Raw genomic sequence first — 144,179 nt, 5'->3', positions numbered from 1 at the left:
CGTTCTTGTGTTCCTACCGCTGTAGAACCCACTGATTTCTTCGGATGAAATATTGACGCCTGATGCAAAGCTAAGTTTGTTCATGGTTCACTCTTCCATGAAGACTGTTCTATTTAACGGATTTTAAGCTTGTTGTTTTTTCTTCATCTGTGTCCTCTTTCGGTGTTTTAAAAGATCTTAATTGCACGAAGAACTGTCTAAGATCATGATTTAAATTTTGAGAGGTTTTGGTCCCGTTTTTTTCCCACTGTAGAACCCCCTGATTTCTGGGGAAGAAATATGGACGCCCGGTTGAAATCTACGTTTTTTCACGGATCACCGCCAATCGTCGGTGCTGGACAGGTGGAATTTGCGGGAACATTGGACCGTCTCTACGCTGGCTGGCACTGGGCTTTGCGGGCTGCGAGCCATCCAGGCCGTCTCTGTCGTTGGTGTCGCGATGGAATATCGGATTTTGCGACCGAACAGCGGGCTTTCGCGAGCTGCGACCCCGGCGACACTCTGCTCCAGCACGCGGGCGAAAGCGCGCGATCCGGGGGGCGGAGGGGAAAAAACTGACGTGTTCCAACGGCCCATAATCTATATTGTATTACTATTATAATATAAGAATACAGTCAGAAATTAGTAAATAAAGTGTATGCATGTACAGATTAGTTACTTATTAACTATATTCATCATGAACGCAGGTCAAGACTCTCGAGCTTCATGATGTCGGGTTTCCCACACCAGCATCATCACATCATCTAGTAGAAGCACTGTGTTCTATGCCAAACCTGACTGACCTGACACTTGGAATGGATTGGGATGAGGAGTTCTACTGTACATTGAAAGCAAATGCATCATCCATACAGGTATGTGTGTTCTAATGTAAATGTCATGGAGAGGGTCATAGAAATGAAGAAAGAGTAGTAATGATTATATGGGTCACATGAATATATATATATATGCTTTTCTCTACAAATACCCTTTTCTAAACGCCATTTTCTTGGTTAATTGATACAGTCATGAAACATGGGATAAAAGCAAACTCACATGTACTGATTCAGTTGAAATTCAAGTGTATATAAGATTGACATTGTTTTGATCAATAATCCATATCCGTCCTTTTCCGAATATGATTTATAGGAAAATTATGTCATAATGACTTTAAGAGCCAATTTAAAAAAAGGCTTGAATTCACCAAACTGAACCATAGGAAGAAACTTCCCAACTTAGGGGTCTTGTGTACATGAAATCCAGAGTAAAGAATACCTTAACCCTATGTTAACTGGGGGGGGGGGGGGGGTCAATTTGACCCCCCCCCCCCGTAGTAATTTACCGACTTCTCCGGAACCGCGGCAGATGTAAAGTTGTCCTTTCATGACTTTTTTCTTTCGAGTCTTACGCATCTTTTGAAACAAAATTTTCGAAAATCGGACCTACGGTTACAAAGTCACATGACCTTTTGTCTTTGGATGTCAACCGAAAAATCGCTCATTTTTGTAATTTGTGTACAAAACATATGGAAATACCATTTTTCCTAAAAAGAGATAAAACATTGGTTATTTGGTCTTGTTTGAAGTTTAGGTGTTTTTGGGGGGTCAAAATAGTTGAATTGTAGTTAGAAATTAAATAAAACAACAATAAAATACATAAGTTAAAAAAACAATGAAATACATAAGAAATTATCAAAACAAGAGATAACATAAGGAATAACCTGGGTCTTCCAAATTTTTGTTTGTATTATTATTCCAAATGGTCTAACGAATATATGTAATGAAAAAAATGCTTAAATATGAATAATATATGATTTATGGGTAAAAATGTGAATTTCATGACTTCATTTGCATAAAATACCAGAAATATGCAAATGAGTGAATTTTTCAAAAAATTGAAATTACCATAGTATACTATACACTTCACTTGACATGCATGCAAATTTTCGCGGCGATCGGCCGTTAAACGGTCGAGATCTAAAGGGGGGGTCAAATTGACCTCCCCCCCCCCCCTCCCCAGTAAAAACCTGGTCTGAAATAGCCCAGTTAAAATAGGGTTAAATACATTAATTTAAAAAATATGTTTATGCATATTTACAATTTCAATGTAAGTAGGAGTTACACTATTAAATGCAAACAGGCTGAAAGCCCTATAAAGAATAGATATAGAATTCTGAAGAAAAAAATCACTATTAAAAAATCATCCTCTCCATGGAAACTTTAGTATGTTCTCTTACTAAGAGACAAGAATCGAATTTGAAAATAAAATCTATTTCATCATTTTTTGTGAGAATAAGATGTTATCATAAATACAAGTATGGATTGAATGGAATTTGTATAATATATAAGAATACAGTCAGAAATTAGTGAAATAAAATGTATGCAGGTATTGATGAGTTACTTAATTATATTCATCATTAACGCAGGTCAAGACCCTCAAGCTTCATATTGGCGAGTGTCCCACATCAGCCTCATCGCATCATCTAGTAGAAGCACTTTGTTCTATGCCAAACCTGACTGACCTGACCTTTGGAATAGATCTGGATAAGGAGTCCAATGAGGAGTTCTACTCTTCATTGAAAGCAAATGCATCATCCATACAGGTATGTGTGTCCCAATAGTAATGTCATGGAGAGGTTCATTGAAAGAAAGAAAGAGCAGTAATGATTATATGGTGCACATGTATACACCATTTTTTCCAAACACCCTTTTTTAATGGCCATTCACTTGGTATATTGATACAGTCATAAAAAATAAAATAAAAACAAACTATACATGTACTGTTTCAGCTGAAATCCAAATGTGTATAAGATTGACTTTGTTTTGATCAATAATCAATATCCAACCGTTTCCAAGTTTGATTGTTATGAAAAATATGTCATACAGTTTTATTACTGCCAATTTTAATAAAGAACTCAATTTACCAAACTTAACCATAGCAACAAACCTCCTGACAAGGGTCTTGGGCAAATGAAATTTAGAGTTATGAATACCTTCAATACATTAATAACAGAGGTATATGAATACATATTATTAATTTCAGTATAAGTAGGAGAACGACCTATCAATGCAAACAGGTTGGAAGTCCTATAAAGAGTACATATAGAGATTTTATTTAAATCACTCTTATTAAATCATCCTCTCCTTGGAAACGTTAGTGTGTTCTTTTTTCAATAGACAATAAAATCTATTTAATAATTTTTGCAGAAAATATTTTTCATGAATACAACTATGTAATGAATGGAATTTGTGTGAAATGTAAAAATATAGGGAAAAATGTGTAAATAAAATTTATGCATGTATAGATGAGTTACTTAACTATATTCATCATGAACGCAGGTCAAGACTCTCAGGCTTTATGCTGTCAGCTTTCCCACACCAGCCTCATTACAGTTCCTAGCAGAAGCACTGTGTTCTATGCCAAACCTGTCTGACCTGACACTTTATGAAATGGGTGTCCATGAGCAGCTCTGCTCTGCTTTGAAAGCAAAGGCATCATCCATACAGGTATGTATGTCCTAATGTCAATGTCATGGAGAGGTTCATTGCAGACAAAAAAGAGCAGTAATGATTATAGGGGGCACATGTATATAATTATATTTTTCTTCTTTCAAACACCCTTTGTTAACAGCCATTCACTTGGTATATTGGTAGTCGTGAAACATGGAATAAAAGCAAACTATAATGTACGTAGTGATTCAGTTGAAATCCAAGTGTGTATAAGATTGACATTGTTTTGATCAATAATTAATATCCAACCTTTTCCAAGTTTGATAGATATGAAAACTATGGTATGTCTAAGTATAAGATTTGTTCTAACAGGTAGTTTTTGTATACTTGATTTCAGTATCATAATTAAATTACTACTGCTATAGTGAATACTACTACCGGTACTACTACAGTATTAAAACTACCACTATGATTGATAGTTAAGTATTTCATGAAATTGCAGTACCGGTATGTATTGGATCCATTCATTTTTGAAATTTTGGTAAATCTCTTGTGCAAATTTTTTCTTACTCTAGCTCTTTTAAATTATCCATATTCCTTTTGTTTATGAGATTTTACTGTAGCTCTTGGGTGTATAGTCCCCAAGAAAATAGATTATATGCCATAATGAAATGGATCCAATTACCTGTAACTGTTTAAAAGTAATGTTGTTGTTATATGTTACAGGGTTGTTTTCCTCAGATTAGAAAGGGAAACTTCAGGTTCAATGGAGTTGCTCAAAAGGACTTCAACTCATTTCTTCACACCCTCTCATGTATTCCAAGGTAAGTACAGTAGGCCTATATGTGATTTTAAAAATTCAGATAACAGCATGTAGACTTTTCATGAGTAGTGCGATACAGGAACAATATAAAGAGCCTCTAATGGAATACTAAGAAAAGATGCAATGCTGATATATAACCCCATCAGGGAGCATGCACTAAAGTGAAACTGTGTACCTTAAAATAATGTAAGATTTCTTGTCTGACAACACAAAATATTCAGTAACCGCTTTATTGAACAAATTCCTTACTGTAAAGTGCTTTTAACCTAATAAATTTGTAGATTTGTGTGTGTTCTTGATATTTTTTTTACAATGTAGTCTCTTTTTTTTCTTCTTCTTCATTCACTGATCAAATTGTTTCTTGAGACTGGAACTTTCAATAATATCAAGATAAGTTGATTTCTTATTTTTCATCTTTCAAACATATAATAAGATAAGTCTCTCTCCTTTACAGCTTATTTGACCCAGACGCCTCAAGTGACTTGGATGGCTCGGCCAACTCGGGCAACTCAAATGACTCAGACGGCTCAAGTGACTCGGACGCCCCGGCCAACTCAGGCAACTCAAATGACTCGGACGGCTCAAGTGACTCAGATGCCCCGGCCAACTCAGGCAACTCAAATGCCTCGGACAACTCAGCCGACTGTGGCAACTCAAATAACTTGGATTGCTTGGCTGACATGGCTAACATCAGTGTTACCACTGATGTACACTCTTCAAGAAGGACATTACCACCATCAGACCACCGTCAACAGCAACCCATGGGGGATGTACACTCTCCAAGAAGGACAATTCCTTCATCAGACCACCCTCAACAGCAACCCATGGGTGATGTACACTCTCCAGGAAGGGCAATTCCTTCATCAGACCACCCTCAACAGCAACCCATGGGGGATGTACACTCTTCAAGAAGGGCAATGCCTTCATCAGACCACCCTCAACAGCATGTTGGCAATACATCAGATGCTGTATGTCAATTCTCTCAGACACACAGAGAAGGTAGCAGTAGTCAGAGCAGGCCTTACAAGAGGCAACCTCCTTCTACTCAGTCGAGAGTTCAACAGGATGATCCTGGAATTCCAGAGAAGCAATCAAAGTATGAAGTCTAGTTGCTATGGGATCAATAGAGTAAGACAGTGTCCCAGTGGTAACACCTTATCTTGACTTAGTGTATGTATGATACAGGGCTCCACACTAACTTTTATTTTTGGAAAATAGCTTCATATATAACTTTTTACACTCTGTATGCATGAGTCCTAAGAAAAAAACTTCAAAATTTGGGAGTCGGACCTAGTTTTGGCGGTCCATGTGTCCAGGCTAGCTTGTTGGTTTTGAGTCCTGGTCTGATAGGAAGAAATTTGTGGTAAAAATGGGTAATTTTGGGCAATATTTGCAAACATTTGAATATTTGTGAAAAGGCTGTTTTCTTCCCTTTCACCTTGATGAGTACAGTCCACTATCTGGTCTTACTGTGTATACATTCTACGAGAGAGAGAACATAATATTGTCCTAATGTTTGAATATAGGTCTATATATAGAAAGTGATACAAAAATTGGATACCTGTTGTAAATGTGAACTCAATAATCCCACAACAGAGTTGCATCAAGAGCCGATTGTGTACTTGTTTTATGCAGAAAGGGGTCATGTTGTGCTATAAATGTTTTTGAAAATACTCTAAATAGGAGGTCATGTTTTACTCGGCTATGATCATGCATTATGCATGTGTATAGAAGGTGACAACACCAGGGACTAGTAGTTATAATGATAATAATGATGGCCTCTGATATAGTGCACTCGCCCGTTGCACCATGACACTCCTGGTGCTCAAACATTATTACCCTGGTCCTAGGCGGTGGCCAAATATGTAGATCTTTGGCATGTCGGGTGCCCATTTATACCTGGGTGGAGAGTGGCAAATGTGGATTAATGCCTTGCCAAGGATGTTAGAGCTGGGCTAGCTGGGATTTGAACCCTCAACACTGGGATTGAGTATAGTGAGTGAACCACTATACCAGCTCTTAATGCTATCATGTCAACTAACCACTCACAAGGGAGGATGTAGTAACTTGCACGGTATTTGATAAAAATATAATTAAATAAAGTCTGAAATGATATGTTTGATTTATCACCAGAGATGACCTATTGTTTTATCTACATTGTCAACTAACCGCACACAATTGAAGATTTAGTTTTCTGCACAACATACAAGTGCTGTTCGGTGGTTAATGTCTATCAGCTAGACTCCCAGTACACAATATCATCATGATATAGAATGAGTGAAGATTATTTCTGTGTTTTCACTTTTTTCTGCTCTAAGCGTTCTTGCATTTTGATCGCAGCGCTCTTCCTGAAAGCATTTGTTAAATTGAAGCCCATGTTTGATAAAGCTGCCATGAATAACAAATGAGTCGATCATACATTAGACAGCTTTAATATAATGCATGTAGAGAGTATATGTGTATTGTAGACTTTAATCACTTTGCTTTAGGTAATTTGCATGCAATGTATGAAATACCACCCAACTTTCACAAAGCGAGTACCGTAATGAGTTGAAGAATGTAACATTTCAAATTATCTTATCAAAATGTCATTGCACATGTTCAATGAAAATATAGTGTAGTAGAAATTGATACCAGGAATGGCCCAGATGTTAAGAGCCATATATCTTTAGTTATCTTGTATATTAACTTGATAGAACTCAATATGATAGTTGAGAACTAGCTTTGTCTACAGTCTGGTAAGGGTGTGTGAACATGGTCTGAGTTATCAGTGTAACAGTTTGTTGGAGATGTACTGCTGTTTGTATATTTATAACTACATTCAGTTCTAGATTTAAACTCCATCTGAGGAAATTATTTTCCTGGATTTTCTTTACAACACTCCAGTGTAAATGTAAATATGTGCTATGATTTTAAGATACATGTCTCTTTTGTCAATGTAACATGCCTGAGTTATCAGTGTAATATTTAATTTGAAATAGATTATTGTTTGTACATGTTTAACTACAATCACCAGTGACCAGTACTACATAATAAATCCATCCATTTATTACATCACTCCAGTGTACATATAAATATGCTGTTATAATTGTAAAATACATGTTTATACTAATTGTTTCCAGTACTGGATTTCAATAATTTGTATGAAACATATTCCAGGCTTTTCTTCACCTCATGATTATGATTATGCAATGGTATCGTAACATGTATATTTTGAACTTGTTTGTCTGCCATACATACTTGCCTTGTAAATAAAAATAATATTTTAGTAAGTTTGCCTTCCTGATCATTGGCTAATAAGATACAAATGTAAGCAGTACTCTTATGAGCATTCTGTTACCTTGCCTTTTGACCTTTTGATATAATTTTCATGATAGACAATTCAAATCGCTCAGATATGTACGTATACAGTGAGTTTATTCTGAATTATGTCATGCAATATAATGCACTTAACCCAGGTCTTTCAATGTATATTGGATGCCCAGGTCGAAAATCCCATAGAGACCAATAGAGACCATTAGAAAAATTCTATTGGTCTCTAATGGTTTCTGTTGGAGTCTATTGGTTTCTGTTGGACCCATAGAATTGAATCCAATAGAGACCATTCAAACCATCATAAACCAATAGAAACCAATAGCACCCATAGAAACCAATAGAAATAGAAACCAATAGGACCAATAGAAACCAATAGGACCAATAGAAACCAATAAGACCAATAGAAACCAATAGGACCAATAGGACCAATAGAAACCAATAGGACCAATATAAACCAATAAGACCAATAGAAACCAATAGAACCGATAGGACCAATAGGACCAATAGGACCAATTGAAACCAATAGGACCAATTTAAACCAATAAGACCCATAGAAACCAATAGAACCGATAGGACCAATAGAAACCAATAGGTCCAATAGAGACCAATAGAAACCAACAGCTAAATCTATCTCGTGCATATTCATGATTACTTTATACGTGTTCACAGAAAATTAAATTTATCATAATTTGTTAAGCAACTTATGACAATGTACATCAATTTTGTGATTTTTATTTTCTTTTGGCAACTAATGACCAATAGATTATTTGTTTAATCATGTTACAATTTCATTCACGTTTTAGCAATAGATATATTGATTATAATGATTACTATAAAATACTAACCAAGAAACAATTCATGTATGTTTATTATATAGAATAGTACAAGCATTCTGTTAAAATAAAGGATATTCTTCAACTCACTTCAAGTGATCTATGTGATGAAGTTAATGCAATTGAGATTAGAATATACTTTTTTTGGTGGAAAGTTGCTAAAATCGATTTTGATTGATCATTATTGATTTACCAATAGAAGCCATTGGACTATTGGTTTCAATAGGGAATTCAGAATATGGGACCATTAGAAACCCATAGAAAGATCTCTAGTGGACCAACAGGAACCCATAGAAAATATCTAATGGACCAACAGAAACCCATCATAGAAGAACATATCTAATGGACCAACAGAAACCCATAGAAGACATGGGTGGATGCTGGTCCAATAGAAGCTTTCTGTTGGTCCATCAGCATTTTTTCTGTGGGTTTGTGTTGGTCCAATAGATATTTTCTAATGGTTTCTGTGGGTCCATCATTTCACTTTCCCTATTGAAACCATTAGACACCAATAACTCTAATGGTTTCTGATGGTCCAATAGGATCGGATCCTAATGGAATTTCGACCTGGGTGATCATGAATTACTGAAATAAAGTTTGCAGTGCCTTATATATTTCAACATTTTGATGTACAAAGGAGTTGTAGTTTGATGATAGTGTATTTGTATCCTATAGCTGAAATGGTGTCACGTGACATTCAACATTGTTCCTCGATATATATTTCATTGAAACACCAAATACACTGAAAGTGTATCAGCTTTTTATACTCCAATAATGCACAAACACGTTTAAATTTAGTAAAAATTCTTTAAAAAAATAAAAGGTTTGTTTCCATTACTAATTTAAGTATGTGCACATTAAATGTTACAAGTTCAATATTATCTTTATGGTTCTCTTGTTTGTCTTTTATCAAATTATTAAATTGATATCAAGAATATTTTCAGTAATTCATTAATTCAAATAACAATTTATTGGTGCCAGTAACTTTCTTTTTTAATTGCTTCTATTAATTTTGTCATTAATTATTATTATGATTATTATTTTAATTATTTTTCTATATGATTGTTATCGTTATTGTTACTATTATTATTATCACAATTTTATATCACTATAGTTGTTAGAGATATTTTTATTGATAACATTTAATTTGATTAAACTTGTATAATGTACAGTGTTAAATTGACAAATTCAAACTGATTGTTAACTTCTTCAATACCCCAATGTGGGTGACATGAGAATAAATTGTCATTGTCATTCTAGTTCTCTACGTACCTATTGTTTGCATTGTCTCAACTGCACGCATCTGGCGCTCAGGCAACCTGCAACTAATCAAGAGGGCATGACTCCAAAGGTTCGCAAATACCAACAGATTTATAATATTGCATACATATCATTATTCAGTGTAACATGTATTCATCTCCAAAATCAGAATCCCCCTAGTGCCGTTATATTTCAACCTCAGCCTATGGACTCAGTGAAATTCAGGAAATTCTGATTTTTTTTTCCCGGTTCATATACATACATGTTTACAAATATATACATATGTATTTGTAATCTATGCAAATATGATTACTTACCGTAATGAAGATGACATCATATATCAAAGAATAATTTTAAAACAAAATACCTACTTCAGTTTAGAACATATAAGAATAAAAGAAAAGGGAAGGTATATAAGAAGAGAGAGAGAAGAAGAAGAAGAAGAAGAAGAAGAAGAAGAAGAAGAAGAAGAAGAAGAAGAAAGAGTATTATAGTCACACTCTGTCCCATGCACATGAGAATTATATCATTGAAATGAATAACAGTTAAAGGGAAAGTCCACCCTAGCTAGTTGTGATCAATCAAATACAAATTGGCAACTCTAGTATTATATACGAGCTCTCCTTCCGTGTGCTTTGTGCATAGTATTCCATAAAATCATGTTTTCGTGTTATTGATGACGGAATATAATTGTTCCTTGCAGGGGTAGTGGCAACATAATTATTTGCAATTATTATACTTAGGGTGCATGTATGTTGATAATTTTCTTGAGGGAAAATGAAAACAAAAATCTTATTTTGTTAGTACTTACCACAAGCTCGCATGGTATGGTACCGAGTTACCAATTTGTGTTTCATTTTTAGTTGATCACAAATTCAAAAAATAATAACTTCCTTATTTTTAATTGGAATTTGCTCTAACTTGACTGATCTGTTTTTCTCATTTTCTGCTTCTTTTAAACCAACTTAATCTCAAGGTGGACTACATATACGTGTAATATAATCAAGTCATTGCAGATTCTACGTATATATGAACAAGCTCTTAGCACATGCATAATTAAAGCGTTTAGGCATTGAGAATATGCATCTATGATAATTCTGAATTGATTAGCCCCCCAAAATAATAACAAAAACACCTTTAAAAAACTTTTTTTCAGGGGGGTGGGGTGTGTGTGTTGAGCAAAGTGAAATAGTGCTCACTACCCCTCCCACCCCCCCCCCCCCGGCTTAATCGCCGAGCGGCTTTTTCGCCGCCAAATATTTTCTCACGAATTGAGAGGGGGGGGGGATTAGTGCTGGGGGTACTTTGCGCGCGACATTAAAGTCCTGCCCGAGATTTGTTTTTAAGGAGGTTTTTTTTCTTCTCTCTCTCTCTTTGGATTCATCAAAAAAAGAGAGTTAGGAAATATTAAAAAGGAGGTTGTTTCTCTCTCTCTCTCTCTCTGTCTCTTTGGACTCCTGGGAAATTTAAAAAGAGGGTTATAAAATATCTGGAATACCATACATAGGGGGGGGGAGGGGTACATTGACCAGTTTTCCAGATTTAGGGTGGGGGTGGGGGTTCAGAAATGTTGGCAGTCCTGAGATAGGGGGTTGCTTCCAAATTCGGAGGAAACAAGCATAATACCTCAATAACACTGAGTGTGGGGGGGGGGGGGGGACCGGGCTTCCACTTTTTTGTGCTGGCCGCAACTTTTTTAAACCTAGCTAGACCAGCCATATCCTATAGGTGCGCGTGTTATGATAATGATGAAAATAAGTACTGTAACAAATCAGGGTTTTAGTATTGGACGAAGGTTAAGCATTTTCTGTTGTACGAGCATGCGCTATATATGGTGCATCGTTGATTTAGCAATTACCAAACTGAAGGAAAATGAGCATAAATTACATATTTTGATCATGTTGGTGCAATTATCATGTTTCTTTTGGGGATATTACTTGTATAGTAGTGATCTAATCAGGAATAAGGGGTTATACTGAAGATTATATGTGAAGATCTTATGGGATTAGCAGAAATATTGTGTTGAAGTGTTGTTTTACTAACGAGGACATAATTGTTCTTTTACACGTTTATGTATAGGGAAATTGTTACGATGGTCAAGGTTGTGCATCTAGGGCTTTCCACTGCACTGTATCCGATACAGGCCAGCCTCACCGAGGCTGGCCTGATAGTTCAAAAGTTGGCCTGATAGTTGGCCTGGCCTAAGCCTCTAGCTCTAAGCTAAGTCTCACATAGTTTGCACTGTACTTGTACTGAGTTTACCCGATTGTTGAATGGATCGCAATAAAGACTTTCAACCTACACATCATGATTGGTTTGATTTCTTGGAGCAGTGAAACCAAGGGACGAGAACCTGTGACAAGTGTTGACAAGGGAAATTGATTGTTCGAAGGATGCTCAATATTGATTGATGCTGTGAACGAGACGTTTAGGTGACCGATTGTAGTCGATGGACGAATGATTGTTGAGATACGTGTGAGCAGTTAATAACTCCAGCCATTAAGCTACGGGCATATATTTTGTCCAAACGGACGGAGAGCGCCTGGCCAGATACGGGGCATCCTGACAAATATTCCGTGTCAAGCCAAGGTGGCGAACCGTGTCCGCCACAGTACGGTTTACTTAGTCTTCATATCTGATGAATATTTTTTGTAGCGTACTTAAGATTAGAGGTACGACATATCCCCTAGAATGTGTAAGTATGTATTTCCAAAACTATTCCATACCAGACATTGTTACTAGCTTCAGACTGTCATGCATTCGGTATAATAACACATGACTTAATTGATTTGATCAAGTGGTTTTAACATCACCTCCTCTCCCCCCCCCCCCCCCCCCCCCCCCCAACCCCCCTCACCACCACCACCACCACTCCAGAAGAAAATATCAGGTAATTTACTCATGAACATGGGTTTCCTTTTGCGGATCCATATTTAAATTATTTTACTCTCTTTATACAACAAAACACCCATCTAAATATGTGTGTGTATGAGGCCTACAAATTAAAAAAATGTTTCTTACCCTTTATACCCAGGACCAAAATCCAGTTGAAACCAATTGGAGCAAAACCAATTGAAACCAGTTGCCAACTGGTTTCAATATGGAAATTGGAACAACTGGTTCCAATTGAAACCAGTTACCAACTGGTTCCAATTGAAACCAGTTGAAACCAATTGCCAACTGGTTCCAATTGAAACCAGTTGAAACCAATTGCCAACTGGTTCCAGTTGCCTAATTGGTTTCAACTGGAACCAGTTGTTCCAATTTCCCTATTGAAACCAGTTGGCTTCAACTGGTTTCAACTGGTTTCAATTGGTTTCAATTGGATCCAATTGAAACTTACAGTTGGCATAAACTTAATTAGTTATAAGTTAATTAGCTCTTGCACTAATTATCGCTTATGTCAACACAGAAACATTGTTATATGTGTCTACATTAAGTACAATGTAAAGGGCATTATAATATGCAGACCATATAATATACTTAACAAGGAAGGCATTGCCATTATATATGTTTGTATTTGATGTATTTTGTACATGGTTAGTGTTTTACTAATCAACTTTTAATCTGTGTAATTACAAAAATATGTTACTAATGAACATGCTTATCATTGCTAATTAATCTTTATATTTATCTAAAACAAATGCATTACTTGCAAATGAAAATTAATTAATAAGTACATTGTAAATCAAAATAAATTACATAAAACATTGATCTGCACACAAGCATATAATATGCAAATTAACTGGTTTCAATTGGATCCAGTTGGGTAACTGGAAATATTTCCAATTGGAACCAATTGGGTATAAAACTGGAAATGAATTCTAACTGGAACCAGTTGGGTAACTGGAAATTACTTCTAACTGGAATGAATGCTAACTGGAACCAATTGGGTAACTGGAAATGAATTCTAACTGGAACCAGTTGGGTAAACTGGAAATGACTTCTAACTGGAAATGAATGCTAACTGGAACCAGTTGGGTAACTGGAAATGAATTCTAACTGGAACCAGTTGGGTAACTGGAAATAAATTCTAACTGGAACCAGTTGGGTAACTGGAAATGACTTCTAACTGGAACCAGTTGGGTAACTGGAAATTACTTCTAACTGGAAATGAATGCTAACTGGAACCAGTTGGGTAACTGGAAATGAATTCTAACTGGAACCATGCAGTTGGGTAACTGGAAATGACTTCTAACTGGAAATGAATGCTAACTGGAACCAGTTGGGTAACCGGAAATGACTTCTAACTGGAACCAGTTGGGTAACTGGAAATGACTTCTAACTGGAAATGAATGATAACTGGAACCAGTTGGGTAACTGGAAATGACTTCTAACTGGAACCAATTGGGTAATTGGAAATGAATTCTAACTGGGACCAGTTGGGTAACTGGAAATGACTTCTAACTGCAAATGAATGCTAAGTGGAACCAGTTGGGTAACTGGAAATGACTTCTAACTGGAACCAATTGAGTAACTGGAAAATTACCTTACTGGTTCCAGTTGCACTTCTTATTGGTTTGAACTGGAAATGAGTACCCATAACAATATTTTCCAGTTCGGCAATTGGTTTCAACTGGAAATTTTCTATTCCAATTGACACCAGTTGAAACCAATTGAAACCAGTTGAAACCAATTGAAACCAGTTGGAGATTTCAACTGGTTTCAATTGGATTTTGGTCCTGGGTCGGAAATTAATGTTTTTAAACATTTTTTCTCCCTCTTTGGGCTGATCGATGTTTCTCAATTTTGAATGCTTTAATGTTTTTCTTTCATTAATTTTTTTCTCTATAAAACGGTAAAAATAAACTTTAAAATTAATGATGTTTGGTGTCGGTCGCAAAGGGTAATACAACTTTTTTTTTAACGCCTAATTTGTGGATGTTATCATACAACAAAGGGCGTAGTGGGGAATTCTAATAAACAACCAGAAGGCCATAAATTCCACGAAATGTATGCATCAAATAGCATCTTAAATATTTATCCTTTAGAATAACGTCTTATATAAAAGTAATAGAAGATTATGAAAATGTATATGTAAACTCATTTATCTCATAGCCCTGGTAAACTTCTAACGACTGTCGAACTAGTTCGGACACACAACGTCTCGTTTATAGTTTAAAAGAAAACAACAAAAAGAGGGACAATTTTTGGCGAATGGCAATTAGTAATTTTGTTTCTCTCCCCCCGCCCATCCTCCTCCTCAAAACAAAGAAACAACAACAACAACAAACCCCTTCGATCCGGGCAGCGTCTCACGAAACCGTCATAAGTACAAGTTCAGAGACATCCCATTGAAATGCGAACACGCCTTTCAATGGGATGTCGGTGAACTTGTACTTAATGACGGTTTCATGAAACGCTGCCCTGCTCGAAACGGAGGAGGTTGTTGCAATGACCTCTACAAGTCAGTGGGTTGCTGGTTGGGGGGATCCCCTTCTGCGGAATGCATGAGTTACGAGCGCGCGCCCGTATTGACCTTTAACAAGATTGAAAGATCAACGCGTTTTTCTTCTCGGGATTAGCAGTTTTTGTTACCCGTTGTTGAATCCAGGCTATCTACAGCTCAAGGTTCCTGTCAAAATGAATGAAAACCGATGATTTTCAAAAGTTAGCAGCACTGCACAAAACAAGACTTGGACTCGATATCAAATAACTAGCTTGTGTTGTGTTAGGTAGCGTACCAAGCCTGGCATGCATATGCTACATGAGACCCGGCCCCAACTCTCGGGGGAAGAACATCGTCAGCTACCCGCTATTCCATTCGCCGCCGCTTCGTACGTACCTGTACGTACGTACGTACGTTCCTCTGTCACTGACCTCTACTAGCTCTAGTATGGATTGACTGGGTGAGGATGCTGCAGAGTCTGAACTTGAATTTTGTGCCCGAGCCGACGCTTGAAGTTTACAGTCTTAAGCCTTCACTTTTTTTTTATCGACTTGAGACAATGCAATTTGAGTATTGAGAGGTGAGATTTGAGTTATCAATCATGTGGATCCATTACATGTAGGTCTAGTATTAGTAAAGTTGCAATTAATGAAGGTCTTACTCTTACTCTTACTCTTACTTACTTTACTTTAGATTTATGTGCTTGTTTCTTTTTTCTTTTTTTTTTCTTTTTTTCTAAATATTTTGACTTGGTTGTGTTCTTTGTTTTGTTTTGTTTGTTGTTTTACTTTAATTTTCATTGGCGTGTATCATTATATCATTCAGTAAGCAAATATAAATATTAATCGACTACGAGGGTAATGGTACAAACTATCATCGCAAAGCGCAACATACCGATGCGCACTCATTTGACATTGACATTTCGCGTTTTCAATGGCAAGTGGGGCAACAGCAAAAAGTTCCCTTACAAAAGTCCTATCGCAGGTAGATAGCACTTATCTTATCATGTGACTCCGTTTAGACCAATCAGATTGCAAGATTCTTAGTATGCGGGATATGAATATGATTATGAATATATACGCCACTATTTCCAATGACCTTGTAGTTGTACATGTACATTCGTAATTGTATCAGTGCAAAAATATCTCCTATGCTACCAAGTGATGCATTAATCTCATTTTTTTTTAAAAGGCTAAAGAATAGACTGTAGCCTAGTATTATGTCAAAACAATAGAATAATTTATGCAGGCAATGCACTCTGTACTATACAGTACTGGCCAATGAGTAGCCTATAATCTAGGCGGAGTGCCGAGCTTTTTTCTTTGCTGCTAGACTAACCTTAAGCAGAACGTCTGATACGGCGAGACTACGAACCGTGAGCCGCAAAGCCCCCAAAATGTTACACTATTATGAAATGGACATAGTGAATTGAAACCCTCATTCCATCTGTTTTATGAACTTAATGTAGATATTTCTGATTATTGTTTTCAGGTATTGTTCCCATGTCATCACCATATTCCAGAGAACTACATTTCTGTCAAGTGAGAAGAAGATCTTACACCATGGATGGATTTTGCCTTCTCTATCTACTCCTGATCCTCTTGATGAGATCTGGTGACGTTGAAACCAATCCAGGTCCTAACACTGCAGAAAGGTATGCATAATTATACTGGCTTATTTCAGGACATTGCGTCCAGTGGGATGGTTGTCTTACACAACATTTCCTAGAACAAAAGACCATGTGAAGATACACGTTCAGGATGTGATCTTTAGTAGATTTGCCACAGGGTTTTCACAAAGTGTCGGGTAAATTGGACCAGGTGATTTGAAGATGAGAGAGGTTTATTACCCCCCCCCCCTCCCCCTGTTTTCACAAAAGGCCGGGTAACGAGAGCCCCCGCCCCATGGTGTTGACGCGTTGGTTTGTGAGCCTATATAGTAACCTTTGGGTGTGAACAATAAATTTTAGTTCTGGTTCACGCGATTGCATTGCAAAAGAAACATTGTTGAAATGATTCAAAAGGTTGATCATGCATGGAGCGCAAAAGTATTGGTGTATTCTTTTTGGTTTTGGAGTCGTCACAATTATTGTTTTGCCCAGTCTTGCTAAGTCACATTCACTGGACACAGAAATGTGTATATAGGACTACAAAAACATGTAGCATGAAATTAGTGTGGTCCACAACAAATTATTTTTCGTATATTATATGAGGGCATTTGAAGATCCATCTTTTTCAAGTAACCTTTTTTTCTATGATACTCTTCCAGATTAACATAAACAGGATGAAAAGGCTCACAAATAATTTTACCTTTTCTGGAACTCAACCTTCTCTTTATATGCCACACTTAAGATATCATTTGAATACGAAATACCGGTATATAGTATATACATACATGTATTGAATTGAATTTATTTATTCACCACCATTGAAAACATTGAAACAAAAGATAAATGTACAATGACAATGTCAATATAACATAAATGCATGACATGAATTATAAAAAAATACATGTTCTACAGCAATATACATGTACATTATGACAAAGATAAAGTAAACTTTGCTTCAAGAGTAAAACAATAAATGACTATTTACAATGAGTTTGTGATCGATGGTAAAATAGAGTCAAAAATAGCACATGTGCTAGTCGAGTCTGACTCTCGTTATCTAAAGCCTAAAATAAAGTTAATTTAAAAATATATGATGGGTTTCCAAATCTTATAAATAATTTTGTGTATAATATTAAAATGAGACTGGTTACTATATACAACTATATAGTTACGAGGTTATGATTCGTGGTTTTCACTTAAGAGTAATTTTGTAAGTTTTTTACGAAAAGAGGTTCTTGATCTCTCAATTCTTAGATCAGTAGGAAGCATATTCCAAAAATTACTGCCAACAAACGAAACAGAAAACTTTCCTTGGTCTGTTTTGAATAAAGGAAGACGTAATTGTCGACCCGTTTTTTGTCTTGTGGAATATTCATGTTGTATCATACTGCAATAATGTTTTAAGGAATGAGGTAATCGTTCATTTATCAAATCAAACACAAAAGTACAAATAGATAATTTATGCAATTTAAAAACATTCAACAATTTGAGGTCATGAAAGAGTGCATTAGTATGAGAACGATGTGGCTTGAAAGTTATAGCACGTACAGCCATCTTTTGAGTATAAAATATACAATTCAAGTGTGATTTATAAGTACTACCCCAAACCTCGATGCCATATGTAATATGTGGCTGTATAAGAGCTTTATACAACAGTATCAATATATGTTTAGGGACAAAGTGCCGTAATTTAAAGAGGATGCCGACCTTTCTCCGTATACAGTCATTAACAGATTTTATATGTGAATTACATGTAAAATGTCTGTCAATGGTAATGCCAACAAATGTCGCTTCCTCCACTTCTCTTAATTCTGCCCCAGATATTTTTAATCTCCCTTTAAGCACAGCCTTTCTTCTACGACTACTGAAGAACATGAAATTGGTTTTTGACGCATTGATAGTAAGCTTATTTGCAGTGCACCAATTCTGTATGGATTTTAAATTTTCATTTACTTCACACTCATCTATTTGATCTACACCTTTGGGAAAAGTATGAAAAATATTAGAATCATCTGCAAATAGTCTGAAATTGACATAATTTGTCACAGTTGGCAAGTCATTTATATAGATTAAAAACAGAGTTGGTCCTAAGACAGAACCTTGTGGTACACCGCATTTGATATATCTACTTTCTGATGATGACTCTTTGTATTTCACAAACTGCATTCTGTCACTAAGATAGCTTTCGAGCCATTTCAGTGCATGTCCTCGGATGCCATAATGTGATAGCTTTTTAAATAATATGTTATGGTTTATTGTGTCAAAAGCCTTTTGAAAGTCAAGAAACACACCAAGCGTAACACATCCTTCGTCTATACTTTTCAATACCGTATTCATAAGATTAATTAATGATAATTTAGTACTATACTTTTTCCTAAATCCGTACTGATGGTGATATAAAATGTCATGCGTTTCTAGAAAACTGGTCAATCGAGCATTAACTATTTTTTCTAATACTTTACCCAAAATTGGTAAGACAGAAATGGGTCTATAATTCCCCGTTTGATGAATGATCAATACAGATCAGGATGATGAAAGTAATAATAATATTAGTAGTAGTAGTAGTAGTAGTAGTAGTAGTAATAGTAGAAGTCGTAGTAGTTTAGTAGAAGTAGTACAGGTAGTAATAATAGTAATAGTAATGATAATAATGATTATAATAATAATGATAATGATAATAATAATAATCATCATCATCAATTCTAGTAATAATAATGTAAACTTCATTATCATTATCAGAAGTAGTAATATTATTTTTCTTATTGGTGTTATTATTAATATCATCATCATTATTGTATTTACTGCCAGACTCTGCTTTTGGGGGAGTGATTACTTTGCCAGAAGAATACTGCCCTCACATGCAATTTGGGGAAATATTTTTAAAATGTTAATATGACAGGCAATATATATTGAGATATTCCCCAGGCTGTTATATAGCATGCTCGAGCACATAGTTGAATGTCACATGATAGCTTCTCAGCCAATAGGATGCTCTCTAACTAATATGTGGCATGAACTTATAGTCTACAACAAATTATTTGTTGTATTTTGAAAATGAGGCCATTTGGAGAGCCATATTTTTCAAGGAACATTTTTCTATGATACTCTTCCACATTAACATAAACACAATGATAAGGCTAACAATTGATTTATTATTCATTTTACAGTACTGTCAGTGAAATGGAGTTTCTGAAGCTGGCCCGGGATATTGATCCATCTTACTACTACGATGTAGGGATATCTCTAGGGTTCTCCCATGCAGAGCTGAAGGCAAACCTGATAGAGAATTCGAAGAACTTCAAAAATGCCTTTATGGATGTCTTTATGAAATGGAATGTCAAGCAGCAACTTCCACACTCAGACAAAAGACAGCTTTTGGCAGACAAACTACGAGAGGTTGACTTGGGTGGCCTATCAGACGGATTACTCAGTGGACCTCTAATTCCAAACATCACAAGTAAGCAGAATCTAATTCTTGCTACCCCAGCGCCAAATATTATAAAGCCTTTTGATTGCTTGTAAGGTTCATATTGAGCGTAAGTCTATGGCTCATTGTGTATTGTTCAAACTTAAGATCAATCATAACTCTTTATGATACGGGGCCCGGAAGACATAGAAACTACCTTTGTTAATCCTAGATATTTTCTGGACACCAATATACTTACAAGTGCTTTGAGTGACAGCAGAACTCAGTGTACATGTACAGTGTACATGTATCTATATATATTCTGATCATGATATTTAAAGATCGATTCAAGCCCTGATCTTAACTTAAGTTAGGCAGAGGCATACATGTACGGGAGATGCAGTCGTATATTTGTCTTGTTTTTGACAATGAAATGTGTGATTGTCAGGGAAGCTCTGCATTGCTGAAATGTCCTAGGAAATATTATTCCAGTGATATTCATCTACAAGTACATGTATACACAAATTACTCAGACTTTAAATGCGCTTAAAATTGAATGAAGTCATATAAATTCAGACAAACTTGTAGGACTTTGTGTCTTTTAGTACAGGGCCCCCTGGAAAACAGTACTTTGATTACTGACGGGGCTACCCTGTTTAAAAAAAAATAAAATAAATAAAGTACATGCACCTAGTTGTAGGTCACACTATCAGTCTCGGACCTTAACAATCCTTTCAGATGTATCAAAATATGTTTATGTGTAATCATGTGAATATGGATTATCTATGCATTTTTAGGTGGGCCACCAAGACTGCTCGAATCACAGACCAAACCTCCTTCAGCTGAATCTCAGACCAAACCACTTTCTCCTGAACTGGTTGAGCGGTGTGCAAATGATTTCAAGTTCAAGTACAGGTCATTTGTCTGTAAGATCAGAGCTGATCCTCTCAATCCTGCTTCCGTTGTGCAGTTTAAAGACATGTATACTAATCTCGTCTTGCAAGAAGAACATGGGACAGAGAAGCGAATGCTAGATTACAATGATATCCTTAAACTCGAAGTCAATGGAGAGTTCCCCAAGCGGATCATGGTTCAGGGAGAGGCAGGGGCTGGAAAAACTACATTCTGTGCTAAGATTGCCTGGGACTGGACTGAAGGGAGGCATTTCAGTCACTTTGTGTGGGTCTTGATTGTTCCTCTACGTGAATTTAAGCGACACACTATTGGCCAGATTGCAAAGTCTTATCTGGCCAAAAACAATCCAACAACAGGTTCTCAGATTACTGAGTATATCCGGTCAAATCCTGACAAGGTATTCATCGCATTTGATGGGCTAGATGAAGTCAGTGGCAAAATCACGAAGACAGAATCTTGCGAATCACAGCCTACTGATCAAATGCAACTTCAGCCATCAAAGCTCAGTGTCACCTCCTCAGAGGCATGTGGAAGCTCATCTGAGACTGGTGATATTGGACTTCTAGATATCCTTTGTTCAGATAAACTTGCCTCTTGCCCAGTCTTGGTGACCACTCGCCCATGGAGAGCAGTAGAGATTAGATCAGATGGTGATCTAACAAAGCTCTACACATTCATTCATATCCAGGGTTTCAACAGAGAGAATTTGTCAGTTTACATTCACAAATACTTTCCAAAGAATGATGATGAAGCAAATCAGCTTATCCAGTTTATCGGTGAGAATGATGTTCTATCTGAAAACATGGCCCACTATCCTATATATGTAGCCATGTTGTGTCTTATGTGGAAAGAACTTGACAAGCAAAAACTAAAGAAAATGAAATCACTGAAAACTTTTTCTCAGATATTCAAAGAAATGATTGCCTTTCTAAAAGAACATTATGCTCAGAAAGAGGTAAAGAAAGTAGGCAGCCCCTCACTTATTGCCCATTTGAAAAAAATTGATGAGGACCTTGTACCTATTGCCAAACAGGCCCTCAATGGTCTGCTAGAAAATACTTTGATTTTCAGTGAAGATGATTTTGAAATATGCCCAGAATCCAAGGACACTGCGTGTCGGGTCGGGATTTTGTCTCAAGAGGAGAGAATTACCACCACTAACATGGATACACATACATGTAAGAGGCATTCTCATGTGCAATTGCCAGTCTTCTTCCCTCACAAACTGTTTCAGGAGTACATGGCTGGAGTCCATCTTGCTTCCCTCTATGAATCAGATCGTAATGAATTCAACAGGCTGATTGAGCAAGTAGTGCTGCCAAGGAAGGAGGAGTTTCGGTATCTCCTGTACTTCACTGTGTCACAGAACAAAATTATTGCAACCCATGTAATGAATTCTATGCTATTTATGGGAATATACATGAAGAGAGATTTCATTGTTGATGTAGCATTTGAGAGTCTGGACCCAGATGTAGCAGCCTTGGTGAAGGACAGGATGTGGTCAGAGGAGACTCCACTGGTCGTGGACACATCCATGACAGCACACACTGTAGCTGGGTATGCATTCATTGGTCCATATCTAGTAAGTTTGATCATAGTTTAATAAGCAAAGTTAGTGCATCCATTTTTGTACAAGTATAATCATGGAAGGGTTCATAAAGGAGGATTAACCCTAAAAAGACTGGGTGGATTGATGTAGCCCCCCCCCCCCTTCCTCTATTTTCATGATTACTTTGTAATGCTTAAATATTTATGATGCCACTTCATGATTTTTTCCTTAAAGTCTTGGGCATCTTTTGGAACAAAATTTGGGGAAATCGGACCTATCGTTACAAAGTCGCCTGACCTTTTGTCTTGCATGCCAGCCCGAAAGTATCTAAATAAAAAAAGGGTACTTCTCCAGCCAGGCATGATGGAGCAACATTGTATGGCCACAAAAACACATCCATTTCAGAACTTAAGAGGATGCTATTTATAGCAGTCGTGACTATTGATGTGTGAAATTCAGCAGAAAAGTGAGCAATGCAAAGATAAAGATGCTGTAAAATTTAAAACAGAAAAAAATTGATATGAAAAAGTTTTGTTTATTTTTCCTTTTCATTTGTCAATATTTAAAGAATGTTAGGGTTCTTGAAATAGTTGATTTTGGACTTAATTTAGAGTATGCTAAGATGGCATTTCTTGATGAAATGATCAACTCTTGCACTATCTAGAGTAATTTTTTAGAAGTCTGTAGCATCTAGGATCTATATAGTGGAGATAGGTAAGCTAAAGAAATTAAGGCAGGAAAACGGACCACAAACGGTCAAAATGAGGCCTGGAAGTCAATTTTAGTGCACACGATGGGATGGTAAAGAATATACAGACAAAATCTGAAAGGACTTGGGAGAGAGAAAGGGACCTAATTTGGAATAACAAGCACTGTGTGCAAAACGAATGTGATTTGGGTGGAAGAGGAATAAGAAACAGAATTCAGACGAGGACATCAACGAATTTACATTGAAGCTATGTACTGGCATGTGCATATGGTGCATCTATACCTTTTAGATGAGATAAATTTGGGCAAAGGGAACTTCATCAATAGTTAGCACATTTTCATCCCTTCCAGAAAAACATACTTTGCTTTAATAATTGATATCCAAATTCTTGGTTTATAAATGTTTAACAGAGCACAAAGGAATCTGTTTGATATTCTTGGCCCTGTGTAACATTGTTGTTTATTAATATGAATCATATTGCAGCATAGTTTGAATTTGATAGCATTTGCAGCTAGGGCATTGCAAAAATTCAAAACATACATGACTACTGTAGTCTGTAGATCAAATTAATCCTATCTTCTGCTTTACTCTCCCCTGGTAAGACTGAATACATGTACATGTACATGTACATACATACAGTTCATGCAGAGAATCAACATTTTACCTCTTTTCTCCTTTGCGAGCCTATATTTTTGCTTCGTATCCACCCTTTTAATTTAGTGATCGTGTTCCTAGTAACTTTTAAAAATGATTAAGATATGAGGCGCCAGATGGTGTAAACTTAAATAATCTCCTTTTAATCCTGTTCTTAGACTTTTACTCTCCTTTTACTTTGTTTAAGGATTCTCGTTTTAGTACATGGTAATTTCCTACGGTCGCAAAAATAGGAATTCAATCTGAAATGTCATGGCAATAGTTCTTCAGCCTGTACCCTTATTTATTTCCTTTTCCCTCTTACTCTCTGTATAGTTCTAGCAGCACATCTAGAGCAACCGCTCATGTAGGCTACACATGTATGCCTAACATCCAAGTAAATGTCTATATTCTGCATCCCATCAGTAATCACTTTGTCATTTTATCCAGGTTGAACTACGTATTAAGAGAGATTGTGGACCTTCTATGTCACTTGATGTCGCAGAGATAATATGCTCCATTCCATCCTTGCAGGAAGTTTCTCTTAACGGTGCATTCCATCATTGTTTTTTTGCAACACTTGCAAGGAAAGGAAAAGAATCAAAGGTGAGCAGTTCATCCATAATTGTAATGTGTATGACTGAGTGTTTATTTTATTTCAACCCATAACCATCTCTTCCCTTTTCCAATATACATTTTGATTTTTTTGATTTTTTTAAAAAGTCTGTTAACAAAAGCCTTTAAGTGTGAATACTAAACGTGGAAACCTAACGGATGGGCGGGAGTACTATGTAAACAGTTGTATGCTTATAACTTGAATGACCTAAAAGATACTCAACGTAGGAAGGTCACAACATAATTATGTTATTGTACTTAAAGGGAAAGTCCACCCTCATATCAAATAGGTTTTAATTAAATCAGAAAAATAAGAGAAACAAATTAGTGAAAGTTTGAGCAATATCCGATTAAAGATACCAAATTTATTTAATATGTTGTCATCAGTGGAACACATATTTGCAACACTGTGATGTAGAAACCTGTATCTTGTGAGTTCCTCTCCAATTTTCTCAGTACAGGACATTTGATAAACTTTCATTTTCTTAGTTATTAATAACGGAATAGATTTGTTTCAAGTAGGGGTTGCATAAAAACTTACCGGTATTTGTGATAATTGTATCCCCCGGCAGGGTACTTTGGATTCAGCACTTTGGATTCAGCAGCGTTATACGCCGCCGTGTCATATTCTTGTGTGCGCTCTAACTGCCACATTCCTTGACAGATTTCTTTCAAATTTTGTATGAAGGTGTATCTTGGTACAATCTACACACATTTAACTTTTGGTGATGCTGTCACCAGTGTTCGTCTTTTTTAGGGTCAAAGGTTATATTTTGGTGGGTGTCTAGTGCGCGCTCTGCAGGTCAAATTTCATGACAGATTTCTTTCAAATTTTGTATGAAGGTGTATCTTGGTACAATCTACGCATCTTTACTTTTGGGCGATGCTGCCCTACTCATTCCGTCTCTTATCTGGTCAAAGGTCATGTGTCTTTTATACGCTCTAACTGCCACATAGTTTCTTGACAGATTTCTGTCAAATGTTGTATGGAGATGTGTCTTAATTAGTACAATCTACACATCATTAGTGTTTGGTGATGCTGCCACCTGTATTTTGTCTGTTATAGGGTCAAAGGTCATATTTTGGTGGCTGTCTTTTATGCACTCTTACTGTCACATTTCTTGACATATTTCTTTCAAATTTTCTACAGAGATGCATTATACTCTAATCTACACATAATGTTTTGGTGATGCTGCTCGTAATGAGTCTTGACAATAGTCCGGGCCACTAGTGGCGACCTCTCTATGTCATCCTTTTGTTTCAGGGAGGAGAGAGGGGATCTTTATCCCTCCTTCGAACATAACGGTTGACACAAAATCGCTGCCACTACCGGGGCATACATTCGCATAGCGTGGCAATACAGATTGCGATATTTCTAGTTACATTTACCAGTAGGGTAAATGTACATGTATGATTTAAATTTTCTTATGGAAAAGTGTTTTTTTTTAAATTAGCTTATTACAAGGTCATACTCTAGGTCAGGAGACCTTGCAAGATACAATATACGTCACATAAATGCCAATTTGTCTTTTATTGAACACATCTACAAATATCAATAACTTTGTTATATTAAATCGGTTGTTGCGCGCGCGCATGCTCAAATTTTTAACAACCTGTTTTTTCTTATTTTTCTGCTTGGCTATCAAATCAACTAATATGGGGGTGGACTTCCTCCCCTTTCATATGATAGATACATGTATTGTATTTATTTAACTTCATTGATGTACATCAATATTCAGTTTAAAAACATATAATCACTTTACAATGTAATGTAACAATCAATATTCTGTTTGGGAAGATATACATCATATAAGTCAATTTACAATGTAATGTAACATATCAATATTCTGTAAACATACATGTATATGCCGTATAAATCAATTTACAATGCAGTATTATATGTGATTAGAGATATTTCACTCAATGTAGTTTTGAGGGAAAAAAATATAAAATTGATTTATCTTATGATTATTACTCGAAGTGAAAACAAAATGAAAGCATGTGTTGTATAACATTGGGTAGATAATAATAATATACTAATTTTTAGACAAAACACAAAAGCTCATTTAAGGCTACATCCAATGAGAAGAAATAAGAAGGGAGAGTGATTCTTGCCTTTGTTTTGGACTCTGATGCCTTTTAGTGTCGGTCACATTCATATTTGCAAGAAGAGAATTTGCATAATCCTTATGAATTGGGACCACCCCCGGCCCTTCCCCCTCCAATTTTTTCAACCTAAATATGCTACTGGCTGTTGTTTGGAAGAGTCATCAAAATGATACGTGTGTGAATGTTGTTTCTTTTCAAAGAACGTCAACTATACGCTGTAGGGCGTCATATCCTGCATTACAAATTGGGTTTTGATTGATTGAGAGCTCTTCATGTGACCAGAAATATTTAAACCATTTTAAGGTTGCTTTGGGTACTATTTGGGAGTTGAAAATTCCCACCTCTTCCCTTTCTCCTCTTTCTCATTCCCACCTCTTCCCTTTTCTGTATTGCTCTTATATGGTTGTGTGTGAATGTGGGTGTGTGCATACATGGTCAATGACAGCTGTAGTGAATGTTTGGTCTTTTTTTTCCCCTTCGAGAAATATATATACCTTGTAATTTTGTATTTCTTTTGCAATTTAATTTGATATTGTGTTTACTCATTTACCAAACACAAGTTGCTTCTTAGAGGATCTGACTTGTTATATATTTTGTATTTATGATTTGTAAACAAAAAATCATGCCAAATGAATTGAATCGGATTAAAAACCATGCATGTGGAGATTCAGTTGAAGTTTAAGTGTTTATAAGATGGACATTATTTTGTATCAATCATCAATTTTTGACCTTTTCCAAGTTTGATTGATTTTTAAAATTTGTCATAGAGTTTTCTGAGAGCCAACTTGAAATCCAGAGTTATGAATACCTTAAAAACATTAATAGCAAAGGTATGTCTGGGTAATATTAATTTCAGTATTATTAGAGTAAGACTTAATATCATGCAAACAGGTTGGAAGCCCTATAAAGAATATGTATATAATTGATTAAACAATCACTCTTACTATGTCATTATCTCAGGAGAAACTTTAGTATGTTCTCTTAGGGTGCGTTTAATCGACACTTTTTCACCCTAGAATCACGGTTTCTAAACACGTTTAGTTTAAAACGCAATGCGTTCAAGCGATTTTTTCGTCGGTCGTAAAAATAAACGTGTTTGAAAACACAAACATGAAACGCTGAAAAAGATGCGTTTTGTATCATGATTCTGCAGAATCACGGTCGCTAAAATTCGATTGAACGGACGGAGTTCTCAATCATGATTGTATGACGGAGCCTGTTCCGGTTTGGGCAAAAACCGCGCGCCTGCTTTTCATGCAATTTGCGTTTACTATACCATGCTCTTTATCATGGCCTGTTCCGTTATGTTATACCTTGTTTTCCTCTTTTTCTCTTTCTGTCTTTCCTTATGTTATTCTTTGTTTCTTCCTTCTATTCTTGTGTTATTCTTTGTTTTTTTCCTTTTATCACCTTCTCTTATGTTATTCTTTATTTTTATAATTCTATCACTTTCTCTTTCTGTCTTTCCTTATGTTATTCTTTGTTTCTTCCTTCTATTCTTATGTTAATCTTTGTTCTTTTCCTTCTATCACAGTTTCTTATGTTATTCTTTGTTTTAATCATTCTATCACTTTCTCTTTCTGTCTTTCCTTATGTTATTCTTTGTTTCTTCCTTCTATCACCTTCTCTTATGTTATTCTTTGTTTTCACCTTCACTCACAGTCTCTTATGTTATTCTTTGTTTTAATCATTCTATCACTTTCTCTTTCTGTCTTTCCTTATGTTATTCTTTGTTTCTTCCTTCTATCACCTTCTCTTATATGTTATTCTTTGTTTTTATAATTCTATCACTTTCTCTTTTGTTATTCTTTGTTTCTTCCTTCTATTCTTATGTTAATCTTTTTTTTTTCCTTCTATCAGCTTTTTTAATGTAATTCTTTGTTTTAAGCATTCTATCACATTCTCTTTCTGTCTTTCCTTATGTTATTCTTTGTTTCTTTCTTCTATTCTTATGTTATTCTTTGTTTTTTTTCCTTCTATCACCTTCTCTTATGTTATTCTTTATTTTTATAATTCTATCACTTTCTCTTTCTGTCTTTCCTTATGTTATTCTTTGTTTCTTCCTTCTATTCTTATGTTAATCTTTGTTCTTTTTCTTTTATCACAGTTTCTTATGTTATTCTTTGTTTTAATCATTCTATCACTTTTTCTTTCTGTCTTTCCTTATGTTATTCTTTGTTTCTTCCTTCTCTCACCTTCTCTCAACTTCTCTTATGTTATTCTTTGTTTTTATAATTCTATCACTTTCTCTTTTGTTATTCTTTGTTTCTTCCTTCTATTCTTATGTTAATCTTTGTTTTTTCCTTCTATCACCTTCTCTTATGTTATTCTTTTTTTTTTATAATTCTATCACTTTCTCTTTCTGTCTTTCCTTATGTTATTCTTTGTTTCTTCCTTCTATTCTTATGTTATTCTTTGCTTTTTTCCTTCTATTACCTTCTCTTATGTTATTCTTTATTTTTATAATTCTATCACTTTCTCTTTCTGTCTTTCCTTATGTTATTCTTTGTTTCTTCCTTCTATTCTTATGTTAATCTTTGTTCTTTTCCTTCTATCACAGTTTCTTATGTTATTCTTTGTTTTAATCATTCTATCACTTCTTCTTTCTGTCTTTCCTTATGTTATTCTTTGTTTCTTCCTTCTATCATATTCTCTTATGGTATTCTTTGTTTTTATAATTCTATCACTTTCTCTTTTGTTATTCTTTGTTTCTTCCTTCTATTCTTATGTTAATCTTTGTTTTTTTCCTTCTATCAGCTTTTTTAATGTAATTCTTTGTTTTAAGCATTCTATCACTTTCTCTTTCTGTCTTTCCTTATGTTAATCTTTGTTATTTTCCTTCTATCATCTTCTCTTATGTTATCTTTGTTTTTATAATTCTATCACTTTCTGTTATGTTATTCTTTGTTTCAATCATTCTATCACTTTCTCTTTCTGTCTTTCCTTATGTTATTTTTTGTTTCTTCCTTCCATCACCTTCTCATTCTTTGTTTTAATATTGCGATCTATGCTCAAAACAGCAGTCGACAGTCGGCCGTAAACAATTCCAAAAAGCGCGCTCCGAAGTTGACCTATACTTCCTGGGTCAAACTGCGAGTGTGATCCGCAGTGGCTGGGCTCGAAATGAGCTAGAATCAGCGTTGATGAAAAATCGCTTGAACGCTAACCGCAGTGACCTTGTTTTTTGTAACGGCATTTTGATTTGTGATTCATGTTTGTGATTCTAGCTTCGAAAATTCGATTGAACGCACCCTTACTTCAAGAGACAAAAATTGAATTTGAAAATAAAATCTATTCAATCATTTTTCGTGAAAATGACATGTTATCATGTAATTAATGAAATTTATATGATATATATAAGAATACAGTCAGAAATTAATAAATAAAATGTATGCATGTATAGATGAATTACTTAACTATATTCATAATAAACGCAGGTCCAAACTCTCAGGCTTTATGATGGCCATTGTCCCACGCCAGCCTCGTATCATCACCTAGCAGAAGCACTGTGTTATATGCCAAACCTGACTGACCTGACACTTGAAATATATCTCATTGAGAAGTTCTGCTTAACATTGAAAGCAAATGCATCATCCATAAAGGTATAAAGATTGACATTTTTTTTGATCAATAATCAATATCCAACCTTTTCCAAGTTTCATTGATATGAAAAATATGCCATATAGTTTCGTTAGAGCCAATTTAAATAAAGGCTTGAATTTACCAAACTTAACCATAGCAACAAACCTCCTGACAATGGTCTTGGGCTAATGAAATCCAGAGTTATGAATACCTTCAATACATTAATAACAAATGTATATTTATGCGTATTATTATTTTCAGTATTAGTAGGAGTAAGACCTTTCAATGCAAACAGGTTGGAAGTCCTATAAAGAGTACATATAGATTTTTTTTTTTAATCACTCTTTCTAAATCATCCTCTCCTTGGAAACTTTAGTGTGTTCTTTTTTTCAATAGACAATAATTGAATATGAAAAGAAAATCGATTTAATAATTTTTGCTGAGAATGTTATTATGAATACAACTCTGTAATGAATGGAATGTGTATGAAATGAAAAATATAGTGAGAAATTTGTAAATAAAATGTATGCATGTATAGATGAGTTACTTAACTATATTCATCATGAATGCAGGTCAAGACTCTCATGCTTCATGATGTCGGGTTTCCCAAACCAGCACCATCACATCATCTAGTAGAAGCACTGTGTTCGATGCCAAACCTGACTGACCTGACACTTGGAATTGGTCTCAATGATGAGTTCTACTCTTCATTGAAAGCAAATGCATCATCCATACAGGTATGTGTGTTCTAATGTAAATGTCATGGAGAGTGTCATAGAAATGAAGAAAGAGCAGTAATGATTATATGAGGCACATGGTTATATATGTTTTTTCTCTATAAATATCCTTTTCTAAAGGCCATTATCTTGGTTTATTGATACAGTCATGAAACGTGGAATAAAATCAAACTATACATGTACTGATTAAGCTGAAATCCAGGTGTATATAAGATTGACATTATTTTGATCAATATTCCATATCCATCCTTTTCCAAGTTTAATTGATATGAAAAATGTGTCATAAAGTTTTGTTAGAGCCAGTTTTAATAAAGGTTTGGATTTACCAAACTGAACCAAAGCAAGAAACCTCCTGACTTAGGGGTCTTGTGCACATGAAATCCAGAGTTAAGAATACCTTAAATAAATTAATAGCAAATATTTATTTATGCGTATTAACAATTTCAGTGTAAGTAGGAGTAGGACTATTCTATGCAAACAGGCTGGAAGCCCTATGAAGAATAGATATAGAATTTTGAACAAATCACTATTACTAAATCATCCTCTCCATGGAAACTATAGTATGTTCTTTTTTCCAATAGACAAGAATTGAATATGAAAAGAAAAAGCTATTAAAAATGTTTGCTGAGAATTTATTATGAATACAACAATGTAATTAAATGAATTTGTACAGTGATAAATTTGTAAACAAATGTATGCATGTATAGATGAGTTACTTAACTATATTCATCATGAACGCAGGTCAAGACTCTCAAGCTTGATTATGTTGAGTGCCCCACACCAGCATCATCACATCATCTAGTAGAAGCACTGTGTTCTATGCCAAACCTGACTGACCTGAAACTTGGAAAGTATCTCATTGAGGAGTTCTACTCTGCATTGAAAGCAAATGCATCATCCATACAGGTATGTGTGTCCTAATGTAAATGCCATGGAGATGATCACTGAAAGAAAGAGCAGTAATGATTATATGTTGCACATGTATACATCATTTTTTCCAAACACCCTTTTTTAATGGCCATTCACTTGGTGTATTGGTACAGTCATGAAAAATAGAATAAAAGCAAACTATACATGTACTGATTCAGCTGAAATCCAAATGTGTATAAGATTGACGTTGTTTTGTTCAATAACCAATATCCATCCTTTTCCAAGTTTAATTGATATGAAAAATGTGTCATATAGTTTTTTTAGAGCCAGTTTTGATACAGGCTTGAATTTACCAGCTGAACCATAATAAGAAACCTCCTGACTTAGGGGTCTTTTGCACATGAAATTCAGACTTAAGAATACCTTAAATACGTTAATAGTGAATATATATTGATGCGTATTATTCATTTCAGTGTAAGTAGGAGTAGGACTCTTCAATGAAAACGGGTCCGAAGCCCTATAAAGAATACATATAGAATTTTGAAAAAATCACTATTACTAAATCATCCTCTCCTTGGAAACATTAGTGTGTTCTTTTTATCAGTAGACAAGTATTGAATATGAAATGAAAATCTATTTAATAATTTTTGTTGAGAATGTTATAATGAATACAACTGTAATTAATGGAATTTGTATCTAATGATAGAATGAAGTGAGAAATTTGTAAATGAAATGTATGCATGTTTAGATGAGTTACTTAACTATATTCATCATGAACAAAGGTCCAGACTCTCAAGCTTCATGGTGTCCAGTGGCCCTCTCTCATCCCCTTTTTTGTAAAGACGCATGCAGTATTTTTATTTTTTGCGGTACTTGTTAACATTAACTTAACCTCTCCTGACGGCGGATAGTCAACCTGTTCGAAACGTTGAGCCACTCCCGCCACCCATCTCCAAGCGCTATAGTTCTCCTTAGAACTATAAGCTATTAAACCAACAGTCTTTTTCAAGACTACACCAACAGTCCTTTTCAGGACTACACACCCTCAAGAAAGATTACCGAGATCGCTTTTCAGGACTCCTCAATCCTCCCTCTCTCTCACATGGTGCACCCGCAAGCCTACTGTATATTGTTACCATTATTCTTCTGTAAAGACTGTTCTGTTTAACAAACATTTATTTTTTTTTGTTTTTCTTCTTCTGTGTCCTTCTTTTGGTGTTATGAAAGATCTGAATCGCATGAAGAACTGTCTAAGATCATCATTTACATTTTAAGAGGTTTAGTTCTTGTGTTCCTACCGCTGTAGAACCCACTGATTTCTTTGGATGAAATATTGACGCCTAGTGCAAAGCTAAGTTTGTTCATGGTTCACTCTTCCATGAAGACTGTTCTACTTAACGGATTTTAAGCTTGTTGTTTTTTCTTCATCCGTGTCCTCTTTCGGTGTTTTAAAAGATCTTAATTGCACAAAGAACTGTCTAAGATCATGATTTAAATTTTGAGAGGTTTTGGTCCCTATTCCTCCCACTGTAGAACCCCCTGATTTCTGGGGAAGAAATATGGACGCCTGGTAGAAATCTACGTTTTTTCACGGATCACCGCCAATCGTCGGTGCTGGACAGGTGGAATTTGCGGGAACATTGGATGGTCTCTACGCTGGCTGGCACTGGGCTTTGCGGGCTGCGAGCCATCCAGGCCGTCTCTGTCGTTGGTGTCGCGATGGAATATCGTATTTTGCGACCGAACAGCGGGCTTTCGCGAGCTGCGACGCCGGCGACGCTCTGCTCCAGCACGCAGGCGAAATTGCGCGATCCGGGGGGCGGAGGGGAAAAAACTGACGCGTTCCAACGGCCCAAAATCTATATCGTATTACTATTATACTATAAGAATACAGTCAGAAATTAGTAAATAAAATGTATGCATGTACAGATTAGTTACTTATTAACTATATTCATCATGAATTCAGGTCAAGGCTCTCAAGCTTTATGATTTCGGGTTTCCCACACCAGCATCATCACATCATCTAGTAGAAGCACTGTGTTATATGCCAAACGTGACTGACCTGACACTTCCAATGGATCTGGATGAGGAGTCCTACTGTACATTGAAAGCAAATGCATCATCCATACAGGTATGTGTGTCTAATGTAAATGTCATGGAGAGGGTCATAGAAATGAAGAAAGAGTACCGTAAATCTCCGTGTATAAGGCGCACCTGTGTATAAGGCGCACCCCTATTTTTGAGATTTAAAAAAAAAAAGTTTTTATGCCTCCGTTACGAAGTAGCCGGAGGCATTATGTTTTCGGGTTGTCCGTCCGTCCGTACGTCCCGTTCTCGTGATCGCGTTATCTGAAGAACCGATTGATGGATTCCTGCCAAACTTTGGTCATGTATGTATCTGGCAGAGCCGATGAACTGATTTGATTTTGGGGTCACGAGGTCAAAGGTCACAGGGCTCATTATGTATGCAAAAACAGCTCGTGATCGCGTTATCTCAAGAACCGATTCATGGATTGCTGCCAAACTTTGGTCATGTATTTATCTTGCAAAGCCGATGAACTGATTAGATTTTGGGGTCACGAGGTGAAAGGTCAAAGGTCACAGGGCTCATTATGTATGCAAAAACAGCTCGTGATCGCATTATCTCAAGAACCAATTGATGGATTCCTACCAAACTTAGGTCATGTATGTTACTTGCAGAGTCGATGAACTGAATAGATTTTGAGGTCATGAGGTCAAGGTCAAAGGTCATGCGGCTCATTATGTATGCAAAAATAGCTTGTGATCGCATTATCATTAGAACAGATCGATGGATTCCTGCCAAACTTAGATCATGTATGTATCTTGCAGAGCCAATGAACTGAGTAGATTTTAGGGTCATGAGGTCCAAGATCAAAGGGTCATATATATATATGAGAAATTGCTTGTAATCACGATATTCTGAGAACCTGTTAATGGATTACAATGAAACTTGAATTTGAAAAATTTCTTCTGTTTTGGTTTGTAAACTTGCTCTATGACGGAGGCATCATTTTCGGCTGCGCGCAGTCGAAGTTCCATCTAGTTTTTTTTTTTTTTTTTTTTTCCTTTTGGATTTGCTTTCTTGCCGACACCAACTGAATCAGTTCTTATTTCAGCGTGCGGTTTCGTTCGGAAACCAAAGCCATGATGCAGGGAATTGGGAAGGACTTTTTATTTATTACGACTTTACAGTCAAAAAGTCAAAGTAAAAAAGAATAGTAACAATGTTGTTTTTAAAACTAAAGATGACAGCTAGTCCTCCCGAGTCCAAACCGAAATTTAGACAGGCTAGTTAAAGTTTTCGAGTGGTGATTCGATATCCCCAGTGTGAGTGAGCTGCATGATACAGGTGAGTGAGCTGGAGACACGGGAGAGCTTCGGCCGGCAAAGTGCTTTGTGAAGGGGCATAATTTATCGAGACTGAAAAAAAAATTAAAAAAAATTCTCTTCCCTTCAAATTAGGAACGTAGTTTAACTTCAAATAGTAGATCCTATTCTTTATTTGCATCATGTAATTCATGTTGAGACACAGATATTTTCGGAAACCATTAAAAAGTTGCATTTTGAAAACTCAAAATATCCTGTACCTGTGTATACGGCGCACCCCCGACTTTTGATTATTCCGACAGAAAAAAAGTGTGCCTTATACACGGAGATTTACGGTAATAATGATTATATGGGGCACATGTATATGTATGTTTTTCTCTACAAATATCCTTTTCTAAAGGCAATTTTCTTGGTTGATACAGTCATGAAACATGGGATAAAAGCAAACTCACATGTACTGATTCAGTTGAAATTCAAGTGTATATAAGATTGACATCGTTTTGATCAATAATCCATATCCATCCTTTTCCGAATATGATTTATAGGAACAATATGTCATATCGTACTTTAAGAGCCAATTTTAAAAAAGGCTTGAATTCACCAAACTGAACCATAGCAAGAAACCTCCTGACTTAGGGGTTTTGTGCACATGAAATCCAGAGTTAAGAATTCCTTAAATACAATAATAGCAAATATATATTTATGCATATTAACAATTTCAGTGTAAGTAGGAGTAGAGCTATTCTATGCAAACAGGCTGGAAGCCCTATGAAGAATAGATATAGAATTTTGAACAAATCACTATTACTAAATCATCCTCTCCATGGAAACTTTAGTATGTTCTTTTTCTCAATAGACAAGAATTGAATTATGAAAAAGAAAAAGCTATTTATTGACTTTTGCTGAGAATTTTATTATGAATACAACTATGTAATGAATTGAATATGTAGTTAATGTAAGAATACAGTGATAAATTTGAAAATAAAATGTATGCATGTATCAAAGAGTTACCTAACTATATTCATCATGAACGCAGGTCAAGACTCTCGTGCTTAATGATGTCAGGTTTCCCACACCAGCCTCATCACAGCTCCTAGCAGAAGCACTGTGTTATATGCCAAACCTGTCTGACCTGACACTTGAAACGGATCTCAATGAGGAGCCTGAGGAGTTCTTATCTTCATTGAAAACACATGCATCATCCATACAGGTATGTGTGTCCCAATGGCAATGTCATGGAGAGGTTCATTGCAGACAAAAAAGAGCAGTAATGATTATAGGGGGCACATGTATATAATTATATTTTTCTTCTTCCAAACACCCTTTGTTAACAGCCATTCACTTGGTATATTGGTAGTCGTGAAACATGTGTTCTAATGTAAATGTCATGGAGAGGGTCATAGAAATGAAGAAAGAGTAGTAATGATTATATGGGGCACATGTATATATATATATGTTTTTCTCTACAAATACACTTTTCTAAAGGCAATTTTCTTGGTTTATTGATACAGTCATGAAACATGGGATAAAAGCAACCTCACATGTACTGATTCAGTTGAAATTCAAGTGTATATAAGATTGACATCGTTTTGATCAATAATCCATATCCATCCTTTTCCGAATATGATTTATAGGAACAATATGTCATATCGTACTTTAAGAGCCAATTTTATAAAAGACTTGAATTCACCAAACTGAACCAAAGCAAGAAACCTCCTGACTTAGGGGTCTTGTGCACATGAAATCCAGAGTTGAGAATACCTTAAATACAATAATAGCAAATATATATTTATGCATATTAACAATTTCAGTGTAAGTAGGAGTAGGGCTATTCTATGCAAACAGGCTGGAAGCCCTATGAAGAATAGATATAGAATTTTGAACAAATCACTATTACTAAATCATCCTCTCCATGGAAACTTTGGTATGTTCTTTTTCTCAATAGACAAGAATTGAATTATGAAAAGAAAAAGCTATTTATAAATGTTTGCTGAGAATTTATTATGAATACAACTATGTAATTAATTGAATTTGTAGTTAATGTAAGAATACAGTGATAAATTTGTAAATGAAATGTATGCATGTATAGATGAGTTACTTAACTATATTCATCATTGAATGCAGGTGAAGACTCTCAAGCTTCATGCTGTCGGGTTTCCCACACCAGCCTTATCACAGCTCCTAGCAGAAGCACTGTGTTCTATGCCAAACCTGACTGACCTGGCACTTGAAATGGATCTCGATGAGGAGTTTTACTCTTCATTGAAAGCAAAGGCACCATCCATACAGGTATGTGTGTCCCAATGTCAATTAATGGAGAGGTTCATTGAAGAAGAAACAAAAGAGCAGTAATGATTATAGGGGGTAGATGTATATAATTATATTTTTCCTCTTTCAAACACCCTTTGTTAAAGGCCATTCACTTGGTATATGGGCAGTCATGAAACATGGAATAAAAGCAAACTATAATGTACGTACTGATTCAGTTGAAATCCGAGTGTGTATAAGATTGACATTGTTTTGATCAATAATAAATATCCATCCTTTTCCAAGTTTGATTGATATGAAAAATATGTCATATAGTTTTGTTAGAGCCAATTTTAATAAAGGCTTGAATTTACCCAACTGAAACATAGCAAGAAACCTCCTGACTTAGGGGTCTTGTGCACATGAAATCCAGAGTTAAGAATACCTTAAATACATTAATAGCAAATATGTATTTATGCATATTAACAGTTTCAGTGTAAGTAGGAATAGGACTATTCTATGCAAACAGGCTGGAAGCCCTATACAGAATTGTTATAGAATTTTGAACAAATCACTATTACTAATCATCCTCTCCATGGAAACTTTAGTCTGTTCTTTTTCCCAATAGACAAGAATTGAATATGAAAAGAAAAAAGCTATTTATTGACTTTTGCTGAGAATTTTATTATGAATACAACTATGTAATGAATTGAATATGTAGTTAATGTAAGAATACAGTGATAAATTTGAAAATAAGATGTATGGATGTATAGATGAGTTTACTATATTGATCATAAACGCTGCTTAACTATTTCCAAAAACAATGCAGGTCAAGACTCTCAAGCTTGATGTTAACCAGTGTCCCACACTAGCCTCATCACATCACCTAGCAGAAGCACTGTGTTCTATGCCAAACCTGACTGACCTGACACTTGAAATGGAACTAAATGAGGAGTTCTACTCTACATTGAAAGCAAATGCATCATCCATACAGGTATTTGTGTCCCAATAGTAATGTCATGGAGATCGAGGCTCATTGAAAGACAGAAAGAGCAGTAATTGTTATATGGTGCACATGTATACATGTTTTTTTCCAAACACCCTTTTTAAAAGGTTTTTCACGCAGTATATTGGTACAGTCATAAAACATGGAATAAAAGCAAACTAGACATGTACTGATTCAGTTGAAATCGAAGTGTATGTAAGATTTAAGTTGTTTCGATCAATAATCAATATCTAATCTTTTCCAAATTTGATTGATTTGAAAAATATGTCATATAGCTTTGTTAGAGCTATTTTTAATAAAAGCTTTAATTTACCAAACTGAACCAAAGCAACAAACATCCTGACTTAGGGGTTGGTGCACATGAAACCCAGAGTTACGAATACCTTAAAGGACAAGTCCACTCGAAAAATAACTTACTTTCATTAAAATCAGACAAACCAATAAACAAAAGTTTTAGCAAAATCAGATAACTAATAAGAAAGTTATGAATTTTTAAAAAAGTATGTAAAACTATGGAACAATGAGAATCACAACACAAATTGCCAAGATGGTTATCAGTTTGTGACGTCATGTCCTCACTATTTATCAATTGCTCTACATGGTTTAATCACATTAATTTCCCTTTTTATTCCCCCAAACTTGATTTCCCCATGTCTTTGCCCAGATTATATGATTTTTATTGTATTGCGTGCATGACATTTCACAAAATCTTTTATGAACTTTGAAGAATTTACACTATTTTCTGAATATTGTTTATTCATAATTATTGACTTTTATATAAATAGTCTATCAAATTTCAAATTTTTCATGATTTAACTATTAGTGCATCCACACAAACACATATTACTATTAATCTAATTTGGATGCCGGTGTGAAGAAATATGATTCTTAAGGAGAAAATAGGAAATTTATATCCGTAATATAAAGAAAATAATTAGTGGATAGTGAGGACATGACGTCACAGACTCATGAGTGAGTTGCCAATATGTCTAGTGATTTTTCAAAGTTTTTAATGTTGTTAAAAATTCATAACTTTCTTATTAGTTATCCGATTTTGCTCAGACTTTTTTGGATTGGTTAGTCTGATTTGTCTGCTTCTATTGAAAGTAATTTATTTTTTGGAGTGGACTTGGGCTTTAAATACATCAATAGCAAATGCATGTATCTGGGTACTGTTAATTTCAGTGTTAGTAGGAGTAGGAATTATCAATGCAAACAGGCTACAAGCCATATAAAGAATACATATAGAATTTAAAGAAAATCACTATTACAAAATTACCCTCTACATATAAACTTTTGTGGGCTCTTTTCTTATTATTAGACAAAAAATGCATTTGAAAAAAAACATGTTCATTCATTTTTGTTTAAAATGTTTCTCTTTAATACAACAATGTAATTAGTGGAATTTGTGTGAAATGTAAGAATACATAGAGAACTTATTAAATAAAATGTACGAATGTATATATGAGTTACTTAACTATATTCATCATGAACGCAGGTCAAGACTCTCAAGCTTGATAATGACGAATGTCCCACACCAGCCTCATTACATCATCTAGCAGAAGCACTGTGCTCTATGCCAAATCTGACTGACCTGACACTTGAAATGGATCTCAATGAGGAGTTCTACTCTACATTGAAAGCAAAGGCTTCATCCATACCGGTATGTTAGTCACAATTAGTGCTGTAGCCGAACCGCCGAACCGAACAGAAGTTCGCCGAACATGGCACTTCCGAACCGAACCGAACCGAACGCAAAGGCCTGGTTCGGATGTTCGGCAGAAAAATGTAAACGTTTTTGCAAGCTAATAAACTTGTCATTGCAATGACGACCTTCGTCATTGCCTTGTTTTCGTTCACATTCTGCCCCATTAATATACTTATCCTTGTTTTCCTTATCCTTATCGTCAGGAAATCGCATTCGTTTTGCACGTAGTGTTTGTGATTCCTAGTTAGGTGCTTTCCTCATGTCCTTTTCCTTTCAAATTTCATAGGCATAGTCTCTAACATCTCATCAAGGTCACTACATTCTTCGATTTTCGAAATCACTCATGCATAACCATCCAGGCGCCATTTTGTCCGTTTCTGGTCCATTTTAAGGCCTTTCTTTCTTCCTTCCTATCTCCACTATCCTACATCCTACAACCTTCTAACAAATTCCTCTAGATAGTCTAAGAGATGTTTTTTAATCTGCGACGCATAACCCGCCCTTCAAAATGCCATCTTCGTACTCAAAATTCAAATCTGAAACCGACTACGTCAAAAATCTCTCAAAGTCTTGAAAAATTGACCCCTAGATAAACTAAAACTGCCATAACTCTCTCATATAAATTCCGTTTGGTATTTAAATCTCACAGTATCTTTATCTTATATTTGCACATAGCCTTGCCAAATTTCACGCTCCAATGGCTTTGCAAAACATAAATAGCGCCCTCTAAAGTTCTGGGAATTGGCTTTCTCTCTGTGGCCGTATCTCCATAATGGCTTGGCAAACCCGTACCCTTTTTTGGATTTAGATACTTGAAGATATGCCCTTTCCAGCCATATACAAAATTATATACCCTATCACTGACGAAATTTGAGAAAATTGCCCTCCAAATTCGCCATTTTTAAGAAAATTGAGAAATAACTTCAACTTGCTCTAAACCGGCGATCTTTATACCTACATCAAAGAAACTTGGCAGACACATGTATCCATATACGTGACAACTGTCTGCTAAGTTTAGTAAATTGTAATGCCCTCTTCGCCAAGTTATCGCCCAAAATGATGAATTTACTATGCTTTACGTACTAGCGCGTTTGATGCGTGCAGTACGTTTTGCGCAGATGACAATGGTTTCAAACTGACCGCACTGAAGTGCCCTTTCGAATGATACCAAGTATGGTATATGTTCACGCAGAAAATTGTGAGTAAATCGCATTTGAACAAGGGTCACTATACGAATTCCGCCGAGTTTCCGCCCTATTATAACACGTTTCGGCCATGACGTCATTTTTTGAGACTGTTATTTGGTTGTGTTAGTATGGGCGGCCGTCCGTGCCAAGGCACGCGTCGCAACATGTTCACCATGCACCAAGTCCTATTGGTTTTGCACGCAGTGCTTGCAAGCCCTTTCTAGATCCCTTCCACTACTCCAACTCCCTTCAAAATTCGTAGGCGTAGTCTCTAGCATTCCTTCAAGGTCACTAGATTCTTCGTTCTCCGGAAACCCTCATGCGTGACCGTCCAGGCACCATTTTTTCCGTTTCGGGCCCTTTTGATGACCTTTCTTTCGCCCTGACTATCTCCACTATCACAGAAGCTACAGACTTCTTACATATTGCTCTGGATAGTAACAGTCCGAGAGTAGCTCCTTCGTTTGACACGTAGAAACATGGCGTCATTGCACGCACATCGTTGTGACACGATTGCATTTCTAGTTTTGTACCTAATTTTCATGTCATGATTACTCATTTTATATTTACTTTTTGCCCATTTTCCGCCTTTGTGATTTTTGCCTATCCAGTGGTGGGCGCGACTTCACTGGCGCCATTTAAATCCCAAATCCTGACCACGCTACGTCGCGATCGCAAGCCATAAACGAGAATACATGTGCGTGATCAAAACATGTTCAGCTCAAGCCCATTCAACAAAAAAATAATATTTTAATTGTAACAATATCGGACAAATTTTGCAATATAAATAATGAAATAAATATATATTATAGTATGGTATTTATTTATTAAGGAAAAATAGGGATTTTATATTTTTCCTATTGAAAATAAAAACTTATAAAAAACAGTTATTGACGGGCCTGATTTGCTATTCAAGATGGCAGCTTTCATGACTCTAAACATTAGACAACAACCGTCTCGGAAAATCTTTAAAAAATATCATTTATTGACAAATTGAAAACATGATTCTTTTAAAATTGAAAATAAAACACGATTCAAGACGGAAATACGAATGTAAGTAGTACTTTTCTTCACAAATAATTACGTTTAGAGCAGTTTTTAGGGTGGTCTGTCGATGACAGATCACCTATTAGTAGAGGCTACTATGAAATCCCGTGAGATAATCGTGCCAAAATTTCGGGGTGCTGAATCTAAAAAATGTTGGTACCCTTTTTTTCGACCACGTCTTGGGCAGCCATTTTGAATTTCAAAATGGCCACCATAAATAGTTGCATTTTGAGCATTATTTCATATTATAGACATCATAGAAGGTTCAAATTTCGGATAAAAAGCATGGCATTGATGTCTGATATAGTAATACAAATTTCCATGAAATTGTGCTTTGTTCCGGATAAGCCGCCATTTTGAATTTCAAAATGGCCGCCGTTAAGCCTATTTCAACTTGAATATCAAGTTAGAAGTGCATGGAAAGGTTAAAACTTGTTATAGTATCATCATTATGATGATATACATGCTTTAAAAGAAAATACATGCTTCGTTTAATGATGACCATTCTAATTAGCCGCCATATTGAGATTCAAAATGGCCGCCATAATATGGTATTTCAGATTTGTAACACATATTGGGTATTGGAGCGCTTAAAATGCGAAATCAATCATTTTGGAAGGCATGTGATTCTAGAATCAATCACCGGCAGTCAACTCCTGCTTTATATTGCGATATGTTGAATTGAATAATGACATATAATGCATGGCATAACCTGAGACTGATAAATCATGCGATTGTGATTTCAAAGACCAAATGTCTACCAAATGTACCTCCTTACAACTGTGTCTAAAATGACAACTAATCTTATGGATGTGAGTTTAGTTGCGACGTTGAAACAACAATTTCTTATAATCTACAATTTTATATTCACCTAGTCAACATCGGGGCTATTCACATCATAGTCCTGTGTATTTTCACAGTCACAACACTTGCATAGGGCTGTGCAAGGCAGATGGTTCTTCTTGCAAGAGCAATGGCTTTTGCATTCCTTCCGACATGAGCATTTGACCAATTCCATGACTGCCTTCGGCGCAGGAAGCTCTAAACACTTGGTTGCACTGAATGTTCCTTCTGGGGAAAGCTCCCATCCATTTCCATCTAGAGGGGGCAGCTTTGGTTTTGGAACTTTGTATCCCTTGTTGACTCTGGCTACGAAGTTTGCCCTCTGGATGTGTGGTGTCAAGGATCCAAGGGTTGGTGGGAGCTTTTCTGCCTCAAGATTTTTTGCCCTGAATAACTCCCATCTAAGGTCACTCACTTTTGTGGCTTTGCTGTTTCTAGCATACACCTTGCAGACAAAGTCTTCCAAGACTGATAACACACTTTCCTGGTTGAAGTCTTCTTCACCTAATGTTTGGAATGCATGGACTATGTCACATTCTGGGTCAAGGCCCAAATACTGCTTGATCCATCTGCTCTTTGAGATGCCTGCAAATTTACCACCCCAATCGGCACCACTGAATGCATGTAGACCAAGCAAACCTTTGCTTTTTTCGCTACCAACTGCAGAACATCTCTCAGCAATGTCAATTGCACGTTTCGCATTTCCCTTTCCAGTGATGAAGCAAAGGCGACCTAAGACATTATGTGTAGAACAAAGATCCATCAGATATACAAAGACGTCAGTGTCTGGAGAATAAACATCAATATCTATGATGTTCTCTGCTGCTTTTGAGGTAGCATCCAGTACATGCAATGGGATGAGTGTATCCGCTTCCTCATGTGTGTGATGGGTGAGTTCTGGATCAAACATATCTGGCTTGTTGGAATATGTAGCATTTCCGTAGACGACAACAACGTTCTTGCTACTATTTGTATACTCATGCAGAACAGCCTTTCCAAGATATTCTGTCAGTTGCGACTTGGTGTAGTTGTGAGACAGAAGAGTCTTCAGTGAAACGAGCTTGATGTTGGTATTGTCCTTGATATCAAACTTCACTGGTTCAATACCTGCAGTCCTTTTCCCTCTAGTCTGTGCCTTGAGGGAATCATCAATGTATCTATCAAAGATAACACGTGCTTCATCGTACTGGGATGCAATTTTCCTTATGCTCCTAACAAAAGCAGCAGCAAAGTCGGAGCAGTCAACCATTGATGGGGACTTCTTTATGGCCTGGACAACTGCCATGGCATCGATGATGCACAGTTTGTCTGTTTTCTTGTCTTCTCCTGATGTCTCTATGTTGGGTGAATCTTGCTGCTCATTGATCTGGTCTTCAGACTGAATATTCGGTTCAGTTCCATAGGTTTCTATGGCATGGATGAAAGAGCTTTTGTCTGATGGGATAAGGAGAAGGCCATCTGAGGTAAATAGCGACCTACATGTAGGAATGACAGAAAATTCATATTTTCCAATTGTGTCACCCAGTGAATGTATCATTCCAGGTCTGGACTGCTGAACAACGAGAAATCTTGCAAGAAGTTGGCGATCCTCTCTTAGCTTGACGAGCTTGGCTCCAATCTTACACTGTGTCTTCTTTCTGCAAGAGCTGAATGTCTTCAGTTTGGCCTTCCTCATTGGGTCCCAGATAGATTTCTTGGCCGATGACTCAACTATTCTGTCAGATACAAATTCTTGGAACATGATCTTTCCCTTTACATCTCTTTCAAGAATGTCCTCCTTGAAAGCTTCAGGAACTTGCATGTTAGATACCATATTCATCAGCTTCATTGACCTAATTTCAAATGGATTGCCCTCGCAGTGTCGTATGATTGCTTTCTTGATTGTTGAGGAATTTCTGTGCATGCGAAGAGCCACAGAACCACTGAGCTGATAGTGCTCCTTCGTAGTTTGAGAGTCATTGGTGGTACAACAGTAAGCATCTTGGAAGTCTTGAATGAGGATGACCAATTCAGGGGCAATCAGGAAAAACCTACCCAGTGCTTCTTCATTTTGTGTTATTCCAGTGATGCCGCCAGCTACTTTCACTTCCCTGATCAGCTGTTCCAATGTTTGGTCAACAAATAGGTTCGTGAATGGGATGCCAGATTTAGTGACCATGAAGTCCCCTGCCTTTAGTGCATCCCAAGTAGTAGGATCAGATGTCTTCAGCGAATGCATTTGAAGAAGGTAGATTGGCACGAGCCTAGCATACTTGTATAAGTCATGTGCAAAGTAGTACTTGACCTGCTCTTCCATGGAAGCGAGATGCAGCTCCCAGTTCCCCTGTCTGCTAGCTCGAATCACATGCAGTAAACTCTCAACTTGCTTCATGTAGTTGAGTAAGAATGTTGCCATCTCGTCATTCTCTTGGATGATTGTGGTTTGATAATGCTCTTTAATCATCGAAGTTACCTCCTCAAAAACCTGTTTAATGTCACTATCTCTCTCGTGTAACTTCTTACGAAGCTCTTCGCATTTCTTAATCATGCTGTCCAAGTGCTCATGATGTACTGATGCTTCAAACAGGAGATCATAGCACGCCATGATGTTGGTCATGTGGAATTCAATACCACGTTTGAACCACTTTCCAGTGAATATTTGGCGGATCGTTGAAGGGGAAAAGAGGCCTGCTTCAATGCTAATAGATTCCAAGCCACTGTCCTCGAGATATTTTGCAATTGCATGCAGTGATGCGAAGCAGGCATGGAGTTCACCAATTTGAAGAATCCAGTTCTTGTTCCCTGTGGAAGATTGAAGTTTTGTTGCTCTCTCATACAAATCAAGATCAAGGGTGATGACTGTTTTCTTATGAGGACCAACCACAGCAGCTGATATCCCTTGAGGAAGACTTAAGATTGTAAAGAGAGATGAATAGTCAGTGGGAGGTCGGCGTAACAGAGGAGCAACAATCGCACTCTTTGTCAAGGATTGATTTCCTTTCTGCTGTGCCTGAACGAGTAAGGAATTGGTGGCTGCCCAGGTTGGCACTACTGTCTTCTTCAGTGCTTTGGCTGATGAGTGTACACCAGGTCCTTCAGAAGTTTTAGTGCTTCCTTCACTTTGTTCAATTCCATGGACTCTGGAATTCCCACCTGAATTGTCATTGCTATAGGCTGTTCAATATCCGAAACAAGGTAATGTTCAAAAGTTGCACCTGAAGTAACCGACTCCAAAGATTGCTCGTCCTCAGGTTGTGTATCACTGTTCTGATCAGAATGGACGTGGAGGCTAGTCTCATCATCACTTGATTGTTCTGTAAGCGGTGATTGACTATCAAAAGGCTCAGTCAGTTGAGAAATATCAATGTGTAGAGATTCATTTGCAGCTACAGGGTGTGTTGCACTTGAAGTTGTATTTGACCTTGTAGAAAAGGATGCCATGAACCACGCCTTGTCATACATCTCATTTTCGCTGATGGCATGCTGAAAGGAGCCAAACTCAAATGAACTGGCAGTGATTGTTTTGACTTCAAGAGATGGTGGATGCTGTAGTTTGATGTCTACATCAATGGGTTTGACATCGTCTGGAATCCGGAGTGGTTCACTGACCGGGAGACCTGTGGTTGAGTCACTATCCCCACCCTGGTTCTGATTGATTACCAGAATGGTACCATGGAGAGTGTTCTGACCGTCGGCAGTGTTTTCAGGGAAGTCAATATTGTCCGCTGCGAAAAATAGAGACTTTCCTTTCTCAATGAAAGGTGGCAAACAAAACCCACCAGATGTCTCCATCCTTTCTGCAACTCCACTGGCAATCCGCTTTTCAATTTGCAGCACCTTATCATACGAGCATCCAATGTTCAAATGGGATAGAAGATCAACTAGATCTTTACTTCTTGTCTTCTTGTGTATTGTGAGTGCCAATCCTACTGATAACGGCGTTTCATGCCTCCTTCTGAATTCGGCATCTGATTCTGGTGAATATGCTGCTTGACGGTCAGTCTTGAAGTTAAGCAACATTTGCTGCGCCATAAGATTGACTGCTTTTCTTGATGATTGGCTACGTCTTCCCTTAATGCCTACGCATTTTGTGCCAAAGAGAACCCAACGAAGGAAACTGGTCAGTAGAGGAGGATGCTGACATTCTGACATCGACTGGATACCTGTAAATTTCCATTTAGCAGATGAAGATGCAAGTGCCTTTCTTAGTATCGTAGCTGCTTCCTGAAGACATTCAACATCAGCTTCTTCTGTTTGTTGCTCATGAAGTTCAGAAACAGTTTTTCCAAGCAGCTTTTCACCTACGAGAAGTTCACTTTCATTGGCACGATGTGATTTTATGAAATTTACTCCTTCAATGTTTTCTGATATTATTGCTTTCAGGTGTTTTTTGTGGTGATAAGGTCCGGGGTCGATGTCATTGTCAGCAAGGAATGAAACGTACAACTCATTAACTTCATTCATCGTCACAGTAAACCCTTCATTCAAAGAACATTTCACAGCATTCAATATGTCAATATCAGCAATATGTTTGCCAATGTTTAATTTGGACCTCATCTCTGAGTTGGAGTAGCCCTGTACCTTTCGCTCATGATCCCTTAGACAATTTCTGTGATACATCAAGTCAAATGCAGAACAATCTGTAGGCTCATTAACATGAGCTAACGCCACACGTAATTTTTCATCTTTTGTGTTTGATTTGATGAACATTAATCTTCTCCCCATAGACTCTGTTTCTACTCTATGTAGTTCACCACTATGTGCATTTTTGCATTGAAACACACAATTTTTGGCATTCGGGGCAGAGCTTGATCTTCTTAGTCGCCCTGGTACATCTCCTTTGCTGCATGACGGTGAAACCGATCTTGAAGGCCGTCCTTTCTTTGGTTGGACTGCTGTCTTTGATGATGATGATGATGCATCAAGAACCCTTTTCTCTGCCCTTTTCAACTTCGCATTATTTACAATCTGTTTGTAGCATGCCCAATGAAAAACAGACTGAAAATATTGTTCATCTGTAAGACTTACTATCCTTTCCCAAACAGGAGAAATCGTAGTTTCCCCCAAAGAAGAGCGTTTTTTTGCAAAGTCTTTGAGTTTTTCTAGGGATGACTTGGATGGTGTCAAGTTCATTTGCCTTGATTCATCAGCTTGCAAACATACGATACACTTATTTGAACTTCGGCCGGAGGTCTCCATCTTGTCTGCTCGTTCAGTCCTGGAAAGAGACCGGATGACTGAATGAGCTTTAGATTTTCTTTCATTTCGAGCAAATTAATGAAGTCATAACAATGACAGCATAAAGGTGGAGTGTAAATCGTTTGTAATGTATTGTTGACGTTTATTCACAAAATCTAATTTCAGTAAGATTTCAATATATTTTTGATTCATTCATTAATGCATCACTCACTTTTGTATTGAAAAGATAAAAAAATAATAAATCATTTATGTTCTCTCTTGGCTAACCTGGAAATTGACACACATGTGACAGTTTTGTTTCCTCATATCCACTCTTTCATCATTTAAGATCTGAATCAGACCCTGAAGGGAGTGAAGGGGAAAAACAGCAAAGATTATGCATCAATTGGTTACAGATTCACTAATCTGTTACTAGTTTGTAGTGAATTAAGATGTCCATGTTGGCATACAAATTTCCCCCTAGATTCCATATTGATAAACACTGTTATTGTAGGGATCACAAATACATCATTGATAAATTTGCTTCCCTTGGAGCCTATTCCGATCATTTTGGGTTAATTATAATAACTTTGATAAACTGTTCAACACCCAGCACTCATAGGAAATAACACAGATACAAATAGCTACTGTACAGTACGTATGTGCGAGATGGTAACATCATTGACTTTGAGCAAAGAGAATACTTCACATTACACATATTCAAATGTCTATTTAAACATTCTTATAAAACAACAGCAACTGACATCTGTTTATCAACAAAGGTAAATGTACATTGTAGGCAAATTTAATAGTTTAAAAGGCCTACCTCTCAAATCATGTGGTATGGTGACAGCTGCTCTGACAAAATCAGAATGCATAGAAGAACATTGTAGAGGTCTTGAGTCTTTACACAAGTAAATAGGTTTAGTGGGACAGTAAAACAATCTGTCAGTTGTGTGTAATCTGTATGGGACACAGACTTACATAGTGTATCTATACACATACATCCACGTGGGTGAGAGCACATGGGGAGCACATGTCATATCAAAGATGTATGCTGGCAATCTGCATAGACACGTGATACTGCATTCTGATGTGATGCGTGTCCCATCATGTCTTATCTCTGGAATAACAGGCCTGTATTTGCACACTGAAGTTTTAATACGTCCAGTCCAAGGCATTTATTTTTCTAGTTTTTCTGTAACACCACATTCAGTAACTGTTATATGTTATAATTAAGCCCCCCCCCCCCCCGGTTGAAAGAAGGGGGGGGGGATGATGCGTTTAGGCATATATACGATGATCAAGATGACAGCCGGTATTCTATGTACCAGGTCCTGCAAGCTTTAAATACAGATGATCTCTCAAAATGGATGATTCTAAGGTACTTTCAAATGAATTAATATAGCAAATGTTATTCCATGGCGGCCATTTTGAATTTCAAAATGGTGGCCAATTCGAATGGTCAGTTACTGGGAGCTTGTGTTTTGTTTGAAAACACACATAGCATCATTATTATGATACTGTTACGGTACAAACCTTTCCAGGTGCTTATAACTTGAGACATGAGATAAAATAGGATTAGCAATGGCGGCCATTTTGAATTTCAAAATGGTGGCCAATTCGAATGGTCAGTTACTGGGAGCTTGTGTTTTGTTTGAAAACACACATAGCATCAATATTATGATACTGTTACGGTACAAACCTTTCCAGGTGCTTATAACTTGAGACATGAGATAAAATAGGATTAGCAATGGCGGCCATTTTGAATTTCAAGATGGCGGCCAATCGAAATAAAGCAAAATTTTATAAAAATGTGTATTGATATATCAGACATCATAAGCATACATTTTATCCCACATTTGCACCTTCTCCAATGTCTATAATATGAAATAATGGTAAAAAATGCATTTTTTATGGTGGCCATTTTGAAATTCAAAATGGCCGCCTAAGACGTGGTCGAAAAAAATGGTACCAAAGTTTTTTGGATTCAGCACCCCCAAATTGACAAAGTTAGCCCCCAAAAAATCAATTTTGGCACAATTATCTCACGGGATTCAATATTGTGACATTACAGGCTGTACTATATTGATTTCGTTAGAATTTTCTTTCTTTATTTATTTTTATTTCTTCCGTACACTTTTTGGTACGCATGTTTACTCAAAATCGACATGGTCAATTTCCTTTGAATTTCTGTCAGTCATCAAGCCCTATGATTTCAAGTCAAATCAACTTTTTCAAGGTCACTAGGTCATCGTGACGTCATCCAGGCGCCATTTTGTAAAAATCAGGTCATTATCATATCTCGATAACGAGTCATCAAAAATAAACCATATTTGGTATACATCAACTTCAGGTCAAAGGTCAACTAAAAATGCCAACAATTTCTGCGCGCCCACCTCGACGCGCACATACGCGCGCATTAAAATGCTCAAATTCGTTCCAAATTAATTTTACATACGTTTCAGGCCATTTTAAGCATTTTGCAAAAAAACGCGCACACGCGCATGCGTGCGCGTTTTCGCGCGTACTTGCATTTTACAACGTAGAATCGCCAGATTTTCTCTGTCATCATATTTGGCACATTTTTTCAAGCATTTTGATACCATTTTCACCTTTTTCTGACCATTAATAACGGAATGAGCGCCCGTTAAGATACGCATCCGTGCGTGCGAGCTCTTGTAATACTTAACATACATGTGCAAAAACATGCCTATACAAAATTCATTGTAACTCTTCAGAATGGATAGATACCCCCCAATTTCTTTCATATTTAAATAGATTATGAGTTGGAGATATGATTTTATGTCTCATTTGACCCTCAATTAACTCATGACGTCATCATAATGGCCTCCGAACTCAAAATTTCAATTTGCATATTATGACGTCAGCAGATTTTTAGAAAATTGATTGTATCTCTGTAAATATTGATCAATTTTCTTTCAAATTTTGATATGTTCTACCTGAGAATAATCTCTACAAATGCAGTCGCAACGATATTTCATTTTGACAATGGTATCATGGTGTATTTTTGCGATTAAAGGAGGCATGTCAATTTTTCACATTTTGCGTGTATTCTCTATGGGACATGACTTTTTCTCAAAACTGGATTCTACATTCTCGTCTTTCGCGAGCAATATCTCCGTCGTTTTATCATTGTTAACGCTGAGCTTTGAGTATGTTGTAGCTGAGAGAATAAGCTATCACGAGTGTGCCCTTTATTTTTCGATCAGATGCCGGGATCATGCTCATATTTCACTTACAAAGTGGGATTTGAGAATTCCATTTTCCGTTTACGCGCACGTTTGTGTTCGTAATGGTCGTACCAACCTAGAATCTCCTTTTTTTTGTCTATCATAGTATTGCCCATTTTATTCCGAACAATTTGATACCATGTTTATCTCGTTATGACCATTAATAACGAAATGAGCGTCCGTTCAAGGTAAATTCCGTTCGAACACTCAATTAACTCATGACGTATTTATGATGGCCTCCGTTCAAGGTAAATGTCCGTGCGTGCGAGCTCTTGTAATACATAGCATATATGGGCAAAAACATGCCTATACAAAATCCATTGTAGCTCTTTAGGATGCAAGATGACCCCAATTTTGTTTTCATATCTTGATAAAGTATGAGTCGGAAATATGATTTCATGTCTCATTTGACCCTCAATTAACTCATGACGTCATCATAATGGCCTCCGAACTCAAAGTTTCAATTTGCATATTATGACGTCATCACATTTTTGGAAAATTAAATATTGATCGATTTTCATCCAAATTTTGATATGTTTTAGCTGAGACAAATTTTCATTTTGATGAAAACATCATGGCTTTTTTTTGCGATTAAAGGAGGCATGTCAATTTTTTACATTTTGCGTGTATTCTCTATGGGACATGACTTTTTCTGAAAACTGGATTCTACATTTCCGTCTTTCACGAGCAATCTCCGTCGTCTTAGCTTCGTTTTCGCTGAGCATCGAGTATGTTGTAGCTGAGACAATAAGCTATTACAACTGTGACATTTATTTCTCGATCAGATGCCGGGATCATGCTCATATTTCACTTGCAAAGTGGGATTTGAGAATTTTATTTTCCGTTTACGTGTAATCGCTACGGGAAATGTTTTGGTATATCGGTAACGCACTTGACTTCCAACCTCGAGGTCCCTGGTTCGAGTCCGGGCGTCTCCAACAATCTTTTTTTTTCTTTTTGACCTTTCACTGTACCATCTCCTTTGAATATTAAAACACGTAGAATCGCAAATCGCGTAATAAACAGCCATATTTACTTTATTACAACCCTATTTTCACTTGATCTATTACTTTTTGCTTGTAATTCCTAAGGGAGATGACTTTTTCTCAAATCTGGAATCTACATTCCTATCTTCTGCGAGCAATATCGACATTATTTCTGCTTGGATTATGTTGATTTTCGAGTATGTTGTAGCTGAGACTATATGCTATCTAAATGTTCCTCCATTTTTTTCAATCAAATGTCATCATGGTCTGTTGATGATGATCATCAACATCATCATGATCATGATTATCAACATCATCATCATCATGATCATCATCATCATCGTCATCACCATTACTATCAAGATCATCATCATCATCATGATTATCATTGTTTACAATTCTATATAACTTGAAGGCAGACCACCTTATTCGTCCTCGTGACGAATTAAATTCTAGTTTAATGTGAAATTCGTGCTGGTCGGAAGCAGTGTGCAAAAGTCCTCCGTGCTGGTCGGGCCCGGCCGGCTGGCCGGCCCGCCCAGTGCCGATCGCCGTGGCTATAGCGCTGCTTGCTATTATATTACCGAACCCCGAACCGAACCAAGTTCGGGTGAAAAATTGCCGAACCGAACCGAACACGAACATAGCGTCTGACTTACAGCACTAGTCACAATGGCAATGTCATGGAGAGGTTCATTGAAAGAAAGAAAGAGCAGTAGTAATTATTATATGGTGCACATGTAAACATGTACATATGTGTTTTTGCCAATCACCCTTTTTTAACCCTAAAAAGGCCGGGCTATTTGAGGTCTTAGTACGGCCGGGGGGGGGGGGGGGGGGGGGGGGGGGGGGCCATTATGGCCCCCCCCCCTTAAAATTTGCACGCATGTCAAGTGAAGTGTATAGAATAATATGATAATTCCAATTTTTTGAAAAATTCACTCATTTGCATATTTATGGTAATTTATGCAAATAAAGTCATAAAAATTCCATTTTTACCCATAAATCATATATTATTCATATTCATTAGACCATTCTGAATAATAATACGACAAAAAAAATTGGAAGAGCCAGCTTATTCCTTATGTTATCCCTTGTTTTGATAATTTCTTATGTATTTCATTGTTTTTGTTGTTTTATTTCATTTCTTACTAAAATTCAACTATTTTGACTCGCAAAACAACCATCTAAACTTTAAACAAGACCCAATAACCCATGTTTGATCTGTTTTTAGGAAAAATGACTTTTCCATATGTTTTGTACACAAATCACGAAAATGAGCGATTTTCGGGGTGACATGCAAAGACAAAAGGTCACGTGACCTTGTAACCGTAGGTCCGATTTTCAAAAAAATTCTTTTAAAAGTTGCGCAAGACTTGAAAGAAAAAAGTCAGCGAGCGGCGGGGCGCTATCCATCAGGTATTTTGGGCTGACATGCAAAGACAAAAGGTCACATGACCTTGTAACCGTAGGTCCGATTTTCAAAAAAATTCTTTTAAAAGTTGCGCAAATCTTTAAAAGAAAAAATTCAGCGAGCGGCGGGGCGCTATCCATATGCGTTCCCGAGCAATCAGAAAAATCGTGGAGGGGGAGGACCATAATGGCCCCCAGGCCTTATTAGGGTTAACAGCCATTCACTTGGTATATTGGTACAGTCTTGAAACCAAAAAATAAAATCAAGCTATACATCTACTGATTCAGTTGAAACCCAAGTGTGTATAAGATTGACATTGTTTTGATCAATAATCAATATCCAACCTTTTCCAAGTTTAATTGATATTAAAAATATGTCATATAGTTTTGTTAGAGCCAATTTTAATAAAGGCTTGATTTTTTTAAACTAAACCATACCATTAAACCCCCTGACTTAGGCATGAGATCCAGAGTTATGAATACCTTAAATATATTAATAGCAAATATTATTTATGCATATAATTAATTTCAGTGTTAGTAGGAGTAGGACTTGATGCAAACAGGTTGGAAGCCCTATAAATAATACATAAAGAATTCTTCTGTTCTCTGTAGTTGTTCTCTGGTCCACTTATATAGTATGAGAACAAGTATAAAGATTTTTCCTGACAGGTAGTTTTTTATACTTGATTTCAGTATCATAATTTAATTACTACTGCTATAGTGAATACTACTACCAGTAATAATACAGTAAAACTACCACTATGATTAAGATAAAAGGATTTCATGAAATTGCAGTTTGTATTGGATTCATTTATTTTTGAAATTTTGGTAAATATCTTGTGCAAAATTGTTCTTACTCTAGCTCTTTTAAATTATCCATACTTCTTTTGTTTATGAGATGTTACTGTAGCTCTTGGGTGTATAGTCCCTAAAATAGATTATATGCCATAATGAAATGGATCCACTTATTTGTAACTGTTTACAAGTAATGTTGTTGTTATATGTTACAGGGTTGTTTTCCTCAAATTAGAAAGGGAAACTTCAGGTTCAATGGAGTTGCTCAAGATGACTCATTTCTTCACACCCCCTCATGTATGCCAAGGTCAGTACAGTATGCCTGTATGTGATTTTAAAACTTCAGATTGATGGATTCCTGCCAAACTTAGGTCATGTATGTATCTTGCAGAGCCAATGAACTGAGTAGATTCTTGGTTCATAAGGTCAGTCATGGGCTCATTATGTATGCAAAAATAGCTTGTGATCGTATTATCATTAGAACAGATTGATGGATTCCTGCCAAACTTAGATCATTTATGTATCTTGCAGAGCCAATGAACTGAGTAGATTCTTGGTTCATAAGGTCAAAGGTAAAAGGTCATGGGCGCATTATGTATGCAAAAATAGCTTGTGAATGCATTCTCATTAGAACTGACAGATGGATTACTATTTAACTCGGGACATCTTGCAGAGCCAATGAACTGAGTAGATTTTAGGGTTATGAGGTCAAAGATCAAAGGGTCATATATGTATATGAGAAATTGCTTGTAATCACGATATTCTGAGAACCTGTTAATGGATTACAATTGAACTTGAATTTGAAAAATTTCTTCTGTTTTGGTTTGTATCAAAATGTTTCTAGAGACTAGTACTTTGAATAATACCAATAGTAGTCAATTTTTATTTCTCATCTTTCAAACAGATAATAAACAAAAATCTGTTTCCTTTACAGCTTACATTACTGGGACAGCTTCAATTTCTTATACGGCTCAAGTGACATCATTGCTAGTTTACACTCTCCAAGAAGGACAATACCACCATCAGACCACCCTCAACACCAACCCATGGGTGATGTACACTCTCCAAGAAGGACATTACCACCATCACACCATCCTCAACACCAACCCATGGGTGATGTACACTCTCCAAGAAGGACAATACCACCATCAGACCACCCTCAACACCAATCCATGGGTGATGTACACTCTCTAAGAAGGACAATACCACCATCAGACCACCCTCAACACCAACCCAAGGGTGATATACACTCTCCAAGAAGGGCAATACCACCATCAGACCACCCTCAACACCAACCCATGGGTGATGTACACTCTCCAAGAAGGACAATACTACCATCAGACCACCCTCAACTCCAACCCATGGGTGATGTACTCTATCCAAGAAGGACAATACCACCATCAGACCACCCTCAACACCAACACATGGGTGATGTACACTCTTCAAGAAGGACAATACCTTCATCAGACCACCCTCAACAGCATGTTGGCAATACATCAGATGCTGTTTGTCAATTGTCTCAGACACCGTACAGAGAAGGTAGCAGTAGTCAGAGCAGGCCTTACAAGAGGAAAGCTCCTTCTACTCAGGCAAGAGTTCCACAGGATGATCCTGAAATTCCAGAGAAGCAATCAAAAGTATGAAGTCTAATTGCTATGGTATCGATAGGGTAAGACAGTTTCCCAGTAGTGACACTTCATCTTGACTTTGTGTATGTATGATACAGGGCTCCACACTAACTTTTGTTTGGAAAAGAGGTTCAACTTTTTACACTCTGTATGCATGAGTCCTAAGAATTTTTTTCCTCAAAATTCAGGGGTCCGGACCTAGAGTGTTGGTGGTCCATGTGTCCCGGCTAACATGTTGGTTTTGAGTCCAGGGGGGTGTTTCACAAAGACTAAGATCGACTTTAAATTGGACTTAACTATGGCAGGCCATTCATGCCACTGGTTGCTCTCACCATTATGGTCTTTAGATAATATTTTTCCCTTCGATACTGAATTATCAAAAAAAGTAAATTTTGTAGATTTGTGTTGATGTTTTGTAAGTCTCTTGAGAGACTAATGCCAGTAAATGGTGAGAGCAAACAGTGGCATGAATGGCCTGCCATAGTTAAGTCCAACTTAAAGTCGATCTTAGTCTTTGTGAAACATTCCCTGGTCTGATAGCAAGGAATTAGGGGTAAAAAGGGTTAATTTTTGGCAATATTTGCAAACATTTGAATATTTAATGGGGTGTGTTCTTCTTGTTCCCCTCAATGAGTACCGTCCACTCTCTGGTGTTAGTGTATACATTTTACAAGATAGAGAACATAATATTGTCACAATGTTTGAATGCATGTGTAAGGGCCTCAGTAGAAAGTGCTGCAAAAATACATTTTGTGAATGTGTACTCAATTAGTCCAAAATAGAGTTGCATCAAGAGCCCATTGTGTACCTGTTTTATGCAGAAAGGGGTCATGTTACATGGTAAATGTTTTTGAAAATACTCTAAAAGGGGGTCATTTTTTACTCGGCTACGATCATGCATTATGCATGTGTATAGAAGGTGACAACACCAGGGACTAGTAGTTATAATAATAATAATGATGGCCTCTGATATAGTACATACCCCCGTTGTGCCACGATACTCCTGGCGCTGAAACATTATTACCCTGGTCCTGGGCGGCGGCCAAATATGTGGCGCTTTGGCATGTCGGGTGCACAGTAATACCTGGGTGGAGAGTGGCAAATGTGGATTAATGCCTTGCCAAGGATGTTAGAGCTGGGCTAGCTGGGATTTGAACCCTCAACCCTTGAGTCAAGTGAGTGAACCACTACACCAGCTCTTAATGCTATCATGTCAACTAACCACTCATAATGGAGGATGTAGTTACTTTAATGCACAGTATTTGTTTGATAATAAATTATGATTAAATAAAATCTGAAATTATTTGTTTGATTTATCACCAGAAATGACCCCAGCTAAAGAACTATTGCTGTCTAAATTTTCAACTTACCGCCCACAATTGAAGATTTAGTTACTTCACAACATACAAGTGCTGTACGTTAGTTAATGTCTGTCACACTCACCGCCCACAATTGAAGATTTGGTTTCTTCACAACATACAAGTGCTGTACGTTAATTAATGTCTGTCAGACTCTCGACACACAATATCGTCATATAGAATTAGTGTAGACTGTTTCTGTGTTTGCACTTTTTTCTGCTCTAAGTGATCTTGCATTTTTGATCACAGCGCTCTTCCTGAAAGCATTTGTTAAGTTGAGGCCCATGTTAAATAAAGCTGAAATACATAACAAATGAGTCAATCATACATTAGACAGCTTTAATATAATGCATGTAGAGAGTATATGTGTATTGTAGACTTTAATCATTTTGCTTTAGGTAATTTGCATGCAATGTATGAAATACCACCTAACTTTCACAAAGTGAGTTACGAGTTGAAGAATGTAACATTTCAAAATGTCATTGCTCAAGTTCAATGAAAATATAGTTAAGAAGAAATAGTTACCAGGAATGACCCAGATGTTAAGAGCCATATTGCTCTAGTTATCGTGTCAACGAACTTGATAGAACTCGATTTGATAGTTAACAACTAGATTTATCTGGTAAGGGTGTATAAATATCGGCCAGAGTTATCAATGTAACAGTTTGTTGGAGATGTATTATTGTTTGTAAATTTATAACTACATTCAGTTCTAGATTTTAAACTCCATCTGAGGAAATATTTTCCTGGATTTTATTTACAACACTCCAGTGTAAATGTAAATATGTGTTATAATGTTAAGATACATGTCTCTTTTGTCAATGTAACATGCCTGAGTTATCAGTGTACTATTTAATTTGAAATTGATTATTGTTTGTACATGTTTAACTCAATCACCAGTACTACTTTTCTTGACATTACTCCAATGTACATGTAAATATGCTGCTATAATTGTACAATACATGTTTATTCTAATTGTATCCAGTACTGGATTGCGATAATTTGTATGATACATATTCCAGGCTTTGCTTCGCATCATTATGATTATGATTATGCAATGGTATCATACATGTATATTTCGAACCTTTTTTTTTGCCATACATACTGGCCTTGTAAATAAGAGTTATATTCTAATAAGTTTGCATTCCTGATTGGCTTATAAAATAGAAACGTAAGCAGTACTCTTATGAGCATTCCGTTACCTTGCCTTTTGATCACCATCCTCTTCTGATTAAGTGATGTCATTTTTTAAATCCACTCTGATTATCATAATAGACAATGGAATCACTCAGATCTGTGAGTTTATTCTGAATTATGTCATGCAATATGATGTACTTAACGCAGGTCTTTCTATGTATATTAGATGGTCATAAATTACTGAAATAAAGTTGCAGTGCCTTAGCTATTTCAATATTTTGATGTACAAAGGAGACACAAGAATGTGTTGTAGTTTGATGATGGTGTAATTGTATCCTATATCTTAAATGGAGTCACGTGACACTCAACATTGTTCCTCAATAGATTGAAAGACCAAATACACTGACAGTGGTTCAGCTTTAATGCACAAACACGATACTTTAATATTTTTTATTTTATTTTAAAGCTTCGTTTCCATTACTAATACAAGTATGTGTACATAAATGTTATGAGTTCAATATTATCTTCATTTTTCTCTGTTTTGTCTTATGGTATATCAAATTTATTTGTAATATTAAATTGAAATCAAGAATATAATTACTGTAATTCGTTAATTTAAATTACCATTTACTGGTGCCAGTAATATTCTTTTTTAATTGCTTCCATTAATTTTGTCATTAATTATTATCATGATTATTATTATTATAAGTATTTCTCTTTATTATTGTTATCATTGTTATTGTTACTTTTATATTTTAAGTGTTATCACTATCGTCGTTAGTGATATTTGTATTGATCAAATTGAATTGTATACAGTACAGTGTTAAATTGACGAATTCAAACTGATTGTAAACTTCTCCAATACCCCAATGTGGGTGACATGAGAATAAATTGTCATTGTCATTCTAGTTCTCTTCGCGTACCCATTGTTTGCATTGTCTCAACTCATTGCACGCGTCTGACACTAAGGTAATTCTGTTTTTTTTTTTTTCTAGTTCATATACATACATGTTTACAAAGATATATATATATGTATTGGTAATCTATGCAAATATGATTACCTACCGTAATGAAGATGACATCATATATCAAGGAAAAAAAATTAATCAAAATACCTACTTCAGATTAGAGCATATAAGAATAAAAGAAAAGGGAAGGTATGTAAGAAGAGAGAGAAGAAGAAGAAGAAGAAGAAGAAGAAGAAGAAGAAAGAGTATTAAAAAGTATATTCATCATGATCATGTATATTATATTAAATGTATACTAAAACAGGGCCCTATGATTGTCAATTATAAGTTGTTCCTATGTTCATATGTTGAAGCAAGATTGTTAATGTAAATATAAACAATTATCCTATATGGACACAATAAAGAAATGAAATGAAATTACCTCTGTCATTTTTGTGGGATGTGCGCATCTTCGGGTATACTTGTTGTGGTGCATGCATGGACCTACTACTCCATAGGTCCATGCTGTGGTCGATGCATCGTTGGGTAGTGCTTTCTGAGTGTATTTTGTGAATAGCTTTATATATTCCATATATTATTTGTTGTTGTATTCATGAATCAGTTATCTTTGTCACATCATCTGAGGGGCCTTAACTTAACAAGTTGTGCTTCAACCAAAGTCTCCTCATCTTTCTTTATTCTACATTGTACTGTTATGATTATACTCTATTATATTTTGTTACATGTTATTTCTGGAAGACAGAAATAAACGTTATACTTGACACCTGATACTTGATATTGTTTTTTTATTTTTGTCATATCATTTCTAGCACATGTCTTCCTACATCCTCAGAGAAAAATACTTTCATGAAAATGTCAAAATGTTTGATAGTAGCTTGACTAATGTAACTATCTTTGATAGATGTAGGTTCGAAACACTGGCGTGGGACCCCCCCCCCCCCCCCCCCTTATGGCGAAAACACCTTATTTTGTGCATTTTAAATGTTCTAGATATAAGAGAAATTTTCTACCATTTCTGGCATAATTCTAGATATTCTCTCTCTCTCTCTCTCTATCTTTTCTTAATTTTGCCTTTTTTTTTCCTGTACCACGACTTCCATCCAGCAGCGTAAGCCTGCATGACCAGACCAGACCAGATTCAATATTTGCTTGCAACATAAGCAAAGAACTGATTCAAAACAGAGTATACAATTATATGATGGAAATAATTCTACTTAGTCACACTCTGTCCCATGCGCAAATGGATTCTATCATTGAAAAGGAATAACAGTTAAAGGGGAAGTCCGCCCTAGCTAGTTGTGATCAATCAAATACAAATTGGCAACTCGGCAAATATTACAGGAGCTCTCCTTCCATTTGCTTTGTGCATAATATTCCATAAATGACGGAATATATCTGTTCCTTGCAGGGGTAGTATATATAGAAACATATTTCCAATCATTATATTTAGGGTGCATGTATAATTATGATTGATAATTTTCTTGAGGGAAAATGAAAAAATCTTATTTTTTTTTGTACTTAAGGTGAGCTCGCATAGTATGTCGCAGAGTTGCAAATTTGTGTTTCATTGAACAAAATTTCAAAACTTAATAACTTCCTTATTTTTAATCGGAAATTACTCTAACTTCACTGACCTATTTCTCTCATTGTTCTGCTTCTATTAAAACCAACTTAATTTCAGGGTGGACTTTCCCTTTAACTGAGGCAGAGGATTTAAATATCTTGATATATATACGTGGAATATAATCAAGTCATTGCAGATTCTACCTATGAACAAGCTCTTAACACATGCATGAATAAAGCATAGAGACTATGGATCTATGACAATTTTGAATTTGTATAAACAATCCGCCAGTGACGGATCAGGGGGGGGGGGAGGGGGCACGGGCCCTCCTCCCCCCACCACCACCACTCCAGGAGAAGAAAATATCGGGTAATTTACTCATGAACTTGGGTTTCCTTTTGCGGATCCATATTTCAATCATTTTACTCTTTTTACGACAAAAAAAAAACCCATCAAAATGTATTTCTATAGGCCTATAAGGTCTATACAAAAAATGTTCATGGATCGGTCGGTCGAATTTTTTTTTTTTTTTAGACTTGTTTTCCTCCCTCTTTGGGCCGATATTTCTCATTTTTGAATGCTTTAATACTTTCTCATTCATTACATTTTTTTTTCTTCTAAAAGGCGGTAAACAAAAAATATGATTCTGGGGGTCGGTCGCAACTTTTTAAACGCGTAATGTGGATATAATCATACAGAAAAGGGCGTAGTGGGGAATTCTAATAAGCCACCACATGGCCATGTTTTCCAAGAAATGTATGCATCAAATAGCATCCTAAATATTTATCCTTTAGAATAATGTCTAATATATAAGTAATAGAAGATTATGAAAAATTGCCGCTATAAATTTCTTCAAACTATACCTTTACAAACAACTGTCAGGATAAACAACTTATTCGGACACACAACGTCTGGTTATAGTTTAAAAGAAAACATAAAAATAAGAGGTGCAAGTTTGGGCGAATTACAAGTAATCCCCCCCCCCCCCCCCACCAAAAACAACAACCAATTAACCCCTTCCCCGCTCGAAACGGAGGAGGTTGCTGGGTGGTACTGGTAGAGGTCAGTGTTTGGGGGAATCCCCTTCTGCGTAATGCATAAATTACGAGCGCGCGCGCGTAATTTGTTTGTCAACGTATGACCAACGAAGGATCAACGCGTTTTTCCTCTCGGGATTAGCATTTTTTTTTTACCCGTTGTTGAATCCAGGCTGAGGATTCCTGTCAAAATTAATGAAAAAAAAATCGGCTAATGATTTTCCAAAGTTAGCAGCACTGCAGAAAACAAGGCTTGGACTCAATATCAAATAACTAGCCTGTGTTGTGTGAGGTAGCTTTCCAAGCCTGGCCTGGCAGGCGTATGCTACATGGGACCCGACCCCGACTCTCGGGGTAAGATCATCGTCAGCTGCCCGCTGTTCCATTCGCCGCCGCTCCGTACGTACGTACGTTCCTCGGTCACTGACCTCTAGCGCTCCAGTATGGATTGACCGGGTGCGGATGCTGCAGAGCCTGAACTTGAATTTTGAGCCCGAGACGACGCTTGAAGTTTACAATCTTAAGTCTTCACTTTTATTGACTTGAGACAATGCAATTGGTATTGAGAGCTACAGGTGAGATTTGAGTTATCATGTGCATCGATTACATGCAGTAAAGTTGCAATTAATGGAAGGTCTTGGACTTTACTTTTGATTTGTGTGCTCGTTTCTTTTCTTCTTTTTTGTCTTCTTTTTTTATAGTTTTAATTGTTCTTTCTTTTCGTTTTTTGTTGTTTTTCTTTAATTTTCATTGGCGTGTATCATTTAATTATGAATATGTATGCCGCTATTTCCAATGACCTCGTAGTCTAGACTAGTTGTACTTGTAGTACTGTAGTTGTAGTTGTACATAGGTCTACATGTACAAATTATGTGTACATTTGTATCAGTGCAAAAATATCTCTCAATCCCATGCTACCAAGTGATGCATGAATCTCATTTAAAAAAATACTAAAAAATAGACTGAAGCCTAGTATTATGACACAACAATAATTCATACATGCGATGCACTGTGCACTATTATCTACACTGTATACAGTACTGGCCAATGAGTAGTGAATGTGATTGTGATCCCACAGCTACATGTTTGGGAGGCTGCAAGGTTTGGGCAGAGTTAGGTTGATTTCTTTGCCTCTCTCAGCGGTAACCAGACACATGCTCCGGCGACGATTACTCCGGTGAGAGATGCTCCGCAAAGAGCGACAATTGCTCCGCAACATTCGCTCCGACGTCAAATGCTCCGCGTACAGTTGCTAAGCCGACAACTGCTCCGCCGATATTTACTCCGACGATATTTGCTCTGCCGACAATTGCTCCGACGATATTTGCTCCGCCGACAATTGCTCCGCCGACTTTGCTCCACCTACAATTGCTCCGCTGACAAGTTTCATGGGTTATTTTTTGTTTTTGTTTTGTTGCTGTTATTCAGGGGCGTAGCCAGCATTCTGAGAAGGGGGAGGTGTTTTAATTCCCGATCAGAAGACACTGATGGAAAAAAAAGTGATAAACCTTTGCGAAAGACGCAATCATTTTTTGGAGGGGGGAGGGAGGGGCTGGTGCAGAAACTTTTTTCAACCTTCTTTCAACAAAATTAGTGATTATTTTTTCTCGGGCACAATATCATTCAAGGTAATATTAATTCCCTATTGGTAAGCGATGGTATATAGCGAGAGATAGAGCTAAAAATGTAGATTTATCATTAATATTGAATAGCATCTTCTTGCTTAATTTCATTCCTTGATTAAATGAGCATGTTTATACCATAAACTGGACAGCAAGCGTCAACCAAAAAATTATTTTCAACAATAATGAGTATCAAACAGAGTTTTCTTGCTGTGGGACGGGTCGGACACATTCATAGTTAAGGCGGTGTCAATTTCTTTTTTAGCGAGTGGGTGGTTTTAAGCTTTTTAAGTAATTGTGTCTTCTTGTCCCGTGAAAGGGAGGGCACAAACATATTTAAAGGGACGTTATTTGTTTGTTTCTAATTTTTTAATTTGGCGAACAAGGAAGGTAAAAATCATAGGTTATAATCTTGAATATAATTTTTCTACATTACGCTTCTTAATTTGAATCAAATGGGCAAGTATTATTTCAGAATTTATTGTTTATTCCTTGTTGGCGAGCGAGTTTAGCGAATGGTCAAAATTCTTTGGATTGCCATTTCATATTGAAAAGCATCTGCGTGCCCAGCATCGCTTTTTAATCACTGATGTACAAAATGCATTACGAACATAAGCTCTAGCATAGCGAGCAAGCAAATTTTCATCCTTTTCATATTATAACTGAAAACCATCTGCCTACCTACAGTACCACCCCTTTTCTCAATCAATGATTATTTCACGAGCATGTAGTATATTTCATACTCCATTTTATTTCTCATTTTCCCCTACGTGTCCCGACGCCGCGTCGGCAGGATTTACCGTCATTAATTATAGCAACATCGTCCCGACACAAAGTTATAGGCCAATGCAAAAATATGGAAATCAAATCTTCCTATATTCTATTTTGTGTCCCTTTTACCTTGTCTTAATTTTTAGCCTTTTCTTTTCTCTTTTCTTGACCTTTTCTTGTCCTATTCTTTTCTTTTCTTTTTGTCTTCAACGTCTTCAACAGGGTACTTTGGGGGCGGAGAAATTGTCGGCGGAGCAAATTTCGGCAGAGCAATTGTCGGCGGAGCAAATGTCGGCGGAGCAAATGTCAGCGGAGCAAATGTCGGCAAAGCAATTGTTGGCGGAGCAACTGTCGCGTAGCAAATGTCGCGGAGCAATTGTCGGCGGAGCAAATGTCGGCGGAGCATTTGACGTCGGTGCAATTGTCGCGGAGCAAATGTCAGCGGAGCATTTGATGTCGGAGCAAATGTCGTTGGAGCATTTGACGTCGGTGCAATTGTCGCGGAGCAAATGTCAGCGGAGCATTTGATGTCGGAGCAAATGTCGTTGGAGCATTTGACGTCGGAGCAAATGTCGGGGAGCATTTGACGTCGGAGCAAATGTCGGGGAGCAATTGTCGCCTTTTGCTTCCTCTCAGCCTCTGCATATTGCATGGTCACTCATTGCCACTTGCAATTTTGCACAAAACCATACAAGTCATGTAGAAGGATAACTGTGGTGGAGGCACAATCGCTTTGCAAATTACCCATTTCTGGTCTCGATTAGCTCCATGACAACCCTTTAAACAGTAAACACCAGTATAGATCAATCTTGCTCTGGAAATAGACAATTGAACTTGAAGCCATTGGTATATATCTATACCATTGAAAGACAATACGTATTTAGAACTTCCCTCAAAAAAAAAAGGGCTTGGAAATGACTTTTAGTGGAAACATAATGACCATAAGTTGTTGCAATTGCAATCGCAATCACCTAAGTAATAGTGATTTTCAGACCCTTTTACCGAATGGTTGTATGTTTTGTGCTGCACAAAGATCCAATCAGTTTAATGTTGGCAATTGCAAGTAGTGTCAGTGGGTCATTGATATGTAGACGTATGCTAATGTACCTGTTACAGCTCATTTATGTACATGTATGTTATTACAACAACAAAAAAGATGTCAGTCGGTCACTCAATAGTGTCTGACAGTGAAGTCTAGAAGGTAAACGGCTTTCCTTGCATAATTTGAATACTAGGACACTGATAATGTTTAACAGATATGACATATTCATAATTCCTGCAAAGTTCTACAGAATTTGATGTTGGCTGCAAAAGGGACATAGTACCTTTAAGATACTTTCATTTACTGAAAACTTGCTTAGGTCATACCAATTATAAGAGAATGAGAGCTCAATGAGTAGTCAATGTCCCTCCAAATGTAACGTGAGTAATCGTGGAATTGCCCATAACAACAATTCTTTTTTTTCTTCAAATACAGTCAATGTAAAGCTCTTGATAAGAGAAATCCAGTGGTGAAAGATGATTTAAATTGGATATTGCTTTATGGCTCAAAGAAACCCATCTTCTGTAATGCTTTTTCCATGCTTCTTGGAAAATAATTAACTATGATCTGCTCAGTGACCTAAGTAGAAATGTATACTACTTAGTTTAGCCAGGAGGGATTAGACATCGCAGCATGGTCACTAACATGTGGTTATCTCATCAAATCAGCTCTCAATAAACATAAGAAAAAGAGGATTACGGGGGACCAACAGGCACCGATTAGGCATTGTTTGCTATATAGAGGGCGTGAGTAGCTATACGTTGTGCAGTGGGGCTTTAAAAAAAATACAGCTCCTGATGACATGAGGACTTTCACTCGAAAGTGAAAGAAACCCATGCACCCTGATTGACAACTACAAACAAAAATCACAAAATCATTGTTATCTGCCCAAATACAGCATTCATCGATATATATGACCACAAAGATACTGAAGGCAGGTCCCAGCCATTCCCCCAAGGATGGGTTTCAGAAAGCCCCCAAAATGTCACACTATTATGAAATGGACATAGTGAATTGAAACCCTCATTCCATCTGTTTTATGAACTTAATGTAGATATTTCTGATTATTGTTTTCAGGTATTGTTGTCCATGTCTTCACCATTTTCCAGAGATCTACATTTCTGTCAAGTGAGAAAGAGATCTTACACCATGGATGGATTCTGCCTTCTCTACCTACTCCTGATCTGCTTGATGAGATCTGGTGACGTTGAAACCAATCCAGGTCCTAACACTGCAGAAAGGTATGCATAACTATACTGGCTTATTTCAGGTCATCGCGTCCAGTCGGGTGGTTGTCTTACACAACATTTCATGAAACAGAAGATCATGTGAAGATACACTTTCAGGATGTGATCTTTAGTAGATTTGCCACAGGGTTTTCACAAAGTGTCAGGTAAATTGGACCAGGTCATTTGAAGATGAGAGAGGTTTATTACCCCCCCCCCCCCCCCCCCCCCCCCCCCTGTTTTCACAAAAGGCCGGGTAACGAGAGCACCCGCCCCGAAGTGATGACGCGTTGGTTTGAAGTAAGCCCATATACATATAGGAACCTTTGGGTGTGAACAATAAATTTTAGTTCTGGTTCACGCGATTGCATTGCAAAAGAAACATTATTGAAGTGATTCAAAAGGTTGATCATGCATGGAGCGCAAAAGTATTGGTGTTTTCTTTTTGGTTTTGGAGTTGTCACAATTATTGTTTTGCCCAGTCTTGCTAAGTCACATGCACTGGACACAGAAATGTGTATATAGGACTACAAAAACATGGAGCATGAAATTAGTGTGGTCCACAACAAATTATTTTTCGTATTTTTAATATGAGGACATTTGAAGAGCCATCTTTTTCAAGTAACATTTTTTCTATGATACTCTTCCACATTATTAAAAACGGAATGAAAAGGCTCATTAATTTTACCTTTTCTAGAACTCAACCTTCTCTTTATATGCCACACTTAAGATATCATGTGAATACGAAATACCGGTATAAAGTATATACATATACATGATCAATACAGATCAGGATGATGAAAGTAATAATAATAGTAGTAGTAGTAGTAGTAATAATAATAATAATAATAATAATAATAGGTTCTTGTATAGCGTTCATGTCAGTCAGATTTGACCCTCCTGGTGCTCCCGATTATTACCCTGGCTTTAGCAGGGCTGCCATACGGCGCTCTAGCATTTCAAGGAATAAATAGCAGGTACCCATTTACTTCACCTGGGTGGAGTGTGGTAAATGTAGATCAATGTCTTGCCAAAGGACATTAGTGCGGCGGGGGGACTCGAACCGCTAACTGTGAATCGACAGTCTGGCGACGTATCCACTAGACCACAACACCTCTACAGTATTAGAGTAGTAGTAGTAGTAGTAGTAGTCGTAGTAGTCGTAGTAGTTTATTAGTAGTAGTACTGTAATAGTAATGATAATAATGATTATAATAATAATGATAATGATAATAATAATCATCATCAATTCTAGTTTTAATAATGTAAACTTCATTATTATTATTCAGGCCTTAAATTTAAATATTTTTAGGGCAAGGCCACTTTTCTGTAGGGCCCATTCCTATATTACAGCACAAATAGGAAGAATTGAGAAGGGCACAACAAATCTCCAAGGCCAATGAGAGGGGCATTGAGGCCAATCAAAAGGGCACTCTTCCACAGCCTTGGCCTTGGTGGCCTTGGATTAATTTAAGCCCTGATTATTAGAAGTAGTAATAATATTTTTCTTATCCGTGTTATTATTACTATCATCATCATTATTGTATTTACTGCAATCTCTCTGCTTTTGGGGGAGTGATTACCTTTGCCAGAAGAATACCGCCCTCACATGCAATTTGGGGCAATATTTTTAAAATGTTAATATCACAGGAAATATATATTCTTTTATCCCCAGGCTGTTTATATATGCTCGAGCACATAAAACAAATAGTTGAGTGTCACATGATAGCTTATAAGCCAATAGGATGATCTCTAACTAATATCTTATCACACCCAATTGATTTATTATTCATTTTACAGTACCGTCAGTGAAATGGAGTTCCTGAAGCTGGCCCAGGATATCGATCCATCTTACTACTACAACGTAGGGATATCTCTAGGGTTCTCCCATGCTGAGCTAAAGGCAAACCTGATAGAGAATTCAAAGAACTTCAAAAATGCCTTCATGGATGTCTTTATGAAATGGAATGTCAAGCAGCAACCTCCACACTCAGACAAAAGACAGCTTTTGGCAGACAAACTACGAGAGGTTGACTTGGGTGGCCTATCAGACGGATTAGTCAATGGACCTCCAATTCCAAACAGCACAGGTGGGCAGATACTAATTTCTGCTATACCAGGGCCATGTATTATAAAGCCTTTTGATTGTTCGAAAGGTTAATATCCATCGTGTATTGATCAAACTTAAGATCAATCATAACTCTTTATAAAACGCAGCCCTGCAGAAGACATAGAAAACCATTCATAAAAGTGAAGGGAGTTTTTACCATTGAGATAGTGAGTGCTCTGTGTTCTATACATTTGCCACAGTTTACAGAAGTGTCAAATTTGATCAGGCCCCATGCATGTTTTTTTTAATTTACTAATTTAACTTGGTTAATCCTAGATATTTTCGGGACACATTATAGTACAAGTACCCACTGCACTATTCGTATAAGAGTAGGGGGAAACCCCGGTGTAGGGGTCCACCTGCACACACCCCAGTATAGTACAATAATACTCTGTAAAGAGATCTGTACTCAAAAAGGAAGGAAGAAGAAGTACTTTGAGTGACAGCAGAATTCGATGTACATGTTTTGATATATCATATTCTCATTTTGATATTCAAAGATTGATTCAAGCCGTGATCTTAACTGAATTTAGGCGGAGGCATACTGGAGATGCAGCCATATATTTGTCTTGTTTTTTTTCAGAATAAAATGTGTGATTGTCAGGAAAACTCTGCATTGCTGAAATGTCCTAAAAAAAATTATTCCAGTGATATTCATCTACAAGTACATGTATACACAAATTACTCAGATTTTAAATGCGCTAAAAATTGAATGAAGTCATATAAATTCAGACAAACTTGTAGGAATTTGTGTCTTTATGTACAGGGCCCCCTGGAAAACAGTACTTTGATTACTGACGGGGCTACCCTGTTTAAATAAATAAAACATAATAAAGTACATGCACCTACCGTAGTTGTAGGCCACACTATCAGTCTCAGACCTTTACAATCCTTTCAGATATATCAGAATATGTTTATGTGTAATCATGTGAATATGGATTATCTATGCATTTTAGGAGGGCCACCAAGACTGCTCGAATCACAGACCAAACCTCCTTTAGCTGAATCTCAGACCAAACCACTTTCTCCTGAACTGGTTGAGCGGTGTGCAAATGATTTCAAGTTCAAGTACAGGTCAACTGTCTGTAAGATCAGAGCTGATCCTCTCAATCCTGCTTCCACTGTGCAGCTTAAAGACATGTATACTAATCTCGTCCTACTAGAAGAACATGGTACAGTGAAGCGATTGCTAGATTACAATGATATCCTTGATCTCAAAGTCAATGGAGAGTTCCCCAAGCGGATCATGGTTCAGGGAGAGGCAGGGGCTGGGAAAACTACATTCTGTGCTAAGATTGCTTGGGACTGGATTGAAGGAAGGCATTTCAGTCACTTTGTGTGGGTCTTGATTGTTCCTCTACGTGAATTTAAGCAACACACCATTGGCCAGATTGCAAAGTCTTATCTGGCCAAAAACAATCCAGCAACAGTTTCTCAGATCACTGAGTATATCTGGTCAAACCCTGACAAGGTATTCATCGCATTCGATGGTCTCTAGACGAAGTCAGTGGCAAAATCATGAAGACAGAATCTTGCGAATCACAGCCTACTGATCAAATGCAACTTCAGCCATCACAGCCAAGTGTCACCTCCTCAGAGGCATGTGGAAGCTCATCTGAGACTGGTGATATTGGACTTGTAGATATTCTTCGTTCAGATCAACTTGCCTCTTGCCCAATCTTGGTGACCACTCGCCCATGGAGAGCAGTAGAGATTAGATCAGATGGTGATCTAATGAAGCTCTATACATTCATTCATATTGAGGGTTTCAGCAGAGAGAATTTGTCAGTTTACATTCACAAATACTTTCCAAAGAATGATGATAAAGCAAATCAGCTTATCCAGTTCATCGGTGGGAATGATGTCCTATCTGAAAACATGGCTCACTATCCTATATATGTAGCCATGCTGTGTCTTATGTGGAAAGAACTTGACAAGCAAAAACTAAAGAAAATGAAATCACTGAAAACTTTTTCTCAGATATTCAAAGAAATGATTGCCTTTCTAAAAGAACATTATGCTCAGAAAGAGGTTAAGAAAGTAGGCAGCCCCTCACTTATTGCCCATTTGAAAAAAATTGATGAGGACCTTGTACCTATTGCCAAACAGGCCCTCAATGGTTTGCTAGAAAATACTTTGATTTTCAGTGAAGATGATTTTGAAATATGCCCAGAATCCAAGGACACTGCATGTCGGGTTGGAATTTTGTCTCAAGAGGAGAGAATTGCCACCACTAACACGGATACACATGAGAGGCATTCTCATGTGCAATTGCCAGTCTTCTTCCCTCACAAACTGTTTCAGGAGTACATGGCTGGAGTCCACCTTGCTTCCCTATATGAATCAGATCCTAATGAATTCAACAGGCTGATGGAGCAAGTAGTGCTGCCAAGATACAAGGAGTTTAGGTATCTCCTGTACTTCACTGTGTCACAGAACAAAAGTATTGCATCCCATGTAATGAAGTCTATGCTTCGGAAAGTATACAGGAATATTCCTTTCATTGTTGATGTAGCCTTTGAGAGTCTGGACCCAGATGTAGCAGCCTTGGTGAAGGACAGGGATTCATCAGTGGAGACTGTGCTGATCGTGGACACACCTATGACAGCACACACTGTAGCTGGGTATGCATTCATTGGTCCATATCTGGTAAGTTTGATCATAGTTTAATAAACAAAGTTAGTTCATCCATTTTTGTACCTTTTTTATGCCTCCATTACGAAGTAGCCGGAGGCATCATGTTTTCGGGTTGTCCGTCCGTACGTACGTCCCGTTCTCGTGATCGCGTTATCTGAAGAACCGATTGATGGATTCCTGCCAAACTTTGGTCATGTATGTATCTTGCAGAGCCAATGAACTGATTAGATTTTGGGGTCACAAAGTCAAAGGTCACAGGGCTCATTATGTATGCTAAAACAGCTCGTGATCGCGTTATCTCAAGAACCGATAGATGGATTCCTGCCAAACTTAGGTCATGTACGTTACTTGCAGAGCCGATGAACTGATTAGATTTTGGGGTCACGAGGTCAAAGGCCATGGGCTCATTATGTATGCAAAAATAGCTTGTGAACGCATTCTCATTAGAACAGATTGATGGATTCCTGCCAAACTTCATTTATGTATCTTGCAGGGCCAATAAACTGAGTAGATTCTTTGTTCATAAGGTCAAAGGTCAAAGGTCATGGGCTCATGTATGCAAAAATAGCTTGTGAACGCATTCTTATTAGAACTGACAGATGGATTACTATTTAACTCAGGACATCTTGCAGAGCCAATGAACTGAGTAGATTTTAGGGTCATGAGGTCAAAGATCAAAGGGTCATATATGTATATGAGAAATTGCTTGTAATCACGATATTCTGAGAACCTGTTAATGGATTACAATTGAACTTGAATTTCAAAAAATTCTTCTGCTTTGGTTTGTAAAATTGCTTTATGACGGAGGCATCATTTTCGATTGCGCGCAGTCGAAGTTCCATCTAGTTACTTTTATGTCTTTTGCAATTTTCTTACCATACAACAGTATAATCATGGAATGGTGCATAAAGGACTGTAGTTCTAGTAGCACATCTAGGGCAACCGCTCATGTAGACTACACGTGTATGCCTAACATCCAAGTAAAAGTCTATATTCTGTATCCCATCAGTAATCACTTTGTCATTTTATCCAGGTTAAACTCTGGATTCAGAGAAATTGTGGACCTTCTGTGTCACTTGATGTTGCAGAGATGATATGCTCAATTCCATCCTTGATGGTAGTTTCTCTTCAAGGTGAATTCCATCATTGTTTTTTTGCAACACTTGCAATGAAAGGAAAAGAATCAAAGGTGAGCATTTCATCCACAATTGTAATGCATGTTCAAGTGTTTAATTTAATTTCACCCCATTATTACCATCTCTTCCCTTTTACATTTTGATTTCCTTTAATTTTTGTTAATGTCACATGCTGGTTCTTTTGACCGAAGGATATCAATGGTTGTTTCACTAAGGCAGCAGCAGTGTTAACAAAAGCCTTTAAGTTTGAATATTCACCGTGGAAACCTAGAGAGTGGGCGGGGAGTAATATGCAATTAGTCGTATGCATATATTAACTTGAATGCCCTAAAAGAAACTTACATGTAGGAAGATCACAAAATAATTATGTACTGTAAAGAATAGATATAGAATTTTGAAGAAAAAAAATCACTATTAAAAAATCATCCTCTCCATGGAAACGTGAGTATGTTCTCTTAATTCAAGAGACAAGAATCGAATTTGAAAATAAAATCTATTTCATCATTTTTTCTGAGAATAACATGTTATTATAAATACAAGTATGGATTGAATGGAATTTGTATAATATATAAGAATACAGTCAGAAAATAGTAAATAAAATGTATGCAGGTATTGATAAGTTACTTATTTATATTCATCATTAACGCAGGTCAAGACCCTTGAGCTTAATTATGTCAAATGTCCCACATCAGCCTCATTGCATCATCTAGTAGAAGCACTTTGTTCTATGCCAAACCTGACTGACCTGATACTTGGAATGTATCTCAATGAGGAGTTCTTCTCTTCATTGAAAGCACAGGCATCATCCATACAGGTATGTGTGTCCCAATAGTAATGTCATGGAGAGGTTCATTGAAAGAAAGAAAGAGCAGTAATGATTATATGGTGCACATGTATACACCATTTTTTCCAAACACCCTTTTTTAATGGCCATTCACTTGGTATATTGGTAAAGTCATAAAAAATAAAATAAAAGCAAACTATACATGTACTGTTTCAGCTGAAATCCAAATGTGTATAAGATTGACTTTGTTTTGATCAATAATCAATATCCAACCTTTTCCAAGTTTGATTGTTATGAAAAATATGTCATACAGTTTTATTACTGCTAATTTTAATAAAGGCCTCATTTTACCAAACTTAACCATAGCAACAAACCTCCTGACAAGGGTCTTGGGCAAATGAAATTTAGAGTTATGAATACATTCAATACTTTAATAACAAATGTATATAAATACATATTATTAATTTCAGTATAAGTAGGAGTAGGACCTATCAATGCAAACAGGTTGGAAGTCCTATAAAGAGTACATATAGAGTTTTTATTTAAATCACTCTTATTAAATCATCCTCTCCTTGGAAATGTTAGTGTGTTCTTTTTTCAATAGACAATAATTGAATATGAAAAGAAAATCTATTTAATAATTTTTGCGGAAAATATTTTTCATGAATACAACTATGTAATGAATGGAATTTGTATGAAATGTAAAAATATAGGGGAAAATGTGTAATTAAAATGTGTAAATAAAATGTATGCATGTGTAGATGAGTTACTTAACTATATTCATCATGAACGCAGGTCAAGACTCTCGAGCTTTATAATGTCGGGTTTCCCACACCAGCATCATCACATCTAGTAGAAACACTGTGTTATATGCCAAACCTGACTGACCTGACACTTCCAATGGATCTGGATGAGGAGTTCTACTGTACATTGAAAGCAAATGCATCATCCATACAGGTATGTGTGTTCTAATGTAAATGTCATGGAGAGGGTCATAGAAATGAAGAAAGAGTAGTAATGATTATATGGGGCACATGCAGAGCTGCCAACTAGTACGGATTTTCCGTAATTGGTACGGAAATTAACGACCATTACGGAATGTTGTCTCAAATTACGGATTTTAAAAAAAAAAAAAAAAAAAAAGATTTTTTTTTTTTTTTTTTTTTTTTTTTTTTTTTTTTAATGAATTAAATATGATTTATCGTAGCGAGTGCTGTGAATAGGAGCCATTTTTCATGATAAACTGTGTTGTGATGACCTGAAATTCAATACTTAACATCTTTGTGTGAGTAAAATCACCAAAAATTTCAGATAATCATGCGTCCGCGCAGTGTTGGCGTGTCGTTTTTTTAGATTCATAGCGCCGCATAAGAAATTACTGATTTATACCCCAAATTACTGATTTTGAGCCTTGTGATTACTGATTTTCTGTTCTGGAGGTTGGCAGCTCTGCACATGTATATATATGTTTTTCTCTACAAATACCCTTTTCTAAAGGCAATTTTCTTGGTTTATTGATACAGTCATGAAACATGGGATAAAAGCAAACTCACATGTACTGATTCAGTTGAAATTCAAGTGTATATAAGATTGACATTGTTTTGATCAATAATCCATATCCATCCTTTTCTGAATATGATTTATAGGAACAATATGTCATATCATACTTTTAAGAGCCAATTTTAAAAAAGGCTTGAATTCACCAAACTGAACCAAAGCAAGAAACCTCCTGACTTAGGGGTCTTGTGCACATGAAATCCAGAGTTAAGAATACCTTAAATACAATAATAGCAAATATATATTTATGCATATTAACAATTTCAGTGTAAGTAGGAGTAGGGCTATTCTATGCAAACAGGCTGGAAGCCCTATGAAGAATAGATTTAGAATTTTGAACAAATCACTATTACCAAATCATCCTCTCCATGGAAACTTTATTATGTTCTTTTTATCAATAGACAAGAATTGAATTATGAAAAGAAAAAGCTATTTATAAATGTTTGCTGAGAATTTATTATGAAGACAACTATGTAATTAATTGAATTTGTAGTTAATGTAACAATACAGTGATAAATTTGTAAATAAAATGTATGCATGTACAGATGAGTTATTTAAATATATTCATCATGAATGCAGGTGAAGACTCTCAAGCTTCATGCTGTCAGGTTTCCCACACCAGCATCATCACAGCTCCTAGCAGAAGCACTGTGTTATATGCCAAACCTGTCTGACCTGACACTTGAAACGGATCTCAATGAGGAGCCTGAGGAGTTCTTATCTTCATTGAAAACACATGCATCATCCATACAGGTATGTGTGTCCCAATGGCAATGTCATGGAGAGGTTCATTGCAGACAAAAAAGAGCAGTAATGATTATAGGGGGCACATGTATATAATTATATTTTTCTTCTTCCAAACACCCTTTGTTAACAGCCATTCACTTGGTATATTGGTAGTCGTGAAACATGGAATAAAAGCAAACTATAATGTACGTACTGATTCAGTTGAAATCCAAGTGTGTATAAGATTGACATTGTTTTGATCAATAATTAATATCCAACCTTTTCCAAGTTTGATAGATATGAAAACTACGGTATGTCTAAGATTTGTTCTAACAGGTAGTTTTGTATACTTGATTTCAGTATCATAATTAAATTACTACTGCTTTAGTGAATACTACTACCAGTACTACTACAGTAAAACTACCACTATGATTAATATAACAGGATTTCATGAAATTGCAGTACGTATTGGATCCATTTATTTTTGAAATTTTTGTAAATTTCTTGTGCAAAATTTGTCTTACCCTAGCTCTTTTACATTATCCATACTTATTTTGTTTATGAGATGTTACTGTAGCTCTTAGGTGTATAGTCCCTAAGAAAATAGATTATATGCCATAATGAAATGGATCCACTTATTTGTAACTGTTTACAAGTAATGTTGTTGTTATATGTTACAGGGTTGTTTTCCTCAGATAAGAAAGGGAAACTTCAGGTTCAATGGAATTGCTCAAGATGACTTGAACTCATTTCTTCACACCCTCTCAAGGTTAGTACAGTAGGCCTATATGTGATTTTAAAAGAAATTTAGATATCAACATGTAAGCTTTTCATGAGTAGTGCTATAAAGAAACAATATAAAGAGCCTCTAATGGAATACCAAGAAAAGATACAATGCTGATATATACCCCATCAGGGAGCATGCAATAAAGTGATACTGTATACCTTAAAGGGATCGTTTAACAATGATAAATCTGAGATGCACGGCCTTGCGTGCTACCAGTATCTGTGATATGGTGTAATATTGAAGCCCTAAAAAAATGGCGCTTCAAACTGATCAAGAAGTGCCTCAGAAAGTACAAATCTTTGAGTGACCAGTTTTACCTTACTCGTTTTCCCCAATAGACTGTAGTTTTATGAAAACCGTTTGGCAAACGCAAAATTTGGTTTCGATTTCCAATCATAAATATCTTGATAATCAGACAGACGATCGGCTTGTAAAAGTCATGTAGTTCCTGACTGACCTAAAGGTTTATAATTATAATTGCAGCATGAGCTAAATCCAGGATACCGGATCCCTTTAAAACGATTTAAGATTTCATGTCTGAAAACACAAAATATTCAGTAACAGCTTTATTGTACAAATTCCTTACTGTAAAGTGCTGTCAACCTTGACTTTATAGATTATGTTTGAGTCCTTTTTTTGTGTGAGTTCTTGATATTTTTTGTAAACTGTATTCTTTTTTTCTTCTTCTTCTTAATTCACTGTTAAAAATGTTCCTTGAGACTGGTACTTTCAATAATACCAATAGTAGTCAATTTTTTATTTCTCATCTTTCAAACAGATAATAACAAAAATCTGTTTCCTTTACAGCTTGTGTGACTCGGATGACTCGAGTATCTCGGACGGCTCAAATGACTCGGATGTCTTGAGTGTCTCGGATGGCTCAAATGACTCGGATGGCTTGGCTGACTTGGCCAACATCAGTGTTACCACTGATGTACAATCTCCAAGAAGGACATCACCACCATCAGACCACCCTCAACAGCAACCCATGGGTGATGTACACTCTCCAAGAAGGACAATACCTTCATCAGATCACCCTCAACAGCATGTTGGCAATACATCAGATGCTGTATGTCAATTCTCTCAGACACACAGAGAAGGTAGCAGTAGTCAGAGCAGACCTTACAAGAGGCAAGCTCCTTCTACTCAGTCAAGAGTTCCACAGGATGATCCTGAAATTCCAGGAAAGCAATCGAAAGTATGAAGTCTAATTGCTATGGTATTGGTAGTAGAGTAAGACAGTGTCCCAGTGGTAACACTTCATCTTGACTTTGTGTATGTATGATACAGGGCTCCACACTAACTTCTTTTTTGGAAAAGAGGTTCAGATTTAACTTTTTACACTCTGTATGCATGAGTCCTAAGAAAAATCTTCAAAATTCCGGGGTCCAGCCCTAGAGTTTTGGCTGTCCATGTGTCCTGGTTAGCCTGTGGGTTTTGAGTCCTGGTCTGATAGCAAGAAATTTGGGGTAAAAAGGGGCAATTTTCTGCAATATTTGCAAAAATTTGAATATTATTGAAAACGCTGTGTTCTTCTTTTTCACCTTGATGAGTACAGTCCACTTTTTGGTGTTAACTTTACGAGATAGAGAACATTATATTGTCACAATGTTCTAATACCTGTGAAAGGCCCATGTAGAAAGTGATACCAAAATTGGATACGTGTTGTAAATGTGTACTCAAAAGGCCCAAAACAGAGTTGCATCATGGGCCCATTGTGTACCTGTTTATGCAGAAAAGGGTATCGTTCTGTAGAAAATGTTTTTGAAAATACTCTTAATAGGGGTCCTTTTGGACTTGGCTATGATCATGTATTATGCATACATAGAAGGTGACAACACCAGGGAATAGTAGTTTTAACGATAATAATAGTGGCTTCTGATATATTGCACACGCCCGTTGCGCCATGACCCTCCTTGCACTCAAACATTATTACTCTGGTCCTAGGCAGCGGCCAAATATGTGGCGCTTTGGCATATCGGTGCCCATTAATACCTGGGTGGAGAGTGGCAAATGTGGATTAATACCTTGTCAAGGATGTTAGAGCTGGGTTAGCTGGGATTTGAACCCTCAACCCTTGGATTGAGTCAAGTAAGTGAACTACTATACCAGCTTACCACTCATAATGGAGGATGTAATTACTTGCACTGTATTTTATTGATATACCAGCTCTTAATGCCATCATGTCAACTAACCACTCAGAATTGAGGATGTCGTTACTTGCAGGGTATTTGTTTGATGAAACTATGATTGAATAAATTCTGAAATAATTTGTTTGATTTATCACCAGAAACGACTCCAGCTAAAGAACTATATTCCTTTACCGGTATCTATATTGTCAGCTAACCGCACACAATTTAGGTTGGTTTCAAACCCTTAACACTGGGATTGAGTCAAGTGAGTGAACCACTACACCAACTCTTGCTATCATTTCAACTAACCACTCACAAGGGAGGATGTACTAACTTGCACGGTATTTGATAAAAATATAATTAAATAAAGTCTGAAATGAATTGTTTGATTTATCACCAGAGATGCCCCAGCTAAAAAACTATTGTTTTATCTACATTGTCAACTAACCGCACACAATTGAAGATTTAGTTTTCTGCACAACATACAAGTGCTGTTCGGTGGTTAATGTCTATCAGCTAGACTCCCAGTACACAATATCATCATGATATAGAATGAGTGAAGATTATTTCTGTGTTTTCACTTTTTTCTGCTCTAAGCGTTCCTGCATTTTGATCACAGCGCTCTTCCTGAAATCATTTGTTAAATTGAAGCCCATGTTTAATAAAGCTGAAATGAATAACAAATAAGTCAATCATACATTAGACAGCTTTAATATAATGTTGAGAGTATGTGTATTGTAAACTTTAATCATTTTGCTTTAGGTAATTTGCATGCAATGTATGAAATACCAACTAACTTTCACAGAGTGAGTTATGAGTTGAAGAATGTAACATTTCAAATAACTTATGAAAATGTCATTGCACATGTTCAATGAAAATATAGTTAAGTAGAATTTGTTACCAGGAATGACCCAGATGTTAAAAGCCATATCGTTAGTTATCTTGTATATTAACTTGATATTCTCAATATGATAGTTGACAACTAGCTTTTTCTGGTAAGGGTGTATGGATACCGGCCTGAGTTTATATCAGTGTAACAGTTTGTTAGAGATGTATTATTGTTTGTAAATTTAGTTCTTCATGTTAAAATCCACCTGAGAAGATATTTTCCTGGATTTTCTTTACAACACTCCAGTGTAAATGTAAATATGTGCTATAATTTTAAGATACATGTCTCTTTTGTCAATGTAAATATCCATGAGTTATCAGTGTAAATATTTATTTGAAATTGATTATTGTTTGTGCATGTTTAACTACAATCACCAGTGACCAGTACTACATAATAAATCCATCCATTTATTACATCACTCCATTGTACATATAAATATGCTGCTATAATTGTATGATACATGTTTATTCTAATTGTATTCAGTACTGGATTCCAATAATTTGTATGATACATATTCCAGGCTTTTCTTCACATCATGATGATTATGATTATGCAATGGTATCATACATCATAACATGTATATTTTAAACTTGTTTGTTTGCCATACATACAGTGTAAATAAGAGTTATATTTTAGTAAGTTTGCATTCCTGATTGGCTTATAAGATACAAACGTAAGCAGTACTCTCATGAGCATTCCGTTACCTTGCCTTTTGATCACCATCCTCTTCTGATTAAGTGATGTCATTTTTATAATCCACTCTGATATGATTTTCATGATAGACAATTCAAATCGCTCAGATCTGTACGTAACAGTGAGTTTATTCTGAATTATGTCATGCAATATGATGTACTTAACCCAGGTCTTTCTATGTATATTGGATGGTCATAAATTACTGAAATAAAGTTTGCAGTGCCTTTTATATTTCAACATTTTGATGTACAAGGGAGACACAAGAATGTGTTGTAGTTTGATGATAGTGTATTTGTATTCTATAGCTGAAATGGTGTCGCGTGACATTCAACATTGTTCCTTGATAAATATTGAATTGAAAAACCGAATACACTGAAAATGGATCAGCTTTTTAAACTCCAATAATGCACAACACGTTTAAACTTAGTGAAATTCTTTAACAAAGTTAAACTTTGTTTCCATTACTAATTTAAGTATGTGTACATTAAATGTTACAAGTTCAATATTATCTTCATGTTTCTCTTTTTTTGTGTCTTATATCAAATTATAAAATTGATATCAAGAATATTTTCAGTAATTCATTAATTCAAATAACAATTTATTGGTGCCATTAACTTTCTTTTTTAATTGCTTCCATTAATTTTGTCATTAATTATTATTATGATTATTATTTTAATTATTTTTCTATATGATTGTTATCATTATTGTTACTATTATTATTATCATCATTTTAACTGTTATCACCATCGTCGTTAGTGATATTTTCATTGACTAAAATTAATTTGTTTGGAGTTGTATACTGTACAGTGTTAAATCGACAAACTCAAACTGATTGTAAACTTCTCCAATACCCCCATGTGAGTGACATGAGAATAAATTGTTATTTCATTGCCATTGTCATTGTAACTCTAGTTCTCTATACGTACCCTATCAATCAAATACAAATTGGCAACTCTGTGACGTATGTGACGCAAGCCCTCCTTCCATTTGCTTTGAGCATAATATTACATAAAATCACGTTTTCGTCTTCATTAATGACGGAATATACCTTATTTGTTCCTTGCAGTATGTGGTAGTATATAGAAACATATGCAATAAATATATTTAGGGTGCATGTATAATTGACAATTTTCTTGAGGAAAAATGAACATTTCTCATATTTTTAGTACTGACCACTGAGTTGAGCTCGCATGATGCGTCACAGAGTTGCCAATTTGTTTTTCATTGATTACAAATTCAAAACTTGATAACTTCCTTATTTTTAATCAGATATTACTCAACTTCAGTTGACTGACCCGTTTCTCTCATTTTTCTGCTTCTTTTAAAACCAACTTAATTTCAGGATGGACTGCCCCTTTAACTGAGATTTTTAAAAAATTGATACAAATAGTTGTGATATAATCTAGTCATTACAGATTTTATGCAGGCCTATGAACAAGCTCTTAACACATGCATAATTAAAGCATTAAGGCATTGATAATTCTGAATTTATTATGAACAATCCGCCATAGGGGATGGAGGCACGGACCCCACCCCAGGGTACAAAAAGAAGTTAAAAACACCTTTAAAACCGTTTTTGTTTTGTTTCTTTCAAGGGAGGGAAGGGGGGTGGTGGTGTGTGGAGTAAAAAAAAAAATAGTGCTCACTACCCCTCCCCTCGCTTATTCACAGCAAAATATTTTCTCACAATTTTTTTTTTTTTTTTTTTTTTTTTTTGGGGGGGGGGGGGGGGGGGAGGGAGGAGTAGCGCTAGGGGTACTTTGTGGCCCAAGAACTGTAAACATAAAGGGGGTGTATTCAACTTTTTACCCAGAGATTTTCTTTAAAAAGGGTTTTTTTTTTTTCTCTTTCTCTCTGGATTCATGAGAAATTTCAAAAGGGATTTATAAAATATTAAAAGGGGGTTGTTTTTCTTTCTTTCTATATGGACTCCTGAGAAATTAAAAAAAGGTTTTATATGAAATACATGTATCTTGAATATCATAGATAGGGGGTAGGCCTACATTGAGCAGTTTTCCGGATTTAGGGGGTCTCCATAAAGGCAGCGAAGGGGGGGGGGGTCAGAAATGTTGGCAGCCTGAGAGAGGGGGCGCGCATCCAAGGGAACAAGCATATACGTACCCTATATAACACCGAGTTGGGGGGGGGGGGGGGGGCTTCCAGGGCTGCAACTTTTTTTAACCTAGCTAGACCAGCCATATCCTATAAGTGAGCGTTATGATGACGACGAAAATAAATACGGTTTATTTAGTCATACTATACTACATATCTGATGAATACGACATCGCGTACTTTATCAAGAAGAAAACAAAAAGAGTCTAAAACAGAAAAGGGCGTAGTGCTTGGGGAATTCTAATAAACAACCACGTGGCCATAATATCCCTGACAAATATATGCATCAAAAAGCATCCTACATATTATCATTTAGAATAATGTCTTATATAAGTTATATTATTAAATTGCATGTAAACTTCTCCAATTTATAATAATAATAATAATCTTTACTAATAGTAATATAGGCCTACCTTCGAAACAACTGTCAGGATATATAAACCGAACTAGCTTGTTCGGACACACAGGCCCGAATTCACAAAGCAAGGTTTAGCTCAGACCAAGGTTTAAGTTTAAACCTCCTTTTGTTTCGCCAAACCTCCTTTTGTTATTTATAAACCTGGTTTGTAAATAACAAAAGGAGGTTTGGCGAAACAAAAGGAGGTTTAAACTTAAACCTTGGTCTGAGCTAAACCTTGCTTTGTGAATTCGGGCCACAACGTCTGGTTATAGTTTAAAGAAAACAGCAAAATAAGAGGGGCAACTTTTGGCGAATGACTAGTAATTTTGTTTCTCTTCCCCCCACCGCCCCCCCCCCCCCCCCCAAAAAAAAACAACATCAACACCAACAACAATAACAAACCCGACCCCTTCTGCTCGAAACGGAGGAGGAAATTGCTGGTTGGGGGATCTATGGTGGCCCTGAAGGGACATCGCGAATAGACTAAATCGTGAAAAATATGCGATAAAATTCACGATATCGTCAATTTTATCGCATATTTTTCACGAAGAAATTCACGAAATTGACGATATCGTGAACTTTATCGTGAACTTTTCACGATGAAATTGACGATATCGTGAATTTTATCGTGAAAAGTTCACGATATAAAGTTCACGATATCGTCAATTTTATCGTGTACTCTATCGTGTACTCTATCGTGTACTCTCCTGACGGGCGCTTCGTAAACAAAACCAGCCCTAGCTGGGGGAGACAGAGAGAAGGAAAAAAGGGAAAGGGAAAGAGAAGATAAAAGGAAAGAAAGAATAATAAGAAGAAAAGAGGGAAACGGGGGGGGGGCGAAGGGCTCTTGTCTCCTCCTCACTCCCCCCCCCCCCCTCCCCGCCAAAAAATAAATCAGAGAGAGAGAGAGAAGGGAAAGGGAAAGGGAAAGAGAAGATAAAAGGAAAGAAAGAAGAGGAAGAAGAAGAAAAGAGGAAAACGGGGGAAGGGCGAAGGACTCTTGCCCCCCCCCCCGCCAAAAAATAAATCAGAGAGAGAGAGAGAGAAGGGAAAGGGAAGGGGAAAGAGAAGATAAAAGGAAAGAAAGAAGAGGAAGAAGAAGAAAAGAGGGAAACGGGGGCAAAGGGCTTTTGCCTCGTCCCCCCGCCCCCCGCCAAAAAATAAATAAGAGAGAGAGAGAGAAGGAAAGGGAAAGAGAAGAAAGAAAGAGAAAAACGAAAAAGAGGGAGAATAGGAAAGAAAGGAAAAGAAAGAAAAGAAAGGAGGCAAGAGCCCTTCGCCCCTGTTTCCCTCTTTTCTTATTCGTTTTCCTCTTCTTTCTTTCCTTTTATATTTTCTTTCCCTCTCCCTTCTCTTTCCCTTTATGGTGGGAGAGGGGAGGGGGAGGTAAGAGCCTTTCGCCCTTCCCCCGTTTCCCTCTTTCCGTCTTCTTCTTCTTTCTTTCCTTTTATATTTTCTTTCCCTTTCCCTTTCCCTTCTCTCTATCTCTCTCTCCTATTTATTTGTTGGCGCGGGAGGGGGAGGAGGCAAGAGCCCCTCTTTTCTTCTTATTCTTCTTCCTTTCCTTTTTTATTCTCTTTCCCTTTCCCTTCTGTCTCTCTCTCTCTTATTCATTTTTTGGGCGGGGGGATGCAAGAGCCCTTCGCCCCCGTTTCCCTCTTTTCTTCTTCTTCTTCCTCTTCTTTCTTTCCTTTTATCTTCTCTTTCCCTTTCCCTTTCCCTTCTCTCTCTATCTCTTATTTATTTTTTTGGCGGGGGGTGGGGAGGGAGGAGGCAAGAGCCCTTCGCCCTTCCCCCGTTTCCCTCTTTCCTTCTTATTCCTCTTCTTTCTTTCCTTTTATATTTTCTTTCCCTTTTCCCTTCTCTCTCTTATTTATTTTTGGCGGGGGGGGGGGGGGAGGAGGCAAGAGCCCTTCGCCCTTCCCCCCCCCCGTTTCCCTCTTTTCTTCTTCTTATTCTTTCTTTCCTTTTATCTTCTCTTTCCCTTTCCCTTTTTTCCTTCTCTCTGTCTCCCCCAGCTAGGGCTGGTTTTGTTTACGAAGCGCCCGTCAGGAGAGTACACGATAGAGTACACGATAGAGTACACGATAAAATTGACGATATCGTGAACTTTATATCGTGAACTTTTCACGATAAAATTCACGATATCGTCAATTTCATCGTAAAAAGTTCACGATAAAGTTCACGATATCGTCAATTTCGTGAATTTCTTCGTGAAAAATATGCGATAAAATTGACGATATCGTGAATTTTATCGCATATTTTTCACGATTTAGTCTATTCGCGATGTCCCTTCAGGGCCACCATAGGGATCCCCTTCTGCGTAACGCATGAGTTACGAGCGCCCGGCCGCCCGCGTACTGTAACACAACCACTCGACCTCGGTGCACAACAAGTTTGAAGGATCAACGCGTTTTTCTTCTCGGGATTAGCAGTTTTTGTTACCCGTTGTTGAATCCAGACTATCTGCAGCTGAAGGTTCCTGTCAAAATTAATGAAAACCAATGATTTTCAAAAGTTAGCAGCACTGCAGAAAACAAGGCTTGGAGTTGGACTCAATATCAAATCCAAGCCTGACAGGCGCGGCGTATGCTACATGGGACTCGCCCCCGACTCTCAGGGGAAGATCATCGTCAGCTGCCCGCTATTCCATTCGCCGCCTCTGCGTACCTCGACTCTGATATGACCGGATGCTGCAGAGCCTAAACTTGAATTTTGAGCCCGAGCCGAAAATTGAAGTTTACAGTCTTCACTTTTATTGTCTTGAGACAATGCAATTTGAGTATTGAGAGGTGAGATTTGAGTTATCATGTGCATCGATCGATACATAACATAGATCTATGATTTTTTTTTTTATCATGCAGCTAGCATAGTTTAAAATTGATGAATAATGAAGTTCCTTTGTGAATTGTGTGTATGTTTCTTTTCTTTTTGTTTTGACTAGACAAAAATAACTGTCTGGTATTGCCTACTGGCCGTATTGGGCCTTGGGAATTCTTTATGAAACACTGACATTTGTCAACCTTCCAAGGCGATCAGTGACAGTGGAGCCAGATCAGATGCAGTCTCAGCGGAACAACCGTCAATATCAGAGACTGAATCTTTCGGTCTAGTTTTGACATGTTTTGTTCTGTTGATTTTGTACAGAGACAATGACTTTGTACATGAACATTTATATGGTAAAATATCTCCCATGTTACTAATCGATGCATGCCACAACGATAGAATAATCCATGCATGGGATGCACACTGCACTATAGGCCTACAGTACATGGCCATGCCCATGAGTAGTGATCCCGCAGCTAGGAAACAAGTTGGCTCAGTCGGTAAAACGTCTGCCTGTCGACCACCCAGGCGGATGACTGAAGCCTGCGTTGTGTGTTAACGTGCCCTTCCCCTTGTTCATAGACGCAGGCTATGTTACGTGGATAACACTCCGTCCCTCGGATAGGACGTTAGATGGAGGTCCCGTGTAGAGAAGAGTCACTTCCTTTGCATGTTAAGAACGGCCACTACACTGTTCCTATAAGAGTAGTGGTCCACCTGCACACACCCCAGTATAGTACGATAATACTCGGACAAGCTATGGTTGAGAGGCTGCAAGGTTTGGGCAGAGTTCAGTTGCTCGCTTTGACTCTCTCTGTCCCTGCACAGTCGCTCATTTCCCACACTTGCAATTTTGCACAAATGGTCAACAAATCACAGACGGAGCTGTATGCTTTCCGCACCCTTTGTTTATCTCAATTATCAAATCGGCTCTCACTTAACAAAAGAAAAAGGGATCATGGGGGACCAACGGGTACCACTTAGGCATTGTTTGCTATATAGAGGGCGCAAGTAGTGTAGTCCCGCTTTAAGAGAAATTAGAAAAGATGTGTTTCCAGTTCTTCTTGTGGAAGCTGCATGCAAGAGTACAAGGGGTAAGGAGTTCCAGGTTCGGGGTAGCCTAGTTTGGGGGAAGTATAGACCTAAGTACTAAAAAGCCCTATCACCTAGGTATTTGTTTACCGGTACTGCTTTATGTGACAGTAAGTGTATTATTTATAAATGGCCGAGCGTGTATTGTTCATGGAGAAGATCACATAGTACAGTATAATCTCAGTATAAAGAGCTCTGATATAACAAGGTATCTGTTAATAGGAAGGTGTTTTTGCCGGTCCCAGCTCTTAATATTCTTTTCTTTTACCCAGATATACATGTAACAATCAAGGTATTTTTTATGGACCCAAGGACCTCGATCCTTATAACGAGGCTCATCTGTAATCTGAATTATTGATCATTTGCTTTCAGGGACTGTATGAAGGATGAATGAGATGATGCAAAGGAGTAACATGGAGGTTTTCAATGTCAAATTCATCAAGGAAGAACCCCAAACCAGCTGGGAGACATCATCTAATTGCCAGGCGCCTGTTGTAGGTATGTGTAGAATCATTTTTGGGGGGTATACAAATATGTTTTACATATACAAGTTAGTAAGCCAAACCGAGAAATGTGGAATGATTAGCGCGAAAATCATCATTCAGGGAAAAAAATGCACAGGGGCTCAGGCCGAATTAGCCCCTGAAATGCCTAAAAGAGCCCCCCCCCCCCCCCCCCCCCCCCCCCTAAAAAAAAAAAATTGCATAGAGTTCAATGCAAAACAAGTTTAAAGAGTGTTATTCTCATGCAAGCAAGCTTGAAAAGTAGCCCCCGGAATTTGTTTAATATTTTCTTCCTGGCAAAGAAAGGCTAACAGACTCTTTAATCTTTGAAACAATCAGTATTCAGTAGTTCACACTGTGTAAATTGTGCTAGCTGAACATTTAATTAAACAAGCCTATTTTCATTGCCATTAATTAATAAGCCTTAAAATGTATATTGATGAATACCTTGGAAAGGGAATAGTACTAAATTACCATATGCACAATTCAGGCCTTAGGTCCATGCAAATTGTTTCTTTATACTGATTACAATGACAGGAAGCCCACTAATTCGCCATCCTAGCCTTCGTGTATGTTGACAATAGTGCCTGTGAGCATTAGCATACATGCGATACAATGTACTGTACATGCAATGCACATACTCCACATGCAGGATTTTGTGTACAAAAAGAATTGTGTGCCTGTGTGTGTGTGCATAGAGACATCACCGTCCACTGCATTGGCTGTGACACCTCTTTGGGGTGTGTGTGTATTCTGTATACATGTACATGCAGGCAGTGGGTTTTACTAATTATCAACAGAGGCAGGAAAGGGTTAAATCTTCTCTCTCTCTCTCTCTCTCTCTCTCTCTTTCTATTTCTGTTTAATCCTGTCTATTCTTTCGTTCTCTCTTTTTCTATCCCTCTCTCACTATCTCCTTGCTTTGCTTAATTGTTCCTTCATGTCTTTCTGTTCCTCTACAGTATATCTCTCTCTATCTCTCTCTATATTGTCTTTCAATTTTTTAACTCTTTTACTCCTCGTTCATTCTCTATCTTCTTTCATTATCTATGTTTTCATCTAATCCTCTTTTATTCTATCTCTCTTCCTGTTCCTTGTTCGTTCTCTATCTTCCTCTTTGATATATTCTCTCTTTTCCCTCTCTCAATCCATCTCTTTGTTCCTCTTTCATTCTCTCTCTTCTTTCGCGTTCTCTCCCTCTCTCCCTCTCTTCGTTCATATTTCCCTTTCGTTCTCTCTCTCTAGTATTCTCATCTCTCCATTTCCCACACACTTTACTTAATTGATGAAATGATTTGCACTTCGGTTGCTTTCTTCATGTCCGTACACAGTCACACGTTTGCCATACATGCAAATTAGCACGAAACGGTAGGCACTAATAGGCCATTTTCTTAATGTAACCAAATTTAATGCATAAGTCTTTGTGAAGTGCCTCAATGCAAGTTATTTCATTCACCTGATAAGAATAATAGTATGTCAATAGTCAGAATGCAAACTGCATATATCAAGTGTTGCTAGGTAGGTCGATCAAGCCATAATGTTTGTCCAACCTGGCAACAACTAATGTATGCAGTTCTGATTCTGTCTATTGAAAGACTATTATTCTTTTCAGGTGAATGGAATAATATGTACCAATATGTATTGAGGCACTTCACAAAGACTTATGCATCACAAATTTGGTTACATTACGAAAATGGCCTATTCTGAAGGAAGGATTGCTTTGTGCAACACAATCGCTTTGCAAAATATCCCATTTCAGGTCTTGATTAGCTCCATGACAACCCTTTTTCACATATAGAATAGATTAACAGTTACTAAACCTTGAAACCTTTGGTATATACACTGTGGCACGGGGAGCTCATTTGTGTGGCATATGTGAAGTCAAAGATTATTGTGTAACTTTGACCCAATACTCCATTTTCTTGCTGTAACAAAATATAATAACATACAAATTTAAAAGTGGTGATATTGGGGTGATATTGGGGAGAGGGGGTACAAAGAGTAACCCCCTAGCTCTAAAGAGTTACAGGGTTATGAAGAATTATTGGGGAGGGGAGGGGAGGGGGGGGGGGGGGGGGCAACGTCTTTCAGAGTTCATTACACATACTGGTACATGTATACTACTGGTACATTAAACAACATAGAGAGGTTCTGGCTAGTTTTGGTCCCCTTTAAATAATTGAGCAATAGGCAATTTTTGTGATGTCATCACATGTACTGCACAAATCTTTGTTAAATGCCCTGTTTAATACAAAGCATTCCATTCACCTGTTACCCAATACCCATTATTGTATTTCAAAAGTCAGAATACAAATTGCGTACATGACATGTTGTAAGGTAGGATAAGCCATGTAGACCTAGCAACAGTTAATAATACAATTCGCATTCTGACTATTAAAATACAATTATTTGTAACATGGCCCTTAAAGACTTATGCATTAAATTGTATTAATTTACAAAAAAAGGTATATTGTCACATTTTGTGATTTGCCTCATTAACTTGATTTGACAGTCCCAAAAGATAGGAGATAGAGGGATATTATCTGCCCAAAAGTAGATGTAAAGACTAATGATTGTGTACAATTATTTGTTTCTTATTCATGAACAACACATTTTACTGCATTAGTAATCCTGAAAGGTTTACAGCCATTCATATATATTTGTATCGTCATGTCCAACTACCGGTACTTAAGAAAAATTTGAGTTCTGGTCATGAGATTGCGTTGAGAAAGAAACGTTGTGGAAACAATCAGAAAAGGTTGATCATCTAGCATATAAGTATTGTTGTGTACTGCAAGGCTCTGGAATCATCAAAATGACAAGAAATTTGGCCCAGTCTTGGTACCGTACGTACAAGCACTCTACACAGAAAGATGTATATGGGACGTGTGGCATGAAAATATGTCCCGATTTTCATGATGTTACATGCCATATTAAGAATATTAAGGCTTTTAAAGAGCCATGCTTTTCAGGGAACATTTGTTATTTGATTTACTTCCACACTTGCTTAATACAACGATAACGCTCACAAATTATTGTTCACCTCTTCCCAGAACTCAAAATTCTCTTTAAAGGTGGAGTCAACTAATATTTAAAACTTCAGATTATCATGTTCTTTAAATCATCTTTTTTTTCATTGGAAGTAGTTGAGCTTAAGGACCAGACAGAATGCCTCCAAGAAGTTGGTTCACCACTCCAGAAAAAAAGAGAGCACATTGCTACCAAGGAAGAAGATCATGACTTATTCAGCGAAGTAGAAGAAGGTGACTCTAACATCTCAAAGACACAAGAAGAAAAGGTTCACTCTACAATACAAGAAGGTATAGAAGGATGACGTTTAATCCAGAAAATGCAGAATCTGCCTCTTGACTTTACCATTGCCGTTATGTTTGTTTGTTATTTTTTTTCTTTTTCTGAGGGGGGGGGGGGGGGGGGTAAGGGCATTTCCTCGCCTTCATGCTAGCTATTTTTCATTATCTGATACAAAGTGATGAAAATGGGCTGCTTTGTCTAGCATTGTATGATACTATATTGCATGGGCATTATAATTCAAAGAATGAGCGCTATCTTTTATTTTATTGATCAATTGATCTTCCTCTTTCCTTTATTGATCCTTTGATGTTCCTGTGAGTTATCACCTTTTGTTTGCAGATTCATTCATTGTCTTCTTGTATATTTTTATTCGTTTTTGTTCTTGCTTTACAGATCATGGAAGCTCCAGCAGGATGGATGCCGAAAGAGCTACCAGTAGACAGTCGAGTCTAGCTAATGACAGTCATCAAGTGTATCAATATCAGATGGGTGAGGAGAAGATCTTGACTTCGGAACATAATGGCTCCATGTACAGTGTCTTTGAGGAAAGAACTTCAATGACTGAACAAAGAGAAGAGATCGATGATGGTTGGTCGCTCAACGAGACAAGACCTTTCATCCGAACACCCGATGTAAGTCTTAGTAGGTCTTATTTGCACCATGGAGGTCACGTAGAAGAGATCGATGATGGTTCGTTGCTCAATGAGACAAGCCCTTTCATCCGAACACCCGATGTAAGTCTTAGTAGGTCTTATTCGCATCATGAAGATCACGTAGAAGAGATCGATGATGGTTCGTCGCTCAACAAGACAAGCGCTTCAATCCGGACACCCGATGTATGTCTTAGTAGGTCTTATTCGCACCATGAAGACCAAGTAGAAGAGATCGATGATGGTTCGTCGCTCAACGAGACAAGACCTTCCATCCGGACATCCGATGTAAGTCTTAGTAAGTCTTATTCGCACCATCAAGATCAAGTAGAAGAGAACAGCGATGGTTGGTTGCCCTTTGATACAAATCCTTCCCTCCAGACTCCAGGACAATCCGGCGAGAGGCCTTACTCATGCCATCATTGCGGGAAGAGATTTGCCAGCAAACAAGCCGTCAACAGCCATATGCAGTTCCACAAACCGTATCATTGCCCAAAGTGTAATAAGGGATACTATGCAAAGGAAGAGTTGGCAGAACACATGGACACTCACAATTCGGCGCATGCTCCGAAGATAATGTACCATTGTACCTACATGGACTGCGATAAGGAGTTTCCCACCCACCAAGGTCTTAGTAGGCATATGCAAGGACATCCTCAAGAAAAGCCATTTGAATGTTCAGAATGCCATAAGGGCTTCGGTACTCAGATCTATCTAAATGCTCATATGAAATTACATAGTAGAGAAGCTAAATTTCATTGCGCTGAGTGCGGCGAAGGTTTTTTTTCGAGAGGGTCACTTTGCTAGGCATATGGCTAAACACAAGGGACAGAAGCTCTTTCAGTGTCCTGTTTGTCATAAAGAGTATATTTCAAAGGGTCAGTTTGATCTTCACATGAAAACACACATTAAAAATGGGGAACTGAATTACGAATGTTCCCAATGTGGTAAGTCATATCCGTATGAGGATTTAACTGAACTTGGAAGTGAGGGGCCGCATCAGTGTATTGAGTGTGATAAAGGGATTCTCAAAGTCCAACATATTTCCTCCTACAAGAAAGTAAATGTTTTTCGATGTCCTCACTGCTATGAAAGGTTTTTGAAGGTCGTGGATCTAACGAAACATGTCGTCGAGGTTCACCCTGAAAGCGAATGCCATCCGTGCCCCGAGTGTGATAAGACGTTCCCACTGAAACTAAAGCTGGCAGTCCACATGCAAGTCCACAGAAAAGAGAAACAGGACTGTCCTTTATGCGGCATGGTGCTAGGTTCCAAACGGGCTCTCAAGGGTCACTTACGCATGCACCAGGGAGAACGGAAGTACAAATGCTCCCTGTGTGACAAGACTTACCTTCATTTACAGTCTCTAAAAAACCATGTCGTTACACATAATGGAATGAAGCAGTTTAAGTGCGCTCTTTGCGACAAAGCCTTTTCACATGAGAGTACTCTGAGGCACCATGAGAAGAAGCATACAGCCGTTAGACCTCGAAGAAGGATACAGAAACCGAAACCATCTCTGTTCCAGGAGACGAGAGAAGTTAGTGAAGAACAAGATACTTTTCCTGGGAAAGACCTCCAGGAGAGGCAGGAGCACCACGTACATGAACCTGGTGAGAGTAACCCTATTTTAAAAGTATGTCAGGTGAGAATGACGGCCCCACATCGGTCTCAAAGAATCTGCAGAGTGTTCTCAAAGAAACTTCCTCTGTGTCTCTGTGCGAAAGAGATGAACCGAACAGTGGTAGGTTAGAATATGATGGGAACCCTTCATTTCAGAAAGAGGGTTTACAGACAGATGACACCATACCTCTTACAGGTCATCCTGGTGAGGGACCCCATTCCTGCCATAAATGTGGGAAGAGATTTGCCACGAAACACGCCGTCAACAGTCATATGCAGTTCCACAAACCTTTTCATTGTCCAAAGTGCAATAAGGGATACTATGCAAAGGAGGAGTTGGCAGAACACATGGACACTCACAATGTGGCACATGATCCGGAGCTGATGTACCAGTGTACTTACTTGAACTGCGATAAGGATTTTCTCACCTATCAAGGTCTTAGTAGCCACATGCAGAAACATCCCCGGGAGAGGCCATTTCCTTGTCCCCAGTGTAATAAGTCTTTCGGTTCTAGAAATAATCTCAGGGGACATATCAAACTACATACTAGAGAACCGAAATTTTGGTGTGTAGAGTGTGGGGAAGCATTTCTTCGAGAGGGTCACTTTGCTAGGCACATGGCTCAACACCGAGGCCAAAAACTGTTCACGTGTCCTTTTTGCCTGAAGAAGTATAACTTTAAACGTCGCTTTGATGCTCACGTGAAAAACACGTTTACAAGTGCTCACACTGCAAGAAAACCCACCCAGCGGAATATGTGAATAAACTTGAAGGAGAAAAAACACATAAATGTGATGAGTGTACCGAGGGATTCCTTGAAGTCCAAGTTCAAGAAGATGTATTCCGCCAGAAGAGAAGGGGTGTGCGCTGTCATCATTGCCATGAGAGATTCCCCAATGTTGCAATCCTCGTAGAACACCTAGAGGTGGCCCACCCAGGTAAAGATTCTCATCAGTGTCCCGACTGCGGCAAAACCTTCCCTCTTCAGTCGAAACTCAGAACTCATCTACAGGTCCACAGGAAGGAAAAGCAGGACTGTCCGCTGTGTGGTGTGGTCTTAGCGTCCAAACGGGCTCTCAAAGGCCACTTACGCATGCACAGGGATGAACGAAGGTACGTATGCTCGACATGTGGGAAGAAGTTCCTCCATCAATCGTCTCTGACATATCACCTCCGGAGCCATACGGGTAGTAAACCTTACAAGTGCAGTCTGTGCGAGAAATCCTTCGCTTGTAACGCCTCCCTGAAGAGCCACCATAGAACACACACCGGGGAAAAACCTCATCTTTGCTCTCTTTGCGGGAAGACATTTAGAGAAAAAAGTGACTTACAAGCTCACTTAAGATCACACGCCGGTGAGAGGCCTTTTGAGTGTCTCGATTGCAACAAGAGCTATACCTCGAGATCTTCTCTAAGGCTGCACATGAGGACACACGTTGGAGGCAAGCAGTTCACTTGCCCAGAGTGCAATGAGAGATTTTATACGAAAACAGTTCTTACAGCGCATTTGAAAACTCATTCATGAGGGGAACGCAGTTTGCTGTAGTTGCAGAAATAGGTTTTTGATGTTGCGGTTGTACCTTTCTGCAGATTATGTAGGATGGTAGCTACTCTATTCTTGCAATGTCATAAATTAATCCTCCTGCAAATATGATGTTCGACAGTGTGTGAATTGAAATAAGAGCCATTCCTGAAACTTGTTGGCCCGATTTCACAAAGCTGGTTTAGATTTAACCCATGGTTTAAACCCTCATTTACATAACCCATGGTTTAAAAATTAGCGCAAAATAAGCATACCTTGCCTTGCGCGCGTTTAATATTGGACCTCTTACTTGTGTTGTGTTATTTTGCGCTTATTTTAAACCACAGGTTATGTAAATGAGGGTTTAAACCATGGGTTAAATATAAACCTCCTTTGTGAATTCGGGCCATTAAGATGCGTACGAAAGCAAACACAGGATGTTAGTAGTCCCTTTTTCATTGAATACATAGTTTTTTTAAAAATGTTGCTATGGCCCCATGGTAGGACAATGGTCTCTATGAAAAAATCTTAAATTCTTAGGTTGGAAGTATGAGTTTATTAATACATGTAACGCCATCTTCGACGGCTTGAAGGAAGTGTAGGGAATATACACATAGACTGCCAGATTTTGGACTAGGGATAATAATGTATCTTTCTGCATATATTCAGGAATTAGCTTCAGTTTTTGTTGCTTCTTAAGCAGTTCCTTAGCATATATTCTAAGTCTTTATGGCAGGAATTTTTCTGGAGGCATGCCCACATAAGTTTAATAACAAAACTTGAACATTTGTGGAAACTATGGCCCCTTTCTGGTGTACTTTGAAGAATAGTGTATACCGGTAATAGCTATGTTGGTCTTGTGAAGTTGTGGTGCAATATGTTCATCTGAACCAAATTAATGACCCCATACCAAAACTTTGTATTATCTTTAATGAAAGTAGTGACACAATGAGCACATTCAAAAGAATCAGGAAACTTACAGAATTTTCCCTTGAGAATATTTTTTACATTTTGAATTCTATTTCCTCGTTGTAGTTCCATTCAAGCCAATTAACAAAGAAGATTAAATGGCCTGCTTTTTAAGGAATCCGTTCACTATATATTAAAAAGATACATTGTACATGACATACACGATATACTAGCTATGAAAACGAAACACTGGACTAATTTCAAAGTTGAGATATGTACCCTTATGTATTGAGAGCTAAAAGGAATGTATTGTTCCAGTGTGATTTTAATATGAAGAGGTATAAGCTTCTTTTTTTTGTTATTCATTTATTTTATTTATTCATTTTCCACATATGGGAAGGATCACCCTTTTCAGCTAAAAGCTGGTCTTTATGCAAAGGGGTTCATCCACAAGATAAAAATACAAATTGTTGATAAAATTCATTTGAAATATGATAACAATGACAAACTCTGGCTATTACAAGGACTATTCTCTGTGTAAGCATGCAAGCTGTTCTACTGGCATGTAATATCAAATGCCCCTTTGTGTGAATAAGTTGAGGTTTACTTCGAATCATCGGGTCATCATGTCGGTCGGGTGGTCGCGTTACCTGACATTTCGTGAAAACCAGCCCCTTAATTCAGGAACTGTCGGGAGTAATGTTTGTGAAATAAACCCCTCTCTTCTACAACTGGTCTGGTCTAATTTACCAGATGCTTTGTGAAAACCCAACGGCAAACCTATACGAAAGGTCGTTTCTTTAACCTGCATCTTCACATGATCACATGATCGTGTAACGCGACCACCCGACCCGACCCGACCCGATGATACGACGATTCGAAGTAAGCCATAATTTGATGAGTTTTCATGCAACTTTAATTGTCTGAATTGTACATGTAGTTTAGGAATCATGATACATGAAGGTCATCTCAGAGTCATCTGACGTCATCATCTTAAAGATGTGCAGCCATATTGTTTGTGAATCATGTTTGTGAGATAATTTTTGGTACTTTTTGATAAAAATGAATCCATTTAGTTATAGCAAATTGATATTATAATGATGGTTGCAAAGTTGTTAATTTAGTCATTTCAATCAATTAAATTACCAAAGAGAAACATGTGCATGTAAATGTTCCTAATCTAAAGTATTTGTATGCATGTAAATATAAGTTCAACGACTTCCTATTAAAATGCATGTTAATTCTAGTACACATGTTTCAATGAGATGTCGGCGAACTTATACTAAGACAGTTTCGTGAAACGCTGCCCTGATTCGTTAATTGAATTATTCCTCTCCTCCCCCACCCATTACCTATATTCCAATAGAAGTCATGGTTAAATAAGTTTTAGTAGAATTACATTATGAAATCGATTTCTTTTCTTTTTCAGTTTTTCTTACTTCAAAGGTCTTTCAAGAAGATGTTATTTTGTAATCCGATTTGAGTAATAATATGTAGAATTGGCATTAAAAACAAGAAATTGTACTTTTGTTAAATATCTATCCTCTCTAGTTCTTTCTTGTCGTTACATTTGTTTCTGTTTAATCTAGTTGTCTCTCCAGTCTCTCTCATTTATACTTCTCTCACAGGCTCTCTATCTCTCCTTTTCTCTTTTTCTTTGCAGTAGGGCTATTTCTCTTTTCCTATCTCTGTATGCTCTCTGTCTTTTTCTGTCTTTTGATTCTTGTCATGGTTTCTGTTTCTTTCTCTCCTTCTCTGTGATCACTAAGTCATAAATTCTATCCACAATGTAATAGAAAACACTTTCAAACATTTCATTCATACTCCAGTTTATTCAAAATACAACAAATGATATCTTGATTTTGATAATGCTCATTACAGGAAAATGTAGGGCGTCATACAGGGGCGGCGATTTCTTTTCATGACTGGGGGGGGGGGGGAGGAAACGCGAGGAACGAGGGAGGAGTGACGTAATTTGGGGGGGGGGGGGGCCTAAAGTATTTGCGATCAAATAGATTAAAGCAAGTGGCGCGTAAATTGGCGTGGGGTCCAGGGACAAAGCCCCGGCGGGGGGTCAAGGGGCGGAGCCCCATGAAGCTCAGAGTTTTTAGGCATTCAATAAGGGTCAGATGAGCATATTTTGATACCTTATTTGTGACACTTGCATGCAGGTCCGTAATCGGAGTGGGGTCCAGGGGGCGAAGCTCCCAGAAGCTCAGCGGTTTTAGGCATGAACTATGATCATATGATCATCCAGGGGTCGCCTTAGGGCCCTTGGTGGGGTGTAGGGCGCTGAGCCCCCGGAAGCTCAGGGTTTTAGGCTTTTGAATATGGTCAGATGAGCTTCCAGTGGCCCGCTTAGGGTCCTGGTGGGGTCCAGGGGGCGGAGCCCCCGGAAGCTCAGGTGTTTTAGGCATTTAATTATGGTCAGCTGAGCAACCAGGGTCCCGTCTTAGGGCCCTTGGTAGGGGTAAGGGGGCAGAGCCCCCGGAAGCTCAGAGAAAATCATGCCATTTCAGCAACATTTGTAAATTAGTCACTGGTATCGAATTAGAAATAAACCACGTTTGAATTTTATCGGGGGGGGGGGGCAACTAGCCCAAGCCCTAGTGAGTGAGCATAGTAAACGAGAGGGGTGAAGGTGACGAAAGTAACTACTCCCTCACAGGTTTTGAAGTTTTGTTTTATTACAAATTATATTCCTTAGGAAAACTATAGTATGAAAAGAAACAATATACTTTTTTTCACAATTCACTTTTCTACAATATTTACTTGAATATTTTGAAGAATATTATGCAAGAGAGCATAGCTCCCGAGCCAGAAGATTTTTGGATTTGTATTTGTCTAAACACTGCACTCTTGGGCCCTCCAAAGTCTAATAGTGTGTTGCAGTCTTTAGTCAGTATTTGCTGTACATTATTTGTATGCACTTTTTCAAATTTCCCGGGGGGGGGGGGGACGATCCCCCCTACAAAAATCGAGGGGGGGGGGACGTGTCCCCCCCCCCCCCCGGGATCGCCGCCCCTGGCGTCATATAATCTATCCACAATGAAATAGAAAACGCTTTCGAACATTTCATATTTACTCTGATTTGTTCAAAATACACAAGATACTCAAATTGAGCTGAACACACACTTTTCATTCGTGCTTGCGTAGACGTCTCTTTTTAACTGAACGCAAGCTTATGCAGATTTGCACCGACATTATAACCAATGACTTATCCTAATTCTAACCGGCACAAAAAATAACATTCTTTTTCAGGATAACGCCCTAAGGCCCCGTTGCATAAAACTTACCATTTGTGGTAACTAATTTGCCATCAATGACAACTACCATGGAAACCTTGATTTTGATTGGCCGTTGAGCCCTGTTATCATGGTAGTTGCCATTGATGGCAAAGTTACTATCAATGGTAAGTTTATGCAACGGGTTTAAAAGAACTGGAGATCGAAAGACTCAAAATATATTGGGACAAACTATTGTTACAATGCATGTAATATTTTTAAAGAAAGTGATAAATCTGTATTATGCCCGACATTCGAACATAGCATGAATTTAAATTCGAGGCTCATTAATTCGTTTGCCGTTTCTCTCCCGTCTCTTCTGTATTCGCATCATCCTCGCCTCCTCACGCGGTGGCAGCGGTGGGCTTCAGCGGGACGCAGTTGCCTATGGGTGGCCTGTACTCGGAAGTATCTGGCTCTTCGATGTAGCATTCTAATCCATCCCCGCATGTACCGGCCATGTCCCAATCACCACCACACTCATCGCCTTCCAACTGGGTAGACGTGAAGAATGTACGTGATAGAGAGAGAGAGAGAGAGAGAAAAAAAGGAGGAAGGAGAGAGATATATAAATAAGTCGGGCTAACTCGGCCCAGCTACCAAAACGGTCAGTTTTTGCAGGGTTAGGGTTAGGGTTAAATGACATAAAATGACAGTTTTTGCAGCGCGGCCGAGTTGTCCCCAGGTCCGAGTTACCCCGGATCCATATACAGAGAGAGATAGAGAGATAAATAACGGAAGAGAACTAGCTTTTTAACGTTTTGAATATGATTCCGGGTGTTGGATTTAATATAATTTCCATCATTATCGCCAGGTTTGCTTGGTAGGTCAGATAAGTACACGCTTATTTGGGCACCAGACCCTCGAAAAATCAAATCTCAATTCACAAAAGGAAACATATATTCTTCATTTTCTTCTCTCTTTCATTTCATCTACTGAATATTTGGTGATTATAAGAGTAAAGTCGCGGCTTTCTTAAATTTCCGAGGGCCGGGGGATTGGGGGGGGGGGGGGGGGGGGAAGCGAGGCGAAAAAAAAAAACAAGCCTATTCTGGGAAGTTAAGTATAAATTAAAAATGTGTAGGTTTTTCGGGGGGGGGGGAGGGGTGCGATCTTTGGCAATGTTAAATATCAATGTAATATAGAAGACAAACAATGCATATCCACGTTCTGTAAAGGCTTCGCTTAGGTCAGGTCTAGGCGTTTTCTGGTTTAGATTGGGGGTGGGGTGGATCTAATTACATTATTGCGGTAAATCGTCCTAGGTAGTTAAGTGTTTTTCTCCATTTGTTTAGAATTGAACAATGAACTAAAAGTAAAACTGAATGTCTTATTTTAGTGGTGAATCGATTAGGGGGTCCATCTGGCATTATGTGAGTAATACTTTTAAAAGGTGCCCTTATTTGTCCAAGCATCTATATAGCCTCCTTGACGACTACAAAAAAGGATGACAATTATATAACAATTTTTGGAAAGAGAAGTTTTGTATCCATAAAGGCACATCAGAAGCGGTAGGTATTTAAGGAGCTGAGGTCGATCGCTTGCCTTATTTTGCATTTGTCTGACAAGTGCTCCCTCCCCCTATAGATCGCCACTGAATAGACTGCTTTATTAACATATTCAAATGTTATGCATACTTTTAAACAAAGGTTGTTCTTGACAACCTAAGGCTTATCCGAGTCTTGCCCGACGTAGCAACAAGTAATGTATCCCAAGTACTGGATTCCAAGTACATGCATTCAGGCGCGTACACAGGATTTTTTTCGTGGGGGGGGGGGGGGGGGGGGTTAAATTTGTAAATCAGCAAACCGCTGAATAAGCCGGGGGGGGGGGGGGTAAGAGCACTTTTTTTGTTTGTCCCAAAATTTGGTCGATCGATATTTCGTTTCGTTGGGGGGGGGGGGGGGGTAAGGTCAGCTTTAATACCACTATTTTTTAATTTTTTTTCTTTATTAAAAATACTTTAAAAAAGGGGGGGGGGTCCTCCAAAACACAAAACATACACATAAACAAAGTCAAGTGGGGGTTGAACCCCCCCCCCCCCCCTGCGTACGTGCCTGCATGTATTATAATAACTCGTCGCTATGTCCCCAGGAACGAAACATCCATGAATTTAAATAGGTAAACCAGGGGGGTGTTTTACAAAGACTAAGATCGACTTTAAGTTGGACTTCACTATGGCAGGCTATTTATGCCACTGCTTTCTCTCACCATGATCTTTAGCTAATACTTTTTTCCTTCAATAATGAATTATCAAAAAATATAAATTCTGTAGATTTGTGACCATGATTTGTACGTCCCTTGAGAGACCAATGCCAGTAAATGTTGAGAGAATACAGTGGCATGAACGGCCTGCCATAGTTAAATAGAACCTAAAGTCGATCTTAGTCTTTGTGAAACACCCCCAGTCTAAAACATGTATTTTCTAGGATAGTTCCTTGGGCCTGGTTCCTTACCTTGGAGCAATCGCTCTTGCAGCAGGCGCAAATATCCCATATGACCTGAGAACCGGCTGGACACTGGACATCCACGGGACAGTTCTGGACTCGCCATTCCTCGCGTGTTAGTGGGTATATATCATCATAACAGAGACAAGTCAGACAGTCTCCCCTGAAATTTTAACAAAGGAACAAGGTGGATATTATGTATTACATCTTTTTTCATTATTATTATTTTTTTTTAAATAATTTATTTATATATTATCATTATTATTATATATATATATATTTTTTTTTTTTTTTTTTTTTGGGGGGGGGGGTGGATTCTTGGATTTGTTTTTTACAAGTGCCTCGCGATTTATTTTTGGAGCTTGAAAATATCTGAGGAGGATTGACTCTCCCACCGCCCCCCCCCCCCCCCCTCCTCTCCCTTCCAAAAATATAAACACAAACAAATGAAAAACCTATAGCCGACACTGGGGAGGAGAAGGGAGGGAAGGGGAAGAGATAGAGAGACAGAGAAACAGAGACAGAAAGAGAGTGAGAGAGAAACTAAACATTGCATTCCAGCAAAGATCACATGAAATCTAGAGAATTGCGTACAACACCACATATAAAGATCCATTGGAATGAGTACTTAAACAAAATATATATTGCTGATTAAAATGTCGATGCATTTTTTCAAAGAAATCCCGTATAGGTGCTACAAATTGCACTCTTAGTGAGATACAATGTACGTTTAATCATTCTTTAAAAGTGAATGCCCTTCTTTTTCTCATCAGACAATTAGTGAGAAATAATTTAATTGTTTTTACCTGCCAAATAGAGCGACGGTTGCCATGACAACACAAAGCCATTTAGAAGACATCATTGTCCTTGGAAATGGTCACTTATCGACTCGTAAAACGGATTCCAGCAAATTCCTTGAAAGAAAGCATAATTCAGCAAAGTAATCACGGATGATAATAACGAATGAATTAATCATGAAGGGAAATAGATGAATCAATTAAAGGCAGGCTTTACTACTTCAGCCAGATGGATTAGACGAGCCAGCGAGGTCACTGTGACAGGTGGCTATCTCATTAACCCAGCTCTCATTTAACATAAGAAAAAGAGGATCATGGGGGACCGACAGGCACCGATTGGGGAAGTTTTCTATATAGAGGGAGCAATTAGCTACAAGTAGAACAGCGTGCCTTTAAAGTGTAATCGTGTAATGTAAGTGTAATCTGTATACATACACTAATATTTACTGACTTCATTAAAAATTAACATTCAAGAAATAAAGGGATCTTTCAAAACAACAAATTAAAGCCCCACTGTCCTACTTGCTCCCTCTAAATAGAAAACTTCTCCAATCGGTGCCTGTTGGTCCCCCATGATCCTCTATGTTTATGTTATTTGAGAGCTGAGTTGATGAGATAGCCACCTGTCAGTGACATCGCTGTGTGGTCTTATCCCTCCTAGCCGCACTAGTGTTGATAAGCTTTAAGCAACAGCTAGGTAGCCTTGTTTGTTTTTTTCGTTTTTTTTCCTCGAAAATATCAGTATGCATTCAGCCTGTAGCTATCCATTTCAAACAAGAGAACAATCTAAAAAAGGAAAGAAAGACGACAAAAGATATAGTTTATCGAAAAGACGGAATTAATAGTTGTATTAAAAAGGACCTACCTATTATATGCTATAGGCCTACGTCCGAGATAAAGTTTCCAGTGGATTCAGAGCTAGAGCTTTTTTCCTTACGATACAGATAGAACCTGGCGTTATACTGATGTATATGTGATTATCGAGCCCATTACAACGCCCCTACTTAAATACCATTCTGCGATAGGCGTAGATCCGGGGGCGGGGTGGGGTGTATAGGGGGACGCAGGGGCGTACGCAGGATTTTTTCAAGGGGGGGGGGGGGGGTTAAAATCCGGCCCAAAATATTTTGCTCCCGAAAATTTGAAAACCGCGCCGGCCGAAAAGTCGATAAGTTGGGGGAGGGGGAGGGGGGGGGGGGTTAAGCGGACACTTTTTTAAAATAATAAATGTATAGACCTCTCCAGGTCAAGATATTAATTAAGCTATAAAAACAATGTTTCTCCACTAAATTCGACCGATAAGCTTTTCCCGTTTGCAAATTATATATTGCAACTACATATTCTGAGATTTTCATGGTCGCAGCTACCATTGTATAGCCACAAGCGCAATTTGAAATTTATCAAAATTTACCGGGAGCAATTTTTCTCAAAAGCAGAAGTGTTTTAGGGGCTAAATTTTCTAGCGCTTATAATACATCCACAGGAGCATCCAAATATATCAAAATTGTAAAGAATCAATATTCACCCAATTTCAATAATTCCCAAAACTTTGTTTTACCTTTAAAAATATATTCTGGAATCGTGTTACTTCATCAGCTTGAAACCGCAATATAACAAATACATTGTTCACGTCAAGGGCGGATCCAGGATTTGACGATAGGGGGGGGGGGGGCCTAAAATGTGTAAATCGCGCCGACCAATATCTCGCTCAGTGGGGGGGGGGGGGGGCCCGAAAACTTTTTATTTTGTTTATTTTTGTATTAAGTTAAACTAAAAAATTATGGAAAGCCGTTAGCATCTATGTAATATTTTGTAAAAGTTATTTCAAAAGGCATAAAATGTTGATTCAAATCATTCATATTTTCTATTTATCAAGGAGATTTCATGTTCTTATGCGGAATTTAAGAAAAGTCTAAAATAAATGATTTTTTGCTTTTGAATATATTTAATTTTAAGGCTACAAATGGCTCTCCATAATATTTAAGTTCGACTTAGGATCTTTGTGAAACACCACCTGGGGTTGTCAGTAGCTTAATTAAGGCCTTGATTGGAAGTACACGTATTACTGTTATTTTGATGTCATATTGTTCGGTTTCTGTACCTTTCTGCGATTTTAAAGAGGAAGGGATCATTTGTGGTTCATTGCTCGCTATTACCAGGCGAAAAGAAAAAAAATGAGCTATAACATGGCTGAAGGTTATTTAGACAAGTCCTTGAGAATATTCTTCAATTATACCTTTTGTAAACTAACTCCCTATTCACATTTGTAGTGGTTTACATTTCAGGATACAAATAAACTTCAACGAATTTCGGATCAGATTTCTTTTACCGCTAATAAATGTATGTAAAGTAATTATCCATTTGTACTGGCAGTTTAGCGCCGCTTTAATTTTTTCGTTTCATATTAGGTAGAGAATTTGACAAGCCAGGGTCAAATTAATGTTAGTACAGGGCCAATGCTTTTAATAGGCTTATATTTTCATTTGCATGCATTTGAACCCCTGTCATGTTGTCATACATTATCCATTTCCCAGAGATGAGCAGGATCAAACCCATTTTCATTTTTTTTTTTTTTTTTTTTGTCTCCCTCTTTTCTTCTTTCCATAAACCCTTGTTATTCATGTCACATGCAGGGGATGAAAGCGAAAATAGTCATGTTTATATAAATACAATCTTGTATCATTTCATGTAATATTCCTTAATTGTTGTACATTCCACTTTGGGTGAAACATGATCTCTTCCATCTACTTAGACAATCCCACATTGATGAATATTGTAATTTATGATTTTTTGTTTTGTTTTTTGCAGCAAGTAAGAAATTACATGTGACCTGTGAGAGCGGATTTGCGGCAATAATTTTACGTGCAATGAAGAACTACTTCTTGTCCTCATTACTTTATGCTATTTTGTATACCATCCTATGAGCCTGAAAGCCCATTGTGTTGATTTATTTGTACGCAATATCTTCTATACATAATTATCGGTATGTTAATTTCAAGAAGAATCAATGATAGTTTCCCTCATGACAATAAAAAGATGTGAAAAAGAAGAAAAAAAATCCAGAGTATAATCCGGTTCAGTGCAATCTCGAGTAAACTTGTCAGGGTAAACGGAGATGGGGTGTGTGTGTGTGTGTGTGTGTGTGTGCATGTGCGTGTGTGTGTGAGAGAGAGAGAGAAAGATAGAGAGAGAGAAAGATAGAGAGAGAGAGGGTGGGGGATGGGGAAAGAAAGGGAGAGAGAAGGAGGGGGTGGGAAATGGAGAGGAGAAGGGGAAGGTTCTCCGACATGCCCTGGCAATAATTTATGTGGGCTTTATTTCGTCAAGAGATACGGGTAAGGTTGCATCTAGTCTGCAATCACTAACTTTAATTTGACACTTAACCACAATTTCTGGAGTGAGCATTAATTTTTTTGGTATATGACCCCGAAAACTTTATTTAAAAAAAAGAAAATAGGTGGGGGGGGGGCGCGGGCCCGTCGCCCCCCCCCCCCCCTCGTGGATCCGCGCCTGGTTCACGTGTTAGTATTTTGATGAGGAAACAACCATTAAAGATAATAAGAGTGGGGCTTTTCCTCGCTAGAACAGGGGTGTGTCACAAAGCTCCTTAGTGGAACTTAACTCTAAATTGGACTTAAAAGTTATGGAGAGCCATTTGTACGCTTAAAATAAGATATATTCAAAAGCGAAATTCCAAGTAAAAATCGAGCTACCAATATTTCGCTCAGTGGGGGGGGGGGGGGGGGGGGGTAGTATGCATAATTCATTTTTTTGTATTTGACCCCGAAAACTTTATTTAAAAAAAAAAAACTAGGTGGGGGGGGCGCGGGCCGTCGGCCCCCCCCCCCCCCCCCCCTCGTGGATCCGCGCCTGGTTCACGTGTTAGTATTTTGATGAGGAAACAACCATTAAAGATAATAAGAGTGGGGCTTTTCCTCGCTAGAACAGGGGTGTGTCACAAAGCTCCTTAGTGGAACTTAACTCTAAATTGGACTTAAAAGTTATGGAGAGCCATTTGTACGCTTAAAATAAGATATATTCAAAAGCGAAATTCCAAGTATATTAGACTTTTTATAAATTCCACATCTAGAACATGAAATCTCCTTGATAATAGAAAATATGAATCTGAATGTTAAGTCCAACTTAGAGATAGGTTCAACTTTGGATCTTTGTGACCCCCCCCCCCCCCCCCCCCCCCCGGTATGGTTTCAGACAACAGCAAGAATGCGCCCACGTGACGATATTTGAGCACCTCGCTATAGCCGAATATCGTCATACTCAAGAAGCAAGACTCCCGAGAAAAAACCTTATCTAGTGTGCTGTTATATCGGAATGAATTTTACTCCAGTGAAGTGTCTTCTTTTCCCCCGGCCGCTTCATTCGCTCTCAAAATTAAAGCAACCAAAAAATACTAATGATGACTTTTAAAAGGTGGATTCCTGACAACCAGATAATCGGATATCGAGATGCCCTAATATTCAATTTGTATTTCTTATCACAGAGATGACAGAATACTATTTTTGCAATAATGCAATTCTCCCTGTTTTGCTCGCTCGCTTCTTCTATATTTATCTACTTTTAATTTCTTTACGATTGGTCATTAGTTAATAATAATAATAATAATATTTAATTTTTATATAGCGCTTAATACAAATGTCTCTAAGCGCTTTACAAATATACTATTACCCTGGTCATTGGATTCAGTGCTTGCCCGCACACACTGTGTGCACAATCTCCACTCCCTGTGGAGCATTCCAACCGGGCGTTACTTGACGCTCACAAGCTGTTTGACCAACAATGACGGCCGCATCCTACCGGGTACCCATTTGACACCTGGGTGGAGAGTAGCAAGTGCAGGTTAATATCTTGCCAAAGGATATAAGTGCCGTGTCGGGATTCGAACCCTCGACCTTCGCATCTCCAGTCAAGCGCCTTAAACCACTCGACCACGACACTCCTTCGTTGAAGTCGTCACCTAGTGTACATTTGCTACACGTTTCTGAATTATTAGGTCTGGTACCCTTGAATATGTTTTCCCTTAACCCTATGTCAACCGGGGGGGGGGGGTCAATTTGACCCCCCCCCCCCCCGTAGAAATTTCGCGACTCCTCCGAAACCGCGGGAGATATAAAATTTCCCTTTCATGACTTTTTACTTTCGAGTCTTACGCATCTTTTAAAACAATTTTTTCTAAAATCGGACCTACGGTTACAAGGTCACGTGACCTTTTGTCTTTGCATGTCAGCCCGAAAATCGCTAATTTTCGTGATTTGTGTACAAAACATATGTAAAAGTCATTTTTCCTAAAAATAGATAAAACATTGGTTATTCAGTCTTGTTTAAAGTTTAGATGTTTGTTTGGGGTAAAAATAGTTGAATTGTAGTTACAAATGAAATAAAACAACAAAAACAATAAAATACATAAGTTAAAAAAAACAATGAAATACATAAGAAATTTTAAAAACAAGAGATAACAGAAGGAATAACCTGGCTCTTTCAATTTTTTGTGTTGTATTATTATTCCAAATGGTCTAATAAATATATGTATTGAAAAAGAATACGTAAACATGAATAATCTGTGATTTATGGGCAGAAATGTGAATTTGATGACCTTATTTGCATAAATTACCATAAATATGCAAATGAGTGAATTTTTCAAAAAAATTGAAATTACCATAGTATTTTATACACTTCACTTGACATGCATGCAAATTTTCGCGGCGATCGGCGGTGAAACGGCCAAGATCTTAGGGGGGTCAAATTGACCCCCCCCCCCCCCCCCCCCAGTAAAAACCTGGTCTGAAATAGCCCAGTTAAGATAGGGTTAAAGTGGAAATTCAAAGAAAATCTCAAATATGTCAACTAATAATGAACACTAGAAAATGGTAAGCTAACAGATGGCCATCGTACAAGTTTTTGGTCAACTACATATCTGGTGATTTATAACAATACAAATACAACCACCTCTTTAGCATCTGGGATATACGAGAGATTCGCAAGAAAAATAACGATATTATAATGACGTCACATGATGGACCAATACTGCCCAAGCAGACGAAATCCCATAAAGAATGGACATAATTGCAAAGCTATTATTTCTCAGATTATAATGAGTTTAGTGTATATAAATGTGATGGCATTTCAAACCATTCAAAAGGGGATAAAATCTTTTGTTTGTAAACAAATCTTTTGTATCCCTCGTTACTTTTATAATTTATAGTAGGGTACCAAAAATAGAAATGAGATGAGTCTGTAAAACAGGAGGCGAAGAGAAGATGTGTGATGGTTAAACTCGTGGGGGGGGGGGGGGGTTAATAGGACATATATATATATATATATATTGTTTTGGTCCCGGAATTTGAAAATTTGACCGGTCGACATTCCGTTCAGTTAGGGGGAGGGGGGTAAGGTCATCTTTTTTTAGGTCATCCATTATGATTTTTTTTTTTTTTTTTTTTTTTTTTATTAAAATAAATAATAATAATAATAATAACCCCCCCCCCCCCTACGTACGCGCCTGACCTGCTCTATACAGATTACAGAGTTGAGACAAATAAACCTAAAAAGCCCAAGTTCCTCTTTGTCAAGGTAATACTTGTACTCGTCCTATCATACCCTTTTCTAACTGCACTGATTTTCATCGGATGCATCCGGACGCATCCGATGAAACGGTCAGTTAAGAAAGCAACAGAGGAGAAAAAGGCGATTAAATAGCCGATGAAAAGAAGAGAAATAGGCGATTAAATTCTCCTGCTCAAGAGCAGTAGAACTTCTCATTCTATCGGTGTGACACCGATGAAACTGCCAGTTAGAAATGGTTCGGGAGAGAAAGGCGATTAAAACAGCGATTAAAATGGTCAAAGGTCGCAGTATAAGCGCGCTTTATCGTAACCAGCTGTGTTTGTTGACTTATGGTTGAACATGCTGCATGCAAGCTAGATGGAGCGCGGGCTTAATGATTACGCAATAATTCTTCACTTCCGGCAAGGGCTCGCCACAGCGAGTGAATTTCACCGGCAGTTAGAAAACGACAGGGGGAAAACTGCGGTTTCACCTTTGTTTACATAAGGAAAATTCAATCGGTATTTTCATCGGTGTGACTCCGATAGAATCCAGTTAGAAAGCAGTATAAGTTAAAAGTTGTAATCCTTTTTTTGTTCTCAACGATGCGCTCACTCCCTACACATCGTGTGAACGTAGGCCTACATAGTTTATTCACGCAGACAGACACCAATGTATCGTAGATTAATGATTATAAAGTTGTACGCCAATTCCACACCAATCCCTGTATATCGGAACACATATTAACATGATTATTATCTTGGCATGATATTGTTAGATCCTAAACAAAATGAACGACATAATAACTCGATACGTATTATAAGAAAGTACGGAATCATAGACTAGCAAAATCTGGCCGGTTCATTGTCAAATCGAAGGTTATCTCCTTCTGAGATGGAAATCTCTCAAAACGTTATCAAATCGAATATGGAAAATCGTAATCATATTTCCCCAACTAGAATATGTCAAATGCTAACTAGAATCACAAAAGTGGTTCATAAACAACAAAATATTGATTAGCTCATATCTTTATGTAATGAAGCCAACAAGTATTTGTACAATGTGAAACGTAATAAATATATATTCCCGGGTACCTTTCACCCATACAGTATAACGCTTTACAAATAGTTGTAAGAAAGCTACACTTTCTGAACTTAAATTCTTCCCTTAAAACAACGATATCTACAAATCAAAACAAATCCATGCATACATCAGTAAAACCGCACAAAGTTATATAACATGATAATAATGATTTACTTAAAAATAAGTATAATACAGAATATGATAAATTACCTGTAAAACAGGAGGCGAAGAGGAGATGTGATGGTTGAACTCGTGACACGGACTGCAAGGAGTCAAGCGGGTTCATGAGTTCAAGGTGTTTAGAAACAAAGGAACAAAGGTAATGTTGTGGGGTCACGTGTTTAAAGATATTTGCATAAAGTGAGTCGTGTAACAACTAGGATGGGGGTATGTGACTAGTCTTTATAAAAACGGGGTCTATTCGCTATTCATAAGGACCGCTATTCATAAGGACGGTTATTCCTAACATGTAAATTCCCGTACTTCCTGGTCCGCTATTCATAATGGCAAAAGAGGGTCGCTATTCATAAAGAAATAAGGTTCGTTAATCATAAGGACCGCTATTCATAACGTGAGATGAGGGTCGCTATTCATAATTCATATTAAGGGTCATTAATCATAAGGACCGCTATTCATAATATGAAATCAGGGTCGCTATTCATAATAGGAGAAGAGGGTCGCTATTCATAATACGAAATAAGGTTCATTACTTATAAGGGTCGCTATTCATAACACGGGAAGAGGGTCGCTATTCATAATAGGACGAGAGGGTCGCTATTCATAATACGAAATGAGGGTCGCTATTCATAATAGGAGAAGAGGGTCGCTATTCATAATAGGAGAAGAGGGTCGCTATTCATAATACGAAATGAGGTTCGCTATTCATAATAGGAGAAGAGTGTCGCTATTCATTATACGAAATGAGGTTCGCTATTCATAATAGGAGAAGAGGGTCGCTATTCATAATAGGAGAAGAGGGTCGCTATTCATAATACGAAATGAGGTTCGCTATTCATAATAGGAGAAGAGGGTCGCTATTCATTATACGAAATGAGGTTCGCTATTCATAATAGGAGTAGAGGGTCGCTATTCATAAAACGAAATGAGGGTCGCTATTCATAATATGAAATGAGGGTCGCTATTCATAATACGGTATAAGGGTTGCTATTCATAAAAAATGTAAATTAAATAAGCAATAAACATCAGTAGGCGAAATAATGGACAGGGGATACCCCACGTCTGTAGCGTAGGCGGGAGGGGGCCATCAAGGGGTTGATCTATCATGTCCCTTACCTTCAGCAAAGGATGGAATGCGACAAAAAGGGGGTTGTAGGCAGGGGCGTCGCTAGACCTTTTTCAGTTTGAGGTGGGGGGAGGGGGGGGGGGTGAAGAGGCCACCGAATACCGACAAAAATAGCTACCAATTATATATTAACATATATATATATATATATATGTTAATGCCAATGTCCCAATGTCTACAAATTTAACCTATAAATCCGGGGCCAGGAGCCAAATTATTTTCAACCCCCCCCCCCCTTCCCATGCGAAGCGCGGAAGCTTTGACGTCCCATTAAAATATTAGAGAAAGAAGACGATTCGTTGTACCGTTCACTACTCTTAATCCTTGTCTGAATTCATTTTTCCCCGTATAAGTGCCCTTCAAAGCTTATTTTGATCCCTCCCCTGTTGTTTTCTAGAACTTCCATGATGAGCTAGTGCATTGTATAATGCTTGACTTGCAGATGGTTTACCTAGTAAGATGCATGTACTTGCTTGCATTGAGGATTATTTTAGGTCTTACAAATTGATGAGCTGTTTGAAATTAACTATGAGGTTTGCGCGTATTGGGGAATGTGGCTTGCTGCTTTCCTTTTTTTTAAAAAAAACTTCCCACGACATGTAATGAGTGTTTAGTGTACATTATATGGGACGTACAGTGATAGATGGAAAGTTATTTCAGTATATTCGAAATGACTTTTAGGTAACTCCTTTTTCCTCCCACATCATCAACATTCATTCATTTCATTTTATCTACATTAGTTCATGAAATGCATCCAGAAAATGAAGAAAAAAGAAACGAAAATAACCCGTTAAAGCGCGGAAGCTTTAACGTTTCATTGAAATATTAGACAAATAAGACGATTCGGACGATTCGGGCGACTCTTAATCATTGTCTGAATTCTCAAAAATGTTTCTTTATCCGATAAAAAGTCACACTTCGAAGGGGAAAAAAAATTACCGACATAATGCATCTCACCGACTTCAAACTTCTACATAAATATAGTATACGAAGATCGATCAAGAATACCGACACAGCGGACCCGACACAGCAACAAAATTATCTATGCGTATCTTTCTTGCTCCCTCGACGTGGCGACTCCACCAAACATACCCCTCTCTCTCTTTCTCTTTAATCCCCTTTTTCTTTTGCTCCTTTTCTTTCTTTTTTCTTCTTTTCCTTTCTTTCCTCTCCTTCGCCTTTGTCTTTTTTCTCTTTTTTTCTTCTTTTCTCTTTCCTTTTTTTTCCTTTCTTTTCCTTTTCTTTTCTTTTATTTCCCTTTCCCTCTCCTTTTTCCCCTCCCCCTTTTCTCATTTTCCCAACAGCAGCGCAATTTTACCGACAATATCTTGACAGGTGGGATTGTCGCACCCCCCCCCCCTTAGCGACGCCCCTGGTTGTAGAGAGTTACATTATATACAATATTCAAGCTTTTCGTAAATATATAAGATTGCACGATTTTGTTTTTCTCCTCATAAGTAAGGAAGTAAGATTTTCAAGATTTAAAGTCAAATAAGATACGATTTAGCGACCGTAAAGCATTATGCAAACGGTGGCGTACCCTTTATTATGTCTTTTTTTAAAGTAGGCCTATATTTTCTTTTAAGCTTTGATAATTATATAAAAATACATCCCCCTAATCTAGCTAATATATATTTCATATTTCCCCCGCTCCAGTGGTGACAAAAAAGGGAAACATAACACATACATAATCCTATCGTAATGTGTCCCCCTTGTGCGAACCCCCCCCCCCCCCTTCCCTCAACTGATAGTCAAACTTAAGAAAATTTACTTTGGTGACAAGACCATATATATTATAAGGAAACCACCTCAGCCCCCCCCCCCGAAAATAAATATTAAGGTCCGCTACCTGAATGTCCGAGTCGTCATCATAAAGGCGAAGGCGGCGGGAGGGGGGAGGGGTAGAGGGGAGGTGAGCTTGAGGATGTTTCATGATTAAAATGATATTGATTTAAATTCTCAATTATGTTTATAACATTGGATAACAAATTTCAAACCTACTTAAAAACAAGACAAATATTCAGGGCCATGTGTCGCCTTGAGGGTGTCCTCCATCCAATATTTCCATTTGTTATGAGCATTTTGGATATTGCTTAGGCCTATTTCATTTTATGAATAACAACCCTCATCCCGTATTATGAATAGCGACCCTAACTCTATATTATGAATAGCGACCCTCATTCGTATTATGAATAGCGACCCTCTACTCCTATTATGAATAGCGAACCTCATTTCATATTACGAATAGTGACCCTATTATGAATAGCGACCCTCATTCGTATTATGAATAGCGACCCTCTACTCCTATTATGAATAGCGAACCTCATTTCATATTATGAATAGTGACCCTATTATGAATAGCGACCCTCATTTCGTATTATGAATAGCAACCCTCTACTCCCATAATGAATAGCTCTTCTCCTATTATGAATAGCGACCCTCTTCTCCTATTATGAATAGCGACCCTCTTCTCCTATTATGACTAGCGAACCTCATTTCGTATTATGATTAGCGACCCTCTTCTCCTATTATGAATAGCGACCCTCTTCTCCTATTATGAATAGCGAACCTCATTTCGTATTATGAATAGCGACCCTCTTCTCCTATTATGAATAGCGACCCTCTTCTCCTAGTATGAATAGCGAACCTCATTTCATATTATGAATAGCGACCCTCATTCGTATTATGAATAGCGACCCTCTACTCGTATTATGAATAGCGAACCTCATTTCATATTACGAATAGTGACCCTATTATGAATAGCGACCCTCATTCGTATTATGAATAGCGACCCTCTACTCCTATTATGAATAGCGAACCTCATTTCGTATTATGAATAGCAACCCTCTACTCCCATAATGAATAGCTCTTCTCCTATTATGAATAGCGACCCTCTTCTCCTATTATGAATAGCGACCCTCTTCTCCTATTATGACTAGCGAACCTCATTTCGTTTTATGATTAGCGACCCTCTTCTCCTATTATGAATAGCGACCCTCTTCTCCTATTATGAATAGCGAACCTCATTTCGTATTATGAATAGCGACCCTCTTCTCCTATTATGAATAGCGACCCTCTTCTCCTAGTATGAATAGCGAACCTCATTTCGTATTATGAATAGCGACCCTCTTCTCCTATTATGAATAGCGACCCTCTTCTTCTATTATGAATAGCGACCCTCTTCTCCTATTATGAATAGCGAACCTCATTTCGTATTATGAATAGCGACCCTCTTCTCCTATTATGAATAGCGAACTTCATTTCGTATTATGAATAGCGACCCTCTTCTCCTATTATGAATAGCGACCCTCTTCTCCTATTATGAATAGCGAACCTCATTTCGTATTATGAATAGCGACCCTCTTCTCCTATTATAAATAGCGACCCTCATTTCGTATTATGAATAGCGACCCTCTTCTCCTATTATGAATAGCGACCCTCTTCTCCTATTATGAATAGCGACCCTCTTCTCCTATTATGAATAGCGAACCTCATTTCGTATTATGAATAGCGACCCTCTTCTCCTATTATGAATAGCGACCCTTATGAATAACGACCCCGATTTTGCATTATGAATAGCGACCCTCTTCTCGTATTATGAATACCGACCCTCTTCTCTGATTATGAATAGCGGTCCTTATGAATAATGAACCTTATGAATAATGACCCTTTTCTCCAATTATGAATAGCTGTCCTTATGAATAGCGGTCCTTATGAATAGCGGACCTTATGAATAGCGGACCTTATGAATAGCGACATTGACCCATAAAAACAGTCACCTTGTTACACACAATTTATAAAGCCCCCGGGATGATATTAAGGACGGCATTTGTTCCCTCATGAAACGCCGAACATACCGCGGTGTGTGTAGCTGAATATACAATGGCGTCTTATTTTGTTTACAAGCGACATATTCCTTTATTATTGTATCGCTGCATTTGTCATCAAAATAAAAACATTCGCGGGGTTTAGAGTGAGGCAATAGGGACTTTTAGATTTGTACGTCGACAGCTTTGACTGCAACGTGTGACGTCATTTTAAAGCAATGCGCATGCGTCACGTCGTCTCAGTCGGCGATCGAGAATGCGTCAACCTTGATTTTCCTAAATCTAGTACGGTATTAGTATATGCCGCGTGCGCATGAAATATACAGTTCCTCAGGTAAACAAAGGAACATCCCTTCCCTGCTATTATGTAAAAAAATGTGTAGTGTAACAGGTGTCACATGCATATTCACCTGTTCTACACATTTTTACATAATAGCAGTGAAGGGATGTTCTTTTGTCTACCACAGCAATTGTTGAAGGTAGAAAGAGGAACTGTATATTTTGTCCTCTTTCTTTTTCCATCATGTTCATAGTGTTACTTCCTGCATGCATGTATATCGTCGAGTGCAATCCAAAATATTTCTAATTGTAATCGAAATGGGCAGTTGAGTACGTTGACACGCATGATCAGTCGGCGTTCGTCGTGTTCTCGTCCACTAAATCTAAAAGTCCTTAATATATTATACATTTAGCCTGACGGTAGTGAAGTAAGAGAAAGAACTCAAGAGAAGATAAAAACACAGGCACTGAAAATGTGTGAGATGTCATGGGACATCGTCTGCTTGAATGTGCAAATCATTACCTATATTCCAATAGAAGTCATGGTTAAATAAGTTTTAGTAGAATTCTTTTCTTTTTCAGTTTTTCTTACTTCAAAGGTCTTTCAAGAAGATGTTATTTTGTAATCCGATTTGAGTAATAATATGTAGAATTTGCATTAAAAACACTGAAGAAATTGTACTTTTGTCAAATATTTCTTCTCTCTAGTTCTTTTCTTTCTTGTCGTTTATGGCACGCCTTTAGGGAAACAAAAAATATATTTCACTCAAATGTATATATTCGACACTTTCAGAAAATATTGACAAGTTTTATTTGACAAGAATTTTATTCGACATAAATTTCATTCGACACATTGTTCGTCAAAAATTGTATTTGTCAACAAATTTATTCGACAAAAATTTTATTCGACACAAATTTTATTCGACACAAATTTCATTCGACAACAATTTTATTCGACAAAAATTTTGTTCGACAAAATCTTAATTGGCACATTTTGTTTTGTTCTACAAAAATATTATTCCAAGGAATTATTTTACTTTTTACTCAACAATAAAGGTATTCAATGAAAAAGATGTATTCAACAAAGGAGCTATTCGGCGTCCCATACATAATGCATGCCACGAAATTTCATTCGACACAAATTTCATTCGACACAAATTTTATTCGACACAAATGTTATTCAACCAGAATACATGCGATACTTTACACAACCACCTGAACCGTGCAGTAGTACACGCACGCGCAACAGGTAGTCTGCAAGCACAGACCCTATTTTAACACTTTATTAACAAATAATTGTGCCTTGAGAGAAGCCGAGCCCAGCTACCTACTGGTTGTGTCAGAAGCAGCTATAGTACATGGCCTATGGTAGTCTTATAGTGCAGACTCTCTTTTAAGACTGACCAGGGTTTGTGCCTGCAAACTACACAACAGGCGCATTTACGGTACGAAGACTAGGAAGGCCTATAGCCTCTGGTCGGGCCCACGCACCGGCATGTAGGTAGTCTAGGCATGCAGCGCAGCTACATATGTAGCTGGGCTAGCTGGCTCAGGCAGGCCATCAATTTATCCTATACTTTTACTTTGTTGATGTTATATAACATTATACACTGTATGTACTTTAAATGCCCTGCATTTTCCAATAAAATGGAATTGTCCGGGGCTTTTGTATCTTCTTCTTTGTTGTGCAAGATTGAACAATAAAGTGATGTTTAAAAAAGAAATGTTTTTATTATTTCTAGTTTCTAACTATACAGTCAACAGCTCTACATGCACATGTGTATATAAGACGGGTGTTAAAGTGACACACTGGTTATTGAATCTACAGACCTACTTTTGTGGGGGGGGGGGGGGGGGGTTGTGCACATACTGCACCCCTATTAAAACGGATGAATATTTTAAATGTTAATGCAGCTCGGTCAATTCATGTTCCAGTACAAACATAACAACTTGCCACCTGTCTATGATGACCTTTTTATACAGAACTCTTCTATATGGCAAGAAATGTATTAGTTTTCATATACCCATAATAGCTAAGACTTTCTTACAAAAACTGAAAGCCTTTAATTGGCCTATATGTTATGGAGTCATGTTCCACCTGATATAAATTGTCCTTCATTGTATTCATTGAGGCTAAGTTAAGGTTATTCCTGATACTCAAGTAATCCATCATTATTTTTTTTTTAAACATTCACGGAAGCACTCCCCCCCCCCCCCCCCCGTCTTTGATATTTTCTCCCTCTTCTTTCTCGTTATTGGTACCACCTCATCATTTGACTTTATATTTACTTTTGATTGTATAATTTGTTATTATTATTGGGGGGGGGGGGTAGTCCTCGACTACCCTTTCTACCTTTGCTGATTTGTTTCTATTTCAAACATAAATTGGAGTCGTTTTATTGCATGTATGTATTTGATTTTATGTATTTTCCTATGTTTGGCATTTGTGGAGAAATACATTGAATTGCATTGAAGTTCAATGGCCTGCTTTCAAAAGAGTATGTATACATTTGTTTCTGTTTAATCTAGTTGATTTATACTTCTCTCACAGGCTCTCTATTTCTCATTTTCTCTTTTTCTTTGCAGTAGGCCTATTTCTCTTTTCCTATCTCTGTATGCTCTCTGTCTTTTTCTGTCTTTTGATTCTTGTCATGGTTTCTGTTTCTTTCTCTCCTTCTCTGTGATCACTAAGTCATACATTCTATCCACAATGTAATAGAAAACACATTCAAACATTTCATTCATACTCAGGTTTATTCAAAATACAAAAAATAATTATCTTGATTTTGATAATGCTCATTACAGGAAAATGTAGGGCGTCATATAATCTATCCACAATGAAATAGAAAACGCTTTCGAACATTTCATATTCACTCTGATTTGTTCAAAATACACAAGATACTCAAATTGAGCTGAACACACACTTTTCATTCGTGCTTGCGTAGACGTCTCTTTTTAACTGAACGCAAGCTTATGCAGATTTGCACCGACATTATAACCAATGACTTATCCTAATTCTAACCGGCACAAAAAATAACATTCTTTTTCAGGATAACGCCCTAAGGCCCCGTTGCATAAAACTTACCATTTGTGGTAATTTTGCCATCATTTGCAACTACCATGTAAACCTTGATTTTGATTGGCCGTTGAGCCCTGTTATCATGGTAGTTGCCATTGATGGCAAAGTTACTATCAATAGTAAGTTTATGCAACGGGTTTAAACGAACTGGAGATCGAAAGACTCAAAATATATCGGGGCAAATTTATTGCGACAATGCATCTTATATTTTTTAAGACAGTAATAGATCTCTATATGCCCGATATTCGAACATAGCATGAACTTAAATTCGAGGATTATTAATTCGTTTGCCGTTTCTCTCCCGTCTCTTCTGTATTCGCATCTTCCTCGCCTCCTCACACTTCATCCTTTCCTCCTCTCCCATCAGCGCCATTTGCTTCTTGCCGCATCCCATCCTCGTCCTCGGCTTTGTTGTTGTAGCGCCACCTGCGTCACCGGATGGTACAGTTACGTCTGCACCACCCGATGCGGTGGCAGCGGTGGGCTTCAGCGGGACGCAGTTGCCTATGGGTGGCCTGTACTCGGAAGTATCCGGCTCTTCGATGTAGCATTCCAATCCATCCCCGCATGTACCGACCTCGCCCCACTCACCACCACACTCATCGCCTTCCGACTGGGTACACGTGAAGAATGAACGTGATAGAAAGAGAGAGAGAGAGAGAGATAGGAAGAAGGAGAGAGATATAAATAAATATATATACAGAGAGAAATAGCGGAAGGCAACTAGCTTTTTAACAATTAACTTAAAGTAAAACTAAATGTCTTTTCTCAGTGGCGAATCGATTAGGGGAAGGGGGCTCTATATGTAAGTAATACTTTTTAAAATGGCCCTTATTTGTACAGGAATCTATTTAGCCTCCTTGACCACATCAAAATAGGATGACAATTATACTTTTTTTTTCGAAAGAGAAGTTTTTTAACATAAATGCACCTCAGAAGCAGCAAGTCTTTAAGGAGGTGATAGGTCGATCGCTTGCCTTATTTTTCATTAGTCAGACAAGTGCCCCCTCCCCTATAGACCCCTGAATAGACTGCTTCACTAACATGTTCAAAATATGTTACGCATACTTTTTAAACATAGGTTGTTCTTGAAAACCTGAAGGCTTACCCGAGGATTTTCCGACATAGCAACAATGAAGGTATCTAGACTGGGTTCCAGGTACATGTACTGGAATACATACATGAATTTTTAATAAGTGAGTTAGCCAGGCTATACCTCAATCACACCTAATTTACGTATTTGGCTTGCGTATTGATGCGCATTTATGGCAAGCAGTCTTGATATCAAGAATTACCATTGCTTTACAACAGAAAATCGTTTCATGATATCAAGAAATAGGAATAAATTTAAAACGGCTTGCCATAAATACGCAGCAATGCGCAAGCCAAATACACAAATGTGTGACTGAGGCATTAATTAGGCCAACCAAAAAAGATGTTGTACTGCCCTTTGCAACCGACCCTAAAATCTACGGTCGGCTTAAAAAAAAAGAATTGTTTATACCGGTGTTTTTAGGAGGAAAATGTATTTAAAGTATTCAAAACTGAAAAAGATCAGCCCCAAAGAGGGAGTAAAAAAACTTTAAAAAAAAAATTCCGACCGACCGACCCATGTTTTGGCACCTAAAGGGCAATACAACATTTTTTTCTTTTTCTAAGGCCTTATACATGTATTTTCTAGAAGAGTTCCTTACCTTGGAGCACTCGCTCTTGCAGCAGTAGCAAATATCCCATATGACCTGAGAACCGGCTGGGCACTGGACATCCACGGGACAGTTCTGGGCTCTCCATTCCTCTGGTGTTAGTGGGTATATATCCTCATGACAGATACAACTCAGACAGTCTCCCCTGAAATTTAAACAAAGGAAACAAGCTGGATATTAAATATTACATATTGAATTCATTTTTTTTTTTGGGGGGGGGGGGGCTTTCCGCTTTTAGGTGGGAAGGGGGATTCTTGGATTTGTTTTTCTTCAAGTGCCTCGCGTTTTTTTTTTTTTTTTTTTTTGAAGCTTGAAACTATTTGAGAAGGATTGACCCCTCCCCCCTGCACCCCCTCCCTTCAAAACAAATATAAACAAATACAAATGAAAACCTATAGCCGACACTGGGGAGGAGAAGGGAGAGAAGGGGAAGAGATAGAGAGACAGAGAAACAGAGACAAAAAGAGAGTGAGAGAGAAACAAAACATTGCATTCCATTAATTCACAGGAAAGACCACATGAAATCTAGAAAATCGCGTACAACACCACATACGGAGATCCATATGGAATGAGTATTTTTAAAAAAAGATATTGCTGTTTAAAAAGTCGATGCATTTTTTTCAAAGAAATCTCGTATAGGTTCTATAAATTGCACTCTTGGTGAGATACAATATGGCCCGAATTGACAAAGGAGGTTTGTCGACAAACCTTGGTTTTCGTGCGTCATATGACGCGTTTCGACGCGTTTTTAACCTGGTTTGTAAAAACGCGTCAAAACGCGTCATATGACGTACATAAACCTCGGTTTGTCAACCTCCTTTGTACGTTCGATCTTTCTTTAAACAGTGAATGCCCTTCTGTTTCTTATCAGACGTGTGAGAAATAATTTAATTGTTTTTACCTGCCAAATAGAGCGATGGCTGCCATGACAACACAAAACCATTTAGAAGACATCATTGTCCTTGGAAATGTTCATTTATCGACTCGTAAAACGGATTCCAGCAAATTCCTTGAAAGAAAGCATAATTCAGCAAAGTAATCACGGATAATAATAACGAAAAGGGAAATAGATGAATCAATTAAAGTGGAATCGTGTAATGTAAGTGTAATCTGTATACATACACCAATATTTACTGACTTCATTAAAAATTAACATTCAAGATATAAAGGGATCTTTCAAAACAACAAATTAAGCAACAGCTAGGTAGCCTTGTTTGCTTTTTTTTCGTTTTTTTCCCTCGAAAATATCAGTACCGGTATGCATTCAGACTGTAGCTAGCCATTTCAAACAAGAGAATAATCTAAAAAGGAAAGAAAGACGACAAAAGATATAGTTTATCGAAAAGACGGAATTAATAGTTGTATTAAAAAAGGACCTACCTATTGACTATATGCTATAGTCCTTCGTCCGAGATAAAGTTTCCAGTAGATTCAGAGCTAGAGCTTTTTTCCTTACGATACAGATAAAACCTGGCGTTACACTGATGTATATGTGATTATTGAGCCCATCACAACACCCCTACTTAAATACCATTCTGAGTTAGGCGTAGATCCGGGGGCGGGGGGGGGGGGGGGGTGTACAGGGGAACGTCATTATGTAGGCCTACCCCCTAATCAAATGGCCGAACAAGAAGAAAACTAAAGGAGAATTAAGGTAAATAGAAGATGAAAACAGAAGACATACCCCAACACCGTATTCTCCCCGAATTAATTATTTTTTAACTGGCATTTCATCAAATGAGGAATATCGCCCCCTCCCCCCCCCCCCCACCCCCATGATGGTGCCCCCTCAATATTTGTATATCCATGCTACGCCACTGCACTATTTTGTTTATATTGTTACAAAGTCTTTCCGATAAGAAAACGTTAAGAATTGAAATTTCGGAAGAAATCAACTACCATGCAACATAATATTTACCCCAAACAAGACGATTATGTAATGCGAAGTTGTATTAGTGATAAAGGGCCAAGTTTTTTTTGCGAGGACCGTATAGGCGCTCTTTAAAGTTTGTAGAATGATAAGGAATTACAAATCACGTAAGCAAAACTAGGAATAATCCTGAACATTAAGTTCTACCGCCCACATTAATTACCCCCAATAGGGAATCAGGTCATAACTCAGTCCTATGTATATATCCCGCCCCCCCCCCCCAACTCAGTGTTATTTAGGGTACGCATATGCTTGTACCCTCTTTTTGAAAGCACCCCCTACCTGAGGACTGCCAACATTTCCGAACCCCCCCCCCCCCCTTCGCGGGCTTTTCCTGCCTTGGCGACCCCCCTAAATCATGAAAAATGCTCAATGTACCCCCCCCCCCCTAAATTCGGAATAATTTCTCAGGAGTCCAAAGAGATGAGAGAAAAAAAGAAAAAAGACCCCCTTTTTAAAGAAATCTCCGTGTGAAATGTCAAGTCCAACTTAGAGATAAGTTCACCTTTAAAACACCCCCCCCCCCCGGTATGGTTTCAGACAACAGCAAGAATGAACCCACGTGACGATATTTGAGCACCTCGCTATAGCCGAATATCGTCATACTCCGGAAGCAAGACTCCCGAGAAAAAAAAACCTTATCTAGTGCGCTGTTATATCGGAATGAAATTTTACTCCAGTGAAGTGTCTTCTGTTTCCCCCGCTCGCTTCATTCATTCTTAAAATTAAAGCAATAAAATAATACTAATGATGATTTTTAAAAGGTGGATTCCAGACAACCAGATATCGAGATATCGAGATGCCCTAATATTTATTTTTTATTTCTTATCATAGAAATGACAGAATACCATTTTTGCAATAATGAAATTCTCCCTGTTTTGCTCGCTCGCTTCTTCTACATTTATCTACTTTTAATTTCTTTACGATTGGTCATTAGTTGAACTCGCCACCTACTGTACATTTGCTACACGTTTCTGAATTATTAGCTCTGGTGCCCTTGAATATGTTATCCCTTAAAGTGGAAATTCAAACAAAATCACAAATTATGTAAACTAATGTACCACTAGAAACTGGTAAACTAACAGATGGCCATCGTACAAGTTTTAGGTCAACTACATATCGGGTGATTTAAAGATACAAATACAACCACCTCCATAGCATCCGGGATATACGAGAGATTCGCCAGAAAAATAACGATGTTTTAATGACGTCACATAATGGACCAATACTGCCCAAGCAGACGAAATCCCAAAAAGAATGAACATAATTGCAAAGCTATTATTTCTCAAATTATAATGAGTTTAGTGTATATAAATGTGATGGCATTTCAAACCATTCAAAAGGGGATATGAAACCGACTGATAACTAAAATCTTTTGTTTGTAAATACACATGTAGCCCTCGTTACTTTTATAATTTATAGTAGGGTACCAAAAATAGAGATGGGATGAGTCTGTAAAACAGGAGGCGAAGAGGAGATGTGTGATGGTTAAACTCGTGACACGGACTGCCTTTTAATAACAAGTAATAACTTGTATCAAACATAATTGAATATTCGTATTCAACAAACAAACTCACATAATCAAACCACAAATACACATCTATAGTTCCTATCCTACTAATATATAGGTTTACATCCAAACTTAGCCATTAGATGAAATAGCAAAGTAAATATCAACAACATGTCCCTTTCCAATATTTAACCAAACAAAGACTTATCATTCACTAGAATGGATAATGTATAGTAACCATTAACTTAATAACAAATACTCGAAACGTATAACTCGACTAAACCTAAATAAAGTAAACAAGACGATAACAAATATGTACTAACTAATTATAACGAAGAAACTATAACTAACATAATACGAATAGACTAAATAGATTTATACATGTCTGACTAATAATATACAACTGGAGACTACTGAATGATATAGATATATAGTAAACTGGACATATATCGTGCAAATGAACAACAATTGTTGTTCTCTAACTTAATTCATACTGTAAAGATACATGAACATTTTGGACCATAATAAAACCCCCTCATACATATATAATAGTGATGGCTAAAGCATATTTGCTTCAGCTACTAGTACCTGCTCTATACAGATTACAGAGTTGAGACAAATAAACCTAAAAGCCCAAGTTCCTCTTTGTCAAGGTAGTACTTGTAATGGTACTAGTAATCCTTTCTTTGTTTTCAACGATGCGCTCACACCCTACACATACCACTATGAATATGACTGACAAAGAAAGAGGACAAAATATACAGTTCCTCAGGAGGACAAAGGAACATCCCTTCACTGCTATTATGTAAACATGTGTAGAACAGGTGTCACATGCATATTCACCGTTTTACATAATAGCAGTGAAGGGATGTTCCTTTGTCTACCTGAGGAACTGTATATTTTGTCCGCTTTCTTTGTCCGTTATGTTCATAGTGTACACACCGTGTGAACGTTTGTTTTTGTTTGTTTGTTTTTATTTCTGCATTTTCAAAATAGAACATAATCATATACATAAAGTAACAAATATTCCTTCATTTTACATAATTATACATTTTTTAAGTACATTAAATAAGATGCATACAAACACAAATATAATTTCAATGAAAAAAATAAGATAAATTACAGAAAACGCAGGAGACCGCCACCATGAGCGTACATAGTCTAATCACGCAGACACCAACGTATCGTAGATAAATGATTATAAATTGTACGCCAATTCCACACCAATCCCTGATATATCGGAACACATATAAACATGATTATTCTCTTGACATGGTATTGTAAGATCCTAAACAAAATAAACGACATAATAACTCGATACATATTTAAGAAAGTACGGACTAATAGACTAGCAAAATCTGGCCGGTTCATTGTCAAATCGAAGGTTAGTTATCTCCTTCTGAGATGGAAATCTCTCAAAACGTTATCAAATCAAATATTGAAAATCGTAATAATATTTCCCCAACTAGAATATGTCAAATGCTAACTAGAATCACAATAGTGGTTCATAAACGACAAAATACTGATTAGCTCATAATTATCTTTAAGTAAGAAAGCTAAATAGTTATGTACAATGTGAAATATATATATTCGCGGGTACCATGCACCCATACAGTATAACGCTTCACAAATAGTTGAAAGTAGAAAGTTGAAAGAAAGCTACACATTCTGATCTTAAATTCTTCCATTAAAAAACGATATGTACAAATCAAAACAAATCCATGCATACATCAGTACAACCGCACAAAGTTATATAACATGATAATAATGATTTACTTAAAAATAAGTATAATACAGAATATGATAAATTACCTGTAAAACAGGAGGCGAAGAGGAGATGTGTGATGGTTAAACTCGTGACACGGACTGCGAGGAGTCAAGCGGGTTCATGAGTTCAAGGTGTTTAGAAACAAAGGAACAAAGGTAATGTTGCGGGGTCACTTGTTAAAAGATATTTGCATAAAGTGAGTCGTGTAACAACTAGGATGGGGGTATGTGACTAGTCTTTATAAAAACGGGGTCTATTCGCTATTCATAAGGACCGCTATTCATAAGGTCCGCTATTCATAAGGACCGTTATTCATAACATGTAAATTCCCGTACTTCCTGTTCCGCTATTCATAATGGCAAAAGAGGGTCGCTATTCATAAAGAAATAAGGTTCGTTAATCATAAGGACCGCTATTCATAACGTGAGATGAGGGTCGCTATTCATAATTCATATTAAGGGTCATTAATCATAAGGACCGCTATTCATAATACGAAATGAGGGTCGCTATTCATAATAGGAGAAGAGGGTCGCTATTCATAATAGGAGAAGAGGGTCGCTATTCATAATACGAAATGAGGTTCGCTATTCATAATAGGAGAAGAGGGTCGCTATTCATTATACGAAATGAGGTTCGCTATTCATAATAGGAGAAGAGGGTCGCTATTCATAATAGGAGAAGAGGGTCGCTATTCATAATAGGAGAAGAGGGTCGCTTTTCTTAGGAGAAGAGGGTCGCTATTCATAATAGGAGAAGAGGGTCGCTATTCATAATAGGAGAAGCGGGTCGCTATTCATAATACGAAATGAGGGTCGCTATTCATAATAGGAGTAGAGGGTCGCATTTCATAATACAAAATGAGGGTCGCTATTCATAATAAGAGGAGAGGTTCGCTATTCATAATGCGAAATGAGGTTCGCTATTCATAACACGAAAGAGGGTTGCTATTCATAATACGACTAGTGGTTCGCCATTCATAATGCAAAATGAGGGTCGCTATTCATAATACGAGAAGAGGGTCGCTATTCATAATAGGAGTAGAGGGTCGCTATTCATAAAACGAAATGAGGGTCGCTATTCATAATATGAAATGAGGGTCGCTATTCATAATACGGTATAAGGGTTGCTATTCATAAAAAATGTAAATTAAATAATCAATAAACATCAGTAGGCGAAATAATGGACAGGGGATACCCCACGGCTGTAGCGTAGGCGGGAGGGGGCCATCAAGGGGTTGATCTATCATGTCCCTTACCTTCAGCAAAGGATGGAATGCGACAAAAAGGGGGTTGTAGGCAGGGGCGTCGCTAGACCTTTTTCAGTTTGAGGTGGGGGGAGGGGGGGGGGTGAAGAGGCCACCGAATACCGACAAAAATAGCTACCAATTATATATTAACATATATATATATATATATATATGTTAATGCCAATGTCCCAATGTCTACAAATTTAACCCTATAAATCCGGGGCCAGGAGTCAAATTATTTTCAACCCCCCCCCTTCCCATGCGAAGCGCGGAAGCTTTGACGTCCCATTAAAATATTAGAGAAAGAAGACGATTCGTTGTACCGTTCACTACTCTTAATCCTTGTCTGAATTCATTTTTCCCCGTATAAGTGCCCTTCAAAGCTTATTTTGATCCCTCCCCTGTTGTTTTCTAGAACTTCCATGATGAGCTAGTGCATTGTATAATGCTTGACTTGCAGATGGTTTACCTAGTAAGATGCATGTACTTGCTTGCATTGAGGATTATTTTAGGTCTTACAAATTGATGAGCTGTTTGAAATTAACTATGAGGTTTGCGCGTATTGGGGAATGTGGCTTGCTGCTTTCCTTTTTTTTAAAAAACTTCCCACGACATGTAATGAGTGTTTAGTGTACATTATATGGGACGTACAGTGATAGATGGAAAGTTATTTCAGTATATTCGAAATGACTTTTAGGTAACTCCTTTTTCCTCCCACATCATCAACATTCATTCATTTCACTTTATCTACATTAGTTCATGAAATGCATCCAGAAAATGAAGAAAAAAAGAAATGAAAATAACCCGTTAAAGCGCGGAAGCTTTAACGTTTCATTGAAATATTAGACAAATAAGACGATTCGGACGATTCGGGCGACTCTTAATCATTGTCTGAATTCTCAAAAATGTTTCTTTATCCGATAAAAAGTCACACTTCGAAGGGGAAAAAAAATTACCGACATAATGCATCTCACCGACTTCAAACTTCTACATAAATATAGTATACGAAGATCGATCAAGAATACCGACACAGCGGACCCGACACAGCAACAAAATTATCTATGCGTATCTTTCTTGCTCCCTCGACGTGGCGACTCCACCAAACATACCCCTCTCTCTCTTTCTCTTTAATCCCCTTTTTCTTTTGCTCCTTTTCTTTCTTTTTTCTTCTTTTCCTTTCTTTCCTCTCCTTCGCCTTTGTCTTTTTTCTCTTTTTTTCTTCTTTTCTCTTTCCTTTTTTTTCCTTTCTTTTCCTTTTCTTTTCTTTTATTTCCCTTTCCCTCTCCTTTTTCCCCTCCCCCTTTTCTCATTTTTCCCAACAGCAGCGCAATTTTACCGACAATATCTTGACAGGTGGGATTGTCGCACCCCCCCCCCCCTTAGCGACGCCCCTGGTTGTAGAGAGTTACATTATATACAATATTCAAGCTTTTCGTAAATATATAAGATTGCACGATTTTTTTTTTCTCCTCATAAGTAAGGAAGTAAGATTTTCAAGATTTAAAGTCAAATAAGATACGATTTAGCGACCGTAAAGCATTATGCAAACGGTGGCGTACCCTTTATTATGTCTTTTTTTAAAGTAGGCCTATATTTTCTTTTAAGCTTTGATAATTATATAAAAATACATCCCCCTAATCTAGCTAATATATATTTCATATTTCCCCCGCTCCAGTGGTGACAAAAAAGGGAAACATAACACATACATAATCCTATCGTAATGTGTCCCCCTTGTGCGAACCCCCCCCCCCCTTCCCTCAACTGATAGTCAAACTTAAGAAAATTTACTTTGGTGACAAGACCATATATATTATAAGGAAACCACCTCAGCCCCCCCCCCCCCCGAAAATAAATATTAAGGTCCGCTACCTGAATGTCCGAGTCGTCATCATAAAGGCGAAGGCGGCGGGAGGGGGGAGGGGTAGAGGGGAGGTGAGCTTGAGGATGTTTCATGATTAAAATGATATTGATTTAAATTCTCAATTATGTTTATAACATTGGATAACAAATTTCAAACCTACTTAAAAACAAGACAAATATTCAGGGCCATGTGTCGCCTTGAGGGTGTCCTCCATCCAATATTTCCATTTGTTATGAGCATTTTGGATATTGCTTAGGCCTATTTCATTTTATGAATAACAACCCTCATCCCGTATTATGAATAGCGACCCTAACTCTATATTATGAATAGCGACCCTCATTCGTATTATGAATAGCGACCCTCTACTCCTATTATGAATAGCGAACCTCATTTCATATTACGAATAGTGACCCTATTATGAATAGCGACCCTCATTCGTATTATGAATAGCGACCCTCTACTCCTATTATGAATAGCGAACCTCATTTCATATTATGAATAGTGACCCTATTATGAATAGCGACCCTCATTTCGTATTATGAATAGCAACCCTCTACTCCCATAATGAATAGCTCTTCTCCTATTATGAATAGCGACCCTCTTCTCCTATTATGAATAGCGACCCTCTTCTCCTATTATGACTAGCGAACCTCATTTCGTATTATGATTAGCGACCCTCTTCTCCTATTATGAATAGCGACCCTCTTCTCCTATTATGAATAGCGAACCTCATTTCGTATTATGAATAGCGACCCTCTTCTCCTATTATGAATAGCGACCCTCTTCTCCTAGTATGAATAGCGAACCTCATTTCGTATTATGAATAGCGACCCTCTTCTCCTATTATGAATAGCGACCCTCTTCTTCTATTATGAATAGCGACCCTCTTCTCCTATTATGAATAGCGAACCTCATTTCGTATTATGAATAGCGACCCTCTTCTCCTATTATGAATAGCGAACTTCATTTCGTATTATGAATAGCGACCCTCTTCTCCTATTATGAATAGCGACCCTCTTCTCCTATTATGAATAGCGAACCTCATTTCGTATTATGAATAGCGACCCTCTTCTCCTATTATGAATAGCGACCCTCATTTCGTATTATGAATAGCGACCCTCTTCTCCTATTATGAATAGCGTCCCTCTTCTCCTATTATGAATAGCGACCCTCTTCTCCTATTATGAATAGCGAACCTCATTTTGTATTATGAATAGCGACCCTCTTCTCCTATTATGAATAGCGACCCTTATGAATAACGACCCCGATTTTTCATTATGAATAGCGACCCTCTTCTCGTATTATGAATACCGACCCTCTTCTCTGATTATGAATAGCGGTCCTTATGAATAATGAACCTTATGAATAATGACCCTTTTCTCCAATTATGAAAAGCTGTCCTTATGAATAGCGGTCCTTATGAATAGCGGACCTTGTGAATAGCGGACCTTATGAATAGCGACATTGACCCATAAAAACAGTCACCTTGTTACACACAATTTATAAAGCCCCCGGGATGATATTAAGGACGGCATTTGTTCCCTCATGAAACGCCGAACATACCGCGGTGTGTGTAGCTGAATATACAATGGCGTCTTATTTTGTTTACAAGCGACATATTCCTTTATTATTGTATCGCTGCATTTGTCATCAAAATAAAAACATTCGCGGGGTTTAGAGTGAGGCAATAGGGACTTTTAGATTTGTACGTCGACAGCTTTGACTGCAACGTGTGACGTCATTTTAAAGCAATGCGCATGCGTCACGTCGTCTCAGTCGGCGATCGAGAATGCGTCAACCTTGATTTTCCTAAATCTAGTACGGTATTAGTATATGCCGCGTGCGCATGAAATATACAGTTCCTCAGGTAAACAAAGGAACATCCCTTCCCTGCTATTATGTAAAAAAATGTGTAGTGTAACAGGTGTCACATGCATATTCACCTGTTCTACACATTTTTACATAATAGCAGTGAAGGGATGTTCTTTTAATAGACCATTTTCGTAATGTAACCAAATTTAATGCACAAGTCTTTGTGAAGTGCCTCAATACAAATTATTTCATTCACCTGGTAAGAATAATAGTATTTCAATAGTCAGAATGCAAAATGCATATATCAAGTGTTGCTAGGTAGGTCAAGCCATAATGTTTGTCGAACCTGGCAACAACTAATGTATGCAGTTTGGATTCTGTCTATTGAAATACTATTATTCTTACCAGGTGGATGAAATACTTTTTATTGAGGCACTTCACAAAGACTTATGCATTAAATTTGGTTACATTACGAAAATAGCCTATTGTCTACCACAGCAATTGTTGAAGGTAGAAAGAGGAACTGTATATTTTGTCCTCTTTCTTTTTCCATCATGTTCATAGTGTTACTTCCTGCATGCATGTATATCGTCGATTGCAATCCAAAATATTTCTAATTGTAATCGAAATGGGCAGTTGAGTACGTTGACACGCATGATTTTCGACACAAATTTTATTCGACACAAATTTCATTCGACAACAATTTTATTCGACAAAAATTTTGTTCGACAAAATCTTAATTGGCACATTTTGTTTTGTTCTACAAAAATATTATTCCAAGGAATTATTTTACTTTTTACTCAACAATAAAGGTATTCAATGAAAAAGATGTATTCAACAAAGGAGCTATTCGGCGTTCCATACATAATGCATGCCACGAAATTTCATTCGACACAAATTTTATTCGACACAAATTTTATTCAACCAGAATACATGCGATACTTTACACAACCACCTGAACCGTGCAGTAATATACACGCACGCGCAACAGGTAGTCTGCAAGCACAGACCCTATTTTAACACTTTATTAACAAATAATTGTGCCTTGAGAGAAGCCGAGCCCAGCTACCTACTGGTTGTGTCAGAAGCAGCTATAGTACATGGCCTATGGTAGTCTTATAGTGCAGACTCTCTTTTAAGACTGACCAGGGTTTGTGCCTGCAAACTACACAACAGGCGCATTTACGGTACGAAGACTAGGAAGGCCTATAGCCTCTGGTCGGGCCCACGCACCGGCATGTAGGTAGTCTAGGCATGCAGCGCAGCTACTAGACCAGCTTATGGTCGTTTTAATCTGTTGCCCTTTCCCGAATGCGCGCGCGTGTATGATATGCGTACTCCCCACGAATTCACCTTCCCCGAAAAAAAACTCAGGCTCTGTTTCCGTACGTGCATATTATGGTGTACTAGTAATATGTGAGCGCGCACGGATTATGTAGAGAACAGTCCAGGCAGTGGACTACGCAGCTACATATGTAGCTGGGCTAGCTGGCTCAGGCAGGCCATCAATTTATCCTATACTTTTACTTTGTTGATGTTATATAACATTATACACTGTATGTACTTTAAATGCCCTGCATTTTCCAGTAAAATGGAATTGTCCGGGGCTTTTGTATCTTCTTCTTTGTTGTGCAAGATTGAACAATAAATTAAGTGATGTTTAAAAAAGAAATGTTTTTATTATTTCTAGTTTCTAACTATACAGTCAACAGCTCTACATGCACATGTGTATATAAGACGGGTGTTAAAGTGACACACTGGTTATTGAATATACAGACCTACTTTTGTGGGGGGGGGGGGGTTGTGCACATACTGCACCCCTATTAAAACGGATGAATATTTTAAATGTTAATGCAGCTCGGTCAATTCATGTTCCAGTACAAACATAACAACTTGCCACCTGTCTATGATGACCTTTTTATACAGAACTCTTCTATATGGCAAGAAATGTATTAGTTTTCATATACCTATAATAGCTAAGACTTTCTTACAAAAACTGAAAGCCTTTAATTGGCCTATATGTTATGGAGTCATGTTCCACCTGATATAAATTGTCCTTCATTGTATTCATTGAGGCTAAGTTAAGGTTATTCCTGATACTCAAGTAATCCATCATTAATTTTTTTTAAACATTCACGGAAGCACTCCCCCCCCCCCCGTCTTTGATATTTTCTCCCTCTTCTTTCTCGTTATTGGTACCACCTCATCATTTGACTTTATATTTACTTTTGATTGTATAATTTGTTATTATTATTGGGGGGGGGGTAGTCCTCGACTACCCTTTCTACCTTTGCTGATTTGTTTCTATTTCAAACATAAATTGGAGTCGTTTTATTGCATTTATGTATTTGATTTTATGTATTTTCCTATGTTTGGCATTTGTGGAGAAATACATTGAATTGCATTGAAGTTCAATGGCCTGCTTTCAAAAGAGTATGTATACATTTGTTTCTGTTTAATCTAGTTGATTTATACTTCTCTCACAGGCTCTCTATTTCTCATTTTCTCTTTTTCTTTGCAGTAGGCCTATTTCTCTTTTCCTATCTCTGTATGCTCTCTGTCTTTTTCTGTCTTTTGATTCTTGTCATGGTTTCTGTTTCTTTCTCTCCTTCTCTGTGATCACTAAGTCATAAATTCTATCCACAATGTAATAGAAAACACATTCAAACATTTCATTCATACTCAGGTTTATTCAAAATACAAAAAATAATTATCTTGATTTTGATAATGCTCATTACAGGAAAATGTAGGGCGTCATATAATCTATCCACAATGAAATAGAAAACGCTTTCGAACATTTCATATTCACTCTGATTTGTTCAAAATACACAAGATACTCAAATTGAGCTGAACACACACTTTTCATTCGTGCTTGCGTAGACGTCTCTTTTTAACTGAACGCAAGCTTATGCAGATTTGCACCGACATTATAACCAATGACTTATCCTAATTCTAACCGGCACAAAAAATAACATTCTTTTTCAGGATAACGCCCTAGGGCCCCGTTGCATAAAACTTACCATTTGTGGTGATTTTGCCATCATTTGCAACTACCATGTAAACCTTGATTTTGATTGGCCGTTGAGCCCTGTTACCATGGTAGTTGCCATTGATGGCAAAGTTACCACAAATGGTAAGTGTAATTATGCAACGGGTTTAAACGTTGGGGATGGAAAGACTCAAAATATATCGGGACAAATTTATTGCGACAATGCATCTTATATTTTTTAAGACAGTGATAGATCTCTATATGCCCGATATTCGAACATAGCATGAACTTAAATTCGAGGATTATTAATTCGTTTGCCGTTTCTCTCCCGTCTCTTCTGTATTCGCATCTTCCTCGCCTCCTCACACTTCATCCTTTCCTCCTGTCCCATCAGCGCCATTTGCTTCTTGCCGCATCCCATCCTCGTCCTCGGCTTTGTTGTTGTAGCGCCACCTGCGTCATCGGACGGTACAGTTACGTATGAGGTGGGCTTCGTCGGGACGCAATTGCCTATGGGTTCCCTGTACTCGGAAGTATCTGGCTCTTCGATGAAGCATTCTAATCCATCCCCGCATGTACCGACCTCGCCCCACTCACCACCACACTCATCGCCTTCCAACTGGGTAGACGTGAAGAATGTACGTGATAGAGAGAGAGAGAGAGAGAGAGAGAGAGAGAAAGGAAGGAAGAAGGAGAGAGAAAAAGGAAGAAGGAGAGAGAGAAAACAGAAAGGAAGAAGGAGAGAGAGAGAGAGGGGAAGAAGGAGAGAGAGAAGAGAGAAAGGAAGAATGTTCGTGAGAGAGAAAGAAAGGAGGAGAGATATAAATATATATACAGAGAGGGAGAGACAAAGAGAGAAAATGGAAGGAAGAGAACTAGCTTTTTAACATTTTGAATATGATTCCGGGTGTTCGATTTAATATAATTTCCATCATTATCGCCAGATTTGCTTGGTAGGTTACCAATTATTATACGCCTTGGGCACCAGGCCCTCGAAAAATTCAATCTCAATAAACAAAAGGAAACATATATTCTTCACTTTATTCTCTCTTTCATTTCATCTACTGAATTAATATTTTGTGACTATAATAGTAAAGTCGCGGGTTTCATAATTTCCGAGGGCCAAGAAATTAAGGGGGAGGGGGAATCGCGAAAAAAGAAGCTATCCTGGGAAGTAAAGTATAAATACAAAATATGTAGGTTTTTTCGGGGAGGGGGGGGGGGGCGGGGTTGCGATTTTCGGCAATGTTGAAAATCAAGGTAATAATGGAAGACAAAAAATGCATATATCCGCGTTCTTTATAAGCTCCACTTTGGTCAGGTCTAGACGTTTTCTGGTTTCGATTGGGGGTGGGGCGGATCTAATAACATTATTGCAGTGTATCGTCTAGGTATTTTAGTTTCCTTTTCAATTTTTTTGGAATTGAACGATTAAAACTGAATGTCTTTTTTCAGTGGCGGATCGATTAGGGGGGAGGGCTCCATCTGTCATTTAGTAAGTAATACTTTTAAAATGGCCCTTATTTGTCCAGGCAGCTATCAAGCCTCCTTTACCACTTCAAAATAGGATGATGACAATTATATTAAATTTGTTTGCGTACTATTGACCCTTTAAGCGTACTTTGGCCGTACGGGAGCGTAATACCCGTTGGCTCAGTCTTCCCCAAGTTGCCTACTTCACAAACAACTATACACCCAAGCTTGAGCATCTTTAAGGAGCTGATAGATCGATCGTTTGCCTTATTTTTTCATTTGTCAGACAAGTGCCCCCTTCCCCTATAGACCAGCCACTGAATAGACTGCTTTAATTACTAATATGTTCAAATTGTATGCATATTTTGTAAACAAAGGCTTTTTTAAACAAAGGTGGTGCCAAACGTCATCGCAAGGTTCTACGAGACAACATCTAAGGCAGCGAAGAAGGAGAAACTGCAGAAGGCAGCCGCCGCAAAGAAAGTCAAGGCAGCCCCCAAGAAAGCGAAGAATCCAGTAAAGAAAGCTGAAAGCTTATCGGAGGCTTGCCCGACATAGCAACAAGCCATGTATCGACAGACCGGGTTCCAAGTACATGTACTGGAATACATGCAGGAGTTTGAATAAGTTAGTACACCAATTTAATGCCTCAGTCACACCTTTGTGTATTTTGCTTGCGTATTGCTGCGTAGTTATGGCAAGCCGTTTTAACATTTATTCCTATTTCTTGAAACCAACAAATTGAATCCTTGATATCAAGAATTACCATTGCTTTACAACAGAAAATCATTTCTTGATATCAAGAAATAAGAATAAATTTAAAAACGGCTTGCCAAAAATACGCAGCAATACGCAAGCCAACTACGCAAATGTGTGACTGAGGCATTATACATGTATTTTCTAGAATAGTTCCTTACCTTGGAGCACTCGCTCTTACAGCAGTAGCAAATATCCCATATGACCTGAGACCCGGCCGGGCATTGGACATCCACGGGACAGTTCTGGGCTCTCCATTCCTCGGGTGTTAATGGATAGATATCCTCATGACAGATACAACTCAGACAGTCTCCCCTGAAATTTAAACAAAGGAAACAAGGTGGATATTAAGTATTACATTTTTTATTCATTTTTTTTGGGGGGGGGGGGAGGGGGGCTTTCCGCTTTTAGGTGGTAAGGGGGATTCTTGGATTTGTTTTTATACAAGTGCCTCGCGATTTTTTTTTTTTTTTTGGAAGCTTGAAACTATTTGAGAAGGATTGACCCCTCCCCCTGCACCCCTCCCTTCAAAACAAATATAAACAAATACAAATGAAAACCTATAGCCGACACTGGGGAGGAGAAGGGAGAGAAGGGGAAGAGATAGAGAGACAGAGAAACAGAGACAAAAAGAGAGTGAGAGAGAAACAAAACATTGCATTCCATTAATTCACAGGAAAGACCACATGAAATCTAGAAAATACAACACCACATACGGAGATCCATATGGAATGAGTACTTTAAAAAAAAGATATTGCTGTTTAATGTCGATGCATTTTTTCAAAGAAATCCCGTATAGGTTCTATAAATTGCACTCTTAGTGGGATACAATATTGCCCGAATTCACAAAGGAGGTTTGTCGATAAACCTTGGTTTTCGTGCGTCATATGACGCGTTTCGACGCGTTTTTACAAACCAGGTTTGTTCAAAACGCGTCAAAACGCGTCATATGATGTACATAAACCTCGGTTTGTCGACAAACCTCCTTTGTACGTTTGATCTTTCTTTAAACCGTGAATGCCCTTCTGTTTCTTATCAGACGTGTGTGAAATATTTTAATTGTTTTTACCTGCCAAATAGAGCGACGGTTGCCATGACAACACAAAACCATTTAGAAGACATCATTGTCCTTGGAAATGTTCACTTATCGACCCGTGAAACGGATTCCAGCAAATTCCTTGAAAGAAATCATAATTCAGCAAAGTAAACACGGATGAAAATGAACGAATGAATTAATCATGAAGGGAAATAAATGAATCAATTAAAGTGTTATCGTTAATAATGTAAGTGTGATCTGTATACACTAATATTTACTGATTTCATTGAAAATTAACATTCAAGATATAAAGGAATCTTTCAAACAACACATTAAGCAACAGGTAGCCTTGTTTTTTCCGTCTTCTTTTTTTCCCTGAAAATATTAGTTTGAATTCACCCTGTGGCTATCCATTTCAAACAAGAGAATAATCTAAAAAGAAAGAAAGAAAGATTATCGAAAAGACGGTATTAATAAAACAGGACCTACCTATTGATTATTATGCTATATACGTCCGATAATAAGTTTCCAGTAGATTCAGAGCTAGAGCTTTTTTCCTTACGATACAGATAAAACCTGGCGTTACACTGATGTATATGTGGTTATCGAGCCCATTACAACGCCCCTACTTAAATACCATTCTGCGTTAGGCGTAGATCCGGGGGCGGGTGTATAGGGGGACGTCATTATGTAGGCCTACCCCTTAATCAAATGGCCGAACAAGAAGAAAACTTAAGGAGAGGGTAAAGGGAAGATGACAAAAGAAGACATATACCCCAACACTGTACTCTCCCCGAATTAATTATTTTTCTAACTGGTATTTCATAAAAGGAGTAAGCCCCCCCCCCCCCCAAGATGGTGCCCCCTCAATATTTGTATATCCATGCTACGCCACTGCACTATTTTGTTTATATTGTTACAAAGTCTTTCCGATAAGTAAACGTTAAGAATTTACATTTCGGAAGAAATCAACTGCCATGCAACATAATATTTACCCCAAACAAGATGATTATGTAATGCGAAGTTGTATTAGTGATAAAGGGCCAAGTTTTTTTTTGCGAGGACCGTATAGGCGCTCTTTAAAGTTTGTAGAATGATAAGGAATTACAAATCACGTAAGCAAAACTAGGAATAATCCTGAACATTAAGTACTACCGCCCACATTAATTACCCCAACTAGGGAATCGGGTCATAACTCAATCTTAGGTATTGGTGGGCCATTATCAGCATTGCGCAGCGCTAAGGCTAGTTCAACGATCTTTCAAATATTATAAAGTAATACCATAACATCACAAGCAAACGGCTCTCTTTGCGAAAGAGTGATAAAGAATTCTTTCCATCGAGCACTCGGATTTCTTAGAGCTTTCACTATCATGTCAAAAATTATACTATGCCGTTGAATTATTTCAGTTATAATAAGTGGGAGGTCCTTACAGTTAAACGACAGGTCTAAAAATGGACCCCAAACTGTCAGATTTTCGTAAAGCCTATGGTGTCATTTAAAAGAGAGTTAAACATTTCCTCTTTCTCACGGAGATCGGGTTCTAACTTCACAGCGGTGTGACGTCATGTGTACTTGACCTTCTATGTCAGACTGCCATTGACCTCAACAGCATGAATGTTTCTTCTTCTTCTTCTTCTTCTTTTCCCCTTTTTCCTTCTTCTTGTTCGCCTTCTTTTTCTTTTCCTTCTTCTCCTTGTTGCTGTTCTTCCCTTTTCCCTCTTCTTTCGTCTACTTCGTCTTACAATTATTATTCTTATTCTATAATCATCATCATTATCATCATTTCTTTCTTTCTTCCTGTTTCTGTCTTTTTCTTCTTTCTTCTTTTCAAATCTTAGACATGTTTGATGACCCAAAATCTAGTTTGAATTTGGTTATTGTCTATCAAGGCTACATCGTGACAGCGTTCAGGTGCCAAGAAATTAGCAGTCTGGGGGGGGGGGGGTGTTACACAAAGATCCTAAGTAGAACTTAACTCTAAGTTGGACTTAAAAGACTTGGAGAGCCATTTGTAGCCTTAAAATGAAATATATTAAAAAGTAGAAATTCAAGTATTTTAGACTTTTTATAAATTCCACATCAAGAACATGAAATCTCCGTGATAATAGAAAATATGAATGATTTGAATCAACATTTTATGCCTTTAAACAAATCTTTTAAAAAATCCCAACGGTTTTCCATAATTGTTAAGTCCAACTTAGAGTTAAGTTCTACCTAGGATCTTTGTGGAACACCCCCAGGTTTGACCGGCAACGTTTATTGATGCTGAGAAGAAACAAATTAAGTGCTGGAGACATTTGTGTGTTCGTGACGAAGATGAAGTAAAAGGGGATTTTCTTTTGCAGGAGCACTTCACCCTGGTAAGCTTTTTTTTTCCGGTTTTGATAAAAGCAGAAAAATGGATGAAACAGAACAGTGAAAATTCAAACTATACCGTATGAATTTTTGAATGTGCATTTAGTAGAACAGAAATAGATAGGCCTACATATCTGTAACATATCTTTCGACGTCCGTTCCTCCAATAAATTACTTTGTATTTCATAAAAGATATTTCTACTTATACTTATAAATAAAGGAACTTAGTTTTGTTTTGTACAAGAATTGTGCTAAAAAGGAGAAAACTATATCAGGGTGCAAATAATCTTGACTTTTTAATTATCTTCAGAAAAAAAAGACATGTTGATTTTGTTCTATTATTTTATTATAGTTTTGTTTTGTAAAGAGCAAATGGGGAAGGACTTCAAAAGATATCATGTCACATATATTTTAGCTATTATTTTTGTATATGATCGAGTTTGCAACTTTAAAAAATCAGGGGCTTACCATTTCAATCCGATTGTCTTCAAACTTCCACTGATCAGTTTCTCTAATTTTTCCGCTTTTATCAACCAAATATCAGGGTGAACCTCACATTTGATATACGTATTTTAATGTGTTTTTTACTGCCTATAGTATTGGCTGCGTGTAGGTATGTCATCCTGGTGTGATCGCCCTGTCACTTTGCGGTCTCTCTGTTTATCAGCTCGCACCATGACTGCTGCGAGCTCGGTAATATGACAACTTCTGTATTCCTCAAGTATTTACTCCGTTTTTCACACTGTAAACTGAGAAAAAGAGAAGAGGAAACAAGTCACGTTCAATTTTCCACAATCCTAAGAAATCGAGCAGCGATCACAGACAATTTTGTTTACAAAGGCATTTACATTTGATGCCATAATTTGTTAGGCTTTGTAAATTTTGCTGGCAATTCAATTATTCAATTACAGGTTTGAAAGTTGTGATATGAATTTTGCAAAGCTGCATTTAGACATTAAACATATAACTGTATTTCAATTTTGTTTATTGTATAGATAATTTATCAATCAAGTCGAATTATAATCATGAGATCAGGGGCGTACGCAGGATTTTTTCAAGGGGGGGGGGGGGGGGGGGTTTAAAATATTTTGCTCCCGGGGGGGGGGGGGGGGGGGGGGGGTAAGCGGACACATTTTTTTTTTTTTTGGTCTCGAAATTTCATAATTTGACATTTTTTGTCGCTGGGGGGGGGGGGTAAGGTCACCTTATTTAGGTTAGCCGTGGGTATAATTTTTTTTTTTTTTTTTTTTTTTTTAAATAATAATAAAAAAAAAAAAAAAAAAAAAAAAAAAAAAACCAAAGGGGGGGGGGGGGGGGGGGGTTACATACATAAAAATACCAAAGGGGGGGGGTTTGAACCCCCAAATCCCCCCCCCCCCCCTGCGTACGCCCCTGCATGACATTCAAAGTTAGCATCGAGAATATGCCTACTTTAGGTAAGAAAATGACTGATATTTCAGAAATCTTTATTAATGCAGAACTTTGTTGTTGTTGCGATACAACCACAATGCTGTATGGAAATAATCATAACCACTAATCTTCGTGATTAAACAAATTGTTAAATAAAAGCATTACAAATTGCAACCACACGAACACAATTAAGAACGCACGTAATAAGGGCAATTCATAAAGGTTCTGTGAATGAATATCTATACGTTCATAAATACTGTGACAAGGAAGTATAATTATTATCATTCTTATTTCTCGATGTATTCTGCCAGCGTCCACTCTGTGCCTGTGGAGAGACGGGGATCGAGGGAAAAGAAAGTGTTTGTGTGTGTGTGTTTTTGTGGGGGGGGGGGGGGGGTGGAGAGAGAGAAGGGGACCGGACGAGTATTTGCTTTTTTTTTTTTTTTTTTTTTGGTAGGGGGAAGTCACTAGATATTACGAAGCCGGAAGAGAGAGAGAGAGGTTAAGAACACAGCGACATAAACCATATAAAACAAACCGAGTTGAGTTGAGATATAGACCTACATATTTTTTTATAGATAATTGTTTAGGAGAACAGACATCATATGCACGAAAACAGAGAGTAGAGAGGGAGCGAGAGAAAGAGAGAGAGAGAGAGAGAGAGAGGGGGGTGGTGATACGGAACTTTTTACGGTCAGAACGGGGTCAGGTGATGGAAGTCATACAGGACTGAGGCCCGTAATAGATAGTATAGACAGACAGACAAAAGTGAGAAAGAGACAATGTCTTGAAATGAAATAAATATATTTATTAACGTCTCGTCTCTTGCCCGCAGGATGCTTGATCTCAATCAGACAGTCTGGTTTTCTTCGACTCAAAGAGAAAGGTCTTTCACTTATAAGAAAACTTATGAAAATTCATCTATTTAGCACTTTGTAAGATCTCACAATTAGTATGAACCCATAGTGCACCATGTCCGCTCCTTATGAAGTCTGTTCTAGATCTGTCAAGCGCATAGAGACATATGCGAGTATGCAGCCTTCGTGTTCGGCGCTACACGAAAACGTCTAATTATTATCATTTCTCACCATCCCAAAAATATGAAAGTTAATGAATTTTGTACGGTTGATTATGATATTTTCCTTACATCATTACTTTCAAAACAGAGAAAATCATTTTATAGTAATATTTTGATATAAACCTTGTCCAAATAATATTATTCATTGAAATTAAATAAATGAAATATTATATGAATGATACGTCTCGCCCCTTACCCGGAGGATGATTGATCCCAATCAGACTGTCTAGTATATTTGAAGGTGATCTTCAATGTTTTGCTGGACTGTGACAGAAAGAAAATCACCGCAAATTCTTGAATTCTAGATCATTTATCTCATTTTTAAAAGAAAATACCGTTTGTGATTAATATGACATAAACAGTGTGGCATTTTAAAGACAAGGGTAAGCCTACTTGCCAAGTTTTTACTAAACGTGAAAATGAAGAGAATATCTCTGATTAAACAAAACAAATCTTTACAAAAATAGTTTTCAGTAAAAATAAACTTCGAATAACATTATACTTTTTTAAAAGTCCTATATGATATATTAATGCAATAATTAACAACTTTTAATGCATTATCATTCGGTATGATTAACTAAAAATGCACTTTTCATTCTTAATTAGGGACATAAAGTGCGACTTGCTTTACATTTCCTGCTTTATACACTTATAATTTCAGATTTGAAAGTGCTGTCTATGTCGGTTTATAAATTATCCAAAATACTTTAAAAAGAAGTAGGTCTACCTTTAATATTCCTTTCTTATTCTTCTTATTGCTCTCTGTCAATTGAATTCTCAGGAAAGACATGTACCAGGAGAGATCGGGTACTGCCAGGCATTTAACAACCGATCTGCAAAGCAGATGTAATTATGACGTCATTCTACGTCACAATAGTTCACGATCTTGAAGAAAGTGAATGGATCGTCTGGGTCAACCGGATGGGTGACCTTTGTGGATTTCCAGACAAACTGTGAGTAGCCAGCCTGAAGGTACAAGGTGTCCAAGAAAAAAAATCTTATCAGTCCGACAGTTCTTCCTAACCACAACTTCAAAGTTTGTAGGCTAGGCCTACTTTTTTTATTTTTATAATTATAACAAAAAAAAATTGGTGAAGATGGCTTAAAGTCCAGCCATTTTGTTAAAGGTACTATGTCCCATTTGCAGGCCAAAAAATTAAAAGGTTATTTGAAAGATAATACTAATTTAGAACTCCCCTAAAAAATGTGGGGCTTGAAAATTTCTTCAAGTGGGAGATAACGACTATTAGTTGTCAAATCGACTTAGGAGCTATAGAGCCAATAAGTAATATTCTTGATTTTCAGACCATTGTACCGAATCGGCATACGTTTTATGCTGCGCTAAGATTCAATCAGTTTAATTTTGGCCATCACAAGAAGTGGGATATTGATGTAGACAAAATGCTCATGTACCCTTTACAGCTCATTTTATGTATGTTATTACCAAAGAAGAAAAAAAGCCAGTCAGTCACTCAATATTGCTGACAGTGAAGTCTAGCAAGTTAACGGGTTTCCTTGCATCATTTTAATATTAGGTCACTGCCAACGTTTAAATTTCAAAGATATGACATACATGACATATTCATAATTCCTGCAAAGTTCTACAGAATTTGAGGTTGGCTGCAAAAGGGACATAGTACCTTTAAAGGCATCGTTTAACAATGTTAAATCTGAGATACACGGCCCTACGTGTTATCAGTGTCTGTGATATGGTGTAATATTGAAGTCCTAAAAAAATTGCGTTTCAAAATGATCAAGAAGTGCCTCAAAAAGGTAAAAATCTTTGAGTGACCGGTTTTACCATACTCGTTTTCCCCAATAGACTGTAGTGTTATGAAAACCGTCAGGCGAACGGTTTTCAAAATTTGTAATTCCAATCATAAATATCTTGATAATCAGACAGGCGATCGGCTTGTAAAAGTCACGGGGTTCCTAACTGACCTAAAGGTTTATAATTATCATTGCATCATGAGCTTAATCCAGAATTTTGTTTCAGAATCTGAGACAAAGTTACCGGATCCCTTTAACTTATAGAAGGCCTACCCAACATTCACCGATTCTAAATACACAATTAAAATTGTCTTAACCAATTTTTGAGACGCTGTTGCCAAGTTATCAAACTTGAGCATTTTCACATTTTTAAAAGTCCTTATAACCATGATTATTGTATATTGTGTCTCTTTCTGCATGGGGGTCTATTTTATTTATAGGCTATGCATTTTGTTACCGTTGACAGATTTTTTTTTGACAGACTGAATTGTCATTCCTTTAAATCATTCATCAAGTTACCATTATGACATGGCAAAAAATATTTTATTCACTACAACATTCTTGTTTTCAAAGGGGATGTCCACCTGGATATTAGTTTAGTTTTAGTAGAAGTATAAAATTAGAAACACTGCTAGGCCAGTGAAAGTTTGAGCAAAAACCGATTTAAAAATATGAAAGTTATACATTTTGAAGGCGTACTCAATCACTGACACAAATTGGCAACTCTGAGAGGCGTCTTGCGAGCTTCCCACTCCCATTTGCCCTATCCTGTTCTAAGAACATATTCAAAATCTACATTCTGAATCATACATTCACCTTTCATATAATTATTGAAATATATTTTCATATAACCCCTGTATGAAACAATTCTATTCCATCATCATTAACTGTATATAAATGAAATTTTCTGATTTTGTCTGTACATAGCAAATTAGAGAGGAGCTCGCATAATAGACCAGTTCACGGTTAGCACATGTACTGCAATGACCCCGAATATCCACAGATCTTCAAAACGTGAAGAGGTCCCACTTTGTATATTTTGAAATAATCACTCCTACAGCGATGGAGGTGCTTCATAACTAGCCTTTGTTTCCTCTTTTCAAAGAATACTTCCACCTGTGTATCATTGAGTGCATGAATGAATAATAATTACATAACTTTCATGAGCATGTATCCAGTATTTCGTCTCCATGTATTTCACAATTCGTTCTGCAATGACCTTTATCTGTTCATGCTCAGACTGCAACCGTGAACTGGCTTATACATCACAGTGTTGCCAAATTGTGTTTTACTG

At 37.5% G+C, this 144,179-nt stretch overlaps 6 protein-coding genes across 11 annotated transcripts in view; 5 read left to right on the top strand and 1 right to left on the bottom strand.

The window, feature by feature from the left end:
- LOC105442007 overlaps positions 1–5,412 on the top strand; it is an 11,474-nt gene extending 6,062 nt beyond the window's left edge. The window contains exons 6-10 of the mRNA XM_030993670.1: positions 687–851; positions 3,315–3,482; positions 4,152–4,249; positions 4,703–4,955; positions 5,053–5,412. Of these exons, the coding sequence (XP_030849530.1) occupies positions 687–851; positions 3,315–3,482; positions 4,152–4,249; positions 4,703–4,955; positions 5,053–5,412 (1,044 nt within the window). The remainder of the gene's footprint in view (positions 1–686; positions 852–3,314; positions 3,483–4,151; positions 4,250–4,702; positions 4,956–5,052) is intronic.
- Positions 5,413–66,715: 61,303 nt separating this feature from the next.
- LOC100893387 lies at positions 66,716–71,257 on the top strand. Its single transcript, XM_030992796.1, has 3 exons — positions 66,716–67,138; positions 68,924–69,213; positions 70,190–71,257. Exons 1-3 carry the CDS (start codon positions 66,987–66,989, stop codon positions 70,729–70,731), a joined length of 984 nt encoding a protein of 327 aa, XP_030848656.1. The 5' UTR covers positions 66,716–66,986; the 3' UTR covers positions 70,732–71,257.
- Positions 70,733–79,712, top strand: LOC115927234. Its single transcript, XM_030992795.1, has 7 exons — positions 70,733–71,882; positions 72,904–73,059; positions 73,656–73,820; positions 74,586–74,747; positions 75,927–76,100; positions 76,754–76,842; positions 77,668–79,712. The coding sequence occupies exons 1-7, from the start codon at positions 70,752–70,754 to the stop codon at positions 78,062–78,064; spliced, it is 2,274 nt and encodes a 757-aa protein (XP_030848655.1). The 5' UTR covers positions 70,733–70,751; the 3' UTR covers positions 78,065–79,712.
- Positions 79,713–87,385: 7,673 nt separating this feature from the next.
- On the top strand, positions 87,386–92,276 carry LOC115927594 (zinc finger protein 14 homolog). The gene is made up of 3 exons (XM_030993669.1): positions 87,386–87,502; positions 90,654–90,827; positions 91,213–92,276. Exons 1-3 carry the CDS (start codon positions 87,391–87,393, stop codon positions 92,274–92,276), a joined length of 1,350 nt encoding a protein of 449 aa, XP_030849529.1. The 5' UTR covers positions 87,386–87,390.
- LOC115927233 (zinc finger protein 782-like) lies at positions 91,857–93,337 on the top strand. The gene has a single exon (XM_030992794.1). The coding sequence runs from the start codon at positions 92,281–92,283 to the stop codon at positions 93,220–93,222; it is 942 nt and encodes a 313-aa protein (XP_030848654.1). The 5' UTR covers positions 91,857–92,280; the 3' UTR covers positions 93,223–93,337.
- A 5,149-nt stretch (positions 93,338–98,486) lies between these two features.
- Positions 98,487–136,842, bottom strand: LOC587887 (venom protein 302). 6 transcript variants are annotated; one of them, XM_030992792.1, is made up of 4 exons: positions 123,272–123,327; positions 120,789–120,898; positions 119,879–120,032; positions 98,487–99,302 (listed from the first exon to the last, which is right to left on the bottom strand). In XM_030992792.1, the coding sequence occupies exons 2-4, from the start codon at positions 120,842–120,844 to the stop codon at positions 99,153–99,155; spliced, it is 360 nt and encodes a 119-aa protein (XP_030848652.1). In that variant the 5' UTR covers positions 120,845–120,898; positions 123,272–123,327; the 3' UTR covers positions 98,487–99,152. The 6 variants fall into 6 exon arrangements, with proteins under 6 accessions (XP_030848652.1, XP_030848650.1, XP_030848648.1 ...); XM_030992790.1 differs by lacking the exons at positions 98,487–99,302; positions 120,789–120,898; positions 123,272–123,327 and adding exons at positions 117,841–118,797; positions 136,302–136,409; positions 136,758–136,842; XM_030992788.1 differs by lacking the exons at positions 98,487–99,302; positions 123,272–123,327 and adding exons at positions 117,841–118,797; positions 125,140–125,253 and having other exon boundaries at positions 120,789–120,896.
- Between the last annotated feature and the right edge of the window lie 7,337 nt (positions 136,843–144,179).

This window comes from Strongylocentrotus purpuratus, unplaced genomic scaffold, assembly GCF_000002235.5.
Source record: "Strongylocentrotus purpuratus isolate Spur 01 unplaced genomic scaffold, Spur_5.0 spur5_scaffold_20, whole genome shotgun sequence".
Lineage (NCBI taxonomy): Eukaryota > Metazoa > Echinodermata > Echinoidea > Camarodonta > Strongylocentrotidae > Strongylocentrotus > Strongylocentrotus purpuratus.
The sequence above is the reverse complement of the archived record's forward strand: the minus strand, read 5'-3'. Positions and strand labels throughout refer to the sequence as shown.

What these genes read in the sequence shown, in the direction of transcription:
- LOC100893387 (XM_030992796.1), top strand. Translation starts at nt 66,987, where the DNA reads ATGTCTTCACCATTTTCCAGAGATCTACATTTCTGTCAAGTGAGAAAG. An exon ending in GGTCCTAACACTGCAGAAAG is followed by an intron (nt 67,139 to 68,923) that starts GTATGCATAACT and finishes TTCATTTTACAG; the next exon opens with TACCGTCAGTGAAATGGAGT. An exon ending in TCCAATTCCAAACAGCACAG is followed by an intron (nt 69,214 to 70,189) that starts GTGGGCAGATAC and finishes TATGCATTTTAG; the next exon opens with GAGGGCCACCAAGACTGCTC.
- LOC115927594 (XM_030993669.1), top strand. Translation starts at nt 87,391, where the DNA reads ATGAATGAGATGATGCAAAGGAGTAACATGGAGGTTTTCAATGTCAAA. An exon ending in TTGCCAGGCGCCTGTTGTAG is followed by an intron (nt 87,503 to 90,653) that starts GTATGTGTAGAA and finishes CATTGGAAGTAG; the next exon opens with TTGAGCTTAAGGACCAGACA. An exon ending in TCACTCTACAATACAAGAAG is followed by an intron (nt 90,828 to 91,212) that starts GTATAGAAGGAT and finishes CTTGCTTTACAG; the next exon opens with ATCATGGAAGCTCCAGCAGG.
- LOC587887 (XM_030992790.1), bottom strand. Translation starts at nt 136,357, where the DNA reads ATGATGTCTTCTAAATGGTTTTGTGTTGTCATGGCAACCGTCGCTCTA. An exon ending in ACCGTCGCTCTATTTGGCAG is followed by an intron (nt 120,033 to 136,301) that starts GTAAAAACAATT and finishes TTTAAATTTCAG; the next exon opens with GGGAGACTGTCTGAGTTGTA. An exon ending in GCAAGAGCGAGTGCTCCAAG is followed by an intron (nt 118,798 to 119,878) that starts GTAAGGAACTCT and finishes ACGTGTACCCAG; the next exon opens with TCGGAAGGCGATGAGTGTGG.
- LOC115927233 (XM_030992794.1), top strand. Translation starts at nt 92,281, where the DNA reads ATGGCTAAACACAAGGGACAGAAGCTCTTTCAGTGTCCTGTTTGTCAT.
- LOC115927234 (XM_030992795.1), top strand. Translation starts at nt 70,752, where the DNA reads ATGAAGACAGAATCTTGCGAATCACAGCCTACTGATCAAATGCAACTT. An exon ending in CACAGGCATCATCCATACAG is followed by an intron (nt 73,821 to 74,585) that starts GTATGTGTGTCC and finishes TCATGAACGCAG; the next exon opens with GTCAAGACTCTCGAGCTTTA. An exon ending in CACATGCATCATCCATACAG is followed by an intron (nt 76,101 to 76,753) that starts GTATGTGTGTCC and finishes TATATGTTACAG; the next exon opens with GGTTGTTTTCCTCAGATAAG.